The 125,000-nt window shown below is 46.0% G+C and overlaps 4 protein-coding genes across 12 annotated transcripts in view; 1 reads left to right on the top strand and 3 right to left on the bottom strand.

Moving 5' to 3' along the window:
- Nucleotides 1-10,367, top strand: part of LOC130385997 (sodium/potassium/calcium exchanger 3-like) — a 31,844-nt gene extending 21,477 nt beyond the window's left edge. The window contains exons 14-18 of the mRNA XM_056594785.1: nucleotides 152-318; nucleotides 926-1,040; nucleotides 1,426-1,538; nucleotides 7,385-7,450; nucleotides 7,847-10,367. Coding sequence (XP_056450760.1) covers nucleotides 152-318; nucleotides 926-1,040; nucleotides 1,426-1,538; nucleotides 7,385-7,450; nucleotides 7,847-7,957 — 572 coding nt within the window. The 3' untranslated portion in view covers nucleotides 7,958-10,367. The remainder of the gene's footprint in view (nucleotides 1-151; nucleotides 319-925; nucleotides 1,041-1,425; nucleotides 1,539-7,384; nucleotides 7,451-7,846) is intronic.
- Nucleotides 10,368-13,566: 3,199 nt separating this feature from the next.
- On the bottom strand, nucleotides 13,567-21,904 carry dpf2 (double PHD fingers 2). Of its 5 annotated transcripts, none has more exons than XM_056595166.1 (12): nucleotides 21,746-21,904; nucleotides 20,097-20,257; nucleotides 19,636-19,743; nucleotides 18,424-18,605; nucleotides 17,902-17,994; nucleotides 17,671-17,749; nucleotides 17,286-17,327; nucleotides 15,716-15,862; nucleotides 14,530-14,661; nucleotides 14,261-14,373; nucleotides 14,016-14,097; nucleotides 13,567-13,722 (listed from the first exon to the last, which is right to left on the bottom strand). In XM_056595166.1, exons 1-12 carry the CDS (start codon nucleotides 21,775-21,777, stop codon nucleotides 13,640-13,642), a joined length of 1,254 nt encoding a protein of 417 aa, XP_056451141.1. In that variant the 5' UTR covers nucleotides 21,778-21,904; the 3' UTR covers nucleotides 13,567-13,639. The 5 variants fall into 5 exon arrangements, with proteins under 5 accessions (XP_056451141.1, XP_056451142.1, XP_056451143.1 ...); XM_056595167.1 differs by having other exon boundaries at nucleotides 18,424-18,602; nucleotides 21,746-21,902; XM_056595168.1 differs by lacking the exon at nucleotides 17,286-17,327 and having other exon boundaries at nucleotides 21,746-21,901.
- Nucleotides 21,905-25,663: 3,759 nt separating this feature from the next.
- Nucleotides 25,664-96,247, bottom strand: LOC130386322 (spectrin beta chain, non-erythrocytic 1). 4 transcript variants are annotated; one of them, XM_056595161.1, is made up of 40 exons: nucleotides 95,686-96,247; nucleotides 81,577-81,692; nucleotides 79,596-79,785; nucleotides 55,435-55,586; nucleotides 54,300-54,473; nucleotides 53,457-53,548; nucleotides 52,800-52,880; nucleotides 50,905-51,020; nucleotides 50,327-50,439; nucleotides 49,684-49,871; nucleotides 49,253-49,370; nucleotides 48,667-48,825; nucleotides 47,383-47,685; nucleotides 46,712-46,865; nucleotides 45,816-46,210; nucleotides 45,089-45,352; nucleotides 44,329-44,540; nucleotides 43,691-43,828; nucleotides 42,918-43,137; nucleotides 40,949-41,485; nucleotides 39,361-39,563; nucleotides 38,827-38,917; nucleotides 38,431-38,577; nucleotides 37,703-37,966; nucleotides 37,065-37,289; nucleotides 36,385-36,474; nucleotides 35,686-35,964; nucleotides 35,249-35,379; nucleotides 34,732-34,936; nucleotides 33,885-34,259; nucleotides 33,112-33,356; nucleotides 32,580-32,718; nucleotides 32,264-32,348; nucleotides 31,542-31,738; nucleotides 30,506-30,633; nucleotides 30,311-30,386; nucleotides 27,945-28,123; nucleotides 27,441-27,614; nucleotides 27,237-27,279; nucleotides 25,664-26,888 (listed from the first exon to the last, which is right to left on the bottom strand). In XM_056595161.1, the coding sequence occupies exons 2-40, from the start codon at nucleotides 81,682-81,684 to the stop codon at nucleotides 26,646-26,648; spliced, it is 7,233 nt and encodes a 2,410-aa protein (XP_056451136.1). In that variant the 5' UTR covers nucleotides 81,685-81,692; nucleotides 95,686-96,247; the 3' UTR covers nucleotides 25,664-26,645. The 4 variants fall into 4 exon arrangements, with proteins under 4 accessions (XP_056451136.1, XP_056451137.1, XP_056451139.1 ...); XM_056595162.1 differs by having other exon boundaries at nucleotides 96,095-96,247; XM_056595164.1 differs by lacking the exon at nucleotides 81,577-81,692 and having other exon boundaries at nucleotides 95,686-96,246.
- Nucleotides 96,248-100,048: 3,801 nt separating this feature from the next.
- The window catches only part of ltbp3 (latent transforming growth factor beta binding protein 3), a 40,127-nt gene continuing 15,175 nt past the window's right edge, over nucleotides 100,049-125,000 (bottom strand). The window contains exons 2-29 of one of the 2 annotated variants that reach the window (XM_056594181.1): nucleotides 122,713-122,985; nucleotides 122,248-122,411; nucleotides 120,900-121,005; nucleotides 117,895-117,981; nucleotides 117,645-117,791; nucleotides 116,755-116,901; nucleotides 116,312-116,428; nucleotides 115,984-115,994; nucleotides 115,822-115,891; nucleotides 115,118-115,195; nucleotides 114,612-114,737; nucleotides 113,670-113,801; nucleotides 113,131-113,253; nucleotides 112,835-112,954; nucleotides 112,500-112,622; nucleotides 111,547-111,669; nucleotides 110,568-110,687; nucleotides 110,186-110,314; nucleotides 109,636-109,806; nucleotides 109,082-109,165; nucleotides 108,293-108,421; nucleotides 107,870-108,007; nucleotides 106,784-106,924; nucleotides 105,058-105,186; nucleotides 103,548-103,709; nucleotides 102,726-102,830; nucleotides 102,232-102,360; nucleotides 100,049-101,755 (exon numbers count right to left, since the gene is read on the bottom strand). In XM_056594181.1, the coding sequence (XP_056450156.1) occupies nucleotides 101,604-101,755; nucleotides 102,232-102,360; nucleotides 102,726-102,830; nucleotides 103,548-103,709; nucleotides 105,058-105,186; nucleotides 106,784-106,924; nucleotides 107,870-108,007; nucleotides 108,293-108,421; nucleotides 109,082-109,165; nucleotides 109,636-109,806; nucleotides 110,186-110,314; nucleotides 110,568-110,687; nucleotides 111,547-111,669; nucleotides 112,500-112,622; nucleotides 112,835-112,954; nucleotides 113,131-113,253; nucleotides 113,670-113,801; nucleotides 114,612-114,737; nucleotides 115,118-115,195; nucleotides 115,822-115,891; nucleotides 115,984-115,994; nucleotides 116,312-116,428; nucleotides 116,755-116,901; nucleotides 117,645-117,791; nucleotides 117,895-117,981; nucleotides 120,900-121,005; nucleotides 122,248-122,411; nucleotides 122,713-122,985 (3,536 nt within the window). In that variant the 3' untranslated portion in view covers nucleotides 100,049-101,603. The remainder of the gene's footprint in view (nucleotides 101,756-102,231; nucleotides 102,361-102,725; nucleotides 102,831-103,547; nucleotides 103,710-105,057; nucleotides 105,187-106,783; nucleotides 106,925-107,869; nucleotides 108,008-108,292; nucleotides 108,422-109,081; nucleotides 109,166-109,635; nucleotides 109,807-110,185; nucleotides 110,315-110,567; nucleotides 110,688-111,546; nucleotides 111,670-112,499; nucleotides 112,623-112,834; nucleotides 112,955-113,130; nucleotides 113,254-113,669; nucleotides 113,802-114,611; nucleotides 114,738-115,117; nucleotides 115,196-115,821; nucleotides 115,892-115,983; nucleotides 115,995-116,311; nucleotides 116,429-116,754; nucleotides 116,902-117,644; nucleotides 117,792-117,894; nucleotides 117,982-120,899; nucleotides 121,006-122,247; nucleotides 122,412-122,712; nucleotides 122,986-125,000) is intronic. The other variant, XM_056594182.1, reaches the window with a different exon arrangement.

Here is a 125,000-nt window from a genome sequence, read left to right as displayed (position 1 = left end):
GGAGGAGGTGATGGAGGAAGAGGGGGTGGTGGTGGAGGAGGGGGTGGTGGAGGAGGAGGTGATGGAGGAAGAGGGGGTGGTGGTGGTGGAGGAGGTGATGGAGGAGGAGGAGGAGGTGGTGTTGACCTAACAATGGTGTTCTCCTCTTCAGGGGGTTGCGGTGCGCGGGTCAAGTGGCTCCTCTCGTGGCCCCTGGGGCTCCTGCTCTACTGCACCGTCCCCAACTGTGTGAGGCCCCGCTGGCACCGCTGGTTCATGGTGACCTTCGTGGCCTCAACCCTGTGGATCGCCATCTTCTCCTACCTCATGGTCTGGATGGTAAGGTCGGAGGTCACAACCTGGGACCAAGAAAGGAACCCCTCAGTTCCTCATCGTTATTACGCTGCATAAAACACTGAGTACTATGTGTTTACATAATACACTGTGTATTATGTGTTTACATAATATGGTGAGTATTATGTGTTTACATAATACACTGCGTATCATGTGTTTACTTTATACAAGCACATGGTCGGTTGAAATTGTATCGGTTGGCTATAATCATTTTCCAATGTATTCCAAAATAGTCTGCCGCTGTATGTTGGAATTCTTCTATTGTTGATATTGTGCATAATTCTTTGCTGTAAGAAATCCAAAAAATTTCCCCATCAGGGCGCACTTTACTTCGAACATGGAAGTGTTGGATTGATAAGCACACCCATTGGTACAGTCTGCTCAGTGGACTGATTGCTTGGACGATCTTTTAATCATATGTCCCCATCAGCTTTTGTAGTCTAATCTAATTCATTATCACAATTCATTATCACACCTGGTTAAATAGGAGCCCTTATTTTGAAGGCCTCTATCAGTTCATTAAGTATGGGTTAATTTGGTGTGAACGTTAGCCGACAGATGCACCACACACGTGTCTGAATGTGTTCCTCAGGTCACCGTCATCAGCTACACGCTGGGCATACCCGACTACATCATGGGGATCACTTTCCTGGCCGCAGGCACCAGCGTGCCGGACTGTATGGCGAGTCTCATCGTAGCTCGGCAAGGTACAGAGAAACAACAACCTACCGGATCTTGACTTACGATCTTTATCTTCTCTCTATCGCAGTTTGTCCCAACCTCGGGACGGGAGCACACTCAGCAGGGGGGGGGGGGGGGAGATGGCTGGCTTATAAACTATAGATATTGGACGGTTTTATTTTTAATGTTCAAAGGGGTAATGGTTTTTCATAAAGGAGCAGACATGCTAATTACTATCCATGAGAAAACGACCACCGATACGAACGTCTTCACTGACATTGATATTCAAGGTTGCCGCGGCTACAACAATGTTTGAGGATGCGGATGCATGCAGGAATGTTCTCCCCTGTTGTGTCCGTTGTACCGGTGGTGGGGTGAGCGTGGCTGTCCGTCTCTGTCCCCTCCTCTCAGGCATGGGGGACATGGCCGTGTCCAACTCCATCGGCAGTAACATCTTTGACATCCTGCTGGGTCTGGGGTTCCCGTGGGCTCTCAGGACTCTCATCGTGGACAGAGGAATAGCGGTGGGTGCGCGCCAAAGGGCTGCGATACTCACTGAGGGTCCTGACTGACCCCAGGCCTCCGCTCAGAGAGCTGGGCGTCACACTGTATATGTATATGTGCTGTGTACTGTTAACGTGCGGCACAGGACCTGTTTCCAACCATTTCTTTGTGTATGGAAAACAGTCAATATACAAAGATTTGTGTCATCGTTTATGATTTGAGCTCTCTCATTGTTCGGTTTGGGCTTTTCACGTCGCCATCGGACACACAGCACCTCACATTACATATTATGGCAGCATTTCCTGGCCATATTCAAAAGTTGACAGCATGTGTATTCTTCAAAAGCAGCACTCAATGTCTCTCTCTGCACCCTAAGTGCTAAAGCACTTTTTTAGGAACTCGAGGACTAACTAAAGTATCGAGACTTAGTATCAAGTACCTTAGTAAGTAGTTACTTAGTAGATCTTAGTTGTAAGTGTGTGCCGTGGTATGTACCCCTACCATTGTTCAGGCCTGGCGGGCCCAAAAAAACCACCCGGCCAAAAAAAATTCTACGGGAAACACTGGGGTAACACTGTCGTTTTTTATCGGCCGTCATCAAAAAAAACCTAAGGGGTAACACTGTCGTTTTTTATCAAATAAAACATAAGGGGTAACACTGTCGTTTTTTATCGGCCGTCATCAAAAAAAACATAAGGGGTAACACTGTCGTTTTTTATCAAATAAAACATAAGGGGTAACACTGTCGTTTTTTATCGGCCGTCATCAAAAAAAACATAAGGGGTAACACTGTCGTTTTTTATCGGCCGTCATCAAAAAAAACATAAGGGGTAACACTGTCGTTTTTTATCGGCCGTCATCAAAAAAAACATAAGGGGTGACACACTGTCGTTTTTTATCAAATAAAACATAAGGGGTAACACTGTCGTTTTTTATCGGCTGTCATAAAAAATAACATGAGGGGTAACACTGTCTTTTTTTATCAAATAAAACATAAGGGGTAACACTGTCGTTTTTTATCGGCCGTCATCAAAAAAACATAAGGGGTAACACTGTCGTTTTTATCGGCCGTCATCAAAAAAAACATAAGGGGTAACACTGTTGTTTTTTATCAAATAAAACATAAGGGGTAACACTGTCGTTTTTTATCGGCCGTCATCAAAAAAAACATAAGGGGTAACACTGTCGTTTTTTATCAAATAAAACATAAGGGGTAACACTGTCCTTTTTTATCGGCCGTCATCAAATAAAACATAAGGGGTAACACTGTCGTTTTTTATCAAATAAAACATAAGGGGTAACACTGTCGTTTTTTATCGGCCGTCATCAAAAAAACATAAGGGGTAACACTCGTTTTTTATCAAATAAAACATAAGAGGTAACATTGTCGTTTTTTATCGGCCGTCATCAAAAAAAAGTTAAGGATTGCCACTGTCGTAGTTTATCATAATTGGGGCGGCTGAGCTCTGGAGGTAGAGCAGTTGTCTTGTAACTGAAAGGTTGGTTGTTCGATCCCCAGCTCCTCCTTACTGCGCAAATATAGTACAATTAAAAACATAAGGCGTAACACTGTTGTTTTTGTATTGCCCGTCAACAAATAAAACGTAAGGGGTAACACCGTCGTTTTTTATCAAATGAAACATAACAGTGTCGTTTTTTATCAAATAAAACATAAGGGGTAACACTGTCGGTTTTTATCGGCCGTCATAAAAAAAAACGTAAGGGGTAACACTGTCGTTTTTTATCGAATAAAACATAAGGGGTAACACTATAGTTTTTTATCGGCCGTCATCAAAAAAAAAATAAGGGGTAACACTGTCGTTTTTTATCAAATAAAACATAAGGGGTAACACTGTCGTTTTTTATCGGCCGTCATCAAAAAAAACATAAGGGGTAACACTTGTTTTTTATCAAATAAAACATAAGGGGTAACACTGTCGTTTTTTATCAAATAAAACATAAGGGGTAACACTTGTTTTTTATCGGCCGTCATCAAATAAAACATAAGGGGTAACACTGTCGTTTTTTATCGGCCGTCATCAAAAAAAACATAAGGGGTAACACCCGTTCTTTATCAAATAAAACATAAGGGGTAACACTGTCGTTTTTATCGGCCGTCATCAAAAAAAACATAAGGGGTAACACTGTCGTTTTTTATCAAATAAAACATAAGGGGTAACATTGTTGTTTTTTATCGGCCGTCATCAAAAAAAAATTAAGAATTACCACTGTCGTAGTTTACCAAAATTGGGGCGGCTTAGCTCTGGAGGTAGAGCAGTTGCCTTGTAACTGAAAGGTTGGTTGTTCGATCCCCAGCTCCTCCTTACTGTGCAATTATAGTACAATTAAAAACATAAGGTGTAACACTGATGTTTTTTTATTGCCCGTCAGCAAATAAAACGTAAGGGGTAACACTGTCGTTTTTTATCAAATAAAACATAAGGGGTAACGCTGTCGTTTTTTATCGGCCGTCATAAAAAAAAACATAAGGGGTAACACTCGTTTTTTATCAAATAAAACATAAGAGGTAACATTGTCGTTTTTTATCGCCCGTCATCAAAAAAAAGTTAAGTATTACCACTGTCGTAGTTTGTCAAAATTACGGTGGCTTAGCTCTGGAGGTAGAGCAGTTGTCTTGTAACTGATTGGTTGGTTGTTCGATCCCCAGCTCCTCCTTACTGTGCAATTATAGTACAATTAAAAACATAAGGCGTAACACTGTTGTTTTTTTATTGCCCGTCAGCAAATAAAACGTAAGGGGTAACACCCTTGTTTTTTATCAAATGAAACATAACAGTGTCGTTTTTTATCAAATAAAACCTAAGGGGTAACACTGTCGTTTTTTATCGGCCGTCATCAAAAAAAACATAAGGGGTAACACTGTCGTTTTTTATCAAATAAAACATAAGGGGTAACACTGTCGTTTTTTATCGGCCGTCATCAAAAAAATCATAAGGGGTAACACTGTCGTTTTTTATCAAATAAAACATAGGGGGTAACACTGTCGTTTTTTATCGGCCGTCATCAAAAAAAAACATAAGGGGTAACACTCTCGTTTTTTATCAAATAAAACATAAGGGGTAACACTGTCGTTTTTTATCGGCCGTCATCAAAAAAAACATAAGGGGTAACACTGTCGTTTTTTATCGGCCGTCATCAAAAAAAACATAAGGGGTAACACTCGTTTTTTAAAAAATTTAATTATTAACACTGTCGTATTTTATCAAAATTGGGGCGGCTTAGCTCTGGAGGTAGAGCAGTTGTCTTGTAACTGAAAGGTTGGTTGTTCGATCCCCAGCTCCTCCTTACTGTGCAATTATAGTACAATTAAAAACATAAGGCGTAACACTGTTGTTTTTTTATTGCCCGTCCACAAATAAAACGTAAGGGGTAACACCGTAGTTTTTTATCAAATGAAACATAACAGTGTCGTTTTTTATCAAATAAAACATAAGGGGTAACACTGTCGTTTTTTTATCGTCCGTCATCAAAAAAAACATAAGGGGTAACACTGTCGTTTTTTATCAAATAAAACATAAGGGGTAACACTGTCGTTTTTTATCGGCCGTCATAAAAAAAAACATAAGGGGTAACACTCGTTTTTTATCAAATAAAACATAAGAGGTAACATTGTCGTTTTTTATCGCCCGTCATCAAAAAAAAGTTAAGTATTACCACTGTCGTAGTTTGTCAAAATTACGGTGGCTTAGCTCTGGAGGTAGAGCAGTTGTCTTGTAACTGATTGGTTGGTTGTTCGATCCCCAGCTCCTCCTTACTGTGCAATTATAGTACAATTAAAAACATAAGGCGTAACACTGTTGTTTTTTTATTGCCCGACAACAAATAAAACGTAAGGGGTAACACCGTCGTTTTTTATCAAATGAAACATAACAGTGTCGTTTTTTATCAAATAAAAAACGACACTGTCGTTTTTTATCAAATGAAACATAACAGTGTCGTTTTTTATCAAATGAAACATAACAGTGTCGTTTTTTATCAAATAAAAAACGACACTGTCGTTTTTTATCGGCCGTCATCAAAAAAAACATAAGGGGTAAATCTGTCGTTTTTTATCTAATAAAACATAAGGTGTAACACTAGTTTTTTATCGGCCGTCATCAAAAAAACATAAGGGGTAACACTGTCGTTTTTTATCAAATAAAACATACGGGGAAACACTGTCGTTTTTTATCGGCCGTCATCAAAAACAACATAAGGGGTAACACTCGTTTTTTATCAAATAAAACATAAGAGGTAACATTGTCGTTTTTTATTATAGTACAATTAAAAACATCAGGCGTAACACTGTTGTTTTTTTATTGCCCGTCAACAAATAAAATGTAAGGGGTAACACCGTCGTTTTTTATCAAATGAAACATAACAGTGTCGTTTTTTATCAAATAAAACATAAGGGGTAACACTGTCGTTTTTTATCGGCCGTCATCAAAAAAAACATAACGGGTAACACTGTCGTTTTTTATCGAATAAAACATAAGGGGTAACACTGTAGTTTTTTATCGGCCGTCATCAAAAAAAAAATAAGGGGTAACACTGTCGTTTTTTATCAAATAAAACATAAGGGGTAACACTGTCGTTGTTTATCGGCCGTCATCAAAAAAAACATAAGGGGTAACACTGTAGTTTTTTATCGGCCATCATCAAAAAAAACATAAGGGGTAACACTGTCGTTTTTTATCAAATAAAACATAAGGGGTAACACTGTCGTTTTTTATCGGCTGTCATAAAAAATAACATGAGGGGTAACACTGTCGTTTTTTATCAAATAAAACATAAGGGGTAACACTGTCGTTTTTTATCGGCCGTCATCAAAAAAACATAAGGGGTAACACTGTAGTTTTTTATCAAATAAAACATAAGGGGTAACACTGTCGTTTTTTATCGGCCGTCATCAAAAAAAACATAAGGGGTAACACTCGTTTTTTATCAAATAAAACATAAGAGGTAACATTGTCGTTTTTTATCGGCCGTCATCAAAAAAAAGTTAAGGATTACCACTGTCGTAGTTTATCAAAATTGGGGCGGCTTAGCTCTGGAGGTAGAGCAGTTGTCTTGTAACTGAAAGGTTGGTTGTTCGATCCCCAGCTCCTCCTTACTGCGCAATTATAGTACAATTAAAAACATAAGGGGTAACACTGTAGTTGTTTATCAAATAAAACATAAGGGGTAACACTGTCGTTTTTTATCAAATAAAACATAAGGGGTAACACTGTCGTCTTTTATCGGCCGTCATCAAAAAAAACATAAGGGGTAACACTGTCGTCTTTTATCAAATAAAACATAAGGGGTAACACTGTCGTTTTTTATCGGCCGTCATCAAAAAAAACATAAGGGGTAACACTGTCGTTTTTTATCAAATAAAACATAAGGGGTAACACTGTCGTTTTTTATCGGCCGTCATCAAAAAAAACATAAGGGGTAACACTGTCGTTTTTTATCGGCCGTCATCAAAAAAAAAAAAAAGGGATAACACTGTCGTTTTTTATCAAATAAAACATAAGGGGTAACACTGTCGTTTTTTATCGGCCGTCATCAAAAAAAAAACATAAGGGGTAACACTGTCGTTTTTTATCAAATAAAACGTAAGGGGTAACACTGTCGTTTTTTATCGGCCGTCATCAAAAAAAACATAAGGGGTACCCCAAAGACCTTCCTATTACAACTTACCAAGTAAATGAAGCAACTACAAACTGAGAGTTTGGGTAGACATTCAGAACTGAGAGACCACGGTTCAGTTTTATTGTAGAGCAGAACAGCATGGCTTTGAAGCCTAGGTGCATGATGTGGTGGCGTGTGAGGCGGGGCCCTCCTGGTGCTTTGATTCATGATGGTTGCCTCTCCTCAACAGATCCCCATCAACAACAAAGGACTGGTGTACTCAGTCGTCCTGTTGCTGGCTTCTGTATTCCTCACGGTAAGATAGAAAACACCAACATATTTATACTATAACTATGCATATATAATATAAATACAGTATATAAAGTATCTATACATAATCCCATATAATAGACACAATCTCTTATATATATCCGTCATACTATTAGGTTGATATTGACTAGCCTTTGCAAGGCATTTAAAAACCGAGCCCTGTTTTTGACATAACCTGTAGGATTGTCCACCCAAATGCATCGACATCTTACCCAGTGGACTGCAGAAACTGCTTAGTGGGTGGTTGGTGGGATGATGTATCCATCACAAATGATACTAGCGTCTGGGCCTGTGATACGAATTGTGTGGTAATGTAAAGACTAAATTCCTCAACTTGCTCTTTGCGTGTTCCTTTGCTTGTCCTGCCTGCGGCGGCCACCAGGTGGCGAGTGTCCATCTGAACCACTGGAGGCTGGACCGGAGGCTGGGCCTGGGCCTGCTGTTTCTCTATTCCATCTTCCTGCTTTGCTCCATCCTGTTTGGCCAGATGTGAGGTCTTCAGGTCATAGGTCACTCCCCCAGCTCCCGCTCCTATTGGGTTTTCCTGTGAATACCGTTGAAGCACTCCCGTCTACCCAAAGAGATGATCTAGAAAGTTATATTTTAAAAGCTGTTTGATTAAGTCAGAGATATTGTACGGTTGCGACCACCCAAAACATACCGAGTGCGCATGTGTTTTTAAATCGTACAGTGCAGTGGTTAGAAAATATATACGCATTTAACTAAATGAGTGACAGTAAATACATAGGGTGGCTAATCCCAAACAGAACTCCTCTCTTCCCACTGCTCTATTTATCGGTTCTTTCCCCCGGCAGCTAGCATAGCGTAGCTCAAAGTCTTTTAAGAGAAATATTCTCCAGTTGTGTTTACGGTTTTCGTGTCTGCCTCAACCCGCTTGTTTTATGTAGTAGTTTGTGATGCTTTTTTATCTACGTTAAGGAGTTGTCTGTATAACTACGATTAAACCCAAATTCCTGGAGTCACATGATCTCCTAGAAACTGCCAAGCCACCATGGTACGAGTTTAAACGCAGATGTAAGATTCCGCAGTCGCCTTCATAGTCCTGCTGCCTTACAAAGGCCCAATATTGGGCCACCGATATCCCATTGATCGATACCCCGTGATCAATACACCTTTGCCGGGGGGGTTTCAGAATATGCCGCCGTCAGAAGTAGCAGTGAAATCTTATGTGGAATGTAAACCCTAAAAAATCATGAACCCCTTGTGTTTGTGGATATATTAAAATGCATATACACTTAACAGACAATATTGCGGCCGATCTGATAGTCCTTACAATAGTCCTCCTGCTCTTAGCCTACAAGCGTAACTTAATGCACATCACTGTTCCGATATTTTCATATGTGATGAACTATACGTCAAGCAAGTATTGTTAAAATGTAATCTATATATGAAAGGTCAATTGTAGTTTTGACACTGCTTCAAGTGTGTGTGTGTGTGTACTAGCGTCACATACTCTCTGATGGACCGTAGTAGTAGGCCCTTCACTGCATTTAGGTACTACCAAAATTGTAATGTTTGTATGGATTCCTCTTGTATATTTATATTTGAACTTGTTGGATATTTTTACGTTTTACGAACATGTGCACCCAAACATGCCCAGGACGTTTCCTGAATGTGTTGACTTGATTCACGCGACGCATCGCTGTGGTGTGGGTTTAGCGACTGCAACCGTAGCTGAAGTGTGACTGAGTGAGTTCATGAATTCCTCGAAGCTGTGTGCACCAAAAACAGACATAGCTCTGTCAGAGTCCTAGAACGGTAGGGGTTTAGCAAGTTCCTGTATAACTACTGTTGTCTGCAAGGCAATACTTTTTACCGTTTTGTAAATGTTCAATATTTTCCATAGTTTTACAAGAGTGAAAGTCCAGACAATAGTTTTGTGCCGTTGTAATATTTATACTGTCATGTTATACGATTATGATGAAAAAGAAAACCTTACGTTGATTTTAATGTGACAGAAAGAATACATATTTTTGGTCACTTTGTCGGTTAGATACCACTTAATGAGTCAGGAGTGTTTCTGCATTTCTACTTTTTTAATTTAAATACCACTCATTTTATGATTAAATGTATTCTCTCACCCTGCAAAATAAATTCCTTAATGTAGGAAGATCATGGGGTATAAAAGGATAAGCACATTAGAAATCAAGATTCAGCAGATGGCATTTTCTAGGCAATATCAATATTTCATCAAGGTTGATGGACATACCCTTACATGTACATCTGGAGCATACAATCAAATGCTCATAATAACCCCCATCCCATGGCTTGCTTTAATATTTGTTTCACAATTATGATAGTGAACAAAAACGTAATATGCTTGTAAAATGATTGGTCCGACATTTAATTTGAAGTTTTTCGTATAATTAAAAGTGTCGGCCCCTATCCGTTTTAGTATGCATTTTTATGTACTTTGTTTTGTCTTTCTTCTTTTGCCACCTCAATCCAATCCCAAGAGAGTTGATACTTTCAATACAGGTGCAGGCTGTTGGAGACTGTTAATGTTTTGTGTTGATTATACCTTGTAGTAGCCTCTGGATTTAAATGTTCTTATGGTAGCAGTTCGGCCGTCCGATGTCGTTAATCACAGGCGGGAGACGCGCCGAGGTGGAAATCAAGCACACCCAAAAGTATTTACTTCCTTCTAAATGTTTTGTTCTGTTGTGACGTTTGAGTTGATCTGTTACTTGCGTCATAGACGTCTTTCAAATCAGAGAAATTTAATGTATTTTGAGTGCAATAAAAACCTGTGCAATAATGATTCATCCTGCTTATTTTATTGAACCAAGTTTTCCTCATGTATTTAAAAAGGAGAGTATTTTGTCAACATTAGATTGAAGCACCAGACACCGCAGCCTTTCAATTCTGATCAGCCTCCAGGGAGTTTTTTCTAGGGAACCTGGGAGCCAGTCCATGGGACCGTGGGCCCTGGGAGTCACCCGTGACCCCTGTTAGCCTGTCCAAGGTTGTTTTTTTCAGGAAGCCAGCCTCTGGGGTAGCCTGGCTCCGCCCGCCTAAGTACTTCCGCTTAATTTGAATTTCCCTTCAGTACTAGTACTACTACAATTCCAGGCGCATGACATACGTCACAACCAAACGTTAGCGATTGGTTATGGCAGATCCAGAGTGGCACTGGGCAGATCCAATCATTTTAAACTTCAACAGACACCCGCCTTCAAGTGAGTTAACGTTTGTCAATTGATTAGGTCCATACTCTCTGTAAAAATGAAATGAAATGAAGTGAAGTACGAGAGTCTGGTAGAACCAGGCTACCTCTGGGGACCTTAGATGCCAAACCCTTACCCCATCACCTAACCCTAAAACCAACCCCTTAACACCCTGAAACCAACCCAAAAATTAAACCAAACCCTAACGTTAGTGTGTTTGGTGTGCCATCCACTGCTTGAAAAGGAAGAGTGCCTAAGTCACGCCCTTTGTGGTGTCTCCCATGGGACCTTATTTAGAAACACACCAGTGCTCTTGCCAAGAAGCATAAACAAGTTGGAATGGATTCTTCTGTACTAATAGCCTACACATCTGATGTTACAAGAGGGTTTCACAATGTGTCTGTCCCCGGTTTTACTTGTAAAAGCAGAATTTGTGCAAAACAATTCAACACGTTAGTGCCTGATATTTCATTATTTATTATTTACTCTTTATACAACTTTGAAATCCCAATTAAAATGAAAAAAAAAAACATTGACGAATGACCACAATCATGCAAATATCATGATCACTAAAACTGAACAACAATCATGGTGACAATCAACATTTGTTCTCAGGAAAAAAAACTCTCTCCAAAAGCTAAACACTCGACGACCAGTATTAAGTAACATCTTAATTCACACATCAGGGAACAGATTATGCCCGGTATCGATAACATCATGTACGTCTAATCTAACACCAATAAATATATTCTCCTGGCTCTGGTTTATAGGTTTTGAAGAGAGTTTTCCTCCCAAATTCACAAATCCGGGCTTAACATTCCACACTCATCGGCAGAGCTAAGGTGCCCTCGTCAATCTCCAACAAACGTTTGAACTAAACTACTCTGTGAATACAAAGACCAAACTATTTTAAAAACAACCCGTTAGGCGCTGAGTTTATTTAACTGCGAGTAAAAAAAACAACACAAAAATGTGATGAAATAGACCCATTGTAATTCATATGCAATAGTACTTGTTAGTTGGCTACTGGTACGTATGATAGCATGGCTAACTTATATTACACAACTCCCCCCACACACCTTTGCAAAGCTAACTACTTAGCATCTGAGAGAGCAGATATCTTTCAGGCATGGATATTAAAAGCAGATACACCCATGTCATGCTTAGTAATTAGTTACTAAGTTTCCTCCGAGTTGACCCTTTTGAAATACTGTTATGTGAGGCAGGCCAGAGATCATTGCATAATAACGACAATATACAGTATATAAAAAAGTAAATGATGAAAGCAGGGACAATAAAGGTGCAGATTTGCATCATCATTACATGTTGAAATATAACCCTCTCGAAAAATCAAGATTCTTAATCCATCCAATAGACACATAGTACAGCATTTACCAGGCAAGTCCATCTCCCAGGACTGCAGAACCTGACCTCTGAACTCTAACCTCTCCCTTCTAGGGTGAGCACCCTGTCAAACAGTGACTCAGGTAAAAAGGTATACTAGGAAAACACATGAAAGCTAGCCTGGGTTCACGATAGGCATCAGCACGAACACAGTGCTGCTATAACACAGCCATGAGAACCAAAATAGAAAAAGGTTTTTTTCTATTGGTTGTTGATGTCACTTTTCCCGTCTCTGATTGGCTCAGCCATGGTGCCTCTTTCTGTGTTTTCATCGCTCAGCACAAGCCAATTAAGGTCTCCAACACAGTCAATACAATCAATTAAGCTTTTCAGTCTTTAGAGATATTTCCAAGAAGCCCGACCCATCAGGAAATACATTTTGGGAGGGACTTACAAACAAGTCCTCAATGTCATGACCCTGAACCTGTAGATCATTTCACTTTCCAGATCAAAATGAATTCACACTCACAACTACTTAAACAAACAAGCTGGCAACGGCAGCAAAACAAAGCTGTGAGGGTCTTGAAATGTAGTCCCTTTGTGCTTGTATTTGATGGTGGGCACATGGATACTAAGCCAAATATGCAAAATGGGAGTAATATTGCTTTAAATAACTGAACATAATTCACTTGAAGAACTCCTGTCGAGTTTCTTTCTCTCTCATTGTCAGTATCTTCTAATGGGCATTGACCAATCAGACGGAAACATATGTCCATCCAACTTCTATGCATGTTTCACCATTATTTGAAATACAAATACATATAAATATAGTTTACAAAATCACTTTACTGTATGATTAGTAAAACCTGGCATGCTACTGTACTTATGTCAACCGAGCTATGTTTTCTGATTTCGTTGCAAAAACCAACAGATAGCAGAGTAAAGGAGGCAATAGTGTTTGCTATTCGCTAAGTGCAGTAAGCTATGAACAGCTATTAAAAAACAAAAAAAGGTAAATTAACAAGTTAATTTGGCTATTTATGCTGTGTAACATGGAACTTGACTCGGGTACAGTTGGCGGCATGGCAAACAAGCTGAAGGCAGAGCTCTAGAGTTGAGACAGAGTGACTGTGTAACAGCCATATACACAGCTAATGGAGGCTGGTTTGGTATCGGATACACTTCCCTTTTCACCATGTCTAAGGTTGAACTACAGCACCCCCCCCCACCCACCCACCTGCGGCCGTCAGCGGGTCCATCCACCGTGGAGACACCGTGGAGACACCGTGGTGACGGTGGATGGGTGGTTGCGTGGCAGCCACCGCGACGGCTCCGTCCAACCCTAAGGAACAACAGAGCCTGGGTTCCTGTTGGCGTACGGCCACCATCCGCTCACCCCTTCTGCCCACAGACGATGACCTCGCTCTTTGCGCAGCGATGGATTTTTGAACGTACAAAGAGGCGCTGTGGAGCACGTGTCGCGGTGTCACGGCGACGCTGTGTTTTCGGTGGAGTCCTGGAGGGGCTTTGGGGGGGGGGGGGGGGGGGGGGAGGGGGAAGGGGGCTTCAGTGGTTCGCCGTCCCCACAAGGGGGTGGAACCGGGGAGGAGTTGGGCCGTGCGGCGTGGGGGGCCAGGGAGCCATCAGGACGTGGGGAGCGTCTGGGTCTGGTATATGGACGCCTTGTCTTTCAACAGGTCCAGACACAGGTGGCAGCTCCAGCTTCCTGTGGGGACAGCGATCAGAGTCAGGCTGAACAGAGGGGCGTGGAGCGCTGCAGATCTTTAGTGCTTTAGGTTCTGTTAGCGTCACAACTCTGAGTCATGGTGGCGGTTGTGGTGGAAAACAGTTTAAATCAACTGCAGCCACCGAAGCCCTGCAGGGTTTCCAAGCACATTCATACATTGTTCCATTGACAATCATGAATTAATTGAATATGAGTCATTTAGCAGAGTGCACACCCACGGCTCAGAACAGTGACTGAACAGGAAGTGACATCGCAGCGTGCGGCTAGCTTACCCTCGGGGGGCTCGGACATGGGGGGGGTGAGGCAGTACATGTGGTAGCCTCGGTCGCAGTCGTCACAGAACAGCAGCTGGTCCTGCGGGGGGGAGGCACAGCAACAGCCAATCAATACACAGCACCAGGGACCCGGGCAGCCAATCGGAACACAGAATCAGGCCCAAAAAACAGCCGACCGGAACACGGCACGGGGGCCGCGTCGGCCGGTCACCGAGAGGACACGGCCATCCAACCGCACTCACGTCGTTCTCCGAGGTGCCGCATATGTTGCAGCACTTGCACTCGATGCACTGCCAGCGGTACGTCTTCACCGCCGCCATCATCACCGGGGTGAACTGCAGACACGAGGGGTGGCCTGCACGGCACAGAGGTCACAGGGACGTCCCTTAGAGCGCTACGGTCACAACCGCCTGGTTCAAACGGGGGCCAGGGGACATCGCGGACAGCCGTCACAGTAGCTGTTTCACCAGAAGGTGCTTCTCCGGGGTTTGAAGGGGGCGAACGGCCCTACCTGAGCGTCCGCAGTCGGAGCAGGACTGCAGCTCCTCCGACTGGCCCGTCTTGTGGTTGGTCTTGGAGTCCCCCAGGCAGAAGTCACAGTAGTTGTTGGGCAGCGCGCGGCCGTCTGGACCTTTCTTAGCAGCTGAAGGGAGGCAAAAAACAGTCTGTTAAATGCACAGCTGTAAATTATCACAAATTCATCTAGGACTAATTAGTACAATGTTACAAGTATATATTTTATACATGACAGCAATACGACAACACTGTAGGTAATTGGCTACCTTTGACACAATCCCCTTACACAAATAGTTCCCGGTAAATTGCTGGGATATCATCGCAGGCACCGCTTGTAAGTAACACTATTCAGACAGGAAAGAATTTGTGTTGCGCTCGTTCACGTACGGTAAAACGACCCCTAATAGATATCAAAGGGACCGTCCAGCAGGGGGCGCTGATGCCCTCTGCTGAAGCCAGACGCCCAGAACCAGACGGGGCGAGGGGGGAGGGATGAGTTCTTTACACTTTAGGCCGTCTGTCGATGGTTTTGTAATACATTTATTAAACTTGTTTTGCATGACAGTTAATGTTCTTTCAGGGTTGGGGTACTTGACTCTGAGATAAATATTTGACACCTTAAAAGGCACACAAAAAAAGCGTTGTCTACATTGGCGCGCTAAGATAAACACTCGCTGATTCAGATACGGCCTCAGCGGAGTCGTGTGAGGGGTTTGCACCTCTCACCCTTACGTGGTTCTCCCGCCAACGTCCCTGCTCATCACAACACAGCAACACTGGCAGTGTTGCGCAATGTTACCAGCTCTTGAGCAGGCAAATTGCCGTCAAAGATTTCCCCAAGACATCGATCCCGGTTCCCATTCTCAGGTGACCCCATGCAGGAAATGTTCAGAAACAGTGCAGGGCGAGACTGTGTTTGAAAGTTGCTTTGTCACGGCTTTTAAGACCTCGATGATGACAACTCTGGGCCAGGGCAGTAATGTACTCTCCTTCCCTCCCAATAAAGTAGCATTGTACAACGCTCCCGCCGAGGCCCAGGCCCACAACACAACACAGCGTTTTACAGTAGCCCCCACACTGCTGACGCCCAACAACACTGTACCGGATAAAACATCACAGCCTGTGTCCACAACACAACACAGGAGAGTGGGGCACGATCACGTGGCGTTGCCTGGGCTTACTCTTGGGTTCTTGGGGTGGGGGTGCGGGGGGCTCGTGGACCTCTGCGGCGGCAGCGGCGGCGGCGTCCTCGCCCTCCTCCTGGGCCAGGTGGGAGTGGGCGTAGTGGTAGCTCAGCCCAGGCCGGTTCTTGTAGCGCTTGCCACAGACTGTGGGCACACGTCAGCGTGGGTTAAGGCACGGGCCACGGCGGACCCCCACGGGTGGTTTCAGCAGGAGCGCCCGTCCTTTTTCAGACCTCCACCAAACATGTACTGTCGTGCATTTGTGGGGTTTTTTGGGCGATGCACAAATGCAGCGGTTTCTATTTCCTTTTTCACAGTAATAAAGCCACAAAGTGCTGCAGGTCGTGAACCCATTACTTCCTCTTTGTATGCGGCCGCCAATTGCCGTAATGTGCACACAACATTGTGCACGTAACATTGTGCACGTAATATGCACCAAAATATCTTTTACATGTTTTTTGATCGACGTGTACGTTTTCCTGTTACTGAGACAAAAGACTGTTCTGAATGTGGATTTTAGTAGAAAACTAACAATAGTTGGGACTAAATGTCTGTGTACCTTAAAAGGGCAGACACCACTGCTTGAGGTGGAAAGTCTACATATTCTGTAACACTGACGCAAATGCTTGAGTTCAAGTGTAGGGTCTCCTCTGCACTACCGTAAACAGACAAGCCGTGACAGATGATCTGATTCAAACATTCCCCATAACTTCTGGACGATCACGTCACTGTGGTTTTCCCTCTTGTCACCATTAACCTTCAGCCCCAGGGACCTCCCTCCGTCTCCAACCCGTCACAGAGGATAGAGAGAGGACAGAGAGCAGCCCAGGGTTCCACCTCCGTGGGACACTGTTCTGCACCCAGGGCCTCAGGGTGTGGGGGCAGCTCCGTCACAAGACCCTCACCACCACCCCTGCGTTCCTCGCTCTACTCCGACCTTGAAAGGGCTGCTGCCAGACATGCTGCTTCTGGAAGCCGAGAGGCTGGACAGACGCAGTGGGCCTAGGATGGGCTGAGTGTTAAGGAGAGGGAGACGCAGCACAGGGAGACTCTGAGTGGCATGCTGGACCAGGATGCACAGTGCTGGTGAGTTCTGGAGGAGCTAGGCGCACTAGTAAGTGCCAGCGTCCCAGCACGATATGTAGGGGAAACACAAATGAAGGGAATAATGGGGTGCAGTCCATTACTTTCTTGGGAGAAACGTAATGGTCAGGCTGGGCATTCAAACTCAAAACCAAGGCATTTATATCTCCACAGCAAGACGGATAAAGGTTGTGACGAGATACAAGCAGGTCTTAAAGGGAGATGGTGATATAAGGAAGGGAAACAGCCATGCAATCGCCATGAACTAACTGATAGCACAAGAGGAGAAGGGGCCTAGTGGGTCAATGAGTTAAAGGCCCAGTCGTTTACACATAATTCAACACAACCTCATCGCCTGGGACATTACTGACACACATTGAACAGAGAGCGACGAAGCAAGGGAACAGACGAACCAAGCAGTGAAGAACAAGCAGACCAAGACAACGACCGGAGTTCAAGAAGGGAATGAAAAAGATATATATACCTCTTTCAGAAGGTTTTGAAATATGCTTTTGTTTGACAGAGTCTGAAAAAGAGATGAGAGAAAGCATGTGAGAGAAAAATAGAGAGAGAGGAAGATGAGCATGGGGGAGAGAAAGAGCTGCACTGAAAGTCAAACAGATGCACAGAGAAACAGAGAAACAAAGCAGAAGTAGAAAAGTGTCTCTACCCCCCCCCCCTGGTCTCGAAACGATCATGCTTGTGATCCATGTGAGGCACCTAGTGTCTCCTTTGGGATCAACAACGTTCATCACATCTGGTGGTCCCGGGCCGGGTGGGGGGGGGGGGGGGGGGGGGGGGGGGGGGCTATATAGGCTGTCAGCGGTGGGGCGTGTACCGCAGTACAAGCGGCCTGTCCGTCCACTCACTGTCGCAGGCGTAGGGCTTGTCCCGGTCCTCCAGCGCTGCCGTGTCCAGCTTCTTCCTACTGGAGCTGGCCCCTCGACCCTGGGGACACAGGTCGACCCACACAGCGCCACACATGGGTCAGCAGACAGGACCGCACAGAGGGGGAGAGGGGGAGGCCGGCAGTTCAGGGGGGCTCGAGTCCCCCGTCCAAAGGGTAAGGGTTTTGAACGCCAATGCTGCGGTCCCCTTACCTTTCCCTTGCCTTTGCCTCTTCTCTTGGGGGTATCTTCCTCATAGTCTTCATCGTCAAGGTCATCCAGGTAGTCATCAGGTTCTAGGATTCTCTGTCCGCAGGGGGAGTGGGACAGGATGGGAGGACGTTAAAAGTCGAACTCAAAATGTTTTGCCCATATCTCCTGTCCTGGAGTTTCCAGAAATAATTGGATAATAATAAATAATCACAGATTAATGTCTGTCCTCTGAAAGAATCCTCAAACCAAACATGACCCTCAGACCAAACCTAGCACCTAACCCTAAGGCACTAACTGACCGCTAAGACGAAGCTGAACCCTGATAGCCTAACCCTCACGCCAAACCCATAAACCTAACCCTAGTAGAATCCCACAGCTACATTCAAATCCTGAAACAAAACCGAAAGTAAATTATGATGCAGCAGCATTCACACTCACAGTTATTGTGTTTGGAAAAATATTATTTATAAGTCAGAAATCTCCCAGAGAGCTCCTAACCCCTAAGAGTGATATGTCACAGACCTTTCTGGAGCGGGCGCTGGGCGCGGGGGCGGGGGTGTAGTCACTGAGGCTGGGCTCCTCCTCGCTGGGCCTGGCCTCAGCGGCCCCTCTCTTGTCGGGGGCTTCGGCCTTCAGCAGCGCCTCCAGGCTGCTGCCGTCAGAGCTCAGCACACCCTCCTTCTTCAGGCCCAGCTCCAGCTCTACTGCGCCCACACACACACACACACACACACACACACACATACACACACACACACACACACACACACACAGTTAGCAACACAGGAAGCATCGGAGACTACATAGTGATCGACCGCTTCATTTCCTCTACTTGTTGTTATTTATAGTCATTCTCTGTTGTTCTTTGCATAGACTTATTTTAAATGTAGTTTTCTATATTTTTTACTGTTCTGTAATCCTGACACCCAAAATTGTTGTCGGGATTGATAATGTTTCTCTTATCCTCATCCAGAGGGCAAATGTCTGACTCCAATAAAGCATGTTGTGAAGTCAGCCCCACATCAATATCTTAATGTTAACACGGCAACAAGTGATAGAACTACATTTTGCACAACTATTCAGTTAAAATAACTTCAAACATTATAATACCGGGTTGTATAAAATGAAAAACTATGTTATATCACATACAACTATACATATTTATGCCTTGGGTGGATCAAAGAGCAGGAAAATCGCCATCTAATCAAAAGAGACGTGGTTGCGCTGGGAATATTTACATAGCGCAGTATTAACATCTGGGGGGGTTTATCACAGTGTGATGTCCCCAAAATTCCCATCTGGGATTAATTTTGTTGATCTCATTCCACACGTGTGCTGAAGGGAACGACAGCCAAAAAGCAATTTTTATTGCTATGGCACTAACATGTTATAACTGAGAACCCTGATACATGCAAGTATGGCGATTCTTTGCCTCCGCAATACTTACATCATGTATCGTCAGTGGAAGTGAATATATGTTCACTTCCAACAGCGGGCGCTATAGTGCATTCGCCAATTTGACATTAACACAAACTCTGTTCTGTTCGACCTCGTTAATTTTTAATAAAAAAAATAAAAAAAGGCGGACACAGAGAGAGCTGTACTACGCAAATGCGAATGTATAAAATCATACACAATTTTTTTTGAATTTCTTAAAAAATGTATCTCGATATTAAGTAAATGAGTAACAATGTAAAATGGTAACATAGGGCCCTGACGTAGAGCCGTGGGCACCTGACTTCAGAGGAGGGAAGATGAGCCTTGGGTCCTCAGGGGGGTGGGCTCTCCTCTTCTTCCTCCAGCGTCTGGAGGGGTAGGTGTACAGCTGTCCCGGGGCCACGCCTGAAGGACCCCAGACACGCACAGAGGGAGTGAGTGTGGAATGAGACTGGACAGGGGAAGCCACCGAAACAGTCTACTCTAGTCAACTCTCAACAGTAAGGCTATCGTTTCCCAAACAACGGTACCTGAAACTATTTGGTCTGTCCCACTGTGTCTGCATGTTTTTTTTTATAAGCTATGCTACCATATATAGAAAGCTACATTCAGTGTCAGTGTGGACAGGGGTGATTGATGCGCCTTTGAATGTACGTTTTGCAATATAGGAGCATTCATGGCGATAGTGATTTGTGTCCCTCTGTGCATCTGTGTTTGCGTGTGTGTGTGTATCCGTGTGCGCGCCTGTGTGCACTAACCTGGCCCGCGGTGTCTCTTCTCCATCCAGATGTAGCAGTTGCTCTGGGCGACGCCGGTCTGGGAGTCTAGGAAGGGCATGCGCACACTCCGCTCTGCACACAGCCTGGCGTTGTAGTTGTGACACTGCTCCATGGCATCTCTGTAGTACTGCTCGCCCAAACTAAGCCCAAAAGAAACACAGAGGGCGATCTCAGGCTACATCAAATACATACAAATCAATACAAATAAATCTGATATCCATTGAATTTTGTCCATGTTTGACCGTTCATTTCTGTTATAATTAACTCCGGATACTCAAAACGCCGGTTTAAGGGGCATTTCCGAATGCGTAAAATAGCGACTCCTAGCGTCTCATAATTCGTTGGTCACACTTTCCTATGTCGAATCTTTTTGCACCGTCAGAAATGTAATGCCATACGTTTAATGGAACCTGAGATATAAGATGTTGTTGACGTAAATGTAAAGAAAGTTGATACTGGTAAAAGAGAGTGGTAACAAGTACGTTGACCTACGGATGTATTCAGTATGGAAAATGTCTTAATGTCCTCACATCCTCTTCAGACGTAATGAGTTTGCTCAATTAGATTCCAAGTTCTTTCGAAGTGTGAACATTCTATTCTCATATGTTATTCTAATTCTTAAACCATGGTACTGGGAAGAGGGTGTGGCAGAGTATATTAGATCACAACCATACAATATATACAAGTAGGTGATACCTAGGATTAGCCTGAAACGTAGGGGTAAAAAATACAGTCCTATCCCTACATAAACTTTAGGCAACCAAAAGCATAAAAAAAAACTGTTATCCAATGTGGAGACACTGACACCTACACCCAAGTATTTATTCTTTCTGAGCAAGTTGGGCGACGGCCAACAATCTTTATTGCGCTAATATGGACCAGAATAGACTGCCTCAGCTCGTTCCCAGGCGTTCTCCTCTCACGAAGGAACGCCTGGAACAGGATGCTCCAAATGAGCGTTATTGGCGGGAGTTAGGTGGGTACGTTCAGTTACATGGGTTTAGGGGCTAGAGGCCAGAGAAAGAGGGGGACTTCCGATAGAGGGATATCCGTTTCCGTTACCTGATTCGGATATTGCTTTGTCCAATTCATCGCCAAAACTCCATTTAAATTCTCAGTGTCGCTCGTGTTTTTATTCTTGACATGTTCTTGTCTGTAAACTGGCGTAGACGGCTTATAGGAAGTAAGAGGCCGGAAATTACGTTCCAACCGACCGGGATAACGCTACTATGTAGGACCCTCTGCCTAGACTGCCACTATTACCCTTTCAGCGCAAGCAAAACTACTCAACACGGCAGCCAGTGGTCTATAGCCAACGAACACGTATGCATTATGTAAACTTAATATGATTATACAGGTGATACAAGTACAGTCGAATAAATAAGACAAAGGTTTAAAAGAAATGAAAAGCGGAACGTCATCTGCCTGTGTGTTAACGGGAGTTGTTCTCACTTCCATGGCTGGACACGGAAAGACATGACTAGCGTGTGCTATCGTAGTTCCTGGGTGACATGGTTGCCTAAGACAGCCTTAGACAGCATGCTATTTCCGTAAATATAACAAATTGTCACTTCACCGTGACAATGTTGAGGTGTCTAAGGTGTGTAGGGAAAAAGTGAAACACTTACAGTTTGACAACATTCTCAACAACAGCAGCCATCTTGGGTTTAATACACGGTGGAAAGTCGTTGACAGTCGGGCTGTCGGTTTCGCCCGAGAGAAGGAGAGCAACAACGCCCTCCTCTGGTCACCTATGGTTACTGCTACCCGTGGAACATTTTATTGACAGTTTATTGTAGTATAATTAACCCAATAAGATCATTAAGGGGGTGAATGCCGTGTTTTTTCCTCAGCATAATTAAAAACACCTACCAAGGGATGTAATGCCAATCCTCCAGGACTTGGTCCTGAGTGGGATGTGGCAGGGATGCTTGCTCTCGCCTTTCTTCATCCTCCTCTGCATAGACTGGACTATGACAAAAAGGTAACTTGCAACATCTGAACCGGATTACAGTGGAGCCTGACAGAACAGTTAGAAAACCGGGATTTAGCTGATGACCTTGCACTACTTGCACACAACCACAAACATATACAGGAATATTTGGACAAACTATAGACAACTGATGCTTCATTTTGGCTCAGAAACAAATCCTCAAAAACCAGAGTAATTAGAATCAATAACAAGAACAACTCACCGATAACCATGGATGAAAAATGCAGCTCGAGGGTACCTTACCCTGGGAGCATCTTTACTGTGGAAGGAGGATCAGAGGAGGATGTCAAGGCCAGAATCTGAGAAGCATGGACAACGTTTAACATGTTTAACAAAATCTGGAAGGCCGGAAACCTATGCCTCAAGGCCAAACTACAGATCTTCAACTCTACTCGGATCGGAAACCTGGAGAACCAACATGCTTAACAGTCTACAGACCTCCAGCCACGCTGTCTACAAGGGGGCCTCCTGGGAGCCTGCTAACCAGATCAGGAGGAGGACATGGAAATGGATAATCCCCACACAGAAGACAGAACAAATCAATTGCAGAGCAGGCTCTAACATGGACCCCACAAGGCAAGAGGAAGAGATCTATCACCACCTGGAGCAGATGCACAGAGCAGGAGATGAGGGTGAGAGGGCGTGGCCAAGACCGAAGGGGTTAGGCCTCACACACGCACTGCAGTTTGTATCAAATAGTTTTATTTGATGTTGATATCTGCGTGTCTGATGAAAAAGGACATCTACAACCAAAGACATAGGACTATTCTCTGATGAATTTTAATATACGAGGTTGCTAGTGTTAAGCACTAATGAGGCTTATGTGATCATTTTCTTATTTGCCCATTGCCTAAGCCTACTTTTAATTTTTTTTTATAAATTTAAGAGCGATCTTTAAAAATTGAAATCGTTTTTTAAGTAGTTGCAATGCAATATGCACCCAAGAAGAAAGATAAAGCAGATAACAAATTGTTTTGAATAAACCATTTTATTATTCCTAATATTAGATGTAGATACACAAGTCAACAAACATTTGTCGATCTGTCATGAAAATGCTCCACAGCACACTGACATCGTGTGGAAGGGTCTGGAGTTACAGACTCGTACCTGAAAATGGACAGCAGTTATAGATGCAGTACGTTGCATTAGTAACAGTAGTAGTAGTAATAACAGTAGCAATAATGATAATAGTAATTAATAATAGTAGTGGTATTAACAACTCTGAAATACTCACAGAGGAAGGAACAGACATTCGTCAAAGTAAATGAGAAAATGCAGGTCGGTTGTATAGGCTTATTGAATGCTGCAAGACAGACCACTGAATGATAAAATACAAGCTCTTTCTAGACAGCGTTTCCTGTCTTCTTCAAAAAGGAAGCTAAAATTGGCGCCAATCTGTTTATCGCTCACTTAAAATACTTATCAAGTAAAACAATCATTTTTTTCTTGTATATTACTGTTACAAGAACTCTTTAACGAGACAACTTAATCTTAGCATCCATCCCTTTGACCTCGACTGCAAAATGCTTTCTTGATGAGGTGAGTGGTCAAAGGTGGTGATACATTGTTATTTTAACAGCATTCATAGTCTGATTCCAGTTATAGCCAAGAACATTTTAAGATGAGAGTGGATTGCCAGGGTGTATGTGTGATGTGAAATAAAAGAGATGGGAGAAACAGTGCGAGTGTGTGTAAATACCAGGAATAACAAGGGTTTTTTTCTTCTTTTTTCGCTTTACCTGACCAATTTTGGAACCATAACGATTAACATTCAAATCAAGCGATAAGAAAATACTTTATAGACATGAACTAAATTCACTTGGATTTCAGAAGCCTCCGTGTGAGACCATAATCACTGTTTATGGTATATGCCCCCAGCTCAGTAGCTCTTTTCCCCCCAATAATAAACACATTGATCACATATCTTCATCCAGCATTCAGAAGTCAACCAGGAGTTTCCTCTCACAAGAGACAGAAAGCGCCAGGTAAGGCATTAACATTGTTCCAGGGATCAACTGAAGGCAGTTCACTTCATCAGAGACAAAATATCGGGTTGTGTCTATCATTTTGGTTGGGATTCATTTGAAATTAAATTAAGTGAGTTGTCTTGGTGGAACCAAGATCTGGTATTGTATCCAGGCTTGACTTGGTTGGGAGTGGAAATACTATAATCAAAATGGATTTCAAAAGAACCCTCAAATCCCATAGTCATCGCTTACTGATGACCTGGGATTTCAATCATTCAGTAGTACACTTTAATTCACTATACATACTTTATTTTACAAGTACAAAAACCACATTTTGAAGTGAAGGTTTTACCAACAATGCCGTAGATGTCCATTCACGAGCATCTCTAATGTTCCCATGGGCAGGCCTGTGCCACCACTGTGTTAGACTAAATGGTATTCCTTCCCATTCAACCCTGCTTTGAGAAGTGTTCTCTCTACAGTCCCTGATCAGTGGACGACCGCCGCTTCTACATGTTGGTTCTGAAATGGACGAGGGTGAAACCGGTACATAGACACTCCTCATCTCCGCAGACAGACAGGGGGACAGAGAGCGGGAACGGCAAAACCACGACGGAACAATTGGTACAAGTATAAACCTACGCAAATTCATGCCACATAATGCAAGAGCACATCTAAATATAATTTAGGACTCCTTAGAAACCCCCATCTGCGAAACCGAAGAGTTTTTCTTATCAAATTCAAAACCTCCTTCATAAAATGAGGCTTCGGGATGGCCTGCCGACAAACATTAGGTCGTACGTTATCAAAACATTCTTGTTATGTTCACAGCCTGAAGCTGTGAAGGAACCGTGGGGGTTTGGTTAGGCTCTGCCCCCCGCCTCCGGCCAGGAGCATTAAGGAACGTTCTTCACTATGACACTCCTCACGGTCCGGCCGGTGGCCCCCACCACGCCGTCGCCTGTTCCCTCCTGCAGGGGGGCACGCCGCTGGCTTCCAGCTTGGGTCCCTCGGCCCCACGGGCCCCGACCCCCCAGTTTAATCACTATTATAAATTATAATAAATTGGAGAAACTCATAGACTGGGAACTGGGTTCTGACGCAATGTGTGGTGCACTGGTAATAACAGCTTCTAAATAATAATTATGATTATTATAATTGTGATACAATTGTGGAAAAAATGTATAAAAAAACAAAAAAGCCGGTTTTTGGAGACGTCCGAGATGCGTTCGTGTGGTTGGTCTGCTGTGTGTCGGTCAGCTGTGTGCATGGCGTGTAGGGCAGGAGGGCAGCAAATTAGATCTCTTGATCAGGAATAACAAACGTGCAAAATCCAAACCACCACAAGTCTCACACACAACGACTAGAAAACTAATCTCCTCTGCTTTATACATCCACAAGAAAGTATAAAACCGAGCAGGCGGGAGATCACTCCAAGGAAATAATCCAGCACAAGCAAAACGAAAGAAAGAACCAAATAATTAAAATGAAACCACTTTAAATATATATAATATTTCCCCAATGTTGAAACTCGCGATCACTTACTGCACACGGCTAAAATGTGTTGAGCTTTATTTTTGTGTCTCAAAAAAAAACACCTCAATCAACTGTCATTCCTAAAAAATAAAAAAACAAGAATACAGAAGCAAGCCCAACATTCTCCACTAGTTAAACCAAATTATTATTTTTCACAACATTAATCAAGGTCACCCATTACTCTCATAGTTAACAGCTTCTCTTGCTCCAACCTGCATTGCCAGAAGATAAATAATAATAACAATAACAATAATAGCAATATATTTGGTCATGTTAATAACATCAACACCAAAAGCAAAAGAGAAACAAAGTAATGTCCTTCCCGTGACAGCGAGAATTCCTTCCCGAGAGAGAGGGGGAGAGTGAGATATCCTTCCAGAGAGATGGAGAGAGAGAGAGAGCAGAAGATGTCCGTCCAGAGAGATGGAGGGGAGAGAAAGAGAGAAACGGGAGAAGACTTGAACGCGTCCGCACTTCAGCCGTCCATGTTGTGATGTTAGTGACACAGCATCAGAAGGAACTAAAACTAGGATCCAGGAAGAAACTAAAACAATCATTGTCCGGTCCTGGAAGCGGAATTCGACTTGGAATCACCTTGGAAACGGAAATGGAACTAACATCTCAATCACGACACAACCTTTTGTGTATAACCGGCGCTAACATGTTGCGGATAGCCAACGAACTGACTGGTCTGTTGGCTGCGGGAGAATGTGGGATCAAATGCTAAAAGCAGGAATGATGAAACGGAACAACAAAGAAAGAAAGAAGGGTCCATGTAAGACACAACACTGTCCTCCATCTTCTCCTCTGGAACAGCACTGGGGGAACGGTGTGTGTGTGTGTGAGTGTGAGTGTGAGTGTGAGTGTGTGTGTGTGTGTGTGTAAGATGAGGGTGCTTTCCTTTCCGCCCTTGAATAAGCTCGGCTGAAAAGTTGACAATCATTGTATATCCATCAATGTTTTTTTTTTCCACCTCCATCCTCAATCTTCTGAATCTTCGATGTCTTCTCAGAATCTTTCCCCAATCATTTTCTATTTCTTCTTGCCGAAGAAGCTGAACCTCTTCTCGCGGTCCTTCTCCTTGCCGTCTTTGTTGCGCATGGTGACGGTGGCGGCGGCGGCGGCGGCGGCGGCGGCCCCCCCCCCTCCGGCGCTGGGCGAGATGGGGGGCATGGTCATGGCTCGGCCGATGTTCCGGGGCCCCACGGGAGAGTCCCCGGGGCCCACGGCGGGGATGGTGCTGTGGATGCTGCTGATCCAGGCACTCATCTCCGCCTGTGAGGAGAGAGAGAGAGATTATAGGAGCTGTTCGATGTTCGCCTCACTGTCGTGTTGTTTAATCGATAATAATAATAATAATAAGTAATTGATTTGAAAAAACATTCTAATAAGATATTAAAATATTAAAATAAAACGATCAATCAAGTGTGATGCTTGTCAGTCTGGACACTCTTCAAAGGGAAAAATAATGATTGGGATTTGACATTTGATCCATGCTAAAACTGATTTTTCTCTCTGCTTTATTAGTTTGTTTTTATTTATTTCTGCTGCAGGTAGATATTGCCCCTCTGTCCAACTTCTTGAAGTACAATAATATTCTCTGAATCTGAATCAAAGACTCACCTCATCCTTAGCCTGGAACAGGAACTCCTTTCCGTCTCCAAGCCTGCAGAAATAAGGCCGTCAATTCGAAGAAGTGTTATTGTAATGTCAACTTAAAAAAACACTTCATTGCCTTCAAATTTCAAAATCCAAACAAAGGTTGACGGTTGAACAATAAACCCCCTCTTTCGGGTTAAGGGTGTCTCTCGGTCCCCGCTCTCTCACCGTAGCTTGAAGACGTGTTTCCTCTTCTTGTAGTCGTTGGCCACCTCACACACTGCCTCCCCCAGGCTGATGGGCACCTCCCCGTGGTAGGGGATGCCGTTGCTGGCGCTCTTGTTGTCCTTATAGAAGCCCAGGCTCCCCTTCCTCAGCACACAGTACACGTTCTGCCACGACCTGCAGAGGGGGGAGCGAGGAGCCAGGTTATGGATTTTGTGGATTTTGGAGCAGATATCATATCAACAAATTTTTGCCAATAAAGCTATTGCTAGGATAGCCTTTTGGCCAGGGTGGTCGACTCCGATCAAACCGGTCCTGGGGTTTGAATCCCCCCCCCCCTACCCCCGCCCGCTAAAGATCATCAGAGTTAATACCTTTTGTCGCCACCATCACATGGCCGACTAGTCACATCCCTCTCTCTTCACCGGCGTCCCGATCTCCAGACTCACAGCACCACTGTGGTCGCCCCCCTCGAGACCCCCCCCCAGACCCCCCCACCAGACCCACCTGTTGGCGGCCTTCTTGCTGTGCGTCTCCATCTCGTGCTTGCGACAGAGGATGCCCTCCTGGGCCTCCGGCTCCGACCCGGCGGCCCCCCTGCTGGGCAGCGTGGCGGACGGGTCGAGGCGGGACGACGCCAGCCCGCTGTCCCGTCCCGGGCCGTTGATCGAGTCCGTCTCGGATCCCTGCGGACCGAGGGAGAGCGGGGGGGGGGGCGCGGGTTGAGACGTCGAGGAGGATAAGGGAACACACGCCTGGAGGGTCGGCCGCCAGGGGTGTGACACCCCGAGCAGCCGGCCGGAAGCAGCAGGGCAGCGGGAGCACTCAAGACATGAGAAGCGGAGATGGTTCTAGCGTAGGCGGCTGTGGATGGCGGCCGTCGGTCCGGGGCTGCTACATGCTAACAAACACGGGCGCTACACTTTGCTACAGCGCTAACAAGGCTAGGGGATAGCGAAAAGGTGAATTTGTGAAGAACTCACTCTGGGGATCTGCAATCTTTGAGGGCTTTGCAATTTGTGACCGCTTTGCAATTTCTGAACGAATAGCGAGTTTGGACCACTTGGCGATTTCTGAGCACTTTGCAGTTTCTGAGCGACTTGCAGTTTTTGAGAGACATGCAATTTCTGAGTGACCTGCAAGTTCTGAGCACTCTGCAGACACAGACACACACAAAAAAAAAATCTTAATTGACATTTGACAAAATAAAATAAAATGATAGGAGAATGAAGAAACACAGAACACACACAACAATTAAAGGCAACAGTAAAAATATCTTTCAGAATTCTAAAGCCTTTCAGTGGGACAACCAATCTCCTGTCAATCATCTCAAGTGACTAAACTTCTACTTCATAGAAACATCTTAGTTTCGTATCGGCCAAAACATCACAGTCAAAACATGACAATCAAAACACTAACACAGATTCACATATGGATGAGGGACACAAATAAATCACACAACTAAACTAAGAGCAACATTAACTGTCTAGAATTGCCCTGTTGTTCAACAAGGCATTCGTTTAAAAGACAACGACAAACAAATGAGCTTGAGGACAGGGGAACATCAGTTTAAGCACAGTGCCCACACATTAGCCTAGGGACAGAGCTAGCATCACTACTCGTCAGGCTCGCTGCTACCGCGGCTACGGGTCACTACCGCCTCCCCCGGTGGACGACGCACCTCGGCTCAGTACATCAAGCATCGCCATGGTAACCACAAGCGTGAGTGAGCGTACCGCATGCTTTACACTGAAGCAATGTTGCAATTGTGACAGAGAGAAGCTAGCTACATCCAGTCGACCAGAGGGGGTGGGGGGGTTATCACAGGGGGCGGAACTATCACAAAGGAGGGGGGGCCAATGAGGGGCAGGGACGGATCAGGGCGGGGCCGCGGGTGACAGCTGGCGGAGGACAGGCAGCTGGCCACGGTGTCAGTACTCACACGCTCCGTCGGCTTGGGTCTAAACACACGCTTAGCCTCTGATTTCTTTCCAGCTGATAACGATTGCGATAACGAGAGCTGGCGGAAACGCAACAAGAAAGGGTTAGGAAAGGCTCTCCGTCCGTCCGTCTATCCATCTTGTTGAGGCCACAAAGGACAGAAGGCTGGTTTTCTTTTAGTTTAAAATGTTTTATGTACCAAGGTGGGCTTTGATTTTGGGTCTTGTGTTGGGAACAGGTTGGTCATTGTGTGGGTGCGTGTCTATCTATCTTGATATACGTCATAGTCTGGGCTAAAGTTTACTAGCTGTAAAAGGTAACTGCAAATCTTTGACCAGTTAAACCGAGGACTAACTTCATAATGAGAACCAAGTTATTTGTGTAAATCCTTGTTTCCAAGTCAACCAAAAAATGATTTAACACATGGTCACCTTATTTTACATTTTGACTGGCTAGTAGCTTAAAAAAACGTAAAAATATCGACAGTGATTTCAATGATGTCATCAATAAAATCCCATCGTATAACTGGTATATTCTACAAAAAACAACAACCGTAGCTTACTCTTTGTTAACAAGACTCTTAGCGCGCACAGATAACCCACCCCTTGGCCCAGCCAGCCAGCCCAGCTACGCTAGCTAGACTCAGACAGTTGCACCGCCAGCTTGAGTGGAAGAGCCGCCTTTAAATGATTGAAAATCTGGCGTCTATTAACTGGAAGGGGCTCAACCGTACCCATGTTGACTTTAAAGACAGTGGTCAAGGTAATGCACAAACACATTCTTACATTGGACTACCAGCGTGAATTTATATATATTGGCATTAGACCTAAAGGTTTGAGGCACATCTTACTCACCCATTGTATCATACTAAGTGCATGTATATTCTTGGGTTGTATAAATAGACCATATAAATATAAATAACATATATATACCTGTGAAGTGTCATTGTCGCTGTGTACTCCGTTAACCGAAATAGACTGGTTCAGAGTGGTCTGGTCTAGGCTGGTCCTGATGCAGAGAGGGACAGAGAGTGAAAGGTATAGGGGTTATAGTTAAACCATCTAATGGAATACAGAACCCTCCTCTTCCTGCCCCCGTTGGTCTTCTTCCTGCTGGGTCGCTCCTACCTGGCTGCTGATTCGTGGAGCTGGCTCTCAGCCTCTGATTGGGCGGCCTCCTCCGTGGGGGCGGGCGTGGGCGGCCTCCTCGCTCGCTCCTCCTCCTCCAGCCTCTTCTGGCGGTCCTGCTCCTCCAGCTGAGGGACGGTTAATCAAACGTTACGCCTTTTGTGCAACGCAGTGCTTAACCGGGGGAAGTGACACACCCATGACAAGAAATAAGCTGCAAGATCTAAATCACACACGGCGACACTGGGGGGGTCGATTTAGACAAACATTCACCAGCTGCTTGATAAGAAGTGAGCCAAACTGTATCTTTAACAAAGCTTTATCTGTGCCTATATCTATGCTCTGGTGAGGGTCTCCACTAAACCTCTACAGGTCTCACTGTGGTGGGGGTCTCCACTAAACCTCTACAGGTCTCACTGTGGTGGGGGTCTCCACTAAACCACTACAGGTCTCACTGTGGTGGGGGTCTCCACTAAACCACTACAGGTCTCGCTGTGGTGGGGGTCTCCACTAAACCTTTACAGGTCTCACTGTGGTGGGGGTCTCCACTAAACCATTACAGGTCTCGCTGTGGTGGGGGTCTCCACTAAACCGTTACAGGTCTCACTGTGGTGGGGGTCTCCACTAAACCTCTACAGGTCTCACTGTGGTGGGGGTCTCCACTAAACCTTTACAGGTCTCACTGTGGTGGGGGTCTCCACTAAACCTCTACAGGTCTCGCTGTGGTGGGGGTCTCCACTAAACCTCTACAGGTCTCACTGTGGTGGGGGTCTCCACTAAACCTCTACAGGTCTCACTGTGGTGGGGGTCTCCACTAAACCTCTACAGGTCTCGCTGTGGTGGGGGTCTCCACTAAACCTCTACAGGTTTCACTGTGGTGGGGGTCTCCACTAAACCTCTACAGGTCTCACTGTGGTGGGGGTCTCCACTAAACCTCTACAGGTCTCACTGTGGTGGGGGGCTCCACTAAACCTCTACAGGTCTCACTGTGGTGGGGGTCTCCACTAAACCCCTACCCCTCTGGCCGTCTCCTCACCGTGGTGAGTTTCTCCAGCAGGACGAAGCGGTCGTCCCAGCCCGCGGCCAGCTTCTCAAACTCCTCGTGGCGTTTGATGAGGCTCTCCACCTCGTCCACGTTGGCGCCCAGCTCAGCGGCGCGCACCAGCGGCTCCTGGCCCGCCAGCCACGACTCGGCCACGCACGCGTCCCGGCCGAACTGCAGCACCTCCAGCACTGAGGCACGCACGCACACACACACACACACACACAGAGGCATACGCACACACACAGAGGCATACACACGCAGGCATACCCACACGTACGCACGCACGCACACACACACACACTCACTCACACACACAAACACAGGCGCGCGCAGACACACAAACACACACACACACACACACAGTCACACACACAAACACAGGCACAGGCGCGCGCAGACACACACACACACACACACACACACACACACACACACACACACACACACACACACACACACACACACACACACACACACACACACACACACACACACACACACACACACAAACACAGAGCACACAAGCAAAGAAAGAGACGATGTTAGACAATATGCATCATGTGACATCCGATACACAGACAGGGGGATGAATACACACTGACAATTAACACACACACACACAGAACTGTGTTCAGATGGAGTGAAACACATGACATCACTGACACACACAAACACGCACACACACACGAGGCTGAGTAGAAGACAGAGCGTACCGATCTGCAGGTGGTCCATCTTGTCCTGCCACTTCTTGTTGATCATCTCCCTCTTCTCCTGCAGCTGAGACAGCTTTTCTCGGATCTGTGGACATCGAGACATCGAGAGAAGCATGTGGTCAACGGCTTAAATTAAACAATATTTCTGTTCATTTCATTGCACAACCATTTATTATTGAGACCATCTCTTGCTTGAGCCAATAAGAAACCGGCAATCCACAATAGGTTAACCTAATTGTTCTTAAAACATACTAAACAGTGGTATTAAATGTCAACAAACCGGTGAGGTGTACAAAAGAGTGACTGCGTCACATACCTCGTCGGAGGCGTAGTGGTTGTTGTTGATGAGGGTGTGGCCCATCTCGTTGCAGGCGGTGAAGTTCTCCGCCCGGGTCTCAATCTCTGACTTGATGTCCTGGTGGTTGAGGATGACCAGCCCTGCCGACGACACGTCTCTGGAGGAGGGACCAGGCAGAGGAACCACCAATCAGCATCGAGGTTTAAACCAATCAAGACAACTTTAGGCTACAGAGAGCGATTTTCTTTTAAAAAACGACCGAAATACAAAGTGCAAAGCGAGGCGAAAAACACAACTAGAACTAAGAAGTAAAATAGTGTGTTTAAATAGCACAACCTTTTTCCCTTTGAAAAAGGTTGAAAAAGGTTTTTTAATAAAAAAAACTAAAAGTAGAAGCATGATTTAGTCATTGCAAACCAACTCTCAAAATGTAAACGTGAACCATTCAATAAGCCACACGCTATGCTTTTTTTGATTGCCGTGGTAAAGCCACAAAGCAACACATCTTTGAGGAGATGTCAGGGGTCATGTGACCGCCATGCGCCCTCACCTGGGGCTGTCGTGGGCGTCCATCTGCAGGTGGACCCCGTCCATCCAGAGCATGAGGTCGCGCACCATGTTGAAGAACCTGAACTTCTCCACCGTGTCCAGCAGGAGGAGCCGGCGCGCCTGGCCCGCCTCCTGCAGCCCCTCCCAGGCGGCCGTGACGGCGTGCTCGCTCTTCTGGATGTCCTCCGCCTTCTCCCCGGCGTACGCCTTCTGGAGCCGCGCCGCGTCGTCCTGCACCTGGTTCACCTGGGGGGGGACGGGGACGAGACAAGGTCAAACGGTCGGTCCCCAAACCAGGCCTCATCTGTCTTCAGGACACCTGGAAACATTATCGGAGGCAGGGGAACGGTTCTATTTCAGGGAGGACACTGAAGAAAAAAAACATGTTTCTTTTTTAAACCCCTCGTATGTATGTAGAGCAGGGATGTAATTATTATCAGATTGTGATTCATATTTTAGCGCACTATTAATCTGCTTTGGAGAATGCCTGTAAATATTATTTGGCAATCGATAGTACTTTATCGATTTGGAAGAGAAATATCTGTAGTTATCCTAGAGGTCATCCAATCTGGGCCATATTCGCCATTTAAAAGACTATGAACTTAAGAAGTCTTCGTCCACTTTGGAGCACAACTCGTTCCCTCTGTTCCAGCGCACGCCTCCGTTCTATGGAACGTCTCCCACACGCGTCCGGGCGTGTTCCCGTCTCCCCATGTGAACCCCGTCCTCCTCTCCCCCGGGGGGACCCCCTCCATGCAGAACAGAAGCCCCCACCTGTCCGCTGAGCGCCTGGATGTCGTTCTCCAGCGCCGTGTGCTGGCGGTGCAGGTGCTGCACCGTGTTGAGGTCGCGGCCCAGCTCGGCGGGCAGTGCCTGCCTCTTCTCCTGCATGCGGCCCAGCACCTCGCCGGCGTCCTGGTGGAAGCGGTGCAGCTCATAGGAGGCGGCCAGCATCTGGGTGCGCGTGTCGATGAGCTCCAGCAGGTCGGCCCAGGCCTCGTTCATGCCGTCCTTCCACTCGGCCACGCTGGCGTTCTCCGGGTGGCCCGACTCGATCAGCTCGTCCGCCTGGCCGTTGACGCTGTCCACGCGCTCCTGGCCGATGGTGCTGGTGTCCCGGGCAAACTCCCGGAACTTGTCCCTCAGCATCTGGAGGGAGGCGAGGGGGGAGAGGAGACAGAGGATGAAGGGGAATGTCTTTGAGAGGGGCTGTGGAGACAATGGGCTTCGCTGGTGAGGTGGAAGTTTTAAAGTTCGGTAATGTTACACTTTTGGGCATCTGCTTTCACTCTCTTCATTTTTACACAGCCAACATTTGCCGGTGATGTCAGTGTTGTCTATGTGAGCTTTTTTCATGATTTGCACCTCACAAATGACAGGTGAATCTGTTGGTAGGTGCAGATGAATGTAATGAATGAATGAATGGGGTGAAACACATGTCTGGGGTAGCAGATGCACAACAATGTAAGGAGTAGATCGCTGGATGTTCAGCCCTAAACATTAGGTCCAAACAGAGTAGTAAGAGTAAGAGTAGTAGTAGAGTAGATCTTGAGTGACCCCCGAGGTATGTTTTAGATCCCAAGACGGGGATCCAACCAATGAAGCGATGAAGCGGACTCACGGTGACGTGCTCGTAGTCCTGGCCCAGCTCGTGGGAGCCGGCCACCACCTCCCTCTCGGCGACCCACTGCTCCAGGTCGTCCACCTCCCTCTTCAGCTGGGTGAGCCGCAGCCGGTCCCGCAGGCGGCCCTGCCGCTCCTCCGCCAGGTCCTTCAGGCCCGCGTACAGCTTGTCCACCTGGGCCTGCCGTAGCGTGATCCTCTCGCTGGGGAGTCACAGAGACCAGGCGCCGGGTGAGGACGGCGGATCAGGGGGATCGCAGAACCGACGGGCGGACAGACAGGGGTTGAGGTTTACATTTAGAGATGCACAGGAGTAAAGTTTGCAAGTGAGGCGGAGGACAATACAGCATCCTAATTCGAGTAAGTAAAGAAAAAATGGCTGCCTGACATAGTTTCTGATCAAGCATCTGGACAGAGTGAAGAGTAGCAATATAAAAAGTAAATTGAAATGAGATCAGTAGCTGGTAGTCTCTTGAGGATGCGGGGTCGGGAGGGGGGGCGGGTTGACCTCTGACCTTTCGGGGTGCTCGCTGGTGACCATGAGGCGGCTGCTGTTGGCCAGCTGGTGGATGGTCTGGGCGTAGTCCTCCAGGGCCTGCTCCAGGGTCTGGTGCTTCTTCACCATCACCAGGGCACTCTGCTCGTCCTGGGGGGGGGGTGGAGGGGGTGGAGGGGGGGATGGAGGTGGGCGGAGGAAGAGGTCAAGTGTGGAAGGGTTGGATTTACAGTCTTACAGTGTTCTCGTTTCTTTTAAGTATCTTCACTCATCTTGTTTGACGCCCGCTCAATCTAATATTAGACACATCTTAGTATATTAAGTATCAGTGTAAATAAACTATGACTCATGTATGAATCATTTATCACGACCATGAAATTGACCTCCGACCGCAACTACTATACCGCTCATTGCAGTCCCGCCCCCACCCTGTCACCACGGCGACGCCGCCCTCACCTTGGCCTTCTCCTCCGACATCATGTGCAGCTCCTGCTCGCCCATCCAGGCCTCGGCCTCGGCGGCGTCGGCGTAGAACTGCTGGGCGCGGTTGGCCTCGGCCAGGCGGTCGTGGCGCCGGTCCGTCTCGGCGATGAGCTGCGCCCACAGCTCCCTCATCTCCCCCAGGCGGCCCTCCAGGGCGGCCTGCCGCGCCCCGTCCACCTGGCTCTGGGCCTGGCTGCGCCGCTGGATGTCGTCGATGCGCGGCTGGTGGCCCTGGATCTCCTTCTGCAGCGTCTGGAGGAGGGGGGGGGGGGGGAGGCGGGCAAGGGGAGAGGGGAGCAATTCAGGCAAAAGGAGCCCCGACCGAGGACTGAGTGCAGACACAGGAACATACTCTTCAGAAGGCCGACATTTCCTTTTTATCCCTTTTTTCTACAATTTTTTTACTGGTCTGATGTTAATTTTCTGACACACAGAATTTGGGGTTTTCATGAGCTGTAAGCCATAATCATTAAGATTAATACAAATGAAGGCTTGAAATATTTCACTGTTGGTGGAATGAATCTATATTATATACGAGTTTCACTTTTTAAATTGAATTATTGAAAAGAATTAACTTAAAACAATATTCCTATTATTTGAGGTGCAACTGTATACAGAACATAATCTTTTGAGAGCAATGCCTCAGATGACGACATGAATGAGTTGTGGTACCTGGTTCTTCTTGATCAGCAGCTGCACGGTGGGCAGGTCTTTCCCGTGGTCCGTAGAGGTGGCCAGGGGCATCCTCTCCTTCATCCACAGCTGGAGAACCACAGCAGCACGTTCAGGTCACACACTCAGACTAACCATCTCAGAACATGGCTTCCGAGGGAAATGTTCTCAGTTCCACTAATCTTAAGTGACCCTTCACCCCCCTGTTTAATGCCAGCCCTCGCTGACGCCAGGCTTCATTAGAAGGCTCAGTGCGTGTCATAACGGGGGCCGAGGACTGTTGCATTGGGCCTCTGATTACGAGTCATAGCACCGATTATGTCACCAAGTAGTACAAGTACCCTCTTCTAGAGACCTCAATCAAAACCAATCATATGCCAACGAATCCTCAAGTGTGTGCGTTATCTATTCATTTAAACTCAACGGGTGTTTTCAAGTGGGGGTCTTCTAGTGGTCTAATTCTAGTAGTGGTGGCAGTAAGCCAAATGTGGAAGTCTTTGAGGATAAGATGATTACATTGATTTATTCATTATAAACTCCTGAATAATTCATTAAAACTATATAAAGAAGTTGTTTTTTTTCTGACGTCGTCGATACATCAAAAGCAGTTCCCGCCGAGGTGTTCAGAAATAAGACTTCCCAACAAGAACCCCCCACACAGTGTCTAGGTTCACGCTCACAATCTCGTCCTCCAGGTCCCGGTTGAACTGGTGCGCCTCCTTGGAGGCCAGCAGCTGCTGCCTCCGGGCCTGCAGGGGCGCCTGCAGCTGGGAGTAGCTGTCGGTGAGCTGCCTCTGCTGGCCGTCCACCTCGGCCAGCCCGGCGTCCTCCTGGGTCAGGGCCTGGGCCTGGGACTGCAGCGCCTGCACCTCCTTCTCCCGCACGTCCATCTGGTGCTCCAGCATCTGCGGGGGGGAGGCGTCAGACATCACACAACCGTCTCAACGACACCGCTGGACTAGAGAGAAACCGCCTCACCGCCTCACCGCCGCGCGGCCGAGCGGAGACCGAGGGGAGGGCCTCCACTTCCTTACTGATGGGGAATTTGTTTTGCTGGAATCGTAGCAATGGGCCGGTTTTAAATCCTATTTTGTCGTGGATGAAAATCCCTCATCCATTCATGACACCATCGAAAAGGAGTGACAAGACTCTTCCTAAAAAGCGTTCAGTCAGGAGAAGGTGGGGTTAGGCATCCAACCCAGTGCCTTTAGACTGGGAGTCAAAGCGTCCTTTTATAGACGTTCATCGTCCTCTTCATCGAATCGACCACCCAGCCACCACGCGTCTCCCTGACCCCTGAACCCCCTCCGGCCCTCACCTGGTGCTTCTTCAGCAGGATGTTGACGCTGGTCAGGTCCTTGCCGTAGTCGTCGCTCTGCAGCTTGCCCTCCAGGTTCTTCAGCCAGCCGTCCAGCGCCGAGCAGCTCTGGGTGAAGAGCTCGGCGCGGTTGGCGTCAAACAGGCACTGGGCCTTGGTCTTTGTGGTGGCCTCCAGCTCCTCCCACTGACCCTGCAGGTCCACCAGGGTCTGCTGCACCACCGGCTGCAGCTCCGGCTTCTCCTCCACCAGCGCCTGGCCCTCCTGGTGGAGGGGGAGAGGGGAGGGGGGAGGGGGAGGGGGGAGGGGAGGGGGAGAGGGAGGGGAGAGGGGGAGGGGGGTGGGGAGAGGGGAGGGGAGAGGGGGAGAGGGAGGGGGAGAAAGAGAGGGAGGGGGAGAGGGAGAGGAGAGGTGGAGAAGAGGGCGAGAGAAGCGGGGGAGAGCAGTGTGGGAGATGAGCATAGAAGAGGGAGGGTCAACCATAGAAACGTGTTCAAAAGTAGGCTTTGCGGCTGGACTTTTGATAACCTGAATGTACTTGAGGCAAGTATCAATACTAGTCAAATCATAACATGTCTTGCCTCATCTAATCAAGTCATATCAGTTCCCTAACTTCCCATCTGGGATTATTGAAGTAAACCTCGTCTCATCTCATGCATTCTACATAGTACAGCATATGATATAACCTCATATCACGTCATAACCCGACATCACGTCAGGGCTCCCACCTTGTCGATCTTGTCCAGCCAGTCCTTGTTGGAGGCCAGCTCGGCCATGAAGGCCTGGTGCTTCTGCCACTTGCTGTGCAGGTTGCGGGCCTCGTCGTACGACATGTCCTGGGCCGTCAGCATCTTCTCGTTGATCCACAGCTTCAGCTGTGGCCGGCACACACCATGCATGTCATTTATCAGGGTTCATATCTCATAACAAAATCTCACATCGAGACCGCTGATGTGACCAGTTTATTATGTATCGTTTCTGTACCGTGTGAACGTTAAGACCCCTGCATCTAGAGGTCTTCAAGCAGCTTGCGTTTCAAGCATCTTGCTCTTGTGTATTTTAAAAAGTGCTATAAGCAGCCCATTATGAGCGCGTGTTTTGGCTGAATGCTATCGATGTTGTACCTCTTGTCCGTCTTGCAGGAAGTGCTGGAGTTCTCGGTTGTCCTTCAGCTTAGCCAGCAGCTCGTTGGCCGCCTGCTTGTTCTTCTGTTGTCTGGGGGGGGGGGGGGGATAGAAGAAACGCTGTTCAAACAACCGTTCCATCATCACATCAAGGAGACACAAACTACCAACCAAACACCTCAGGTCCGGCGCCTCCTCTGGGGACCACACCAGCTGATCCAGTGTGTTGTAGGTCAGAACACGTATAAGATAAGTTCATTCTGGGACAGGTACAGCGCCTATACTAACACCACTAACCCTAGTCTCGACACATCCCTTACCCTTATGGTGACATTAATTATATACATCAAACATAAAAATATAATGCCTGTTCATTCTCAGATGCACATTTTAATTCTCATATTTATCATAGCATTCATCTTCAACATATAGTATGGTTTCCTTGAATATAATATTTATTCTATGATCTTAAGTTGAGCCATTGAACCAGACACAGGGATCAATGAGGTGATCCGAGTGCGATCGGCCGCCCACCTCTCCTGGATGGAGTCGGCCTTCTCCTGGATCTTGTCGGCGGTGGCGTTGCCGTCGGTGATGAGGCGGTGGCCCGACTCCACCACGCCGCTGATCTTCTCCTCGCTGGCCTCCATGGTGGTCAGGAAGTCCTCGTGCTTCTTGATGGCGTCCTCCGCCCCCTGCAGGCTGCTGGGCATCTCCGTGTGGGACAGCACGTACTCCTGCACACACACACGCACGCACGCACACACACACACACACACACACACACACACACACACACACACACACACACACACACACACACACACACACACACACACACACACACACACACACACACACACACACACACACACACACACACACAGAGACGCACCCACACACACAGAAATGTTGATGTTAGTTATTATCTATAATATGCATTATCGATACACACCCCTACACATGGGAGAGGATAGTGATACTTATATGAATTATTAGAGAATTTAGATAGTTATACATAATCCTACACACAGATAATATTCATATGAATTATAAGATATGAAGTACTCATACTATTCTCCACAGTAATAGCAATCATTCTTATCCAATTTGAAATCTGGTAAAATAAATAATAATTCTATATTGGTATTACGATAGCGATATTAATGGCTTCCTGAATTAGCAACTGCAGGTTAAAAAAAAAAAGTCTCACTGTTCCATCATCTTGTTGCAGTGGGTATTAGTGGGGTAAAAAAAACATAAAAAACCTCCTCTGACAACAGCAGGGTCTGCTGAGTATCCCGGTGTGATCATCATCACATGCCAACATAACAACTCAATGACGGCAGGTTCTACCAGTAGCATGCGGCGGGGCTCCTGCTCGCTCTCCTACTGTGAGTGGGCTGATTCTGACAGGGCTAACAGATCTAGGTCTGTGACCTACTTGCCGCGACTTGCTCTGGTTTCCTGACTAATATCGGCGTGCTGAGCAGGAAATGGAGTTAGGGAGATGCCAGGGGTAATTAGCGAGAGGGATATGATTGTAAGATATTGTGGAGGGGGAGGCACAGCATGGCCGCGGGGGAGGGAGGGAGCTAATTGGTTTTTCCTTATCAAGTGTCTGACAGTCGACAGGGAGGCTGTTCAAAGCAAATGTTGAAGTTCAAAAGATGTGGTTGACAACCAGGCCGGGGTTCCTCTGCGGAACGTTCTCCACTTGTGATACACGTGTAACTCTGAAAACTGTCAATTGAAAATGATTCTGATGACACACCGCTACACAGAGGGGAGATCAAAACCTGGCGGGGAGATCAAAACCCCAGGACGGACAGACGAACACTCTCTCAGGGCAAATCTTAATAACGCCGGCCGTTTGGGTGGGCGGTTATATCATCCTTAAGGCATGGGGAGTGAGGATTACCCTGGAGTACAGCTTTCAGTTTTCAAATTCTGCGTATACTTTCTCCAAGCACTCCGGCAAGCTATCAAGTTCAGCGCCTCAATGTTCGCCCCATGGATCACAAGCTACACTCTGTAAACCGCAAAACCTTGGGTTCCCAAAGGAGCATTCCCGTTCCCCCGGGGCTCCCCCGGGGGGGGTCGTGTGTACCCGGGTTCCTACCTGGCTGTTGAGGAAGGCCTCGGCCTGCTTGGCGTCCCTCAGGAACGTCTGGAAGTCGAAGGCCTGGGCCAGGAGGCTCTGGCGGTTCTCCCACATGCGCCTCAGCTCGTGCCAGCCCGTGTCCAGCGCCTGCAGCCTCTGGGCCAGGAACATGTACTGGGCGTCCGTCTGTCCGCGGGTCACCTCCTCGCCCACGTCGCGCATCTTCTCGTAGTCCTCCTTGTAGTTGTCCACCTCGTTCTTGATGCTCTCGTGCTGCGCCAGCAGGCTCTCCGACTCGACCAGCGAGGTGGGGATGTCCTCCGAGGCCACCGCCGTCTGCGTGCGCGACAGCCAGGACTGGAAGTCGTCCAGGTCGCGCAGGAAGCCCTGCAGCTTGCTGGCCTCGCCCAGGGACTCCTCGCGCAGCTTCATGGTGGCGTTCAGCTCCTCCCACACCTCCTGGATGCCCGCCCGGCGCGCCTGGATCTCCTCCGCCTGGTCCGGGTGCTCCTCCGCCAGCTTCTCCGCCTCCGTCCGCAGGTCGTTCAGCTTGCCCTGGGAGGAGGTGGACGAACGCATTGGGTTAGGAATGACATGCTCATTGTTCATGCACCTCAATAAGGTGGTTCCCAAATGCCTAAAGCTATCCCTCTCCAGAGCCTCTATCTCCATATCCATCTCCCCACACCTAAAGCTCTCTCTCTCCATACCTGTAGAGCCTCTATCGCTATCTCCCTCTCCCCACACGTATACATGTAGTATATACACCTAAAGGTCTCTCTCTCTATATATGTAGTATATACACCTAAAGGTCTCTCTCTATATATATGTAGTATATACACCTAAAGGTCTCTCTCTCTATATATGTAGTATATACACCTAAAGGTCTCTCTCTATATATATGTAGTATATACACCTAAAGGTCTCTCTCTCTATGTATGTAGTATATACACCTAAAGGTCTCTCTCTATATATATGTAGTATATACACCTAAAGGCCTCTCTCTATATATATGTAGTATATACACCTAAAGGTCTCTCTCTATATATATGTAGTATATACACCTAAAGGTCTCTCTCTATATATATGTAGTATATACACCTAAAGGTCTCTCTCTCTATATATGTAGTATATACACCTAAAGGTCTCTCTCTATATATATGTAGTATATACACCTAAAGGTCTCTCTCTCTATTTATGTAGTATATACACCTAAAGGTCTCTCTCTCTATATATGTAGTATATACACCTAAAGGTCTCTCTCTATATATATGTAGTATATACACCTAAAGGTCTCTCTCTCTATATATGTAGTATATACACCTAAAGGTCTCTCTCTCTATATATGTAGTATATACACCTAAAGGTCTCTCTCTATATATATGTAGTATATACACCTAAAGGTCTCTCTCTCTATATATGTAGTATATACACCTAAAGGTCTCTCTCTATATATATGTAGTATATACACCTAAAGGTCTCTCTCTCTATATATGTAGTATATACACCTAAAGGTCTCTCTCTATATATATGTAGTATATACACCTAAAGGTCTCTCTCTATATATATGTAGTATATACACCTAAAGGTCTCTCTCTCTATGTATGTAGTATATACACCTAAAGGTCTCTCTCTCTATATATGTAGTATATACACCTAAAGGTCTCTCTCTCTATATATGTAGTATATACACCTAAAGGTCTCTCTCTCTATATATGTAGTATATACACCTAAAGGTCTCTCTCTCTCTATATGTAGTATATACACCTAGAGGTCTCTCTCCCCGTACCTGAATGGCCTCCAGGTCTCTCTCTCTATATGTAGTATATACACCTAGAGGTCTCTCTCCCCGTACCTGAATGGCCTCCAGGTCTCTCTCTCTATATGTAGTATATACACCTAGAGGTCTCTCTCCCCGTACCTGAATGGCCTCCAGGTCTCTCTCTCTCTATGTAGTATATACACCTAGAGGTCTCTCTCCCCGTACCTGAATGGCCTCCAGGTCTCGCTCCATGCCGGTGAGCTTGCGTTGCAGGGCCATCACCCCGGCCAGGTCGTTGCCCAGGCTCTGGGTGGACTCGATCACCTTGGTCTTCTCCTTCATCCAGCTCTGGATCTCGTTGCACTCCAGGTGGTAGTTCTGGATGTTGAGGGCCGACTCCAGCGCCAGCTTCTTCTGGTCCGCCAGCTGCTGGAACTCCTTCCACCTGGAGGAGAGAGAGAGGGACACGGGTTCAAGGGCGAGTCGTTTCTGCCCATGTCCTCACCATGCCGGCTAGGTTTTCTGTCCCTACTAGCGTTTTTAGATTTCAAAGCGAAAAGAGCACGTTCCCCCCCCAGCGTTTCAGTTAAAAAGTTTTCCGCCTAGACTAGCATTTTTTTCAGCAATGTTTTTAAAACGATGTATGCGTAACATAGTTTCACTTCATGCCTTCCCTTACGGGCGTACCAAGACTGCGTATGTCTTGATGACGTCCCAATCAAACGTGGACTTTTTCCAAACCCTCAGTTTTGATGATTTACTAGACCTGCTTTCTCGTATTCAGCCACTAGGGGGAGCGTCTATGAAAATGTCACGGTTTTTGATGGATGAAAAACAGACAACGTTGTGTGAGCATGAAAGGCCAGAATTTGATCCGCAGAAGAGTGTCTCATGGTCTAAATGAGACTACCCACAGAGATCTAATGGGGGCAGAGGCATGGTGTTTTCAGCTATCGAAAGCACTGAATAACACAGGGTGACTCCCAGGGAGTGCAGACCTGTCGTTGAGCTGTTCTTGGGTCCTGTTGATCTGCTCCTTGTCCCGGTTCTCAGAGCCCAGCAGCTGCTGGTTCACCTGGTTCACGTCGGTCACCCGCAGACCCAGGTTGTTCATCTCTGGCTCCAGCGTCTCAAACCTGCAGTCAGGAACACAGCGTGAGAGGCAGGACTGAAGGCGGTCTCTCTTATTCACACACAGGGAAATACCTCTGGGTCTACATATACTACATTTATTGAAGTTGTTTTTCATCAGATTCTATATATATATATATTTATTGTTGAGATTGCCCAGATTTATTACATTTTAATCTATTTCAGAGAAAAACAAATACTTCTGCTAAAAATATAACACCCAATAGAATTGTAAAAACACAGAATGGGATATATTTGTTTATTTATTCCTGACTATTTATTTCCGCATTCACTTCCTTTGTAGGACAGCGTCCTACCCATCTACTGAAACCCAAACCAAAGTCTCTGTCTCTCCCTCTGCCCCTCTCCCCTCTCTCCCACATGCCTCTCCTCCCTCCCTCCATCCCCTTCTGCCCTTCTCTCCCTCTCACCCTCCCCTGCCCCCCTACCTCTCCGTCTCACCCCCTCTCCCTCCCCCCCCTCCCCCCCCCTCCCCCGGACTCACCTCTGCTGCACCACCTCCAGGTCCTCCAGCTTGGTGGGGATGGCCATACTGTGGAGCCACTGCTCCTTCTCCTCCACCCACTGCAGGCAGGCTCCCGACTCGCTGAACATGCGGTAGAGCGCCAGCGCCCCCTCCAGGGCCTGCCGCCGCGCCGCCGACAGCGACTCCAGCTCCGCGAAGCGCTGCTCGATGCTGGGCACGCGGCCGTCCACCTGGAGGGGGGGGCGGGGCGGGAGAGGTGGGGTCGGACATCAGCTTATGAGTCAAGGGATCAGGGGTCTAAACTTTGTTACTTTAGGGGCTCTAAAAAGGACATCCTGAGTTTATTTAGTACAAATGACATTTGACCTTTGGCACTTTAAGACTTTGGAAATGTCAATAGAGTTACGGTCATTAGTGATAGAATGGGCTGCAGATTTGGCCGTGCATTTTCTCTCAGTGGCCAGATGCCAGATTCTCTCTGTTTTGGCTTCCTCGACAGGTTTTGTAATGTCATGTTTATAGAGGTGACATATGCTCAAATGAGCTGTGGAGTCAGATGACAACTCAGATTAACATTGCATGCGTCTTACCAGACTTTATATTAACTGACCTTTGTTCGATTTATTTGATGGGACATTTGCCGTGACATTTAGATATTTATTTCAGCACTATGGTAAAATTAAAGATTGATAAAAACAAGTTCAATGTTTCGGGCTCCATTACATTTGAATGAAACGACCCTGAAGCCCACCGTGAACCCCGACAGGAGTCCTCGTACCTGGGGGTCGTGGGCGTAGGCCTCGGGCAGCGCCAGCACCTGCTCCTGGAGGGAGTCGATGACGGGCCGGTGGCTCTGGATCTCCTCCTCCACCTCGCGCTGCTTGCGGGCCAGCGTCTGGGTGGAGAACTCGTCGTGGCCCACCTCCTGGCTGGACACCTGCCGCAGGGTGTCCCCCAGCCACGCCTCCATGTCGCTGGCGTCCGTCTGGAACTGCTGCAGCGCCACCGCCTCCTTCAGGCTCTGCTCCCTCAGCACGGAGGTCTGGGGGGGGGGGGGGGGGGGGGGGGGAGAGAGAGAGAGGAGGGGAGAAGGATTCACACGGGCGCTGCTGCCTATAAAGCTCTTCTCTTAGTGGAACTAATCATAAAGACATAGACATGTAAAGCGAACTGGAATTCTTATCTTAGACCTCAAACCCTTCTGTCAACTAAATCAAGCAGATTGATAACGACCAAATACTGGTCCAACAGTCCACATTTTTGGTACACTCCTATCAAACAGTAAACCTAAAATAGATTATTATTATTATTACTTTTCCGGTCCCTGACTCAAAAGAGCGAACTATACAAGAGATCAAACTCACAACAATACAAGGAAAGTATTTTAACGTCTCCTAAAATAGTGGCTCTTATAACACGTCGTAGGCTCTCAGTGTCAGGGAGTGTGTCCTGGAAGTGTCCTGGAAGTGTGTCCTGGAAGTGTCCTTGTTCGGGACGATTCCTACCTCCTCCAGGTGCGCCCACTGCTCCCTGATGTCCCTGATCCTCTCCGTGACCTCCGGGGCCCCCACGTGGCCCTCCTGCACCAGGGCCTCTCCGGCCGCGATGCTGGTCCCCAGGGGCCCGTAGCGAGCCGCCATCTCGTCCCGGAAGGCCTCGTGCTTGCTGAGCAGGTGCAGCGCCGACGTCAGGTCCCGGCCGCAGTCCGCCGCCGCCAGGATCTGCTCCTGCTCCCGGATCCAGGCGCCCTCCTCGCCCAGCTCCCACAGGAACTGCCAGAGGCGCCGCGAGTCCTCCAAGCGGTCGCGGCGCTCCACCGCCAGCTGGCCCAGCTCCCCGTAGGCCCGGCCCAGCAGGTCCACCCGCTCCACCACCAGCGCCGGCTCACACGGCTTGTAGGCTGCCAGGGGGGGGATTAGAGTCAGGTAGGAAGTGGAGGAGGAAACCGCTTACATAAGCAGAACGGTTAAGCTGCTTTTATACCAGTTTCACCGTTTGTTGTTTGGTGGTACAGGAGAAACAAAGAATGGATGCTGCACTCTTCTTACTCAATCCGCTACTGGGTGCTGCGGCACACAAATAAAAGATGCACACAATCACCATACTATGGTTGCTGATAGATTCACCTTTAGCTAACAATGCGAGCCCTCGACTTACATAATTAAACTCAAGCTCGACATGTTTAAATGTCCACTTTGAGTTGAAGACAACGTCGTACTACATTGGAAATGAATGGACTTCTGGTCTTTGAAGCCATCTAAGAGGGTTAGATGTTAGGGGACTCATGCTGACGATAGGAGGTGAAGGATAGAGGGTTAGAGGGACGTATGTGAGTGGACTAACGCTGGTGGTAGGGAGGATAAGGTGAGAGGGTGAGAGGGTTAGAGGTTAGGGCACTCACGCTGGTCCTGGGAGGTGAAGCGCTGGGCGGCCGCCTGCACTCCCTTGATCCTCTCGGCCTGGGCGGAGATGTCGGCCTCCACCAGGGTGTGGGTCTGCAGCAGGTCCAGCACGTCATGCAGATGCTTCCCGCTGTCCTGGGACTGCAGCCGTCCCTGAGGGGAGCACACACGAGACCAGACCATGGAGCACAGGTTAAAGAGAAGGGTTGAAGACATTCAGGTTCTGTTGAGAGTAGTGCTGTGTTAACGGCTTTTTTTGACGATCGCAATTATCAATAAATGCATGCAATACTATAGACGCTTTCCTACATTTCATCTTCATCAGAGAGAGTGAAGAGAGAGCAAGAGAGGGAGAGGAAGAGAACAAGATAGAAAGGTTGGGGGGCAAGAAGTAGAGTAACAGGGAGAGGGGGATTATGAGAGAATGAGAGAGAGAGAGAGAGAGAGAGACAGAGAGACAGAGAGAGAGCGAGAGAGAGAGAGCATGACGCCCGCCGCCCCTTCAGGCCTACCTTGAAGAGTAACAGGGAGAGGGGGATTATGAGAGAATGAGAGAGAGAGAGAGAGAGAGAGAGCCATAGTGGAGAGAGAGAGAGAGAGAGCGAGAGAGAGAGAGAGAGAGAGAGAGAGAGAGAGAGAGAGCATGACGCTCGCCGCCCCGTGGGCCCACCTTCATGTCTCCCATCCAGTCCATGATGTAGCGCATCTCCTGCAGGAGGCGCTGCAGGTCCCGGTGGGCGTGGAGGCGCTCGCGGCGCGCCGCCAGCAGCTCCTTCAGGTACTCCCAGAGCCGCAGCACGTTGTCGCGCCGGGCCGCCACGCGCCGCACGTCGTGGTAGCTCTCCGCCTCCAGCTCCCGGGCCACCGCCTCCACCGCCGCCACGCGCTCCCCGTACGCCCCGATGTCCGTCTCGATGGCCTCGTGCTTCCGCGTGGCCGCCTCCACCGCGCCCAGGTCCGTGCCAAAGTTGTCCTGGCAGCGAGGGGGAGAGAGACGGGAGGTTCAGTTTGGAGAAGACTGAGGGGTCTGAGTCGATAGGTTCTGTGTGTGTGTGTGTGTGTGTGTGTGTGTGTGTGTGTGTGTGTGTGTGTGTGTGTGTGTGTGTGTGTGTGTGTGTGTGTGTGTGTGTGTGTGTGTGTGTGTGTGTGTGTGTGCGTGCGTGCGTGCGTGTGTGTGTGTGCGTGTGCGTGCATATATGTGTAAATGTTTTTGTGCGTCTACCTACCTCTCCACACACACCTCAGGCGTGTGTGTGTGTATGTATGTACGTACGTAAGCTTGTGTGTATATATGTTTGTATATGGGTTTGAGTTCATGCATGTGTATATTTTATTTTCACCAGCGTGGGGGTTATGGCATGACAGCTGCTGTTGACACAGTTTGTGTTAGGCTTTTTTTGGATCGTCTTTTATGGATTTGAAATGCTGCCAAACTTTAGAAGTTTATTTCCAGACATTCAGTGCCCTTCGAGAATGATGGTCTAAAATGTGCTCTACTTCGAAAAGAAAATGATTGCACACCGCCACTACCATTCCACAAAGGTGTAGTCAAACAAAAATTGAGAACATTGATTAAAGAAGAAGTCTGAGTCAATCCCCGCCCCCACAAAAAAATCATTGTATACATTTTAAGCTTTTCTAGTGACGACGTTGAATTGACAAAGAATTGATGTGCCACCTAAGTGAATATTATGTATGTGTGTATGTAGCCTTTGCTGTGTATGTGTATGTACATATGTATGGGTGTTCATATGTCTGCATATGTATAAGGGGTATGTGTGTGTCTACTTGGGACAACAGCCTCTGGTGTGTATGTGTGTTCATATGTGTGTGTATAAGGTGTATGTGTGTGTCTACCGGGGACACTAGCCTCTTGTGTGCGTGCGTGTGTATGTATATATGTGTGTGTGTTCATGTGTATCTATACGGTGTGTGTGTGTGTGTGTGTGTGTACCTGGGACACCAGCCTCTGGTTCTCGCTGAGCCAGGTCTCTCTCATGGCGGCCTTGCGGTCGAAACGAGCCGCCAGCATCTCCAGCTTCTCCTGGCGAATCAGCTCGTTCCTCAGTGCCAGCTCACGCTCATGCTCCGCCTTCTCCAGACGCTCCCACGCCTGTCGACCAATCACAACACCAGACAGGTTGACATCATTATCCTGAGAATAGGCTGCTGCCGGTTTATCAATTCATATTATAATTGGATTTATGTTAATGAATTGTACTGATTCATATACATGTTTTCAATTATCAATACTTTGTATTGACAATATTATATACATATCACTACTATTTATGAGCATTAATACCATAGATAAATCAAACTATTTATGTATTAAAAGACCAGTGAATATGATAAAAGTATTCATGAAAATTTGCACATTTTCCTCCTACCACAGCAGCAGCAGTATCTATTTGAACGGTACGAACGAGACTTACTAGTTTGCTAAATCACAGTGCATACAAGGCGATGCATAAAAGAGAAGGAGTTGTTTCTATGAGCTGCATTGTGCTCAAACAGGTGGTCCATTGGCGGTCCCGTACCTTGTTGATGTCAGAGATGAGCTTCCCCTCGCGGGGCATGTACACCTTCTGGTTGTTGGCTCTCATCTTGCTCTGGATGGTGAAGAGCAGAACCTCCAGGTTTCCCTTCTCTGTGAACCTGCGGGCAACAAGCAGACGTACTCTCCTTTAACAACCACTCCAGAGCTCCAACACCCCAGGCGCATCATTGATTAATAACCCTTGTTCAGAAGAGGGCCGGCTTGTTCTGGTGCTAGTATTATGTCTCTATTATCATATCTAATATCGTGATCATGAGTATGATGAGAAGATATATATACAAGTAATGTATATCATAAGATTTGATTTAAAATAGACACACCATACACAAATAAACCTCAACGTGCAGAGTTTATTAACAGGTAGACTGTGGACATCGGGGATTGAACCAAGACCCTTCCACTGAGACTCACTTGGGCGGTTTCTCCACGGTGCGGTAGGAGTTGAAGGCCTGCAGCTGGTTCTGCACCCCGTTGAGGGAGTTGGCCAGCTGCCGGTCGTTGAGCGTGTGGATGGTCTGCTGGATCCACTGCAGCAGCTCCGAAGCCAGGCTCTCGTACTTGTCGATCAGCTGGTCTGCCTCGATGGCGTAGTCCAGCACCTGCGGGGCGGGGGAGAGGGAGAGCGACAGGTGAGGGCGAGACAGCAGGTGGAAAGCAAGTAGTTCATTTTGTTCGTATTTTTAGAGACTTTATATTGTTGTGTTGGTTTTAGCATATTCTTATTTTAATGTTTAAACTTTTTAATTCTGTCCGGTATTTCTGCTTTTACATCCTCATTTACCCCCGGCAGAGATGAATACAGAACCTATCTTAATGAGCAGGTAGACTGTGGACTTTGGGGTTTGACCCCAGATCCTTTTGGCCATCGACAGCAGGCCATCCAGCCTCCCAGATTTTAGAAACTCATATGTGGCCCGTTATTGTTTGACAGGTAGTTTGTCAACAAATTAATTTCCTCATGGGACGATAAAGTTCTCTGAATTCAATTGAACGCGTGATGATGACCAGATAACAGGAGCAGGGAGACAACATGGCCGATTGGGAGATGCCTGACCTTGCCGATCCTCTTTCCCTCCACGGCCAGAGCCTTCATCTTGGAGAAGTAGTGATAGTAGGTAGCCACATATGTTATGATGGACTTCTCATCTGGCTGGTCCACATTCACATCTGGGGGGAGGGAGGGAGAGAGGAAGAGAGATAGAAATAGAAAGGGAAGGTCAGTCTATCTCATTTGCATCTCTAATCGTTAGCTGAACATTAGTCAGCTGGATATGAACAGACACTATATGATACCACTGCTCTTGTCAGAATTAGCACCATGCAATTATGAAAATGTTCAAACATTTGAGGGGAAACAAAGGAAACAGCCAGAGCTGAACACAAACATTCAAATTCAAGGAAAGGAATGTAAATATTGCTTTCATTTCCAAATCGGCCTTTCCAGGATGTCCATGCATGGTCACTATTGACCATATATGGACATCCTCCCTGTGAACTCAGCATGTGGTGACAAATGCAGCAACACAGTCTAAGCTGTTATCAATCTGCTCTAGACAAACACACAGGCGCACGCGCACACACAAACATCCAGTGTGGGACTAAGAGCAACCCTGAGGGACTAGACCTAATCACCTTCTGGGTCCAGCAGCTTGGTGAGGCCCAGCTCCTTCTCCGCCACATTAAAAGCGTTCTGGAGGTTGTGGTGGGCATTCGACCTCTTCAGGGTGTCGAACTCAATCAGGTCAGATCTGAGGAGAGGAGACGAAAAGGGAGGAGAAGGTTTAAGCCTTAATCAGACTGGAGAGGAGGGAAGGAACAACTGAGTCAATCGCTCAGTAATTAATAGTCTTTATTATTTCCTTATAAGTTGTAAGTTATAAGCATTTTAACATGTCATATCTTTTATTTATTTATATATTTTATTTATTTATTCATGTTCAACGTATTTATATATTTTATTTGATCTATCATTACATTATTTTTGCACTTGCATGTTAATGCAGAGATGCAGAGACCCGGGGGAAGAAAACAAAGACTTCCAATGCACCACGTTGCATTTGGCTTCGACAACATCTTGTTAATTATGGATGAGGGTAATAGCAGTAGTCAGAAGTGGGGTGGTGGTACAGCTCTAACCACCAGACGGTGGATGCTGATCTGCCCGGTCTCTGGGTGTCTCTGTGATGGTACGGTTAGTGGTGCTGATGTCAGACTTTGGCTTTGGTGGAACCCTCTCAGTCAGGGAGCCATGTGAGCGGTGGATGAGCTGAGGTTGATAGGGTAATGGTGCGTCGCAGGGCTGTACACTACAAGGCAGAGTGCCACCAGGTAATGACTTTCTTTATGTCCTTTTTCAATGCAAAATGTGTATTTATATTGGAAGGGACTGACCCTGGATCTGTGGATGCATTACATCCACAATACATTTAGGAGCAGGTAGCGGGTGGGGCATCTCGCTCTAGCAGGCTTACTGGTGGAAGGGGACTGGGGTTTCAGTTTGGGCTAGAAATGGCAAAGCCACTGGGTGGCCTCCCTATGAATTTGCCTCACTCCAATGATGGTACAGATTTGTAATTAATTTTACGCCTTACCAAAAGTGGACGACATCAACTTTCTTCAGAGGTAGAAGAAGAAAAATGACAAAAAGCATTATACTTCAACCAGGCAGCCCGCTAGCTCTAACCTGACACGACTACCACAATCTCCTCCCCTCTGCTTTGAATAGGTTCTGAACATGTAAATGGAGATGGTCATATTTACATGCAACCTGGAGATCAGTTACTCCACACAAAAGCTCAGTTTCCTCCCTGACCAAGAAGGTTATCCCTTATTTGACTCAGAGGAAATGAGCCAATGAGCATCTATGAATGACAGCATCACTGTACACAGCAGGGGGAGCCAGTGAGTTTCCCAGCATGGATCTGCATTATGAATAACACTAAGTAGGGTGCTCTTTCTGTGATCTAGGTCAACATACATCCAATTTTACTCTTTCTTTTTGGAGCCAAACTGCAGGCGGTTCAAGTGAAGGAAGGAGGAGAAGATATAGAAACAGATGGAGAGCGTAATAGAAGAGTGGGAATACAAGCTGCTTCGAGGTGTGTGATGTCTTTAAGACTGGCGATCCTCGTGAAAAATATTAAAGCCAAGATATGAATCTAAATGCATTTAAGCACCCTTTTAGCCTTTTATTATTATTTTGATTTGAATTGTTGCTAAATGTGAAGCTGAATGTATGATTGATGACACATGCGTCAACATAATTCCCGGTCGATCTATACTTTGGAGACAAAGTTCTGAATCCGACATCTCTCTATCAATGGAAAACGTCCTCCCATTTGAAAAACGATTGTGTAATTTTTCGTTTTCTCTATAATTTCATAAATAAACACTAGATTTATAAACATGGATTTTGGTGACCCTCTTATCTGTCTTATCCCAGTATCCATCGGTACACAGGCCCGGTCTACGGGTGGCAGGTTTCAGTAGGTGACGGCGACGGTGTGGAATGTGCAACAGTCATTGACCTGTGTTTGTGCACGATGGCACTGAACGCCAGGCCATCCCTCCAGCTCGTGGTGAAGTTGTGGACGTTGACATTAGGGTATCTGCGAAGGACAAAGAGGAATCAATAATAAACTCCAGTCTCCTATTACACAATAACATTTTCATTCTGGGATGACTCCAAATGTTCTATTTAGTCAACTAGCAGATGCTTTTATCCGAAGGGACTCTTATCAAAGAGCAGCTAGAGGTTGTGCTGTGGCAATAGGGAGACCTTGTATCTAAATATACTTATCTAAAGGATCTAAAGCAACTGAGCAGGGAGCTCAGCTTCATGGTAGGGGTTACATTTACATTTAGGGCATTTAGCAGACGCTTTTATCCAAAGCGTACATTTGTCAGAAGAGGAGAAACAATACATTGTTGTCGGTACAGCAAGGATGTTCATAAAACCAAGTGCCCAGCACTAAACATTGCTAGGTTAACCTATTCCCTGTACAAAACAAAGATAGCTCGGATAAGTACTATTTTTAAGTATCAGGACGCACACCATACAATAAGGGTTAAGCACAGGGTTAAGCATCTTGCTCTCTTAGCATGGCCTTGGAGGGATTGAACCCAGGCCCTTTTTGGCTGGGAGTCAAACACCACCACCACCCTATGCCTCCCTGGTTCCTCACCCAGCCGTCTTCATCTGGCACCACAGCAGCAGGGCGTCTTTGGCAGACCTCTTCTCCTTGTTGTCCTCTGTCACCACGCTGATGTCTTGGATCTGTGGACAGAAATCAGGACGTGAACACACTGCTCACGACGTACAGAAACGGCTCCCCACATGATGACGCAGGCTGGGACGTGCTCACCCTACTGATGCCGCAGTGCTATGGGCAATTTACGCTTTGCATGAAGGATGGTCTTGCATAGATATTTGGCTGTAAGAACAATTACGGGCGTATTTACATGAACTTGCAGACACTCGTATCTAAAGCAACTTATGGTAAGTCCATAAGGTACGGGTCATAACTGTGCAGGTAGGGGTGCGGCATCTCGCCCGAGGATACCTTCAGTATTGACAGCTGACAGTGGGGTTTGACCCAGAAACCTTCTGCTTGGAGTAAATCACCACACAACTAGATATACTATCCTGCCCTTTTCCCCAACTGTACTATATAATCTGTGAATTTATCTTATCACACATTTATTTAGTTTTACTCATATTTCAATGAGTTCAAACAACCCCGACAGGTTGCTGTGGAAAGTGGAAATAGTACTGAACACGTTATCCAAGAATCTCAACCCCCCAAAAAAGCCAACTCAGCAGACTTCTGTTCTCGCCTGGGGAAAGAGTGGGCTGCATGCGGAGACCGGATTGGTTCATTCAATAGAGGGAGTGGTTTGGCTCACCAAGCACCAGGTGGTTCTAAACGAGGGGCAGGTGTGTGTGTGTGTGTGTGTGCGTGTTATTGTGTTTGTGTGTGTGTGTGTGTTTGTTATTGTGCGTGTGTGTGTGCGTTGACGGGCGCTACCTGGAAGCGGAGGATGATGGTCCAGATGAGGCCCAGGGTGAGGCGGTGGTTGCCGTCGACGATGTCGTGGGAGCCCATGTTCTCCAGGTGGACCTTCTGCTCCTTGAGGAACTGCAGCGCCTTGTCCACGTTCTCCAGGCAGTGGATACGCATACGGCCCTTGGTGGGCTTGGGCTGGGGAGGAGAAGGAGAAGGAGGAGGAGGGTGAGGAGGAGGAGGAGGTGGAGGAGGAGACGGATGGGAGTGTGGAGGAGGAGGAGGGTGAGGAGGAGAAGGAGGAGGAGGAGGAGGGTGAGGAAGAGGAGGTGGAGGAGGAGAAGGATGAGAGTGTGGAGGAGGATGAAGGTGAGGAGGAGAAGGAGGAGGAGTAGGAGGAGGGTGAGGTGGTGGAGGAAGAGGAGGAGGAGGAGGAGGGTGAGGAGGAAGAGGAAGCGGGGGAGGAGGAGAGGAGAAGCGGATGAGTTATGAAAATGAGGAGGGGAAAACAAGGAAGAGATGGAAGAAGGAGGAGAGGTTGAGGAAGCCTGATTTAGCAGATGCAACCTAAAGTGATTTCAGATATATCTCATGAGGAGCTGAGGCCTCTTGCTCAAGGAAGCCTGCAGGTTACGTAGCGGAAATTGGGTATAGTATTCAATATTCTGAGGAAGCAGAAGGTAGGAACTTGGTTTGACCTCGGTGAACTAATGAAATCCGAATAAAGGGGAAGAGTAAGAGTTGAGGCGGACGACAGCTGAGGCAACATCAGGAGGACATCATGCTCCGAGATTTGAGTCATGTGTCATTGGAGGGAGCTAATGAGAGTGGCTGGTTGACTGAGTGTTTGAATGAGTGACTGAGAGCAAATGTGTGTTTGCGATTGAGAGTGTGTGAGTACCGAAATGAGTGAGGGAATTGGAGAACGAGTGAGTAAGAGCTCCCTGAGTGAGAGGGTGTGTGTTTGAGAGTGATTAGCGTGTGTCTGCATGTGAGTGCATGCCTGTGTGAGTGAGTTTGGGACTGCATTTGTGTGTGTGTGTGTGTGTGTCATGTGCCATCATGTGCGTGTGGGGGAGGTGGCGGTCACGCTAGGTAGCAGAACTGGTTAGTTTGTTGCAGCTGCGGGCGGGCGGGCGGGCGGGCGTGGAAAACTGACCAGCTGCTCCCCAGAGAGGACCTCCAGCAGGCGGATGAGCATGCGTCCATCGCGCAGGTCCGTGTACAGGTCCCCGATGCGGCAGGTGACGCGGCCCAGGTGAGAGTTCACCCACTTGGTGAAGGTCTTCTTCTGCACGGCCTCACGCTCGTCTGCAAGGAAACACACAAACAGGAAGCGGACGAGGGTGAGAAAGAGATGGCATGTCTCTATTCAGCCACTCCACACTAAAACCCCAGCGCTGAGCACTCTTGCTTATCTGAATTAAAATCGATAACAACATGATAGGGGGGGGGGCTTTGTAATTTCCTGGTGGTAGATGGTGTTAACATCAGATGGCAACAGCTGCGCAGCTGTAATTGCGTTTGTTCCGCGCCGTTTGTTTGTTCGCGGTTGACCAGGATCGTGAGCGGTCCACCAGGCACGCAGAGCGGACGGGCTGTGGGGTGGAGGCTTTACACCACTGGAGCCCCAGATCCGCTCTCCTCCAAGCAGGGACATTGGGTCCTGAAGGACGTTTAATTAACGTTCTGCACCAGGAGCCCAGGGAAGAATGGAAGGTGGCGTCCAAACAAGACCAGACTTTGAGTTTTAGCATCAAGCTCAGAGTAAACAGAATCAGACTCAACTTGAAGTGAGTGCGTTTATTCCGGCTAAACAGAATGACCTTTGTGTTCAAGGGAGTGTTTTGAGTTCAACATAAAAGGATTCCACGTCAGTTGAAGACAAGAGTTTAGCTTAGGCAAACAGAACCACACCTATGCTTAAGCCGTGAGTTAAGGTCGCCAACACGCTTGGGTCTAAGCACTGAGTTTCTCACTGCTAAACAGAATGCCACTTCAATGAGTTTAGCACATCAAACAGAACAACACTTGTGTTTGGGCAGTGGTTATTACTTGACCTTGTTGCTGCCACTTTATAAGATACATTTTATGGGAAACACGGCCTAGAAAAACGATTCCAATAAAGGAAGTTATAGAAACAGCCCAGACATATGGAGCAGGGGAGTAAGACGCTAATCCTGCTACGTCAACCTAGCTAGGTGACCTCATTTATCTTTCTCTCTCTCTCTGTATCTTTAGGTCTACCTCTCTCTCTGTATCTATAGGTCTCCCTTGCTCTGTCTTTATCTCCCTCTGTATCCGTCTACCTCACTACTGTATACCTCCCTCTCAGCAGACTCCACTGGTGAGGTGGATGTGACATAACTGCGCCGAGCCACAAACAGATCGAAGGGAAGAGAAGCCCTGCAGCAGACAGCACAGCACACAAGAGCCGAGCTGCTAATTAGCTATTGAAAGCAAAGGACACGCAGTGGGAAATACTCCACGGTGACTGCTAATGAGACGCAAACCTGCCTCAGCCCCAAACGCTAAAGGAACTGCAGCAATTATCAGTGAACAGAAACAGCACCAGAAAGAAGCATGTGCAATAGTTGAATGAAGTCGGTATGGTTGCGGACTATTCACTCTGGGAATAAACAAGGGCTTGGTTTAGTATGCGTCCTGCATGCTATTCTGAGCTATTGTTCTCCAGCCCAGATTCAGATCATTGCTTTCAATCCTGTGCGAATATTCTTTCAGATTTCAATTGCCCTGCTCAAGATGTATAGAAAATGTATAGAAACTAGAAAGGCCCAACATTTTCATTTAAAATGGTGTTTAAAATAATTCTCCTCATGTTACAGAAAAAGGAAAATGATAGAACATAAAATAAAAGTAAGTAAAACACGTCAAAACATCTCAAATGCAAGCAGCGTCCCATCGGGTGGAACAGTGAGGGGCGTGATAGCCAGTTGCTCTGTTTCAGGATGATTAAATGAACTCCCCGAGGGCGTCTCAGGCCTTTAGCAGTGTGGTGACACAGCAGAGCTTCTTCCTGCACACGGGAAAGGTGACAGCACAGGTGGCCGATTCACCTTGACAGGACGCGTCTCCATGGAGACCCCAGCCCGGTGCCTCCCCCCCTTCCCACTTCCTTTCTTCTGGTTTATTGATTTTCCCTCTCGCACCTCCCCCTTTCCACACAGCCCCTGTTGCTCAGTAATACTGCATTTAACTTGATGAGTGAACAGCGCTGTCCGTGCTCCCGAACAGATGAAGTCCCCCTCTGTGTATGGATAGAAGCTGACTATACTCTAAAAGACTGATGAAGTCCCCCTCTGTGTATGGATAGAAGCTGGCTATACTCTAAAAGACTGATGAAGTCCCCCTCTGTGTATGGATAGAAGCTGGCTATACTCTAAAAGACTGATGAAGTCCCCCTCTGTGTATGGATAGAAGCTGACTATACTCTAAAAGACTGATGAAGTCCCCCTCTGTGTATGGATAGAAGCTGACTATACTCTAAAAGACTGATGAAGTCCCCCTCTGTGTATGGATAGAAGCTGACTATACTCTAAAAGACTGATGAAGTCCCCCTCTGTGTATGGATAGAAGCTGACTATACTCTAAAAGACTGATGAAGTCCCCCTCTGTGTATGGATAGAAGCTGACTATACTCTAAAAGACTGATGAAGTCCCCCTCTGTGTATGGATAGAAGCTGACCATACTCTAAATGACTGATGAAGTCCCCCTCTGTGTATGGATAGAAGCTGACTATACTCTAAAAGACTGATGAAGTCCCCCTCTGTGTATGGATAGAAGTTGACTATACTCTAAAAGACTGATGAAGTCCCCCTCTGTGTATGGATAGAAGCTGACCATACTCTAAATGACTGATGAAGTCCCCCTCTGTGTATGGATAGAAGCTGACTATACTCTAAATGACTGATGAAGTCCCCCTCTGTGTATGGATAGAAGCTGGCTATACACTGAATTACTCATGTACCATTTTTCGATTCTAGAGAACGAGCCGCCCAGGTGCTTCCTGCGGGGCTTTCCCAAACGTCTTAGAACTGACTTTTTTTCAATGTCTTCGATGCATTAAATGTGTTGAATGGTTTTGCATATTTTCTATATATTTAAGGAGACACTTTGACTCGACTCCATTATGTCTGGATCCTACTATATCATATTTTTAAGATTATATAATCTGGGATTAATAAAAAACATTTCATCACCAAAACTGGTGGAACAATATCCAACTGAAGTCGCACAGCAACATGGTAAGGATTGTCGTTATGGTAATGAGAAAAAAACATCTTGTTTCAATTGAATGGAAAATGAGCACGTTGTGAAATGATCAGCTACACCCCCGGGGTTGATAAAAGCAGAAGAAAATGTGGAGTGTCACTCACATTCTCCTTCAGGGGTGGAGTGACTGAACACAGCAGTGACTTAACGATTATTTATTCTGCCAGCCTCCATCACTTCCTGTTTTCTAGTGGTCGGTGTCCTCACTCTTAACCCCCAACTGCTTTTATCACCTACCACAAGCATGCTTATTCTTTATTAATCATTGTATGGGCCTTTTTATGTGCTTATACGTGCAGTACGACTGAAGACAAACTGGGCAGTCGGTCAAAGGGCAGAGACCAATGTGGTTGGCACACTGGACCTACCACCAATGAGCAGGTTTCAATCACACATTCAATGCAATGTTTTCAAATGAGCGACGAAAACTTGCAATTTTCCATTCATTCATTCGTCCCCAGCGGATTGTTTTCCAGTCGACCCTGCCGTGGCTCCGAGATGGGCTGAGCTCAGAGTGGGACACAGATATTATCACAGGAACACTGGCTACTGACCGTAGATCACAGAGGAATGGTCCGCTGAGTCACACACAGGACTACTTCTCATAAAAAATATTCCAGATACCAATAAAACGAAACTGGATGTTTTAGCCTCTCTGTAACAATGAAGCATAACTCTGCTCTCGCAGATAGCTTCTAACACTTTCCACAGCTCTCTCTGTCGTTTTCTGCTTAAGGGCTTGAGCAGATAAAGGAGACAGTGGCAAAGAAAGAAACAAAGAGACAAAGAAAGAGAGAGAGAGAGAGAGCGAGAGCGAGAGAGAGAGAGAGAGAGAGAGACAGAGAGACAGAGAGACAGAGAGACAGAGAGAGAGAGAGAGAGAGAGAGAGAGAGAGAGAGAGAGAGTGCGAGAGGGAGAGAGAGACAGAGAGACCGAGAGAGACCGAGAGAGAGGGAAATAGAATACATAGAAAGAGACAGAGAGGGACAGAGGCAGAGAGTAGGACAGGTAAAGAGAGAAGATAAATGGGCCTGCTGACCACAACAGAACAGGTAACACAACGTAACACAACGTGACACGACGCTCACCGCTCGAACACCTGGGCCCCAGTTCTCCAGGAGACGCCGTCTAGTCCCCTGACCTTGGCTCTAAAACCACAGCCAAGCGTTTCTCAGAGCGCCAGACCAAACAAAGAGACAGGAGGGACTGGATGTCACCGTTAACACAAAACAACGGCCCGGAAGAAGAAGACGCATGGCTTTTGTATTCATATCGTGTGACAGGCGGGCCCGGGCTGTGGTCTGAACACACAGAGCCCAGACGGACCGTTGTGTCCTCAGGGCCTGGTCTCCACCTGGCTTGCGTTGCCTTTTTAAAAGATGAACTCAGAAGGAGATACTTCCTTGACGACTCGGCTCGTCTCACTAGACACTCTGAGAAGACCCCGCAGGGTTGAGCTGAGGACTTTTACCATGGTTTTTGATGAGGTTCATTAGTTGAAGGTTTTTTTATGAGTTGAAGGTTAGTTTAGGAATATTGCAACAATAATGAAGCTATCAGGTAAGGTATGGTTTAGGTTTGTGGTGGTTCAGGTCAGGAGAATTCCCAGAGATCTGGGAATTAGCACGGGCATAGTGGGAGGATCACGACATCATTGGATCATGTGACTCCAATAGAAGGAAAAAGACACTTTGGTTTCCTGTGTTTTGGCATGTCTCCTTAAAGCAGGGGGTTTAGGTACAAACAAACCTCAGAAACACCCATTAAATCTATGAACGCGCATTAATGGATAACAACTAGGACACAGACAACGGTTTCCATGGTGAATGCGAGTTTACCATTGAGAGGGGGGTGGAGTGTTTCAGTGGGCCAGGTGAAGAACAGCAGGAGAGAGAGAGAGAGAGAGAGAGAGAGAGAGAGAGAGAGAGAGAGAGAGAGAGAGAGAGAGAGAGAGAGAGAGAGAGAGAGAGAGAGAGAGCGATAGGGCAAGAGTGAGGGCAAGAGCGAGAGCAAGAGCAACAAAGAGAAAGAGACAGAGACAATGACAGAGATAGCGAGAGACAGAGAGAGATAGATAGGGGTGAACGGGCTGCATTCCACCCGGAGTGCTGGTTCGTGTCGTGACAGCGCCCAGCATGGAGGACGTCTCAGTGACAGTGTCAGCCCGGGTTCCATTGGAAGGGTACACTATGAAGCGCAGCAGTGTGGGTCAGGAAGTGATATTCCCAGTCATATTCTGCATAGAGGTTTTGATTATAAGCCATAATGTTATAACCATCCAAGGCATTCTGACCACGAGCCAATAGATTGTGAAACTATGGTATACGCCCCTGTAGAAGCCACAAGTTAAAGATTTTTTTTTAGAAAAACATGTTTATTCCTGATGTCAAGCAGTACACTACCCATAATCCTAAAGTGTAAGACGACATCCTTGATTTGTAGAGCTTTCTGTTACCATTGGAAACATTTACCCTACCCGCGAAAGTCAAGTCTTCGATAACTGCTGCCACTAAACTCGATCGCTTACCAATGAGCAACCATGATTTCCCTTAGACTTATCGAAAGTTAGAGAGCTGTTGTAAGAGCTGTAGAGCAAATAATTTGAAAAATATGTTGATAATATATGACCAAAATAAAATATATGATATAGCACTAGCAGTACTATTTAGTAATTTGGGTAGTATAAAGGCTAGGAATACATTGTCTAACACGTATTAAAAACGTGTTACGTTATTACCTTATATCATCCAAAGTGTCTTAGCAACCACACTCTGTGGGAACCGGTAGAACCGGCATTGATAGACGTGCAAGAGGTCATTGCAGTCAGGACGAAGGAACGTACCACGTCGATGACAACACTATAGCCTATACGCCTTATGAAAACACTATACATACATACACACACACATATAAACAAAAACACACACACAATGTATGACAAATCTTTAACAATATAAACACTATAATAAAGACAACTGTTGTACGATGCAAGAAGCGGGCTAAACTATTGGTTTGGAAGCCTTCGGAAAAGGTTTGCAATGGTTTATGGGAGGAATAGTCCTTCACTTTTTGACAATATATAATGTACAAAGTCTCTCTTGCCCAAAAAATGATGGTCACGACTAACTTGGGAGGAAAATTGGCTTGGTTCCAGGCTTAAAACTCTTTCTATAACGATTTTCTGAAAAGCCAATGGAGAACATGAATGGGAAGCAGAGGCGTTCAAAAAGGGAGAGGTCACTATTCATTAGGGTATTAAGAGGTGGACTATTATAGGGACCACAATTGTACACCCAACCTTTCGAAGAAATCAACAAAATGGTGCACACTAAAGAGTGGAACAATTGGAACCCAGCAAGAGATGTGCAGCAAGACACACACATAGAGCACCACAACAGCACGGTGTTACACAAGACAAACAGACTCCTGGCCTTTGCGGTGTTTGCTCATTATACCAAACAAACACCAAAGCCGTCCTCAGCAGCAGCATCTGAGGACTTCAATGAAGCCGCTTCAGTTTTTCTTTTCCAGCAAACATGGCCCTGTTGTCTTGTGAGTGCTGAGTTAGTGGAAGGGACCAAACCCATGTTGTCTGCTAATTCTACCGCTAATAGTTGGTGCTAAATGACTTCATGGAAGCGCACAAATTACAGCTTTAGAGCACTACTACCACTCCCTGAATTTTGTGGAGGTACATTGGCAATTAGCAGAGGGGGAGTCAGGAGTCATCAAACACAGACATGCCCTAACAGTTTTTCAGTTGGTATGAAAATAACATGCAAATGTATTTCTACTCATACGCAAGATGCAATATTTAATAGGGGTGGGAAAAATAATCGATTCTTCGATGCATCGCGATTCTCACGAGAACGATTCTGTCTCGATGCAGATAAATTAATAATAGGAATTAAAAAATATACATATATAATTAATTAATAATTTTAAAATTATTGAATTTATCTTCAGTGTGTATTGGCCAATCTGATTTGTCTTGACACGATTGCGATTCAGCCTACGCATAGCATGCGCGCAAACTCACAGCCAGACACAAGAACTCCTTCTAATTCAAGAGCAGCTTTTCCTTTAATGACATAGAAAAGAAAGATTAGAAATAAAATAAAACTGAAACCTATTTTTTGCATGCTTCCATATTGTGTTATAATGCAAGCTGCATTGATTATTGCATTGTTCATAGAAAGTCATATTTGTGACAAAAGCTTTCTCTCTTATGAAATATTAGATAAGTTAATTCATCTGTTGATGTCTTTAATGATCATCACAAAAGTAGGAAGTGATTAGCAAACCCAGATGTGTATATATATTTTTGAAAATCACGCATGGAAATGTACATAAAAAAAATCGTTGCATCAAGATGCATCGATAATCGCTTCAGAATCGAATCGTTGACCTCATAATCGGAATCTAATCGAATCGTGAGGTGCAAAGAGATTCCCACCCCTAATATTTAAGTGAAGCAAATCTTTGTCGAGCATGGTGGAAACGTGTGGTATGGAAACATTTGGTGTCACTGCATATCAGTTGATCAAGGTGACAGTTAATTCTTGCTAAACTGCTGGACTGTGTACACAGAATACACTGCGTGACTCACACTGTTTGTTGTACCTGCCCCTTGGATGGATCTGTCCATCACAAGGACATAACCTCATCATCAACCAAGGATAGACATAGACAAGCACACAGAGGGAGAGAGAGACAGAGATACAGCGTGAGAGAGAGACACGCAGAGAGAGATAAGAAAGACAGACAGAGACAGAGAGAGATAGACAGAGACAGAAACAAACAAACAAAAGCACTAATAAACATCAGTACAAGATCCCACAAGATCAAGTGCGAGAATTTGACCTTTTATATAAAAAGGCAGTTTTTCTGCTAATGACAGGGTTGACATTTAGCAAGGCACCTTAACCGCCTAACTGTTCCAGCTGGTTCTCTCCTAGCATGATAGACACACGGTGTGTGTGTGTGCTTGTGCATGTGCGTGTTGTGAGGTAATGCGCTACAGCGCAAGGCAGTTAAACACTACCGCCGCTATGAAAACAAAACACTTCATAAATGCTTCCTAACCCTTTATCCCTGGAGGTAGTAAAGGTGTCAGCCCTACCTGCCACTCTGCTCTAGTGTTTTGAGTGACTGCAACACAAACAGTGCATCCGTAGGCACTATTGGCTCACTTGCATCGTCGGGCTTCCACTGGGATAGGCTCAGAGCAGACGATGCGGAGGCGCTCGCTCTGGTCCTTAATAGCGACGCCCATCTGAGCGGTGCTCACATGAGGCTCACGAACATCTCCTCCGTCGCCCGAATCTCCTCAGGGTGAGACGGGGATACTGGCAGAAGCCCTCTTCAGAAGGCCACTAATCCAGAAGTGGGCGAGAAGGGGGATAGACTAGTGGGTGGATGGTTCTCTCTGTATTCACTATCTAACCCCTACCTGCTCCTTAATGACCCATTTCTGTATTCACTGTTTAACCTCTAACTGCTCCTTAATGACCTTTCTCTGTATTCAGTGTCCAACCCCTACCTGCTCCTTAGTGACCCTTCTCTGTATTCAGTGTCCAACCTCTACCTGCTCCTTAATGACCTGTCTCTGTATTCAGTGTCTAACCCCTACCTTCACCTTAATGGCCTGTCTCTGTATTCACTGTCTAGCCCCTTCCTTCTCCTTAATGATCCGTCTCTGTATTTACTGTCTTACCTGTATACCCTCTCCTCAATGGCCTGTCTCTGTGAGTCTCTTTGGGTTAAAGCAACTAAAAAGTGAACCGGTGGGACCAACATGTGGTCTCCTGAAGACCCTGGTGGCGGTCTGGGAGTCATTAGGGAGCTGCTGCTGAGGAATCCCACGCCTTTCATGTGTTCCGGCTCAGGCCAGCGCCGGCCGGCCTTCCCCTCGCCTCAGTCCCAGTAGCCCTGACCCCAGTAAAGCCCCGGCACCCAGTCCCCCTTCTTCTTGTGTTCCTCCTCTTCCTCCTCAGAGCCGGTCAGACGCATGCCAGGGCCTCCGGTCAGCACGTCCTCGGGCGGGGAGAATCAGTCGACTACAGACATCAATCAGCTCGTTTATTTTCTTACATGCCGGGTACACATAAACAAGATTATTATGGTCTGGTATTTTGCCAGAGGGAGCCGCCAAGGGGGGCTTGTTCTCGCCGGGAGCGTCTCTCCCTCTTTCTCTCGCCCTCTCCCTCTCCCTCTTTCTCTCCCCTTTGAGACGTGCGGTCCCACGTGTCATTAATTAGAGGAGCACATCACAGTCTTCAGTTGGGAGATTGTGAGGTGAGGTAATGCCGTTGACTTGTGGCCGTGTACACATCATTAGTCACAAGGAATGTCACGCAGAAGGTACAGAGAGCTGGGAAATGACAACGCGACGACTGACTTTGGTTGGGAAGAACTAATAACTGTGATCGCAAAACAAACACGTCTGGCTACACACCTCGCACTGGTTGTGCAAACCTACGTAAAAAAGGCATTTTTAACGTGACATCTTTATAGCCCTCTTATCTTATCGTCTTCAAATATTTCTACAGACGGAACGCTTGAGCGAGATAAGATGAGCAGTATGTTTGTCGGCTCTTATGCCATCGGCCACGGCTTGACAATGGTCCTAATCGCTAGGGTCGACTTCTGAAAAACGTCAAACCAAACCCCTACCTACAGTGGCCGGGCAGGTTCCTGCCCCGTCTCTCTCTCTCTCATGCAGTCTGCGAATGATTACAGACCAAGGGCAAGGCTAGTTATTACAGGGACAACCAGACACCATGAGCCGTCGCTCTGTTATTTAAGATTGTGAGGCGTTTGTCACAAAGTCAAAGAGCGTCTGCTGTATTGGCACCTCGGCTGGCGACAAGGCTTGTTAGCGTAGTTGTTGGCGTAGCTGTTGGCGGGCACACTTCGCTCGGAGCCGCGTGGCCCTTTGGTGCAATAGTGAGCAATGCAAACACACACTAGCAAACCATCTTTGAGGAAACTGTGGCCAGCGGAGGACACTCACGTTTTACAATGGCTCTTGCTTAAGCGATACATAAGCTTATTAGGGCTTGTACATTAGAATGCATCTTGGGGTTTTTAGATGGGGGATACTCATACCCATATTGAAGGGACTCCAGAGAATTGTACGACAATAAATCCTACCTCGACACAATGATAGCTTGACGTAGGCTTTTGAAAACTTTGCTTTGCTACTCTCGCATGAGAAACGCTGTGGGAGTTTCAAACACAGCAATGTCTCCCCAAAATGCCAAATTATTTCACAATCGACTAAACAATGACCCATAAAACACTACAACCAACATGATGACTCATAGTCTAATGCTCCTACGCTTCCGAAATAGCTGCAGTCTTTGCGTTGTCGTGATGTACAAAGCCAACCTTGATCACTATTTTTACTTTATTGTTTGTTGACTTGTGACATTGAAAGTTGCATTGAAAACTAAATGTAAATGAGTTCTAGTGGTTAGAACGGTTGGACCGTGTCATGTTGGGGCCAAGCCTGTGGTGCTTTAACTTCCTCTAAATGTAACCATTGTATGAGTAATACGATGGCATCAATTCATTTATAGTCTGTAATATTGGACACATTTCACATGACGTTTGCTAATAAATCTTTTCTTTTTAATCTTAAGTAGCTTTAACCAGCCCTCCAGTAGACACTATGTATGTTTTTGATCTATCACCAGTAGCTGCTTAATCACTTATAAATAAAAATTCATTCCAGCAAAAAATAGCTGCAGTATCTCAAATCCAGGAGTCCAACTGATGTCAAAGTGACTTTTCATCTCCGTGTCATCGACCCTGAACCCCTGAAACATAAACCAGACCGCAGAACAAGAAAGGCATTCTCTCTGTGCATTCTTTAGGCAATCAAATTTAAAGTCTAAAATATAACACCCCAGCTGAATTTGATTCTGGCGATATGTTTGCCTCTAGAGCTGCAACACTTGGGTTTGCAAGTGTGCTGAATCTCTGTCTCTCCTATGGGCCCAACCTATAAAATCCACAATACTTTAGGAATGCACCAACACCCTTTTTTCCCAGTAAAGATAGGCCCATCACTCCCAGTCTTTCTCCATAACCATGAATCAGGGCCGGTTACATTGTGCCGGGTCACATCATAGTTATCAGTTACTAAAGTAAGAGCAAGACCGAGTTAGGAGACATTAATATTAACACACAGTATGCTTTTAAATTCAAGTGCATTAATGTATATTTCATATATTTATATTTAGTTTTAACCATTGATGATTTTCTATACTTTACTCTTGCTTGTCATGTCTTTGACTATTATAAAAAGCACTTTGACATTTGCATCTATCATCCCTAAATAAATTCAATACACTTTGATTCGGTTTATGGACATCTGTCAGGCATACTTTGTTTTAACATCTGATCTATCTGACAGGAACATTGGGTCCAGGAGTATTGCATCAAGGACACGTCCATGCTCCGCTATTGACATTCAGGAACATCCTTCAAAGATTACCAAGCAACAATAAGAAACAAATGTGAGTATATGTATGCTGTGGATGGATACTCTCCACACCACACCCACTTCCTGAATACTAAGAAGAACGAAAACAACTTTGGCTCTGAAATAACTCGCCTCCCCCCCCTTCAACGACCGACCGACCCCCCCCACCACCACCACCTGCAGCATGGCCTGCCTCACACCGCCTGGCTGCCGCTTGTGGGCACCGAAAGAACAGAGCATAGCAGCGCCTCATACCCACACATGAGGTCAAAGGTTAATACGATTCTGGATCGTACCACGGAGTCTAAGGATATTATAACCGGTGACATCAAACTACATTGAGGCGTTTTCTTGTGTTTCACCTCACATGTGGATTGATATGAGGGCTGTGTCGCAACATGGACTATCTACTGTCATTTAGAAGCCGCTTTCATCTGCATCATCCCACTGGTTTAAGATGCAGGTCATTAGGGAGCAAGTCCTACTGGTGGCCTGCAGACATTTGGGGGTTCCAGCCAGTACCTTTCAACTGGGAGCTCAACACTTACCACCAGACGATCCAGTTTTTTGGTTGTCAGAAAAGGAATGAACATGAGTAAAGAAGCTGGTAGGGTGAGGGGAGGGTTTGGTCAAATCCTGGTGGTCTTAGACCCATTGGAATGCTGCTGACCCCGCCTCCTGGGTCAAGGTTGGAGAGACTGCAACTCTCACTAGAAAATACTACAAGTGTGTGTGTGTGTGTGTGTGTGTGTGTGTGTGTGTGTGTGTGTGTGTGTGTGTGTGTGTGTGTGTGTGTGTGTGTGTGTGTGTGTGTGTGTGTGTGTGTGTGTATGTGCAAGGTTAAGGCCAGGTCCACGGGCCCTGTAGTAAAGCTAGAGGCAGCGGCTGGTGTGAAATGTCACCTAGGCACTAATTACCCCCCCTCCCCCCCTCCCTCACCCTCTCACCCTAGCCCCCTGCTTCTTTCTCAAATAAACATCAGGATAGCTGTGCAAAGACAGACATGTCCTCAACCAGTGCGTGTGCATGTGTGTATGTGACGATTGCACGCCTGCATGTGTGTGTGCGTGTGTGTTCACCAGAGTAATGTGACCAACGCTGCTGGAGGCCACCAAAGCATTCAACAATGGGCTCAGGAAAATATTGAGTTACATCAACCGATTCATCGCCTTATTCATCCTCTGAAACTCTATCCATGATGTCACATGGTTTGCAGCACCGCCATTTTAGTATAGGTAATAAAACGTATTAAACTGTTATCTTAGAAACACTAAGCTATTGAACTGACCAGCCCACTGTGTTGAGAAAATACTGTGGTTCCCAAACTTGACTGCTAAATGTAGAAACACAGAATGTAAAGAATTCAAAAAATGTAACACACACACCCCCCCCCACTGGTTCCAATCGTCAGCCATTGTGTTATTATTATTACATTATTATCAGACCAGGGTATCAAGCCATGCTACCTGTGTATACTGTGGATGCAGCACTGCATGCCAAGATCTGACTTTATCAGCTAAAGTAAGTGACAGCTAATGAGCTTAAAGCTGGGGTCAGGGGTTCATGTGAATTAGCTTCTAGCGTGGCAGTTTAGCGCCCTGATAATCTTGAAGCTCTGCAAATTCACAACCCTGCGTGAATCCTGAAATGTGTTTGAGTTCAAACCAACAGGTGCCATTAATCTATAAATGGACCCCACCCCCGACTTGCATATTTGCTTAGCGCTTTTTGACAGTTGGGCTACAATGCAGAAGAATGTCTCCAAAATGGCAAAATGGCAAATGTATGTTGACCAAGAGGTTGATGGAACTCAGGACAGTGAACTCTGCAGCCACATAGCTTACTAAACGCCCTGTTAGCTGGCTTCCATGCACACAGGGCCATTGCAAACATACAAGAAGGACATTTATTGGAAGCAAAACATATCTTCAAAGCCAATTACAACCAGGTGACTCACTCAATCACCTTCCTTCTAGAAGCCAAGTAATGCTGTGGTATGCTTCATTCAGCACCCCCCATCCTCCCAATGTAATGTCCCGCTGTTCCACACAAACATTTTTTACGACACAACGATTATTAAATATAAAAAAAAACGTCTAAATTGTGAGGTCGCCCCTACTTCTTACTTAACTTTTTTTGATAACCAAACAGACAGGTGAAGCCCTGGGAAATAAAGGCTACAGTTTATGTTTAGCCCTCCTAGGTCCACATCTACTGCTGTCAATTGCAATTGCAATTGCAGCTAAGCTTCTCATGCTGATTCAATCTGGAGCGAGCGAGAAGTAAAGGGAGAGCATGAGAAGATAGAGAGACACAACCCCCTTGTCCACATTAGCTGTATGTGGGGGCAGAGTCCTGTGTTTGTTGGTGTGTGCGTGTAAAGCAACTTCATGTAACGACAGGTTTTATTTGCCCTGTTCCTGAGAAACAGATCTAAATGAATCATTGGCTGTGAAGCTGTTCCGCACAGGAACGTGAAGAAGGTCCTTTGAGTGAGGTAAAAAAAATAAAACACTGAGGGCAGAATGACTAAATGAAATGACAACATTAGATTGTGAAAAACAGCCCAAACCCTATCATAGCCATACCTGTCTACCCGCCACCCCAAACACTGTGTATAGCCCCCTCACATTTAGACATTGGTACACGTAATGAGTCCTTAAAATCATCACATGACCATTTGCTTTAAAATACTACTAATTACTCTTTTTGATAGACGTTGCTCTTCATTGAGTCCCAGTAAGCCGCCTCCCATTTATAGGTGCTTGCTTGACATTTTGGGTTTTTAAAAGGAAGGTTAAAAATATTGGAGACTTAAAGAAAGATATTTAAATGGAAGGACAGCGGGAGAGAAGATTAAAATATGGGAGAGTCCTGTCGGGTTTGCAGGAATGATTAGAGCTATCAGCAGATGAGATAGAGGAGGAGCGACAGGAGGAATGAGCCTGAAGTCAAGTCGGACTGGATTTACAAGAGAGTGGCCAAAATATGCGCGTGTGCGTGTTCATGTGTGTGCGTGTGTGTGTCTGCGAATTGCAACAATCCCCAGGTGAAAAAATACTTAAGCAGACAGTTTGGCACCAAAGATGTGACTGTGCTGCACGCACTCCAACCCCGCTAATCCTTCTTCTTCTCCCGTTGGACCCAGAAACCTCTTCACCACCAAAGAAAAAGGTGTGGTGAGGCCCTTTTTTTACTGCTGTTCCTAAACGATGGAGCCTACATCTGCATCTATTGTTAATCAAAATAACTTTTGGGGGGCAATCTCAAAACATTCTTGTATTTCCCATTACATGGGTCGCTTTCTGTAGCGCTACTTTAGTTTATTGTTCAAAAGTATATATATTATATTAACCCTGCATGTTTTTCATCCAGGCAAAGCACTGCATTGCATTTCTGACGTACGAGACAAACTCCTTTTGGGCAGTCTCTCCCTGATGCTCCCCCAACACCGCCGTCCCCGCCGTCCCCGCCGTCCCCGTCGTCCCCGCCCCCACCCCCGACGGCGGCCGCGGCTTTGAGAACGGAACGCAGTCTGGGGGGCGGGACCCCGGGCAAGCGTCTGCAATTACCCCGGCCCTCGGAACGTCACGTTCTGCTGACTTTACAAGAGGAAAAACACTTTGTAAGACGGAACCACTCCCTCAGCCCGGTGGTGGAGACGTCTGCACAGCTCCCCGTAGAATACAGCTCAGCAGTCCCACTGATAGCAGCAGCACATACGCAGGAGGCTCTCACACCCTCGTTGGGGCTGCACCTGCTGGCCTCTATGAGGTGGCGCAAAGGTAAATAAAGGATGGGTAGGTTGTTTATTTTCAACTGCCACTAGATCATGAAGAGACAGAAAGAGAGAGAGAGAGAGAGAGAGAGAGAGAGAGAGAGAGAGAGAGAGAGAGAGAGAGAGAGAGAGAGAGAGAGAGAGAGAGAGAGAGAGTCTGGCGGACACCACCCAGACTGTACCTCAGCACAAATCCATCCAACAGGCACCATCACCCTCTCCACGTGACAGGGGTCTCTCCACCCAAGTAGTGAGACACCACTCCAATGCAAGAAGAATTCCATGTGTGAGCACATGGAAGAGTGTGTGTGCGGTTCCTGCTGTCGCAATCAAACCTCCCACAGCTCTTCCCCCTCTCCAGACAGTAGTCAGCAGGCGAGGAGGAGTGTGTGATCGTTGCAGGCTCCACTGAGAAGACAAGCCCACTCCATGTTCCTCCAGCCTAGGTTGGACTGTCCCCAACCTCCAGGCTGCCTCGGACCGAGGGGGTCTGCTGTAGCTCCATGGAGCAGAGAGCCTGACCCGTAGCCTGGTAGACGCCACATACGGGTGGCCAAACCAACAGCCCTTTAGTGCATACGTGTGGAACTACAGCCATTTCAGAAAACGGAATTAATCAACTCAATAACCCCAATAGCTATTTATTGTTTGATATTATTCAATATTTGATGTTCAAAAGGTAAAAAAAAAACACGGCCAACCAGAATTATGGGGAAAGCGGATCACAAATATCGAAGGCCGCTACCCGCCCAAAGTTCCCCGAACATGACTTTACTGAGTTGGGAGTCTGACATTCACCAACAACCAACCATGCGACAAACATTGTGATCCCAATTGCGGTGGAGGCTTTACCTCCAGACCGCGGGCCGGGCTGTAATAGGATAAGAGAGGACAGGTGGCCTGCTGATCAGTAGCCTGGCGGCCTTAGCGCTCTGAGCTGACGCCCACTCTGTGTGTGGGGTGGTGGATGTTCTTTTCACTGCCCAGATACCCTTGGGCCATTGGGCAGCCAAGCACGCAAAAAACACAATGGCCTCGGCCCGTTACAAGACCACCAAGTGAAGGAGGTGTGAGAGACAAGACAGGGGGGCGAAAGCCGTTTTTGTTTGGTGACATGATTTCATTCCTCCAATGATTTTGAGTAGTGTGAGCGCAGAAGGTTTCCTAATCCCCCTCCAAGTCATGAACATTTAGAAATCACCATATGGCAACGGGACAAAGTCTCTCGCCTAAGCCAGAAACCCCTATTTCTATAAAAACCTAGAACCATGTTACAGTGGTTCATTCACAGGGTATGTTTTTCAAGTGCGGTTCTTCTGGGAGTGGACCTCAGGTAGCCCTAACCCAGCCCAAGCCGTCCCTAGGGGTGTTGCTCTTACCTTGCAGCTGTTTGAACCTCCCCTCCAGGATGTTGGAGTATTGCACCTGATTAACGAACGCCGCCGGAGACAAACATGGCTCCCGGTCCCTCTGATGTTCCCACTCCATGTCCACTCCGCTTAGCGCTCAGCTCTCTCTCTCGCTCTATAGGAAGCCAGATAGATTCCCTCTCTTTCACAGCCAACCTGAGCAGAGGCTCTCCGGCATAGCACAGTGGAGAGGCAGGCTTTCCAGTAAAAACAGAAAGAAATGAAGAGCAGCGAAATACTACGGCCCCCACAAGAGTTTCTCTAAAAGAGAAAAAGTATCTCGGTTTAAAAGGTTGGTTAGGTCCGAAATAGAAGAGGAAAAAAAAAGGTCTTGTGGTCTTCACTTCAGTATTCCTTCAACATGTGGCTAAGCAAATAAGGCACAAAGCAGCAGGCAGGGGAACGCTCCTCTCCCGTCCTCTTTCTTCAGCGCTCTCCTGCACCTTTTTCCACGGAAAAGCGTGAGGAATTCTTTCAAGGAGTTTTTCTTTTTTCTTTTTACAAAAACCTCCCCCCCCTCACCTCGAACTACAGTACAAAATGTTCCTCTGTTTCGGCCCCTTTCCTCTGTGCAACACACCACACTATTCACTCCAGGCCTCCTTTTGGAGTTAAAAAAAAAGTGCAACAAAAAAAAAAGAAAGAAGAAGAAAAGTTTCTCGGTGCGCTGCTACTTCCTCCTCAACTTCAGGCGACGGAGTAGCACGAGCTGCGCAGAGTTTCCCTCCCAAAAACTCTTTGAGCACGCAACGCAGGCTGCTCACACATTGAGCACAGGAACCAGCCGCGGTCGGGTGGCTGTGTAAACAAAGCCTGTTGCCCTCTGAGGCTGGTGTCATTTGAATAAGGTGTGCTGGACAGGGAGGAGCGCCGCCGGCAGGGGCGGGGAGAGGGAGACGACAGGCAGGGAGGGGGGGCGGAGGAGGAGGTGTGGTAGGTGTAGAGGTGGACTAAACCCTGCTCCTGATAGGTCGCCGGGGCGGTAGGGGTAGGAGGAGGGGATTATGGCTGCGAGGCTTAGATCCTAGGGAACTGTGGGGGAATGGGGCGGGGCTTGTCCAGAAGGTATATCACCAGAGGGACCACGCTATGCCTCTTTCTCTCTCGCACTCTACCCTGGTCTCTCTTCCCCCCCCTTCCGTCTCTCTCTGTCTAACTAAATCTCTCTCTCCCTCTATCTCTCTCTCTCTCTCCCTCCCCCCCCCCTCTTCCCCTCCCGCTCTATGTTTTTCAAACAAACACAAGCTCTCATCTGAACCCTCCTCTTTGCACTTTTCAGAAGGCGTTAAGACAGGAAGGAAGTTGTTGAGAAAGAGTAGGCAGCAGTAACAAGCTCTTTCCTGCCCACACATACACGTGTGTGTGTGTGTGTGTGTGTGTGTGTGTGTGTGTGTGTGTGTGTGTGTGTGTGTGTGTGTGTGTGTGTGTGTGTGTGTGTGTGTGTGTGTGTGTGTGTGTGTGTGTGTGTGTATGCGCGCGCGCGTGTGTGTGTGAGTGATATTTTCAACACATGCCAAGTATTTGCAAAAACATCAGACTTCTGCAATGCAATGCATAGTTTGGCGGTAAATGGTAAACGGTAAAAATGAAATGTCCTCACATCGAGACCATTGGGATTACAGTCCATAAGCTTAACCACAGGAACTGAACTCCTACTCCATTGTTTGTTAGTCCTCCTGGTAAGACAACAGGTAATTCAACATGCATTACCATTTGACCTAGATTATTAAACTCAAGATGGCTCAGCTCAACAGGTAAATGCTCAAGTCAAACAAAAGAAAAAGGAAAAAGAGAGGCTGCTTGAACTTCCGTTGTGAAAAACAGCAACAGCTTTCAATTCAAATCGGCTGCCCCTTTCACAGTTTCTGCTTGCCGAAAGCAAAACGTGCCAAAGGGAAAAAAAACAACTGAAAGCGAAAGAATGTCACTAGAAGGCGAGGTAACAGTAGCTGTGGTAAAATGGGCAACTGGCCGGTAGAGTCAAACGGTGCTCAGGAGGTAATCTAGACCTGCAACAGGGGACGTCGGCCCAGGGGCCCAGGGGCCCAGGGGCCCAGGGAACCAGTCCTGCTGGGTGTTTGATCTAGTCCCGAGGAGCTGAGAGCATCTGGATGGACCTCATTAGACGAGCTACTGCCCGAGGCCGTCTCAGCGCAGGGTTTTATAGTGAGAGAGAGTCGGGGGTTGGGGGCTGGGGGGGTCAAAGAAGAGAGACCGCTTGCTGATTCGGCTCTGGTCATCAACAGTCAGTAATCTAAGAAGAATGGCGTGCGTTGACCTCTGACCCTTCTGTTCCAGGTGGTGGGGTTACCTTGGAGTGTGGACTGAGGTTTGGTACAATCCTTGATTTATATGTATGGAGACGGCTAGGTTTAGCCATTGGAAGGTATGAGGAGTTTCTGTGTTTGATTAGAGATGGTTCAATCTAGGCAAAGGTTGGGGGAAGTTGAGGTTGGGTCTGGTATGATTAAGGCTAGGTAAGGTTAGCATCTGTGGTGTAAAGCAGTGCATCAAGGAGTCCACTTTGTCACTCAACATCTAAAACCATTCAAACTGTGATGCCGTGTTTGCTCCAACCTTACAGCTTATTTCTGAACCTCCAAAGGCAATCCAAAAAGACCTGCCTCAGTGCCTTGAAAACCAATGTTGGCATATATGACAAATTCCTTTTCAGCCCAAACGAGTGGTAGCCAATGGTCTAGAATTTAGGAGCTGGGAGATGTGGAGATGTGGCGAAACAGAAGAAGAAGGCGCTGAGAGAGAGGAGATATCCATGACTGAGAATGTGGCAGTAAATCACGTCAAACATCCCACTTCACCTCTAGCGGGAACCCAAGGGAGGGCTGCAGGCTGGAGAGAGCACACACACGCTGCACACATACATGCTATCTGGGGGGGGTGCTTCCCCGCCATGTGGCTGTTTAATTTCTCTGTAGGGATGCGATATGAAGTGTATTAACTCCCTATACAAACTCTTCACGGCCATGTGTTTCTTCTCAAGCTACTTAATCTTTTCTGCGATGGGTTTCAATGGAGTTGGTCCCTGTTATTACATCGAGGGCTTGACGGTGTGCGAGTTACTATTCATGCCCGACAGCAGAAGATTAAATCTTCTGATGTGTTCCTTGTCAATCTTCAAAAAAGTTTTGGGTTTCATTATAATATTAATTAAAGTATCGTCCACAGTATAGCTGTAGGCACCCATGAGCAGGATGCTCATGTCCTAAATGGCATGCATCTAAAAGGTCACTGTAAATCATTTTGGATAAAGACGTTGGTTCAGTGACTCAATAGTCAAATATTAATAGCACCGGTAGACCATTTTAATTTCTTCTTGCTTTGCTCCAACGTGTTCCTGTGAAGTTTGTGCTTGGTTATATTTAAAGCTGCAAGAGTCAGAGACCAGCAACCACAGGAAAGCGCTATGCAGGGTTAGGTGTCGTCCAATATGGGCCAGTAAAGGCTTGTGTGATTGTGAAAGAGGACTGTATAAATAAGCCTGAAGTGATTTGGGTCTGGGTGGTCAAGCGTAAATGATTAAACGTGCACAGTAGCTGGCACAGCACACAGCGGGAAGCATCTATACCGGGGACTTCAAAGAACCCTGACTTTGCGTTACACAAGGTCAGAGTGTCCTCATTGATTTATTCAGCCGGTCGCTATTAATATACAGTTACAAGGACAAGCTCATTCATGGCCTCTTATGTTGAAGTTCATTTTGGCTCTTATCTAGTCTGGATGTGAAATCCAGATAAATAAATCTGAAAAGAAACACACCACAACTGAACAGAACGGCAAAGAACCATTTAACAGAGCTACAACTGAACCGCACTAGAGTCCAACTGAACGGAACTACAATTGCACAGTGAACTACAGTATTGTTCACAGATTCTTCTCGGGCTTCGGAAGTGGGGTTTCCAGCATTTAAGTGGCTGCACCGAGTGTATCAAGTGTATCATTATGGCTCTTCGCTAAATCCATTTAGACTCAGGATATAAACAGGAGCCTGAAGCTGGGAACCATTTAGCGTAGCGTAGCGTAGCATAAGTCACAGGACGGCAGGGTAGGGAGTAGCAGTGTTTGAAAATGCGAGAGGTCCTCCTGACACCAGGGCTGTAAACCAGTGCTGGGGAGGAGGGAGGACGGGCCCCTGGGGACGTAGCGCTGCGGCGGCACGCTCAAGAATGTTCCACAATCAAGCCGTGGCTTGTTAGGCCAAGATGGTATCACTGTCATTCACACAGGGGATCCCAGAAACACACACACACACACACACACACACACACACGAGACTTGCAAACACACACACACACACACACACACACACACACACACACACACACACACACACACACACACACACACACACACACACACACACACACACACACACACACACACACGAGACTTGCAAACACACAGACACACACACACACAGACACACAGACACAAGATACACACACACACACAATACACAAACGCACACCCGAGACATACACACACAGACTAGCCAGACACTTATAAAACATACACATAAGACACACAAGCCAGATACACACATGTAGAAATGGGACACCCACATACAGACACGCACGCTCTGACTAACACAAATGCAAAAGCACAAGAAAAAGTTTTGCATCTCAGCTCATGGAAATTCGCTCCAGAGTGCTTGTCTCTTTAGGTTGTTAGTTGTCCTTGTTAGTTGTATAGATCACACAATGCATAAATAGATGCATATGCGCACACACCCACACACACACACACACACACACACACACACACACACACGTTGTTATTAGACAACTGAAAAGGTGATTATTCATATAGACCGGTTCATGTTTCCCCTCTACGTAACACACATTCATGTAATCACATGCATCTCAGCCTTCCTATGAAAGACCCACGAGCCAATGAATAAGTCATAACAAAATAAGCCTGGTTGGAATTTTAAAGGGAGGACTATATATTCAGTCAAAGGATAATAGAGAGAGAGAGAGAGAGAGAGAGAGAGAGAGAGAGAGAGAGAGAGAGAGAGAGAGAGAGAGAGAGAAAAAAAGAGAGAGAGAGAGAGAGAGAGAGAGAGAGAGAGAGAGAGAGAGAGAGAGAGAGAGAGAGAGAGAGAGAGAGAGAGAGAGAGAGAGAGAGTTTATGTGTGAGTGAGTGCACGAGTAAGAGCCTGTTGCTTCCCCCTGCTGGGCCACCTGTGATATTGCAACTTGTCTGAACCAGGAAGATTCCTGGAAAGCTGGGCGCACCTAAAAGTATTAAGTCATGAGAAAGTGATTAAGAGAAAGGTTCCTGGAACCCTGTTTGTGAGGATATCCATCTTCATTTAGACACAGCCTACACCAATGTGTCCTCAACCTTATTTCAAATTAATTTGAGAGAGTTCATGTTCTTGGCAAGTACAGGTCAAAGCAGATATTCTTACCAAACATTTGCAACCTGCAGAATCAAGGTGTGTGTTTTAGTAAAATTACAATAACAACCTTCACTGCCTCACCAGTTCAGATAACATTCCTGAAATGTTATTGAAAATGAATCATTGATTGGTATTAAACCAACTGAACAGAAGTTTATCTCAGCTATTTGTCCCAAGTATTGGCCAGACAGTTTAAGTAAACTCAAATGAAATGAACTCAAATTTCAAAAGCTTGATGAAGAAATATTATGGTTTATCAGAGCAAATGTCCTAAGGTTGACCTCTGTTTCAACAACAGCATGGCGCCCGGCCTGGTTACCCTGGCTGATGTAACACATTCTCCAGGTTCAAATGCATTGAAAACAGCTCAATGTCACTCCCTAAAAATTCCATGATTGCAATGTTTAGTTAAGTAGTTAATATTTCACATACATCTATTTGATTTAACAGGAGATCTTCCCTTAAGCTCAGGGTACAATATGTCCAACGATCATTTTGTTAAGCAATGTCACCTTGCATCTGTTAATAAATTATCCTTTCTAGGAGAACCACAATGGATCCATCACTGCTTATTAACATTGAAAGGACTTTACCCTCTCAGTATATTCAAGTCTCCCAAACCAAAATATATTCAGAACATTTAATTAATGCTACAAGACGTAAATATAGATTACACGTCACTCACACATACACAAAAAAGCACGGAATCATACTTATACAAAACAATTCCCCATTCTTAAAAGATTACATCAATTACTTTTAAATCACTGTTGCATACTTCAAATCCTTATATTCCTGAGCCTATTTACCCTGCAATCCAACAAAGTCAGCTTTTCCCCTTTGTTAACCTCCTGAACCCGTCAGCTGCCCATACTTCACATACAGTGCTTATAGCAATGTACTTGAACCTACCCATTGAACACAGTTAGAACCAGGCCTGTATCTCCGTGACCCCTTTATTACTCGAACTACATTAGGACATGGTAGTGGCTAATACCGTTGGTCAGCTATGGATTCGAAGCCCGGACATTTAATCAATACAAGAAATCATTAAGTTACGATGTGTCAAGCTTACTTGACAGCAGAGTTCATGGAAAATGATCCGGACTCGATCAGAGTGTAAGGATTCATTTGGTTCTTCAGCAGGAGGGGATTCTAATAATATATCGATTTGGGCTTAGAGCACAAACTGTGAGATTAGACTACATCAAAAGATGGCCTGTGAATGAGAGAAAGGGAGAACTAGCCAGACTTTATGGTAATTAATCCCATGATGCTATGCTTCCCCTAATACCATAATTGAACCGTTTTCCAATTATACACCTGCGGCTATGGCTGGACATAAACATTTCAACCCGTCATGGGAATAACCACAGGAAGAGTCTGTGTAGTGGGCACAGAAGGACACTTATGTTGTCCACTCAGAGGACATTTAAGTGCCACTTTGGTCACCCTTGAGATACCAGCAGACAAGTAGCAAGAGAGAATGTCCCCTGTTAATATTTCCTCAATATTCCTTTTCCAAGCTAAAACTTATGTTATCGTGGTTCGGTATAGATCTTAGAATTCACTGCCCATTAATGGCTACAGCATCGAAATTGCCATAGCAGCAAGGTAGTGAGACCTTCCCACCTAAGGATCAAAACATAGCCCATGTGAATATCCATTATCACATTGTCCTTTGGTTTAGAATCTATTTTTGTGACATACATTCGCATCATTGCGACATACTTACTGCGAGTCAGGAACTCTTTCCCAGAAAGTTTGTTGCAATTCTTACCAATCTCCCCCCCCCCCCCCAAACCCCTGAGGTTCATCGCTTCCACCTAGCTGGGAGGAGCCATCACGACATCGTACATAAAGTCTAGGGCTATGCAACGCTAACGGACAACGACACAACAGTGTGGGGCGTGCGGGGGGCATACCTGCCAGGGCCTTGATGCGCGAGCGCTCGAAGAGGCGTGCCGAGCTGTTCTCATTGTCCCAGTCGGTCTCGGCGGCCAGGTCCCAGCGGTTGTTGATGTCGTTGTACTGCTGCTGGATCTCCAGGCTGTCGAAGTCGGTGGGAGAGATGGTGCTCATGGTGCCGGCGCTGGGGGAAGAACCATCCAGAGCCTGAAACACACACACACACACACACACACACACACACACACACACACACACACACACACACACACACACACACACACACACACACACACACACACACACACACACACACACACACACACACACACAGAGTTTAGAGCTTGAGGTTAGGCAGCAGAAAACATTGGAAGGACATTAGATAGCTTAGCAGACGCTTTTAACTTGACTGTGAATTTCTAGATATAGGTCATTCAGGGGGAGGTTAGGGTGCCTTGCTCAATGTCAAGGGTATGCTTATGCTAAAGACAGTGGAGTTCCAGCCCAGGACATTTTTCTGGGAGTCAAACCCCCAACCCTACACTACCCTGCTTCCAAGCAGCAGAGAACATTGAGAAGAGTGTAGCTGTGTAAAAGTGTATTTCACACTATTTATCCAAGGAGATTCACAGTGAATCCAAAAGCAGGTCATCACGAATCAGCTAGGGTATCTCGCTCAAGGATGCCTGCACGTTACGCTGCAGGCGGACATTGGGGAACGAACGCGGTAACTTTCGCTCGGCAGTCAAACACCGTATCTTACACTACGCTCTCCTTCCCCTGTCTAAATATAGCACAGGGCTGACAGCCCTTCAGCGGGTTAATGGAACGAGCGTGGGCCTATCATGCCTTCATACAATCTGCCTCACCGATCGTATAACCGTCTCCCTCCGAGTGAAGCAGAGTCCGTCTTCATTGAGGTGGCACCTTCCATACACTAGCATCTCAATCGTGCTTCAGCCAGCGCTAGCCGCTCAAGCGACCTCCGGCCCTCGGTCGTCCCTTGTTTGATATAATCAGGTGAGCCAACGACCAATGCAAATAGAGCTCTGGGGAATATAATTGACATGCTGCGTCAAATTTGGATCAGGTCAACGTTATTTGTACAGTCATTTATCACAATTACAGATAAGGTTTACCAGAAGGCTGTTTGTTTCTCAGCCGGCCAATTGTTTTAATTTAATGGACTTCTGCTAAAGGTTGTGTAATCTCATTTGATGCTTGGAGGCACAGAAATAACCCGGGTGTATTTCATGTCGATTAGATTCACTGCACACACGTTTTAAATGGTAATATTCTACCCACGAGCACAGCGATGACACAAGCACACCGTGCATGACTGACGTCATCTGAAGGACACCTACACAACAAATGGTTTTGTGACATGCGCGCGCACACACATATACACACACACACACACACACACAAACCGAGTTAGTTATTTTCTGTGTGTGTGAAAGGACATACTTCTAATACAATCGTGGCTACAGACTATCAACACGAATTGATTCACACTGTTAACAAACTAACTAGGCCACATCACCAGGTAAACAGAAGGACTCAATAACAAAGGTATTGCACATATTATACCAATGGTCTTCCGGGTGAAAAGGGCAACAGGGCCCAACAATGAACTAGCACGGACTCTGACAAAGATGGAATACAAACACTAAATACACAGTTCCTGATATTACAGCTCGGCAACATGAAACTGTCTGATTGGTTAGACGACCAAGGAAAGTAAGTATATACTGCAAGAACAAACATTGAACTTCCAGCACGCATACATACAACTCCTCTCCGTCCTGCCTACAGTGCATTAATTTCCCGGGCTCTTATTCAGTTGTTATATTACTTTACTACACTATAAGTATGTACTATAAGTTAATTTGTAATTAATTGGGATTCATGTGCTTCAGGAGCAGCTTGGGGCAGGGCATCTTGATCTAGGGTGCCGATAAGGCTGCGGTGTGCGGACATGTGTCATTGAACCAATACCTTTGGGCTGGGGGTCGAACCTGGCCAGAGACTACCATTCTGGTCCTGGCCTGCTCCACTGATCCCACCATCTCGGACCACCTGGCGCTCATCATGGACATTGGCCATCCCCTACCCTGGGTCCGAACACAAACACACCGTTACGTTACAGCCGATTGGTCCACCATCCCCTGTTTTGCATTAAAATGTGCCCCTGGAAACCTTCTTTACAACTTAAATGTATTACGGTAACTTACATACTGTATTATCTATACGTGTATTTTCTACATTTCTATATACTTTAATTCCCTTCAACTGAAATCGACAATTGTTATGATCAGGTGGCGGTCAGCTGACCTCGCTGTCATCAAGAGATGTCATCAAGACATTCCCAAGGCTGGACAAGAGGACGTTTGGGCCCAATTGAGACTTACATAAGCTTCTATTACTCACAATATACTCAAAGACCTCCTAGGATAACACATCATTCACAATGCCATGACACTTGTTAACGTATACATTAATACCACCTTAAGGCTAAAGCAACATTAATGTGTTTTGTTTTAAAACGATGTTTGAAACAAGCAGAATGACCCCGTCCGAAGATCTTTACAGAAATAATCCCCGCCCATACTGCACGCACATCGCGTGACCGTTTACATACACTGTCTGCGTAATCGTTCTCAGAAGTCTCAATTTCAGTCCAGATTAAAACGCAATCTCATTAAATCACAGTTTTCAAACTAAAACAAGGTCAGCAGCATTTTCAAGTCTTGAAAGATTACTTTGCTTAAAACGAAACACACAAGTGTGGATGGGGCCTACAGTAAATAAATATAGACGTTAGGATATCAGTAAGCACATTTGGCATTGTTTTGATTCAAAAGCTGATGATATCCTGCTCGGAAAAGCCATTTTAGTGCCCTGGGGAGAAGATATGAAAGACTGCGTTCTGTAGGCCTAAATGATTCATGAAGAGTAAAAGGATGGTCCGTAACTCTACGACTCAACACTTCCTCCAATGTTCTCTATGAAGGCCTGGGGGGTTGAAAATAACAGACCATCACTCATACTATGAACACAGAGCGACCTCAGGAGATCCTGGTCTCTGGGTTGACAACAGAGCTCCACTGGGAGTCCATCCACAGGAGGAACATGGATTAATCAAACACACATGGCCGCAAACACACACAAACACACGCACACAGACACACGCGCACACAGACACATCAAGAGGGACTGGGGCATTAATGAAGTGGTTATGTTTACTTTAAGAGCATTGGGCAGATTAATGGGACAGTGGGTTTAGTAGCAGGGGGTCTGCTTGTCTGTTTGGGGATACATCACTGTGGTAGTCTGACTCAGTGGGTGGGGGCCATGAGGAAAGAGCGAGACGAGGGGGGGTGGGGGGGGCGATGGGAATGAGAGACAGAGCTAGAGCAGGGGACCACAGGGACAGGGCCATGTGCAGTATAGACAGAGGGGAAGGATAGACACAGAGACAGAGACAGAGAGAGACAGAGAGAGAGGAATGGTCGATTGGGGTGTGGTTAGTGATTAAGGTAAGGCCCAGGCATATGGAGGAGGTGGCTTGGGAGAGGGGCTTGCAGTGCGTCTACAGCGTGGTGCTGAATGATCCTGGATCTCTGCAGGAGACTGCAGAGATCCAGCAGCACCTCCACACACAAACGCCCACCACCAGGCACTCTCAGTGCAGCTGTGGCCCCAGGACTTCTGGTACTGCAGTGTGGGTAATACTCCATATCTAAAATTAACACGTAAATGGTAAATGGTTGAGGCCTATATTTCACCAGTTGTGGTTTCACTCACTTGGTTTCTCATCGTCCCAAAAGGAGATGGCCCATTTGTTTTGATTAATGTATTTGATTTATGTTACAGCTTGGACTTGCACCAATCACTTTTATATAACGTGGCCGAATTCAGGGTTTTCTTGTGATACAGCTCAGAAACTGTGGCCCACATACAGAGAGTCAGGGAGAGCTGCTACGGAAATAGATAGCCTAGATAATGACAGGACCTGAACTGGTAGTTCAGGTCTGGTAGGGAAGGAGGGGACATTATCATTGTTTGTTCTAATGCGTCAGCCAAGGGAGCTCAATTTAATAATATGTAACTAGAATAAATGACAGTCAGAGTCAGATGAGATCATCATCACCTACATAATATGATTATACACACAATAAGACTCCACTACGAAACTCTTGAGCGGTATGCAGATGAGATAAAGATGCACTCTACTCATTTAGACTTGTCTTAATGACCTTGTCTGAATGACTCGGCATTCATTTGGACGCTTTTATTCAAATTATTCACTTACATTTTACTACATGAATGGAAATAAATAGAGTATGAATACTAATATGAGTACAAATAACATGAATTATAAGAATATTTATATAATAATGGTGTCGCTGAACGTATGCGGACACCTGGGCCGTTTCCTTGTACATTTGTGCTTTTGTGAATAAAGTTCTACATCTGATCTGATGGACAGGAATGTGGTGTGTAACAATCATGAATCAAAATGTAAATGCAATCGAAAAACCCTTCCATACCAGCAGGGTTGTGGGTGAATTGGCTTCTGAGCTGCTGTAAAATGTAAGACCGACGACAATCATCCTCATACAATCAGCAAACCTCTTCCTCTGGCTTGAATACAGCTACATCCACATCTACTGGTGACTGACCCAGCCTTCGGTCCAAGGGCTGGGCTTTAGACCAACAGCCTGTCCACGAGGCACCTTCATTAGGCTAATAAGAGTAAACGCCGATATGGGCAATAAACACGAGCACAGTTTACATTGTAGAGCCTTTGAATTAGGCCTTTAAATCAGCCTTATATGGTTACATGGATTCGAGGTTTCTGCTGTTCTCTGATGATGTTAAAAGCTCATTTTGATTATCGATCATATATCTTCTCACCATCATTTGTTGACATTCCAAAAAATCTCAAGAATCAATACCTTTGATTTCATGACAATTAAATAGCAATACAAAACACACAAGTGGCAATATACTGAATTATTGACCAGTCTGATAACAAAAAGGAAACAAAGGCTAAGGAAATCCAATTAAGAGCAGATTAAGACTTGGCTGGGAATAGCGACTAAATACAAAGACATTATCCTCGGATTAGGGCAGGGAGCCAGAAGGCATCCCCCCAACTATCACCCCTACCAACAGACCCCCCCCCCCCCCCCCCCATCCCTCACCCCCACCTACACACCACACCCACCCAAACAGCCATCCCCATCCATCCCACCAACACTTCTATGCTGCTAAAGTGTAAAGAGTGTAGTGGGTGTTCGATTCCCAGCCGAAAGGTGCCAAGTTCTATCCTCAACATGTGCAGCCTAACCGTAGGCAAGGTATAATAACACCCATACCGTCTCCTTAATGACCCTTTCTCTACGGAATCGGATACAGGCCTCATGCTCAAAAACAATTCAGAGAAAATGATATCTTAAATGCTTCAGCACCGCCATTTGGTTGATTGTTCTCAACAAAGCGGGAGACTTGCCATAAACCACATTCATGAGCCTCCTACACACAACTCACTGAAACACACGCGTGCACTGCGTAACACCAGCCATGTCCGCCTACACATCCATCATGGTTTGTGTACCGGTTAGTTCCAACAGACACATACGTACAATCACGTACACAACAGGAGGGTAACCAGCCACACCCACACACACTTATTTCTCACACTGCATCTTGTGCCCACATCGCGTGGAGAGAGATGGAGCTTCTTCTCACCATTCCTCGATATCACCATCATTGACGCCATTGCTCTGGCGACCACACTGGGCTATTAGTTACTGGATCAATGCAACTGCAATTTACTAGGAAGAAGGATGACGGTGCTGTCCTTAAACTCCAAGGATGCAGAGAATGGATTGTGAATGATATTTATGATTTTCAGCAATATGGGGGTATAATCACTAGGGGTATCATGTGTCCTGCAATCATCTATCCTTTTCCAGAAGCTCAGTTTTCAGAGGTTGAAAACGACGGCTTAATAAAAAAGAAAAGTGTTGACACATTCATATGAATAGTGAACTGTGCACACCGTCCTCAACACAGGTGCCTTGCGTCATACCCTTTCCCCAGACAATCAGTGTGGTTCCCCTGGAAAACATACACAGTGAACACTCCTGTACAGATATAGACACAAACGCTGTCCCCAGCTGCTTGCCCTAACAGCTATCATGCTACGGTACTGTATAGACGAGAGGATGAATAAACCCTGTCCCTGTGTACCGTCTGATCCGAGGCTTTGGCCCAGTCTCAATTCTCTCTTTTACCCCTAGCCCTCGTTTTTGAGTGGCCCTCGCTTTTGAGTGGCTTCGACTTGCCCCTCGAAAATAGAGGGCAAAGGGGTTATTCCTCCCCTACCCCTTACGTAATTAGTAGTCGTCGACAGCGTCTACATAAATAGACGCAACAAGGTTTTGCCGGTTGTTTTGAGTTTCACAATACCGGCGTCAGCTGTGGTGATTTTCCTTGCGTGGGTTCAAACAACATTTTGCGGTTGTCAGCGAATCTGAGAAATGTTGATAAAAAATAAGATGTAATCAAGGCTGTATTCAACGAATGGGATTGCTGGTGGATCAGTTTGAGGTATGTAGAATATACAGCAAAAATGTTAGCCTGTTACACAACATGCTAGCTAGTATAACTACGGTTAATGTTTTTGGATCAACCCCTTTGTGATACACGTAATGTCAAATAAACAACTGTTTATTTTGATTTGTGTTTTGATCAGTGTGCAGGTCTGATAGGATAGAATACTACACACATACATTGTCATACATCTTTAAACGTATTTCCTTTTCCTGACCAGTGGTCCGTCTTACTGCAAGCTAAATGTAAAGGGGCCGATCCCGCGTGTTTGGTTTAACGTAGAGCTGGAGCTGGATCAGGACGTCCACCTCAGCAGAAGATCCACGCAGGGTCTGCAGAGGCTGATTGTTGCTTGTCTCTGGGATGTGTACAAGTTGTTTTTTTATTTCACTTTAAGTAAAATCTTTGCTACTGCAATATCTGTCCCTGGAATTTTACCATTTAGTTTGAATGTCTCAGGAATGTAACTATTACCGACTTGAAAACGTGGGATGATTAGATAAGAATCTGTTATTCATGCACACACAATCAGTTGGAAACTGAAATATTGCACTTTATTTTGCATCGAACATTGTACCAAAAGATAATGTATAAAACCAGAATAAACATTGAACTTGAGGTAGTGTGCAATCAAACTAAAACAATTATATCATACAAACAAGAACCAGAGATATCATGGCACATTATAAACTGGCAATCACATCAATCTGTTTTGAACCATCAGCGGACAGTTCATCTTTCTTTCTTCCTAGGGGTTGGGGGGCTTAGTGCTACCAATGCAGAAGAGGTGTCTGAGGTGTAGGCGATGGTGCATGAGATAGAGGGACGGGCTCTGTGTTGGCAGCGGCCTTAACGATCTCCTGAAGGAAAACATAACAAATGAGAAGGAATTATATGGCAGTACTGGGTGATCTGGCCACATAGTATGTATCTACAATACATAATAACTGCTATAACTTTCTACCAAAATTAACGAAATAAGACACTGCTTTGTCAAAAAGCATCACATTGATCCACCATTGTCGTCAAATTTCAGGCTACGTAGCATTTTTAAAACAAGAACAAATTTGGAGTCCCTGGAATGATGGAACATATGGATATCCTTGTAACATTGTTCAGATTACAAAGACAACAACTTACAAGTTTCAAGGCATCAATCAAAATGCCATCAAATGGAAAAACCATGCCATGCATACTAGCGATTGTGTTATTAGGCTTGTTATGACATTAGGATAATGCAATGGTTATCATAATTGTTTGGTGTTTATTAACAAAGAAAATACTTACATTTGTGGTTTCCGGTCCTGTCGCATCTTTCGCCTTCAACATGCCTAGGATCTTTCTCGATTTTCTATATCCACCCAAGGCATTGTGGGAGATTTCTCATTATTTTCTTTAACATTTCACAGATTCACTGACCACAAAAATGTGTTTGAAACCCAAGCAAGAAAAATCACCACAGTTGAAGATGGTATTGAGAAACTCAAAACAAGCAGCAACAAACTTGTCACCTCTATTTACGTAAACGTTGTCGACTACTACTACTTAACTGGGTCTTGAAGGGTATTTCCATTTCCTAGGGGAAGAATTCCCTTTGGCCCTCTATTTCGAGGGGCGAGTCGAAGCCACGCACAAGTGGGGGCCACTCAAAAACGAAAGGGGATAAAAATGAAAATAGAGATTGGGCCTTAATGTATATCTGATAAGCACTCTAAAAGGGGATTGTAAAGTACTCATCAGACGAGGGGAATAAGGGCTTTACTCCATTCTGGGGTCATATTGAGCTCCCCAATTGTGACAGCGAATAACATTAACGTTATACTATCCAAATTCTGTTTCTGTTTCTTCGTGACGGTCTTCTCCCCACTATGAAATATACCCAGAAGCCCTTGCAGCAACAACCCCAGCCCCCAAAGTGGAGCATTAGGGGATACGGACTGCACCCCCAGAAGCAGTCGTACAGCCATGGACCTGTACGACCGGGGTTGGATGATCTCAGTCCCCGTCTCTGGGGCAGATGACAAAAGGCCTGGCGGAAGAGAGCGCTCACCTCACGGCCGCGCTACACGGCCCCAGGTGCTGCCTTCAATTAGAGCGAGAGGAGAAGGCAAGGAATGAACGTGGGGTCATAGAAAAGGGGAAGAGAAGGCCCACGGAGGAGAAAGTGGGCCACTGGGGCTGAGGGGGTGAGGGGGTGGTGACGGGGGGTGACTGGATGCCTGGAAGCCAAATCCCATTCCAGACAGACATTAGGCCATCACTCACATGGGACTGCAGCTCAGAAAGCAGGCCAGACACAACTGCACCCCAGGAAGTACCGCCGCTCTACCAACCCCCTTCAGACCCTATGCACACACACACACACACACACACCTCTACCAGCCCTTCAGAGACACACGCCCCCACCCGTACTGCCCATCTGGTGTGTTTTTTTTTATACCGCACTAGTTAAATCAGAGAGGGAGAGGAAAAGAGAAATTGAGCCGTGCACACCCATTTGCCTGCAGGGAACACACACACACACACACACACACACACACACACACACACACACACACACACACACACACACACACACACACACACACACACACACACACACACACACACACACACACACACACACACACACACACACACACACACACGACATGTGCCCCACAGTGCACGTAGACACACAACCAAACACAAATACGTGGAAACATACATACACACGGACACACACACAATCCACACATATGACCACCTATCGACAGAAGGGGATGTAATCCCAGAGACACAAGTCCTACCCACTCAAAATCCATAGAAATAGATTTTCATGTACATTACCCACATATTTATTTACATAGCTGTATTGATTCAAATATGATTTGATATGGGGTTTACAAGAGAACATCTACTTAAATTAATAAAAAGCCATTACAAATCCACTACAAATGTTTACATTTTTCTACCTGAAATACTATGTCTATAATAAAGTGTGGAAAGGCAAACACACAACAGATCTTGTGTGGTGTGGTGAATGCCTGATTATATTTGTTCAGGAGAGAGAACAAAGTCTCAATTTGGAGATGCTTGGATATGTCTTAGGTATCCAGCATCGTCATCTAGGAATACATATTCATCAACACACACTCGAGAGTGTCGCTTCATATTCAAGTCTCAAAAATACATGTTCAGGGGTGGCCATTCATACATGTTGCAGGGTGGTGATGTAAAAGAGAAATGCATAATTGGCACCAAAACAAAGCGGCACATGTGCCCATGACTGGAGCTATACATACACCAGCTGGCTAGCCAATGTTTGACTCCTCCCCCCTCCCCCTCACGCCTTCTTCCCCCTTCATTTGATCAAGTGACGTATGACTACATCTTTCGCCGAGATAAATGTTCCCTGTGTTTGTGCATTGCCAGATAATAGAGGAGTCTGAGTTGTGGCGTTAAATACTTCCTTGCAAATACACCAAACAACCTACGACACGGGCAATTCTGCTGAAAATCATCAAACACTATGTTTCTATTCTTGGTTCCTACAAGATATGTGGTTCTTAGCACGTTCACATACAGCCTGTGCTGGCTGTGAGGTAGTGTAGCTCGTGCCAGTAGTTTGGCAGCAGCAGTAATCATGTAAGCATTTTTAAATATATGAAGGGCTTATACACAGGAACAAATTTTCAGTTCATTCATGCGTTAGGAAAGGGAAGAGACATTGACGTCCTAACATGACGGCTGTGTTATTGATCGATGGTTTTGTCCAGTGATTGATTTGGTACACAACTCGTATGCCTCAAACCATCTGTTGTGGTTGCATTGTTAAACCAACATCCACCGTTGTGTTACCATACCGATGATTTGTACGGATACGAATTGTTAACAATTAATTGCATCATTATACTCATTCATACATAGAAAAAAACCAAACACGTGAATTCCAGCTATCGAAATATCGACTGATCTCTGTTTAATGTTTGCTGTTTGTCAAGACAAACCAAATGCGTTCCAAGAGCTTGGGCTCTGTTAACAACGAGCAGTTGGCATATCATTTATAGAATGGATTAAATCTAAAATGATGCCTTAACCTATAGTAAAGAACAATCTGCCCGAGGACATTGGCTCCTAATGTTAGACAGTGGTTCCATTTCACAGTGCTTTGGTTTAAGAGCCTTCCTGTAAAGTACACTGCCAGCTAAACCACTGCCCTCTCAGCATGGGGGTGAGCCCTCCCTCCCTCCCTCCAGCTCTGCTTCAGCCTGCCAGCTACTTCGATGAGCCAGGGAAACGAGGAGGACTAAGAGAGCGTGGGTGGTGGGGGTTGGGGTGGCATTGGGTCTGTGGTAGTAGAGGTGGGTGCCAGTGTTGGTGGTTTTAATGGTTGTGCTGCCTGAGGGTGGGTTTTATGCGGTTGGGTAGAAGTTCTTTGGCAGGCAGCCGGTAGTGGTGGTGCTGGGGGTGGCAGTAGTGGTGTTGCTGGGGGTGGGAGCATGTGACAGTGACAGCTCAGACCCCCCAGCCGCGGTTCACAAAGCCCTCCCCGGCGATGCGGACCCCTGCACAATAGAGGAGTCAGCAGAGAGTGGGGGTGACCGGCAGCTCCGGCCCTTCCTGTCTCTGAAAACGAGCGGTGGTGGGGACATGGAACCGGGGGGCCTCCACCCGGGCCCTCTGATCCCTGGCTCAATAGACCAGTGGCACGCCATTGTGGACCTGTAGCCTCACATTCGTCAAGCGCTTATACCGCAAGCATGCTCCGCATGCGCTGACACACCCACACACGTGTGTGTGTGTGTGTGTGTCTGTGTTTGGGTGTGTGTGTGTGTGTGTGTGTGTGTGTGTGTGTGTGTGTGTGTGTGTGTGTGTGTGTGTGTGTGTGTGTGAAATAAGCTAGCAGGCAGGCACAGTTTCCCACAAGGCAAATCCTAAGGTCCACCATATAGAACATTAATTATGGATCAGTCCATATCTCTCTCATCGCAGCAGGATCTGAAGGAAAGCCGGGCAGCACACTCTAATTACACACATAACACTTCCAAGATAAAGACTACAGAGAACTTAACTTCCATGCTAATGTCCCCAGTATCAATATGCTACACTTGAAACTCCTAAGATGGCGCAATTTGATTGGTTCGCTATCTCGGGATAAATATCCCGAGTTAGATAGTTTGAGATCTCAATCATGGGATATTACCCAATATTGGGTAATATCCCATGATTGAGATCTCAAACTCTGGATACTGTTTTCGCACGTGACGGTCTTCTCGTCACACTAATAAAAACAAATAAACCGCTAATGTTATTTACCTTCGGCAAATAATTGTTAAGTATACTATACTTAACTGTCCACATTATATAGAATCCACACTAAGCAGCCTGTTGATGTCACTCAGCAATAACTGATCCAACATTGAGAACATGCTATGGTATGATATTTACATTGTTCATAACATCTAAAGCATTCAGTTTGGATATCATGAATGATGGTCACCTTTTGCTTCAAAATCTTTATCTGAAACGTAAATCCCATTTGATTCAGAAAATACTTTTATTTTCCAACCAAATGCAGCACCTAGACACACACGCCAAACTACTGGATATAGGGACCTCGAAATACAGCTCACTGTATATAGGTCTATCATTTTTTTAACTATCGGATGCTAAAGAAAAAAATATCTGCATAATATACCGAATCCCTCCCAATGCTGTAGCAAACGTTGGACCCATGTAGCATTAGCCTGCTCAGATGAGCCATTTATAGATTCCCATTGGCAACGCTTGTCTATGGTAGGAGAAGACAGCAGTAGAATAGACACCCGGCTGGTTGCTGCTTGCTGCTGTTGCTAAGTGAGTCCGGATCTTAAGGTCTGTGTTTTAAACCAGGAATATTCAGGACCGGCCCCTCTGGGACGGCAGCCAGGCTCAAGACCAGCTGGAGCTTTCCTCCCCTGGGGACCCAAGGAATCCAATTTGAGACGATTTATAAAAAAAAAGAACAAATGGGGGTTTTCATTCAAATCTCGCTAATCTATTGTCTGCTGGCCTCAAGTAATCTTTGAAATCATTCGAGTCAATTCTTCCGGAAGCGCTGTCAACAAGGCCTGTCTCCCAACAGATGCAATGGTCCATTTATTTATTTCATTGTTGGACCAATATCCAAATCATCCTGAAGTTGTTCTGCTGGTATGGTAAGGGAGTACGGTAATTATTGTACAATATGGTAAATGACGGAGTAATCCTAATTTGCAACAGATATTATTAGCCTTTCAAAACACCCTCTTCCCTGCCTGCAGGCAATATGTTTTGTATTAATTGGTCAAATTTGATTACAAGGTGATTAGATTAGACTGAGAAACGAATGATCATTGCGCCATTGTGTCATTGTGGTTCCTGTAGATACCAGATTGGCTCATTTTAGGCCACTTTGAATGGCCAACCAAACTAAATATAGCCCTGAACCGATAACAAACATATGCAAATCATGCTTGTCTATTGTAGTGGAGCGCACGTCAATGGTCCCACTTTTTCAAACATTTGCAGCAGAATTGGAAAAGATGCTGCAGATCGCGATATGAAGTACCACTCTCTTATATTACAAAATAGCAGAGCATGAGACACTTCACCTGGGAGAAAGATCATTCATGGTCAATCAGTGCTCCGAAAAGCACTTTCAGAAAAGGGACAGTACTCCAAGTACTCCCAAATATAGCCACAGGTTTTTCTTTATGGAAAAGAGGAGGATGTGTCAAAAAAAAGAGAAGAGGCGTGTTAGGACGTACATAGAATTACTTGAACACATCAGTGTGGTTGGCAATATTAGCATTTTTCTTCGCAACTCTGTGCAGTAAATTTCGCTGCCTTTATTTATAGCATAGGGTTATCGTCATAACAACTGGGATCATTATGTAGAAATTGCCAATCTTCATGCAGATGGACTAATAAGCATGTGTTGATTATATAGATGCGGTTTGAACTTAAATAGACATGGCTGAACTAAGTAATTATGTGAACTCGTTGGGGCTGTAAAATGGCTGTTACACTGATACGAAATTACTTTGATCCCGTGCCTACCCTCCGATTGGCCTAAGAAGGCGGGGACATGTGTCCCGCATCATAAAAGCAATGGCCCCTGGGAAATGACACACTCTGTTATAGATATTAGAGATGTTTGTTTAGAGTAAATACACGACCGTTCTTTGGTAGTGAATTGATCTGAAAGCTTTCAGCTCTAAGAAAGCTTGGTTATTCTTAGGTCGGGTGCTTTGTGAATTCTGACTTTTTGCCTTCTGGATTGTTATAATCTACTTGCCAAGCTATTATGAAATCCAGAATTTTTTTTCCTGCCAGATAGACAACTATCCAAAGATTGGCTCCTGGCAGGTGATCAATTTGGTCCCTAGTTTAGTTGGTTTGAAATTAGAGTGGGTTTGTAAAAGGTGCACAACCATTTGTAACAAAGTTAGTTTGAAAGCGTGGGGGGGTGGAAAGTGAACTAAAAAGCTCAGGGAATAAAGCACTGTACCTTGTAGTTGTTGACCTGAGGGAGGAATGTGGAGGATCTGGGCATGTGATAGCATCAGTGGCTGAACAGGGCTTTAGAATCATGCTATGGTTGAGTGCAGCTCAATGACTGGTGAATGGGAGGAATTGCAACAAGCTGTTTCGGTGGGGAGATTTCGGGCATCAGCAGTATGTTATGGGGGCCTGCATTGACACAAGGCCCTCGTCCGCTTTGTTGATAGTCACGTTTTATCCCTACGTCGTTCAATTTTAAACCCCTGTGAAACAAGGGCAAAATTAACACAATAGGTATGTTGCTGTTGTTGATGTTTTAGATCCCCTCCATTTTCTAACTTTGATAGTGTATTTACATATATATATAATGTATAAAAAATATTATGCATGGGGGTATTGAAATAATTTGTCATTGGAGGATTGTGCAACACGTATGATTAAACTCATCTGAGTTTGAATACCAGTTCAAAACAAAAAAACATTCACCATTTTGTAATTTAGCAGACCTGGTTTTCTTTCCTCTGAATGTCGATGTTTTTACCTTGCGGAAACCAGAACATTCTTTGAATTGCTGGTCTTACCTATGTTGAATACTGTTCTTATCTCAAGTATGATTAGTTTCAAAAGCCTTATCCCATCACCAGAACCACTTGTTTACAATGAATATTTCAAATTCATTCTGTTCCCTGATTTCCCAATGTTGACTGAAAAATATCTTTAGAAAGACAACGAATGTGGGGAATTTAAGTCGAGCGAGGGCACAGACACCGCAGGAAACATCTCCTATTTGTATTAGGCCTCGTCAAAGTAGTCGGATGGACAAGTACATCTGGTAAACCATATTGTTAGGATTGTTCATGTGGAAAGGTGCTCAATTGGTACAGTATTGAAACTGAAAAATATGTCAAAATCATAGTCTTTCAAAGTGGAGAACACCACAGTGTGTAGCCTACAGAATTGGTTTCTCCTCATTCATAACAAATATTTACATCAAGGTGCTGTAGGCGTTTGTTGAATCTGTGAACCATATATTTAGCATCTCCTAGTCATAGACGATTACTCCATTCCATCAGTCTTCGTAATGTATTCACAGCAGACCAAGAAAATATGATTTGATTAATCTATTTATAATGTCATCACAGCATGTAGACTACATTCTAATACAATGTCTAAAGGCTTGGGGGTGAAAAAATGAAGGAATAACAACTGGAACATGGATAATCAGATATCAGACAGAACTGTACTGGTCAACAAACAAATATACGGATGGATCCCAACGGGGTTTTAGTTTTGTCAATACACGACTATTCTTTACTTCTCCCACTGTGTAGGCTACTTCTATGTGTCGATGCACATGCAAGGGAGTATGAGTCACGTCACGCAGTTAATCGCAGTTATACATCACAACATTACTACACAGAGTGACCAGTGTTCAAGACATCCTACTGATGTTGCATCGCTAGAGATGCGAGGCAGAAGGAAAGGATTCATCTTAACACGAAACCCAATCACGACTCGTCTGAAGCACAGTGCATCGTTGTGCATTTATTATAAAGTGATTTAAAAGAGCAACTAAAGAGCCGGATTACCGGAGGGGACAAAGACACGCAGATGTAAATGTGGCTGCGGTGTGACTCCCGACTCAGACAAAAGGCAGCAGACAGCCAATGCAACCCCAGGTCTCCATCCCATTGCAGCCACATACACACAACATGAACCGGTTCTTTCGTTCAGTGGTTAAATAAATGACATATTTAACCTCACTATCTCTTTCAACCGTTTCCCAAACGCAAGACCTGAAGAGGCGTTATCTAGCTTGGATGCTAAATGAAATAAATAAATGTAAAAAGGCTAGCATTAGCGGGCTAACAGCACCAGTCACCTGGACGTGGGAGAGGAGAGGTTGGTCATTAGCTTGTGGTTAGCGGTGTGGTGGATAACTGCTGGTGGAATAAAATAAACATAAATCACTCTTACCCGTTATTTCTTCACTTGTGGCTACGAAGCGGTCGAGGGAGAAAAAAATCAGCGTCGCGTCTGTTTAAAATAACGATACAGTGAAAAAAAAAATGTTTTCTTTACAACTGATGCACAGCGGGACTCAGCTACGCTACTTGTGCTTTTGACGGGTAAACAGAAATCCCAGGTGAGACTAATAGTAGTATATTTCTGTTAAATCCGTATCCTTGAAAACATGAGGAACTGCTGCTGGCAGTGCAGCACCGCATGTTACAAAACGAGTGTTTTTTTCAGGGATGCCCACACTAGACGTGGTGGTGCTCGGGAACGGTAGCCGTACTAGCGAATCATGAAAACCCATCAAAATGAATGATCACACGGGATATCCGATGCTTCCCTGTGCCCCCCGAGCATCCGACGGCCGTACCTTTACTCTCCCGTTCAAGTGGGAGGAGAAAGAATGAGTGTAGTTATGATGTGGGATAGGAGGTGGCTGACTGCTGGTCATACGTCGAGTCGATCACGTTGAATATGTCGAGGAGACTGCATCATACGTGTAGGAGAGTGGTGGTGGACGAGCACCCCGTAGACACATGCTCATATGAGGAGAGAATGCCCTGGCCTGTTCCCTACCGCTGGTGCTGTCCCTGGTGCTAAAATTGGTGTGACTCATGCAGACAGCCAAACAGACCTCCAGTAATACACCCCTGTGTGTTTTTTTTTAATCAGAACAGACAATGTTTATTAACCACATTGTTTTTCGATCAGCTCTTTTGGGTGTGCTTCATCAACATATACGATGTAAGGAGAGCGCACCATAGAACGATAGGCCGGTATAGGTATTGTCTTTTGACTGTAACGTTTCGTAATATTCTTCAGTAGAACAGATTATTGGATGTAGACCAACATGTTTCATCTTTCATAATACATACCCTGGTTAATGTGGTGATTATCTGCTGAAAATATAGAAATAAATAATAATATTGAATTGGTTATTTTTGTCACCCACTAAATTGCTGATTAGTAGGTTATTTTTTCCACGTTTCAGCATAGCCTGGACATTCTCTAATTTTCCACATATTTTGAACATGGATTAAAAGCTTGACAATGTATTAAAAAACACCCCAAAGGCTAGAAGAAAATTATTTAAGGTGAGGAAGGAATAAAGGAGTCGTTTTCTCAATACTAGGCCTAACCGTTTCCATAAAATACCATTCCTGTTCAGAACTGATCATGAGTCATCAGTAACCCCCAAACAGTGTTACGCCAGGCTGTTTATATCTTGCACATTTTAATGGCCAACTATATGGGCCAGCTATATGATAAGATAAGATGGTATTTATGAATCTAATGGGAAATATATTGGGACTATATTTAGAAATGGAGGGATAGTTCCAAGTTATGGTGAACCTTTTTTATTGACCACCAAAGATTTGAAGATAGCACTGTTCTTTTTCTTTGGGTCTCATGATAATGACATGAACGGTCATTGATGGCAGTTCTGTGCTAGACTTTAATTGAATCGGCGCTCGTGAGCTCTGACAGATACTGTATGCCATTTTTAATTCAACTGTTAAAACATGAAGCAGCAGGAGTCTGTTTAGGGTTAGCCTGGAAAAAAACATGGGTTTCTTTATGGTGTGTGTATTGGTGTGTGTTTACGTGTGTGTCTGTGACCATTTACATCACAGGCACACTCACAGACACAGATCCAGACACAAAATCCCTCACTCTCACAGAGTAGCGCACATCCATAGATACACACACACACACACACACACACACGCACACACACACACACACACACACACACACACACACACACACACACACACACACACACACACACACACACACACACACACACACAGTCACATTGCATGGACTCACAAATTAATCGACGTCAACATCCACACATCCATGAACACACACGCACTCACACATACACAACCACACACACACACTCAGACTAAAACAGACGACAACAGACACAGCCCACTCACCAAAACCAAAAATGTAGAGACAAATTGAATAGACAAATACATTGAACACACAACCAAATACACAAGAAGAAACCAAAAAATCACAAAGGTACAGACACAAAGAGACACACTCATACATTACACTAAGACAAAAACAGACTAAATATCCAACCAGAAACACACATGATCCCACACACACAAACACACACACACAGACAATATCTGTTTGCTGGGTTTGCGTCCCGTCCACACCAGTCCCCCCCCCCCCCCCCCCCATGGAGCTCATCCCAAGCCTGGCAGACAAAGAGAAAGCTGAGTAGAGGGTATGAGGCAGCTAGCGGCCGCCAGCTCCGCGCCGGTGAAAGGAAGCTTTTTGCAGATAACAGCAGTTTGGATTAAACCACCCCAGCCCCCCCCCCCCCCCCCTCCCCCCCTTGTCTGATCACTATAGAGGGGAGGGGACACAATCAGGAGGCCAGGGACATCGGGACAGGGGACATCTTTGGGGGTCAGGGGTTATCCCAAGGGGTGACAGATGATATCGTCAGGAGACATGGTCAGGCGGAAAGGGAACATTGTTAGTGGGACGGGGATGGAGGGGGGGGGGGGGGGTGTTGACTCCATGAAGGTTCAAGTTCAGGATCAAGTTCAAGTTTTATTTATGTGCGATGGGGACACCAAAGTACTGAAAGCTGCACAACCTCTCCTCAGGGGCCCCATCGTCCTGAGGGGGGCGCTGTTCCTCTGCCTCCTCCCAAAGCCTGCCGTCAACTCCTGTCTCGCTGAGGTCCTTGTCCTGCCAGCAGGAAAGGTTCTCCACCAAGTGTGTGTGTGTGTGTGTGTGTGTATGTTTGTGAACTAATCCCATCCTTGAAGTTGTACATCATGTGATCCAAGCCAGTTAAGAGGCCCAAGGTGGACCCTTTTAAAATCCTGTCATAATGACATCCATTAAGTCAGTTCTTATTTTTTCTTAAAAAAATTAAGTATGTTTTAATATTTTACAATCAATTGGCTGTGTATGATGCATTCTATACCAAAGGCAGTAGAATGCAAATTAAATTAAGGTATTTGGAGAGAATTCATTAACTTCTCATGCTTCATCAGGACAACACTAACGTCTAATGCTAACTCTTAAAAGGCTAGTTTGGACATTTTACAGGGTCTTTCAGTTTGATGGAATGGATTATCTGGCTGCTTTTGCAATGACGTAGGACTATGGCAATTTACTATTTTTTAAGAGACAGATATACTTCCATAGATACGTATTGGTTGGGGACCCAAAGCTCCTGGTTATCTGTAAGAATGTTCAAAAGTAGATTAAGGTGAGGGTATTAGCTTTACTTTAGATCCTGCACTTAACTGGGTATACTTCCTGATAATATGACAGAGAGAGATATGATTTCTTTATTGAGAATTCTTCTATTAATAGCAAAAAAAGATGAACAGTTTCCTGGTTGGGCTGCAGCCCCTCAGCCGAAGACAATGGAAAAAATATATTTATCATGGTCAAAATTACAGCAAGAGTACTGTTGAGAACAGAGTATTCTTGTCCGTTCTTTTTTTTTACAGTTATCGTATTGTTATTCATTGGCGGTGAGGGATGTATGAGATGTATTTAATGTGGGGTGCTAATGTTGAAATATGTATTATCACAGTGAAGAAGTATTTCACAACAATGTTTAGCAAAGACATGAAGGCCATTTAAGTCAAACAAGTGTAATTCTCCAAGTTGAATGTTCTCTGTATTATGTGTGTTGAATAAAAATGATGCAAAAAAAAGAAGGAAGAGAGAAATAGGCCATATAATTGATAACCGTTATAGACGTAGACAGACGAAGACCCAGCAGGCAGACCCAGCAGGAAGTAGCAGCAGGCACAGTTTATGAATGTAGACTACTACTCCAAACAAAATGAATGTAGGCCTCGGCTCCAAACATAAGTATAATATTCCCATGTGGCTATATTGGGCATGCTACCTGTGCCTACCTAGTCCCCTCATCTACCCAAGCTACATTTATCAAAGACCCCAGAAACTTTCCAAACTGTGTGAGCTCAGTGCCAGGGCTCTTGTGCCTCCGGTCAACCCGACCTACTAAAAGATATTTATATTCCTCCGCCACATTTCAACCCCTCTCCGGAGGACAGCAAGACTATTTCCGTGGCGGTTCTTGCACATTCTCTATCTCTCCTTTACCCCTTCTGCAGCCTTCTTTCTTCCTAAACTAGATGTTCCGTTGGAGGTCACCTCGCTGGGCTATTTTAAAATGATATAATTATTCGACAGAATGGAACCAGGACAGAGAAGAACAATGGTGCCAAAGCAACGTCACTCGCTGTGCTCCCAAGATGGAGGCCGTTCTGTGAGGATGAGACGTCCTCGGACATTGTCTTGTCATACTTCACTTAGCCAATTGCTTTGTCAATCATCAGCATTTCAAATGCAACTTTGAGACATTTAGAGTTCTTTCCTTCTCCTTTGAAGTCAATGTTGCATTTTAAATTCATCCAGGTGTCCCTCAATTGTTAATTGATAATAATAACAAAGAATGACAATATATTCAGTAATACGAATACAAGGGCTTTGGTTTACAGCCACACTGCTTTATTCCCTCATTAAAACATGGTTTGGTTTAAGAATTATGAAGTAGAGAACACAGTTTGAATTGATTTGAGTTTGTACCAACAATTATCTTGAAACACACTTAGGGTGGTTAATGCCTTACTTGTGTTGTAACATAAACTTTTTTTTTATGATAACACAGTAGTCCACTGCTAGTGGGAATGTAAATGTACATGGGACAGTTTTTTAATGCACCAGACGAACAGCCTCCTCTTGTGGCCGATACCGAGCATCGTATTTTTCAAACTTTCAATCATTTTATTTGGCACACTTTTCCATGGACCATGCCACAGGGGTTTCGAAGCTCACCATTGGTTAATTTGTTCCTGGTTACGTGTAGAAACGTCAGGTACGTCAACATAGACTATAATATTAGGAGAATCAATGTAAGGTTTTATGGGACGATAAGTGCATCAAGTATCTTGGTTCGATACCCACTATTTTATAACTTTTTGTAACAGATTTATTTTCAGTTACATTTAGCTAAAGAAATCAAGCAAAAAGAAAGTGAGTTAGCTGATTTATGATCAGCTAACTCACCTTTCATAAACACCATAAAAACAGCAAATAGCAGGACTTACTAGCTATGCAGGGGGAAATTACTGTACAATCAATCAAACATCACCGGTGTAATCAATTTAAATCATGAATTAACCCATTGTCAAAACATGTTTATTTAAAAAGTTAAAAACAAACAGCAGTTACCCCTATACAATGAACTATTTACTTGGCTGTCGTAGGAATAACATTTACTTTCAAAGTCTTTTCAAATACTGAGACTGAAAAGGGACAACATGGACGCAATTACATACAAAAAATATGCACATGTAAAAAAAGATATTGGACAAAACAATAATTACAGGATGCATTTAATTAAACAAACCTAAGGCGTTGTCTGTGCTGAATTATTCTGTCTCAATGTGCAAATAGGGAGTAAAGAAAGAGCAGCCAAAGATAGAATTTGTACATTTCCACAAAACAAAAATCGACCAGACAAATTTTTAAGGGGCCCCTATTTCACCGCCAGCCATGACGTTGATGAGCCACAACTGTTGAATTCAAAGTCCCCCCTTTAGTGACATCAAAAGGGGACCTCACCCAAACGCAACGCACGGATCTCAATGGAACCAGCCTGCCCCCGGCTCTGATGTCACACGTCGCCATGGCTTATCAACGGCTGGTAGTGAGACAGGGGCGCTTCATAAGACCACTGTGTGCCGACCGAGCACAGTGACGCATCTCATCCATCAAACAGGAGTGCAGCATGGGCGTGCACGCTGACATGCACGGTATATAGAAACAGAAGGACTTAAGCGATGCGCGGGCGGCTGTTACTGAAATTTGGTGCGCATACACATGTTGGGCCGGCGCGTGGGCCCGAACCCGGGCTTACAGACGCAGGAGAAGGAGCCCTTGGTGTTGACGCAGCGGGCGTTCTTACAGGGGTTGGAGCGGACCCCGGGCTCTGCACACTCGTTGATGTCTGGAAACACACGAGAAGGAGAGATGTATCAACAGAGCGATCTGCAGGCGTGTGTGTGTGTGGGTGCATGTTCATCATTCAAACATAGTATTAAATGAATATATAGTATATACATTTATTACTATGTGTTTTGGGGTGCATGTTCATCATTTACACATAGTATTAAATGTATATATAGTACGTATATACATTAAATACTATGTGTTTTTGGGTGCATGTTCATCATTCAAACATAGTATTAAATGTATTTACAGTATATGATTTAGATATCTATGTTTAGGTCTAAGCAGTATAAGCTGTACATATTGTACATATGTATATGTATGGTCTATTCTTTTTGACACAAGGGAACCATGTACACTGTACTTGCAGTTTGTGTCTTATAGCAAGCTGCAATAGCTAAACTCTACTCCAATGGTTTAATAATCCTCCCAATGGTGTGTGTGTGTATGTGTGTGTGTGTTGTGCATGTGTACCTATGCAGCGCGTGCGAGTGGAGTCCAGCCTAAAGCCGGGGTTGCATTCACACATGGTGCCCAGGTAGGAGCGTACACATCGGCCGTTCGCACAGCTGCACTCGTCGGAGTCCTCCTCCGAGCTGTCACCTGGGGGACGGACGGACGGACGGACGGACGGGGGAGGGAGATGAGAGGGGGGGGGGGGGGGGGGGGGAAGGTGAGGCGAGGAGAGAGGAACGGAGGTGAGTTGAGTAGAGGAGATGAGAGGGGGTGGAGTGAAGGTCAGTAGGCTACGGCCAAAACTCATTCATATTCAATCCTTCATACATTTTAATGAAATAAATCTGCAAAATGGGACCTCTCAGAATAAATTGTATGGAGATGAACTAGCCACTAAGATCCTCGGCGAATGAAGAGAAGCATGCATGAATGGAAGAATTCCTTTGACAAGAATGGTGTTTTCGCGATCTACCTTCAGGCCCCTTGGTGAGTAATGCTTGGTCAGACCTCACCTGGGTTGTAGAAGCTACCCGGGTTGTAAGCAAAGGCAGGCAGGAAGTCCAACTCGCCGTCTGACTCTGTCTCCAGGTGCATCTCACAGAGGCGGGTGAAAAAAACTGGATGGAGAGAGGAGAGGAGAGAGGAGAGGAGAGAGGAGAGGAGAGAGGAGAGGAGAAAGGGGAGGAGAGGAGAGAGGAGAGGAGAGAGGGGAGGAGAGAGGGGAGGAGAGAGGGGAGGAGAGGAGAGAGGAGAGGAGAGAGGGGAGGAGAGGAGAGAGGAGAGGAGAGAGGGGAGGAAAGAGGGGAGGAGAGAAGAGAGGAGAGAAGAGAGGAGAAAGGGGAGGAGAGAGGGGAGGAGAGGAGAGAGGAGAGGAGAGAGGGGAGGAGAGAGGAGAGGAGAGAGGGGAGGAGAGAGGGGAGGAGAGGAGAGAGGAGAGGAGAGGAGAGGAGAGGAGAGAGGGGAGGAGAGAGGGGAGGAGAGGAGAGAGGCGTGGAGCGGAGGGAAGTGAGGAGAGGAGTTGAGTTGGATAGGAGGGAGGAGAGGGAAAAGTAGAGAGGAGAAAGGAGAGGATAGAGGGGAACAGGGCAGAGAGGAGAGAAGGGAAAACGAAGGGAGGAGAAAGATGGAGAAGTGGGAGAGGAGGGAGGAGAGGAGAGGAGAGAGAGCGGCTCTCATTACCGTGGTGGTTAGGGTGTTTGACCCACCAGCCAGGAGGTTCTGGATTCAAACAAACCCCAATGTCTGTACTGTACTGGACTAAAATATCTGCTCAAAGACTAAACACTGCTGCATACTACCCCTGCACTGCGCCAAGGGGGTTCCGCCCAGCTAACCTGAGTTCCTCGGGGGGCAGGTGCGGCACTCGGGCCCCCAGCCGCGGCCGTAGTGGCAGCAGCAGGCGGAGTAGGTGACCACCAGGTCGTTGTGGGGCATGCTGCAGATCAGGTCCTCGTCCAGCTGCCGGAAGCAGACATCCTTGTGGGCCGCCGTGCGGTCTGGGTCACACAGGAAGAAGAAGAAGAAGATGAAGAAGAAGAAGGGGGCAGGGTCATGTGGTGTTACTAAGGAAAGGAGGGGGGGGGGATGTATATATATTATTTATTTTTTTTGACCAACTTAACCCTTAATGGTTTGCAACATTGTGTTAAAATAACCATTGGATATTTCAGCTACAAGTAGCAACAATTTTAAATAAAATGTGTAAATAAAATAAAATTACATAGATACAGTATATGTATGGTGGAGTTTACACCAGAATGATAGATAGATAAGCCTGCCAGTTGGTTCAGTCCCCTAGGAAGGCTAGGTGTACTGATCTATCCAGCCCACATCAGGGGGGACACTCCCACTTCTGATGTCACTATGTCACTGGGCAGGGCACATTGCAAATGGCTTGTTATGACAAATCAAACTCACACCTGCGGGTAAAATAGAGTCTTTAAAATGATACTGTAAATACATGTAATTATACAAACATATTTATACCAGTAAACTTAGAGTTTGTGCTTCAGAAAAAGTGTATTCTCCCATTTCCGCCGTCTTTTCTTGTGCAAAGCTGGTAGGCTAATTCTATCTTAAATTGAACTTAAAGATAACGTAAGGAACGTGTTGTGATGAAAAAACGAAAACATTTACAACGACATCATCTTGACATGCCATTGAGGTTTGAATAAACAAATACATAGCACATTCTCACATAACATTTAATCAAAGCTATTCATTATGTGAGCACAGTCATCGATAGAATTCATGTACCTAATTAGAATATGTAGCATAGAGTTGACAGAGAATACTTACAGAAATGTAAAACCTAGAACCTTGTTACCAACACAAATGAACAACAAACGATGACACCTAGCTAACTTGCTAGTACCATGCTAACTGATCAAACGTGCTACATGCGTTTCTTGCCACACATTCCCACATTATTAGTATAAGTTCCTCATGCTTAATTCTGTATATTAATTTGATATCAAACTTAAATACCATCCAATACAACTTTATTATAGATGGTCAGAGTTCAAGACACCCTGCTGTAAAGCAATACAAACTTTTTCTAGCAGATGCAGCATCCATTGCAGCATGCAATGGAATCGGCAAATAAGTTATGCATTTAACACAGTAACCAAGCATCATGCATTAATCTGTATGGAGCAAGCAGCCGGGGCAGGTGTCTGTATGTAAAACCAGCACTGGCCAAATTCATCATCAAATTTGGGACAAAGTGGTTGTAAAGTGTGTACCATGAGTGGCAGATGGTGAGATAAGCCAAGACTCATTGTGATGGGTCCTGAGCGGAGTCCCGTACAGTTGATTTATTCTGATTACTTATTATTTACCCACCGTCATAGACGCACTGTTTGAGCGCAGCGCTGAAGGTGAGGGGCTGGTTGCAAATACAGTGAAAGGAGCCGGGCGTGTTGACACACCTCCCATTCCTACAGTACGAAGGGTCCTGGCACTCATTCACATCTGTAAAGAGCACCGCATACAAGGGGTTAAGTTACGGGCTGCTCCACACGCTGGGCCGTCGTGATTGTCTTCTACGGATGTTGTAGCGTCGCGAGGCTAGCCGCACAGCCCGATCACGGTCGATGTTTCCTAAACTGTTTACAACTTAAAACAATCCACAGAGTTGTAGACTCTGTGGATCAGATGGCAATCATCTCATACCGCCATCGGTCACCTAGACCATTCCAAGTCGGCGGATGGTCAGCGGAGTTTAGAAAAGAGTTTTGCAACGATGGAGAAACTGTGGGGACCTTGTGATTGAAGTAGAACTTGTATAGTGTGTGGGGCCCTTAAGGAACATCTGCTGGGGGGTGAGGATCTGTGACCTAGCGAGATGTATGGATATACCGGGTGGTGTGGCAGGCACATGCTGGTTGACCCTGGGTGGGGTAGTTTAGTTGCTGCTGCTGCATATGAAGAAGTGTTGGTTGTTCACACTCTGTAGCGTTACCCAAGATGGACGCTAGCTAGCTGGGTTAAGGCGGCAGTAGCGGATGGTTTGTGCCAAGGTTGCAAAAAATGTCCCGGAAGAGGATGAAACTGTATTGTACCAGGAAATGTGGTGCTTCTCAAGATCAACATAAGCTTTTAGGTGGAGGTTAGGTGGAGGTTGGAAGGGAAAGTCACTTGAAGACGTTTCAAAGAATTCAAACACAGTCTCCTGAGTAACATCGCTACAAATGTGTACCCTCCACCAGCACAGCACTTTTGGCTAGCATGTTACATGATATTCACTAGAATGCCGACTACTAAGAGAAATGGGACCTTTATATATTCAATTTATCTGTTTGTGACTTCTACATTTGTCAAACATTTGTTTCAAATCCACATCGTCAAGTGCAAAACAAAAGTTTTGCGGATTGGATTGATCATGAAAAATCCAGAAATACCTGTTGAAAGGTAGTTACAATTCTTATCACCCAAACAAAAAATCTCCCCTTTGTGGTTAAAAAGAAAAAGGTGTGAAATATTTCTTATAAATACCTTACAGTCTGGCTGAAATTATAGCTACAGGCCTATAATTTCTGAAAAGAGCTAACTCTGACCCTGAACAATATAACCAAGACTCACTGTAAGGAATGACAGCCTGCTATTAACCTGTCTAATTTTATTTTTTTACTCTCTGTTTAAAACGCCCCCAGCAGACGAGTGGAAGAGATTTATTTTGTAAGTAAAGGAAGCTGGTTTGTAGTTGTGTGTCTGTATCTCAGATATGGAGACGAAAACAGAACACACACATATAAAGATGACCCTCAATGCATTGATAAAGTTTAAGTACATTATACTAAGACTCCACTGCTGTACTGTTGGTATTAGTATTACGTACTAGTTATTTGAGCATTATCTCAGCATCATCAGCATTAATAGCTATTAGCAGTAATAGCTTATGCTAATAATGTTTTATTTCATTGTATGTATTTTATGCAACAAAGCACGGATTAAGTACAAATGAGTACTCATTAAAACCCAAATCAACAATTCCCTCCCTCCTCCCCTCTGACAGTTCCACTTCCTGCCCCTCACTGACATCACTTCCTGGGGGTGTGGCTCCACTCACCGGCCTGCTCCTCAGGGGTGACGCAGCTGTTGCGGTCGGTGGCCAGGGTCCAGGGGGGGGAGCAGATGCAATAGTAGGACCCTGGGGTGTCCACACAGTGGCCGTTCTTACAGTTAGACGGGTCCTGGCACTCGTCCACACCTGAGGGGATAAATAGGGTCGGGGGGGGTCATAAATGTATGGCCTGTTAAGCCCTTTGAAACTGTAATGTAGGGCTATACAATTAAAATTGAATTGAATTGTATTGTATTTAATTTAAATGCATTTTATTTGTCCCAAGATGGGAAATATTCAGCTCCATGTATAAACTTTCAAAGAATGACACACACATGAGAAGAAGGACAGGACTTGCACGACACACACATCCCACATCAGGAGCGACACAAATAAGAGGACGTTGTGAAATGAGTCAAATGTTTGCTTAATGAGGCAATATTAGGCTGTTATATTATAAATTGAGATGGCCCAAGCTTTGCAATGCTGCATGGTGTGTGCTGCTCTTAATACAATTGCTTTGTACAATATCTTATCCTTAGAAATATGGGAATAAAATGTGCAATTAATGTAATTAACATCAAGGACAACAAATAACCACAAGATAATAATACGATAAGATAATCTGTGCAATACAGAACTTGAACAAAATAATTAGGATAGCGTTAAATAAAACAAGAAATTCAAAAGCTGCATGACGCGCAAATGGTGTACTACAAACAAACAGACACACAATTAATAATCAAACCTGTCGCAGGAGTCCCACACAGACCCACACATAATCACACACCCACACCCACAGGAGCCCTACAAAACACACACCCACCCCCACCCCCACACACACACACACACACACACACACACACACACACACACACACACACACACACACACCCACACACACACCCACACACACACCCACACCCACACCCACACACACACACACACACACACACACACACACACACACACACACACACACACAAACACACCCACACACACACACACACACACACACACCCTTGCTTAACATCCCACTTCCACACACCCTTTTTCGTAACGTGTGTTTGTGTTCGGGACGGAGTGGCTCACCGGACACGGTGGCGATCACACACTTCTTCTTGGTGGCGTCGGGGCTCCAGGGGCTTTGGCAGCTGCAGTAGAACGCCCCCCTGGTGTTCACACACTGGCCGTGGTGACATTGCGACGCGTCGTCACACTCGTTCACATCTGCGGGACACACACACACCCACACACACACACACACACACACACACACACACACACACACACACACACACACACACACACACACACACACACACACACACACACACACACACACACACACACACACACACACACACACACACGCATCAGAACGAGCAGCAGGGAACAAGGATACTACCGTCTGGTTTCTAGTTCCCCCCCTCCACCCCCCAACCCGTGCACGCTTCATACTGCGATCTGAAGCGTGCCGCGTAACTCTGAAATCTTCGGTATCGCCATAGTTACCGATGCACTCCAGCAGGTTGCTGTCGTAGTAGGAGCCCTGCTGGCAGTAGCACTCGTAGCCGGGCTGGGTGTTGACGCAGCGGCCCTCCTTGCAGATCTCGTTGGAGAACAGCACGCACTCGTCGATGTCTGTGGACAGCACACGGGACCCCTTATATACCAGCTGGTGACCCCCCGCCACCCAGAACGGGCCGCCACAGGGGGGGACCCCAATGTAAAGACAAGGGGTAATCCCCGAGGGATGAGCAAGGCAAATTACAAATACAAAAGAAGTCTGCATATTATGTTTGCATATTTGACCTATATATAAATGTATCAATATAGAAATATAGAAAAATTTAATATCTGCAATATGTAGGAAAAAATATTCATTAACCTCATCAACATTGGGAAAGGTTGGTGGTTAATGCGCAAAGAAATAATGTGCACTATTGTGTCCAATAAGCCGATAGTACACAGCTAAGAGCATAACTGTACCCAATTCTGTGATTCTACTACAATGAAGTACACTCATATTGAGCTCAAACCACCTTTGAAATTGCTTGTTTTGGTTAGAAGACACGTTGGGCGTAAACAAGAAGTGCTTATCGTCAACCAACAGGAAGGGCAGGGTTAGGGCAAGCAGGCGCTACCACAGAGCGGCCATGAATGCTGGATTATTGGATGGTATTTACCTAGCCTCCATCTTGGATCTAAACGCTAGCTGGCTGGGTAGGGGGGGGGGGGGGGTGAAAGCTAGTGTTGAGAACCGAGATTGAACCAAGAGAGAAAGCGTTGGCTGATATTTACCCCGGTGCAGGGAGAGACCGTATTCGGTGGTTCCCTCCTCGTGGTAGAAGCCTCGGCCAACGGGACACAGGGAGCCAAACTCAGCTGGGAGGGAACGACAACCACAGACACACAACCACATCAACCAATCAGTTTTGGCTTATATCATTATGGTCGATTTGGTAAAAAGTACGAAAATTGTATAGTTTGGATATAAAGTAGCTGTTTATATAGTTATAAAACTATGGTAGAAATAGTTGTAGCAATTGGTAGTAAAATGATAATAGATTTGATTATATTTGATTGGAGTGTTTGTTTGTGTGTGTGTGTGTGTGTGTGTGTGTGTGTGTGTGTGTGTGTGTGTGTGTGTGTGTGTGTGTGTGTGTGTGTGTGTGTGTGTGTGTGTGTGTGTGTGTGTGTGTGTATTGTGTGTGGTGTGTGTGTGTATTGTGTGTGGTGTGTGTGTGTGTGTGTGGTGTGTGTGTGTGTGTGTGTGTGTGTGTGTGTGTGTGTGTGTGTGTGTGTGTGTGTGTGTGTGTGTGTGTGTGTGTGTGTGTGTGTGTGTGTATAGTTACAGGAGTGGTAGACAGGGCAGGGGTAGATCTCACAGTGGTCTCCCCAGCCCACCCCGATGGAGCAGCAGCACTCCTGCTTGGAGACGTTGGTGGCGAGGACGCTGTCGCAGAACACCGTGTCGTCCAGGTTCAGGTAGCACTCCTTCTTTTCCTCCTGCTCCACCGCCACCACTAGGGGGAGACACACACAGCACCATGATCGTACCATGAACCCACCATAAAGACGCAATGAACACCATCAAACACCATGATCCCACCATCAACAGCTCATCATCACACCATGAACACACCCTCATCATCTGGTCTGTGTCTAGGTTTCGGAGCAGGGAACAGCGCTATTGAATGTTGTTTGCACGAGGTTCAGATATTTTTCAGGTTCTAATTCAGATTCTATTACAGGGAATGTTAGAATTAGTTTGTTTTTAGGATCTAGGGGAAAAGCATAGAGCTTCGGGAGAATCTATAACAACAACACATCCGATAAAAAACACAACATATCTCTTATCGTAATTACAATACAGGAAACACTGCGTCATACAGCCAGGCTTACTCTCGCAGCTGTGCTTGTCCTCAGACAGGATGAAGCCGTAGTTGCACTCGCACACGTACGACCCCGGCCGGTTCTTACACAACCCGAAGGGCTTGCACAGATTTCGGTCCTCCAAGCACTCATCGATGTCTGGGGAGGATAAGGCATAGTTACCAAACTCCTCTGGAACCACTCGTTTAACATAACATATAACTTAGCGCTTCCATTGAGAATCCATGAAAATCGGCGCAGCATATATGACTAAAATTGTGTTTCTATTGATGTGTGAATGTGGGGACATGGGTGCCTTGTGGGGACTCACACAGACACCATCTGCCTCCGTCCAGCGTGTGTTTCTATTGGTGTGTGTTTGTGGGGACATGGGGGAATTGCGGGGACTCACCCAGACACCGTCGGCCTCCGTCCAGCCTGTAGCCCTTCTGGCACTCGCAGCGGAACGAGCCCATGCTGTTGATGCAGCGCCCCCGGTGGCAGATAGACGCCCTCTCACACTCGTTCACATCTGCAGGGAAGACAAGAAATGGATTTGTAAAATGAGGAAGGGTCAGAGTAAAGCACCATGGAACGACTGGAAACCAGTTCAAACTTTGCCCAGATCCTCTCTCTGATAGCATATTACGCAGACCTAGAGCAACAGCAACAAAACAACTAACCCATGGAGACGACATCATCCTCCCATCGGCCTAGGCCTGTCATTACCGTGCTGCGCTCTCATTGGTCGGGTCCGCTGTGTGCTCTCTACATCACAACACAGCGTGAGTGACTTAACAGGGAGGTGACAGTAGCCCCGCTGTGGCCTGCCAGAGGTGTGCAGGGTGGCCAGAATGCGTCAACAGAACCAAGTGGACAAAATGTTTCCCTCCGTCTGACTGATGTTTGTTTTATGTGAATTATAAATGGTTATGAAAGCCAGTTTTAAGGAGAGTTTAACGTCTTCTTCACTGTTGTTGATCGACGGACCAACGGATGCTATCGATTAACAACAAGTTATTATTTTCTTAGACCTTTTTGATTAGATATTGAGTGAACATTGTCAAATTGGATTATGTTTAAATTAAAAATACTTTTATAAATCACAAAACACACAGCACCAGGCCAGCTGTTGGGGGTTGTCTTTCAGCGAACCTAAGAAACCCACAAACAAGTTTCAACAAGAACAATAACGGCTTTCATGAATCGAAAGAGAAACAGAGTGAGATAGAAAGAGAGAGTGAGTGAGTGTGAGAGGAAAAGAGAGACAGACAGATGGACAAACAGTGAGACAGAGGGAGCAGGAGAGGTTCATCCTCCTACAGAGACAATTTCAAGTTTAAAACTCCACATGAGGCAGGGATAACAGTGATGACGAAGACTATGCTCACCTTCGCAGTGACTCCCTTCCTGTGTGCGCTGGTAGCCCTCATAACAGCGACAGTGGAAGGACCCCTCCGTGTTCACACAGTGCCCGTTGGCACACAGCCGGTCGTCCTCACACTCATCAATATCTGAACAAAACATTCAATGTATATTAATTAATGCACATTAAATATACACGACTGCCACTCATCATAATAAATGCACACAACAGGGCATCCTCAAGCTCATCAATATCTGGACGATCATGAAATAATACATTCAAATATCGTGATACTATTAGTTTTAATACCCTCTTTACGATGTCACAGTGGAAGAGTTTGGCCTCCCCTAACTACGACGTCACAGTGGAAGAGTTTGGCCTCCCCTAACTACGACGTCACAGTGGAAGAGTTTGGCCTCCCTTAACTCTGACGTCACAGTGGAAGAGTTTGGCCTCCCCTAACTATGACGTCACAGTGGAAGAGCTTGGCCTCCCCTAACTATGACGTCACAGTGGAAGAGTTTGGCCTCCCCTAACTATGACGTCACAGTGGAAGAGTTTGGCCTCCCCCTAACGTCATGACGGCAGCCAGCTTGATCTCTAGTCATCAGGTCACAATTAAAGAATGTGTCGCTATGCGGTAAACTATGCTGTCTCAACGGAGAGAGTTTAGTGGACGGTGAGTTGTAATGTCCCGTCACCAGAGTGTGGCGTCTGGAGCTTATGAGCCATCTATGAGCCATCTATGACCGATGGCACTGTGTCTGACCGATGGCACTGTGTCTGACCGACGGCACTGTGTCTGACCCATGGCACTGTGTCTGACCCATGGCACTGTGTCTGACCCATGGCACTGTGTCTGACCCATGGCACTGTGTCTGACCCATGGCACTGTGTCTGACCCATGGCACTGTGTCTGACCGACGGCACTGTGTCTGACCGACGGCACTGTGTCTGACCCATGGCACTGTGTCTGACCTCGGCAGAACTTGCTGTCGGCGGAGGGCAGGAAGCCCTCGTCACACAGGCAGCGGAAGGTCCCGGGGAAGTTCTCGCAGCGGCCGTTGAGACACACGCCGGCCTTCTGGCACTCGTCGACGTCTGGCGGAGACACGACGCAGCACATTCAGTACGGAGGTTTGATTAGAGCGGTATGAAGGCGGTTCGGTTCAAGAAGAGACGGAGAAAATGACAAAACAAAGGACAAGGTGGAAGAAGAAAAGGTTCAAGATTCAAGATTCAAGAGTTTTATCGGTCACACACATACAAGAAGCGCAGTGAAATGCGGGGGTAGTAAGGGGGTCCGTCCTCACCGTAGCAGGTGCCCCCCCGCGCCTCGTGGCCCGGCCGACAGCGAACACACTCGTAGGACCCCGGCCTGTTCTCACACTGCTCCCCGGGACACGCGTTGGGGTCCGCACACTCGTTCACGTCTGGAACCGACACACACGTCATCAGCACCTCGAGGGGGAACCAGACCGCGGTCCTCGGGAATCAAACCCAGAACCTCACCGCGTGAAGTCTACCACCCTGACCGTCCACCGGACCCTCCGGCCCACCAGGTGTCATTCAGGGAGGGGGGGGAGACGGCGGTCCTCGTGGGCCTCACCTTCACATGTCTGCGTCCGGTGGGCCTTGAAGCCTTTGTGACATTCACATTTATAGGAGCCAGGGAGGTTCACACAGCGCCCGCCCGGCCCGCACACGTCCTGCTTAGAGCACTCGTTCACATCTGGGGGTCACAGACGAATTGGATCTGATCATATTCACATTAGATTCAGATTAATTTCAGATTAGATCATTTTTGATTAACATTGGATTCAGATTACATAAAATGATATGCTATTCAGATATGATTCTAATTTGATAGAGATTTGTCATGTTAAAATTATATTTGTTAAAGGGCAGATTCAGGTACATTTCTGATTAAATTAGATTATAATTAGATTCAGATTAGATTCAGATACCAAATATATTGCATTAGATGCAGATTTGAATCATATTAGATTCTGAAACAATTATATTCAGATAACAGATTGGATTACCGCATCACATCACAATCAGATAGAAGACATCACATTTCCGGCACATCAATTTGAGAAACATGAATTCCATTCACCAATTAAACGTGAACAACGTGTAACTCACCTACACATTTTAGCCTCCCATGGTTCACCATGGGCTTGTAGCCATGGTGACAGTGGCACTGGTAGGCCCCGTCTGTGTTGACGCAGGTGCCCCTGCCAGCCCCGCATGGCTCTGACGCACACTCATCCTCGTCTGACACACACAAGGAGCAGGCCAGTCAGGGGCATTCCTCACAACATCAATGTTGTACTGGTACAGAGTTTACCAGTACAACATCAATTTTGTACTGCTACACAGTTTACAGTTTCACAGTATACCAGTACAACGATGTAGAATAGTCAAATAGATCTGTAGTTCATAATTGTCCTTCATCTCTGTCTCTAAGAGGGCTTAGTCCTCCTTCTGATGGAAAAGGGCTTCCCTGACGCTCAGATCGTATTGCTTTTTGATGGGGCTGTAGGCTCCATTTAAGAGCTATTATTTGAGTGTAATTTGCTAGAAATGCCATAGCTATCCGTCAGCTAGTAGTGAGTGAAATGCACTCTGGGAATATCTGTTTGAGTTTACTGTCAAAGCAGAATCCATCTGGCCTGTCAATCACAGGGGAGGTCAAATGCAACACTTCTCAATGGCGTAGAAACAGAGGGAGAGGCAGACCAAAAAAAGGCAGGCCAAAACCAGTCCTGCACCCATTATAATTCCACTCGTGATTATATGTCAGGGGGATTAAACAGACATACGTTTCAATGTCTTGCATTTTTTTAAGCTAACTATGGTAGCTTTAATGGTATTGTATAAACCGCTGACATTTGTTTCATGTTTGTCCTGTGACTTATATGATGTGATGGTCACTTTGAAGCAATACTTTCAGTATTCAGGAAAGCGCTTTATATGGGTGCTATTAAGTACTATCTACAACACAACCTGACTCTCGGATGTCTCTGTGATCCCATCCTGACCTCATCCCGTGACCTCATTCCGTGACCTCACAGAGTCTCTTACCTATGCAGATGTTCCTGTGGGCGTGCAGGCGGTAACCAGGGTTACAGTGGCAGGTGTGTCCGCTGGCCGTGCTCTCGCACTCCCCGTGGCCACAGATGTACCTGCTCGTCTTACACACGTCCGTCTCTGGTGAGGAGGAGGATGAAGACCATGATGATGATCATCATCATCAGCATAATGAGGATGGTGGTGATGATAATGATGATGACGAAGACGAGGAGGAGAGAAACAATGAAGATAGAAAATGGTTTATTATTATTACAATTATCTTTGTCATCATTATCATTTCCATATGATTTTTTTACGTAAATAATACATTTATATCATATTTCTCGTTTTGATTAGTTGAGAACCTTTCTATCCGACAATATCTATGATACACAAACAGCTTTTTCACCTCTCACATCTCACACCTCTCAAAATTGTTGTCATCTATGAATAGTAAACAAGTCAACATATACTGGTGATCTCGGCTTATCCATATGAGTAGTAGTATCAGTACTTGCCTGATACTTTGGTCTGAGTTTCCAAGGGGATGTATGGTGGGTTGAGCCTAATAATCGGTGAAGTAGTGGGTTTGGCGACTGAAAGAGAAGAAAAATGTGTGTCGTGATTACACTAACTGAAGCATACATTTCTGAGAAGATGTTTAATTTTTAAACAGAATAGACTGGTATGCTCCTGTAAAGCAGCTGTAGGTAAGACTGGAGAGTTTTAAAGAGAGAGAGCTCAAAAGCATAAGCTTGCAAGATTTTGAAACGAAATAACCTTCCTGCCCTCCCTCCCTCCCTCCCTCCCTCCCTCCCTCCCTCCCTCCCTCCCTCCCTCCCTCCTTTCCTCCCTCCCTAAATTTCTCTTTAATTGAGAATTGATGCATTCCACTCACCTGTGATTGACAGGCAAAATAGATTCCACAGAACCAAACAAAGAAGAGACGACCTAATTGGTTAGAAATGTTCTAAAATGGACATTGTCTCATACAGAGGCATCTGAAAGACAGATATTCTCACAGCCCATTCCACTTACTGACTCATCAATCACAGGGGAGTTTAGCTAACCCTAACCCTAGCCCTAACCCTTTCTAGCTCATGGCTATGCCATGAGCTAGAGATGCTAGAGATGAAAAAAAAGCACACACTTGATTACTTCATAAACTGGTCCCTAGTTCCCATGAACATTAATAAACAATTGTGTGCATATGTGTTTTTACCAGGCACGCGGGGACTGTGTGTACTGGCTGTTACATGGTGCCCAGCTGTGGTGGTCTCAGGGGGCAGCACCTGTTGAAGAGAGCTCAACCAATCAGAACAACAGATACACATCATTATTAGCCCCGATAGGTCGATACACAGCTCACCCAAAGTCGTCTTACCGGCTTGGTTTCTGCAAGAAAAACAAAATAGAGATGGCGTTAAAAAAAAAAGTATGTGAAATAATGATGTGCTCTGTGAATCGAAACCGAAATTCATTCTTTAGGGGCTTGGATCTCAGTCTATTTGACAATCTCAGTCAAATTACAGGTAACATGTATCAGATCTAACCACTCATAATGAAATATGAAATATGAAAGTGAAATGACACATTAATATCAGATGTCTCATCCAATTGAGTCCACTCGTGCAGTCGCTGTCAGGTATATGGAGGTACGTCAACTAGCTTCCTGTTGTGTTATGCTAGATGATATGCGGTGGCTAGCTTGCCTGGCTTGTTGTATCCTTTCTCCGGACTGGGGAACACCAAGGGAGGGAAGGCAAAGGTATTCCTCACTTTCTGGAAGAAGTAGCCTTTTCCCCCGGGGCAGATCTTCTGGAAGGCAGCTGAGGGAGACGCAGCAACAAGAAGAAGATGAAGAAACTACAAATCACATGTACAGACCCCCAATCCCCCTGCACCAATGCAAATAATCACAATCACACACACATACAGTGAGATGTAGATAAATGAATGAATGTTCCAATTCATGAATGAATGTCTCGATAGGGCTTGTCCATTAGGATGAATTATGGGAAATATCAAAAATCCTGAAACCAAATCCTGAAACCAATATATGCAATCCGTAACCAAGGCTAATGAAAACGTTGTTCGGCCTTCGCTCATTGTGGGAATCAAACCCAGAACCCCTTTCGGCCGGCGGTCCGCTCACCAGTGTCCTCCTCGGGGCAGCGCTCGCAGTTCTTCCCCCAGGCTTTACCCACGGTGCAACAGCACAGCTCCTGGGTGAGGTACCCCAGGACCCGGCCCCCGCAGCGGCCGTCCAGCGGAGCGATGGAGTAGCACTGGGCGTACTCAGCTGGGGCCGGAGGGAGGGACGGACAGGGAGACGGGGGGACAGACAGAGTGAGGGCTGGCCCGGGGGTTATGGGTAGATGGAGGGACAAACAGACTGGGATCTTCTTTTTAACTTATTTTTGTTATTTCATATCATACTTGTCATCCTTTCTTTTGATGCAATAGTAAAATTTATTTAAAATATATTTAAATTATATTTTAGCCGACCAGAGATAGCGAGAGAGAGAGAGAGAGAGAGAGAGAGAGAGAGAGAGAGAGAGAGAGAGAGAGAGAGGAAGAGAGAGAGAGAGAGAGAGACAGAAGGGAGAGAGAGAGAGAGAAGAGAGAGAGATAGAGAGATAGAGAGAGAGAGAGAGTGAGAGAGAGAGAGAGAGAGAGAGAAAGAGAAAGAGAAAGAGGGGGAGAGAGAGAGAGATAGAGATAGAGAGAGAGAGACAGAGAGGGAGAGAGAGAGAGATAGAGAGAGAAAAGAGAGATAGAGAGAGAGAGAGTGAGAAGAGGAGGAGAGAGAGAGAGAGAGAGAGAGGAGAGAGAGGAGAGAGATAGAGAGAAAGAAAGAGAGAGAGAGAAGAGAGTTAGAAATTTTGAGAGAAATAAAGTCGAAAGAAAGAAGAGAAAGAGAGAAAAATTAAGAAAGAGAGAGAGAGAGAGGGAACGAAGAGAGAGAGAGAGAGAAGAGAGAGAGAGAGAGAGAGAGAGGAGAGAGAGAGAGAGAGAGGGGGAGAGAGAGAGACATTAGGGTACCAGGGGACTGGTTCCAGCCGGGCTGCTCTCCCACGCAGCGGTTGCGGTCGAGCACCAGCCCGTGCTTGCAGGAGCACCGGAAGCTGCCCAGGGTGTTCATACACTGGCCGTTCTGACACACGCCCTGCATGGTGCACTCGTTGATGTCTTCAGGGGACACACACAGAGGACACAGCATTTAAACACGGCTCAGACATCACCCAAGTGTTGAGAGTTGTAAGGCTTTGAAGGGTCCCCGGTGTTCTCCTACCTTGGCAGTGGGTGCTGTTGAACCTTTTGTAGCCCTGAGGGCAGGTGGAGCCGTAGTCCTCCACGATGGTGTGCTTCACCGACGCGTCTGAGGTGAAGGAACCCAGGATGAGGGGAAGGGGAAGAGGGGCAGAGTGAAGACGGAGGCGGAGAGACAACGTCACCGTCAGTCTTTGAACGGTTCTATTAAATCACCGACAGACTCTGCGTCCTTCACCGTGACAGCACTACGTGTCGAGGACAGATTGGACCGCGCTGACCTCTCGTTCTCCACTTGCTCTGCACGCTGGCCAGCTGTTCTTTATTTACCCTTCAGCTCTTACAGTTCGGCAGAATCGGCTAACTATCTGATCAGCTAATAACCAAAGCAGCCTAATTAGGCCATGACGTCAGCCTCATTTGCTTTCCAACTCCAGAGTTGGCAGCTAGTACTGGTCTATAGTCTAGGGATCTCTTGGATACCACAAATAATTGTTTTCACAGTCTTTCATCGTAATAAACAAAACATCTGTTGGTGCGTTCACACGAGATTAGTCACTAAGGCTGCCATTATACTGCACCGAGTCGGAGAATAGATATTCTATCTTTAAATGTTTATCTCCATACATAAACTATCTCTTCTACATTCTCTTCCTCTTCATTTATACATTTTGATAGAAAAACCAAACAGATTACGTTACTGTTGACGTCTTATCTTTAAACAGTAAACAAAAAATAAGAAGAACCACGCTTGTTATTGAGTTAACTAACACACGATGGCGTTCACAATTTCTATGAAGGCATTATCAAACAACAATGTCAAAGGAATAACTCAAGCCAACATTTCACAACACAGTTGTACAGCACATTACGTAACGATGCCTGGGCCAGGGCACTCACACAATGTAACAGGAATAAAATAGCTGTGCAGAGTTTTACACTGTTGTACGACACATTGCGTGTCGTGGTATTGTGGTTACACATTCGTCAAAGCTCTGCAGAGAAGCCTGCACTCTCAATCCCAGAGCTTGGAACAGACCCTGCTATGAGCTCACAGAGAATGTTGAAATCGAGGGGGAGGTAGTCTGGGGCTGGCAGGGTAGGGGCCAGTAGCCACTAGGAACTCCCTGGTCTGCTAAGTATATCACCCACCAGCGTGGCAGTGTGAACGTCGTTTTAGAATACACTGTTCATTATTGTTATAACAATAAACCCATTTTTTTTGTTTATAGACACTCTTTGAGTTTCTGATGTAAAGAATTGTATCATCTCTTTTACTTTTCTGTACACTACAAAGTGCTGGGACAGCACGTAATTCATAAAGAAGATTGAGAGTAAAGGGTCATATTTATCGTTATTTTATCTGCAATCATGATGAATATTCACAAATGCGACCAAACATTGTGTCCGTCTGTACGGTCTACCATCTGTGAATCATAACATATTCTAGGGAGTTTTTGGGTTTCCACTTTGTCTTTTTTTTTTAAACACAATAAGAATTAAAATAGACATCGTGTAGGTGCCGTAGAACCCAGCAGAGAGGCCGGGGCGCGCGGGGCTGTGCAGAGTAGAAGCAGACGCATCAGGCCGGGTCTGAGTCACTCAGCTCGAGGAGGAAGGCGGAGTGGAAAAAAGCCTGCAGATTATATTTTCTTGAAATTCAATCTTCCGCACTGTGATGACTGAGCCGGGCCATCGGAGCTGAAATGGTATGTTCCATACTCTCTCTCTCCCTCTCTCTCTCCCTTTGTGTCTCGTGCTCACTCTCTCTCTCTTGGCATCGCTAACCTCATCTGCCGTCTCTCTCGGTTTTTCTTCTCTCTCTCACTCCCTCTCTCCCTCCTTCCCTCCCCCTCTAGCCGTCTATCTCGTTCTTTCTTTCCAGGAAAGGGAAAGTCTATCGCACTAACTTTCTGTATGTCTTTTATCGTACTCTCTCTCTCCCTTTCCTTGTCTCCCTCGCTCTCTCTCCCCCTGCCTCGTCTCCCTTAGTGTCTGAACTGTCGCCCATCTTCTCTCTCTCTCTCTCTCTCTCTCTCTCTCTCTCTCTCTCTTCCTCGCTCTCATACACATTTACACAACAACACACACACACACACACACAAACACACACACACGCGCACACACACACACACACACAAACACACACACACACACACGCGCGCACACACACACACACACACACAACACACACACAACACACACACACACGACACACACACACACACACACACACACACACACACACACACACACACACACACACACACACACACACACACACACACACACACACACACACACACACACACACACACACACACAGATGCACCCCCAAACACAAACACTGGCGTGTTTATGTGCCAGCCTGCAAGGTCATAAACTCTCAGGCTTGGAGTCGGGGAGGTTGGTGCCAGCCCCTGACTTCTTTGCAGCTCCAGAAAAATGTATTTATTTCCTACAATAGACACCAAGACAAACACCTGAGAGCAGAGAGGATAGAGAATACTACACACTGTGTTTCCCCCTCTCCGTTAAACAGGGGGAGGGGGCAGCGAGACAGGGGGAGTAAACAGGGTGAACTGGAAGAGAGGAGTAAGAAAGAGAAAGAGACGGAGTGGGAGATAGAAAGAGAAAGAGAGAGAGGGGGAGATAGAAAGAGTGCCAGGGAGAGAGAGAGAAAGGGAGAGAGGGAAAAAGAGAGAGGGGGATATAGAAAGTGAAACAGAGGGGGAGATAGAGAGATAGGGAGAAAGAGAGACAGTGAGAGAGAGAGAGCGACAGAGGGGGAGGAAAAGGAGAGGGAGAGAGAGAGAGCGAGAGAGAGAGAGAGAGAGAGAAAGAGGGAGGACATTTTGATAAACAGACAGAGAGGGTGAGTGAATTGGAGAGGAAGGGAGAAAGCTAGAGAAAGTGAGGGAAGAAAGGAGAGAAATAAGAGGAGAACAGATGAGGTGAGTGTAAAGAGTTGAGTGTACAGTTGTTACACACACACACACATCTATATATACAGCGTGGGGGACTCACTTGGTAGTTTGGGGCACTGGTAGCACTTGTTTTGCCCCCAGGAGTTGCCCACGCTGCCGCAGCAGTCCTCCTGGTTGGTGAGCACCGGCAGGGGGGTGCTGTTACACTGCACACCCAGGGGGGGAGCCAGGGGGAGACACAGGGGGGGAGCCAGGGGGAGACACAGGGGGGGAGCCAGGGGGAGACACAGGGGGGGAGCCAGGGGGAGACACAGGGGGGGACACAGGGGGGGAGCCAGGGGGAGAGCCAGGGGGAGACACAGGGGGAGACACAGGGGGAGACACAGGGGGAGAGCCAGGGGGAGACACAGAGAGACGGGCAGAGACCCAGGTCACACAAGGAGCTCGCACATACACACATCTGATCTGATCCACTGAACTGGAAATAGGATCCAGTTCAAACTGGATCCTATTTCCCAGGATATACCAGTGGAAACATGTAGGAATCGAGGCATGTCCACACTAACTAACGTCCACACTAGCGTTGGTCTTTGAGAGAAAAACTTCTGTTTTCCTCTTCCTCAGTCCACACTAAAGCATCGTGTTGGTCCAGTAAAAACAGTAATCATTTCCTCGCCCCCAAGTGTATGCATTTGAGAAGGCCGGTCTCATGTTGCAGCTTAGCCCAGGGATAAAAGCCCGAATTAGCTTGAACAGCAGTTTGAAAAACACTGCTGGAAACCCTATGGATGGAAAATAATGGTCGATGTAGCTAGTGTAGGGGAGAAATGGACTGACTTGTTAGAACTGAAGTATAACGTTTGAAATAGTTGAATGTAGTTGTTAGATATTAGAGATTTTGTGTAGTTCCATGCTAAGGGTTAAGGCGGTTAAGGTTAAAAGATTTGGCTAAGACCCCAGGTCAATTGTTGACATTGTCTATGTCATAAATATGTCTGTGATAATTCAAAATTCTGAGTGCAGAATATTTATTTTATTTTATTGACGACCGTACCGGATTACATTTGTGTTGCGTCTGCATGCTTCCTCAATCTATCCCTCTCCGCTCTTCTGACTTCAGTTTCTTCTGTATAGTACTCGGATTCATACAAGTTTGGTGGATTGGTGTCGACCAAATGGTCCTCTTTCATAAAACTCTTCAGCGTATGAGTCAGACATTGTGAAATTAGGGAATTGCTGAATTATTTTGACAGCGTGCAATTGGTAGCCTAACACAGCCTAATACAGGCACAATCTTAATAAACGATAAACCTAGGGATCAAACTGGGGCAATCCTTTAAAATAAGAAGAGTCATGCAAAGTTGCAGACAGCGACGAGTCATGGGAAAAAGTAACAGAAATGCAAATTCAAGGCCTGTTTATCACTAATGCATCTGATTGGTTCTCACAGCTTGTTTGGGCGTGGTCTCCTGGAAGCACCGCCCCTTCGGCTTGTGTCTCTGCGTCATCATCCGCGTCACGGTCTTGCTGGGGATCGTGATGTCTGATTGGTCCAGGGGATGGATGACCACGGAGGTGTCGGTGTTGTGGTGAACACGCACATTGATCTGCACTGAAAAACACAATGTCAACCAAACCAAACCACCAGGCTTAACCGAGGGAGGGATCTTGTAATAACAATGACCTCAAACTAGTCATCGAATACGTCAGAGAGAGCGAGAGCGAGATAGAGAGCGCGCGAGAGAGAGAGAGAGAGAGAGAGAGAGAGAGAGAGAGGGAGAGAGAGAGGGAGAGAGAGAGAGAGAGAGAGAGAGAGAGAGAGAGAGAGAGAGAGAGAGAGAGAGAGAGAGAGAGAGAGAAATTGATTTGACTGGACTGGAGCCTAACAGAGTGACTCAATGAACCGCGGGTACCTTCTGAGGAGTGCGCCCCCCCCTGGGCCAGAGGGAGGGTGAAGACGGAGTGTGTCAGCTGGCCGCGCCCCAGGCCCGACTGGTCACCCTGCTTCTTCCCGTCCGTCTTCACCGACACGGGGTAGACGGGCTGCTTATTGCCCCACGCCGCCTGGGCCTGCTGGCTCTGCTGGCTGGTGTACTGGCAGAGCCGACCCGTGAAGCCGGCCGGACACTGGCAGTGAGTCCTGGAGCCGCACACGCCCCCATTCAGACAGGTCAGAGGGCACACCACTGGAGGGGGAAGACGGGGAGGGGGACGGGGTTGAAATGGTGAGATTCTAGAAGAGGGGGATTCTAGAAGAGAATAATTGACAGACGTTCCTAGAGAGGATTATGTATGGAAAGTGGTGGATCGATTCTAGTAGGAGGATTCTAGAACGAGGATTCCAGAATGGGCAATCAAGCGACGAGATCGATTTTCTAAATATTCTAGCGAAGGATTCTGGAGAAGATTCCATCCATGAGCCATTTTTTGGAGACGTTTCAGGAGAATATTCCTGAAGTTAGATGACAGAGATAATGTTTCAGGAGGAGGATCCAAGTGATGATTCTAGAGATGATATCCTCAAAGGAAGCTTGTAAACAGAACATTCCGAAGAATAACCAGGAAAGGGGTTTGAGGGAGACAATTCTAGAGATACAATGGAGAAATCATTCTAGAAGGAAGATTTCTTTATTTTTTGCAGGATTACGAAATCCAATAGAGGATTCGAGAAGCTCATTGGGTCCACAGTTTAAATGGACAAATGGTGGAAGAATATATTTTACCATATATAATGGAGAAATATATTAGATAATATCTGCCACATGTAACCAACACATCTGTTGCATTTACAGTAGTGTTGCACGGTATAACGATACTAGAAAGGTAACACGATACCTTCACGCAAAAAAAAATACGATACGCTAATTCTTTGAGTAACGATACTTTTATAAAAAAACGAACACTTTTCTTTAAAAAAATGAGAAAATATGAAAGCAAAGAAGACTTTGAACGGAAGGACTTTCACACAAGCAACATCAACTCTCAGTCATACTCCTTGCACGCAGAGGCTAGTCAGCGGGCGTGCCCCTCAGCTCGCACTCAGCCCCAGCAGCAGCAGGCAGTTCACTGAGCGAGTGAGTGAGGCCATGTCCACACTAACCCAGGTAAATATAAAAACGCACATTCGCAATGTAAACGATCTCTGTCCACACTATCGTTTTCATATCCTTTTCGGAATGGTTTGCCTCCACGTTCCACGCTGAAATGATTTTGATTATTTGATTATAGTTGTGCGGAAGGGCTAAGATTTACCCAGGTTAGTGTGGACAGGGCCTGAGAGGCAACGAGATGGCGACAGGTTCGGAAGGGCTTGCCGACATTCCTCGGCTTGCGGAGAAAAAGACGGGAGAAGTGAAATATGGAGTTATTGTTTATAACGGATCAGAAGTGTCCATGTAAACGCGGCTATTGAAACTCCTGATCCGATTAGATTTCTAATCGGAATAGATCTATTCCTATCATGCAAATCCGAATATACTATATATGGCATTTACAAAAGTGGTAGGCGTACGTCCGTATTTCTCTCACCCACAACCATTTTGTTTGTCTGGACTTATATGATATATGTAAGGGATAATGTTGTACAGAACGCCGGTCATTATCAGGAAAATAAGCCCCGACAGGGCGAACCGGACCCCGACGCGAAGCAGAGGTGTCTTGCTTCGCCCTGAAAGCTATTATTTTCAATAATGACCAGCGACGTTCTATACATTTTCCCGCTAATTACACGGCTCCTTGCCAAAACGAAACAATATCTTCACACGGTGTGTCTTTTTACATTTACCATTCGTAGTGTTGATCAGCAGAGAAATAGTCTGCCAAAGACGTTGATGTCGCTTAGCAACCGGACACGCTGGGATTGATAAGTTACCAGACTACTTGTGGAGTGGTAAGAAAGACATGAATCAGGCAAAAAATCCACTTCCCTTGACAGCGGTCTGGTTCGGTGTGCATGAAAGTACCAACGGACCAATTGTGAACTACTGATGGCTGATGCCATCTCTCTTAGTTAAAAAGTAGCCTCACCCAACCCAAACCAATCAGAATAAGTGTATACATGTCGATTATAGCGGACTACACCACCTCTTCTATTCCGCATGGAATTCTATTCCGATCAGAAAATTGTATTCCGATTGAGGCGTATTATATATATTAATACGCATCAATCGGAATACAATTCTCTGATTCTGTAGAATTAATT

The sequence above is a fragment of the Gadus chalcogrammus genome, chromosome 7 (assembly GCF_026213295.1).
Source record: "Gadus chalcogrammus isolate NIFS_2021 chromosome 7, NIFS_Gcha_1.0, whole genome shotgun sequence".
Lineage (NCBI taxonomy): Eukaryota > Metazoa > Chordata > Actinopteri > Gadiformes > Gadidae > Gadus > Gadus chalcogrammus.
The sequence above is the reverse complement of the archived record's forward strand: the minus strand, read 5'-3'. Positions and strand labels throughout refer to the sequence as shown.

Bases quoted from the DNA above. Each gene is read 5' to 3' on its own strand.
- dpf2 (XM_056595166.1), bottom strand. From the start codon at position 21,777: ATGGCTGCTGTTGTTGAGAATGTTGTCAAACT. The intron at 15,863-17,285 runs GTATATATATCT...GTGTGCCCACAG, and splicing joins TTCAAAACCTTCTGAAAGAG to TCTGTGGCAAGCGCTACAAG. The intron at 13,723-14,015 runs GTAAGCTAGCCG...CTGTCCCCACAG, and splicing joins CATGTCCGAGCCCCCCGAGG to GAAGCTGGAGCTGCCACCTG.
- LOC130386322 (XM_056595161.1), bottom strand. From the start codon at position 81,684: ATGGCCAATGTCCATGATGAGCGCCAGGTGGTCCGAGATGGTGGGATC. The intron at 34,260-34,731 runs GTGAGTCCGCTT...GCCTCCCTCCAG, and splicing joins AGGACTACGAGCACGTCACC to ATGCTGAGGGACAAGTTCCG. The intron at 30,387-30,505 runs GTAGGAGCGACC...TCTCTGCATCAG, and splicing joins CTCCACGAATCAGCAGCCAG to GACCAGCCTAGACCAGACCA.